The 117742-nt window shown below is 31.3% G+C and overlaps 10 protein-coding genes and 2 pseudogenes across 21 annotated transcripts; 7 read left to right on the top strand and 5 right to left on the bottom strand.

Moving 5' to 3' along the window:
• The first annotated feature begins 640 nt into the window (after window positions 1-640).
• On the top strand, window positions 641-8548 carry LOC107931660 (U-box domain-containing protein 4). The gene is given in 5 exon segments (XM_041080285.1): window positions 641-919; window positions 1314-1430; window positions 1688-2816; window positions 7869-8233; window positions 8337-8548. Coding segments are annotated over 5 exon segments (1941 nt in total). The 3' UTR covers window positions 8388-8548.
• A 13507-nt stretch (window positions 8549-22055) lies between these two features.
• Window positions 22056-33408, top strand: LOC107931643 (U-box domain-containing protein 4-like; annotated as a pseudogene).
• Window positions 33409-34016: 608 nt separating this feature from the next.
• Window positions 34017-39683, top strand: LOC107931689 (U-box domain-containing protein 4). 7 transcript variants are annotated; one of them, XM_041080272.1, is made up of 6 exons: window positions 34017-34265; window positions 35566-35750; window positions 36152-36435; window positions 36829-36945; window positions 37199-39211; window positions 39308-39683. In XM_041080272.1, the coding sequence occupies exons 3-6, from the start codon at window positions 36157-36159 to the stop codon at window positions 39365-39367; spliced, it is 2469 nt and encodes an 822-aa protein (XP_040936206.1). In that variant the 5' UTR covers window positions 34017-34265; window positions 35566-35750; window positions 36152-36156; the 3' UTR covers window positions 39368-39683. The 7 variants fall into 7 exon arrangements, with proteins under 7 accessions (XP_040936206.1, XP_040936197.1, XP_040936202.1 ...); XM_041080263.1 differs by having other exon boundaries at window positions 35834-36435; XM_041080268.1 differs by having other exon boundaries at window positions 35566-36435; window positions 37199-37895; window positions 37983-39211.
• Window positions 39684-41936: 2253 nt separating this feature from the next.
• On the top strand, window positions 41937-46328 carry LOC107931621 (uncharacterized). The gene is made up of 7 exons (XM_016863560.2): window positions 41937-42143; window positions 42516-42972; window positions 43268-43578; window positions 43665-43727; window positions 43864-44282; window positions 44705-44990; window positions 45908-46328. The coding sequence occupies exons 2-7, from the start codon at window positions 42605-42607 to the stop codon at window positions 46018-46020; spliced, it is 1560 nt and encodes a 519-aa protein (XP_016719049.1). The 5' UTR covers window positions 41937-42143; window positions 42516-42604; the 3' UTR covers window positions 46021-46328.
• A 2711-nt stretch (window positions 46329-49039) lies between these two features.
• Window positions 49040-53418, bottom strand: LOC107931622 (uncharacterized). Of its 3 annotated transcripts, none has more exons than XM_016863561.2 (10): window positions 53125-53418; window positions 52536-52602; window positions 52193-52449; window positions 51386-51926; window positions 50671-51285; window positions 50144-50584; window positions 49828-50022; window positions 49660-49716; window positions 49458-49520; window positions 49040-49359 (listed from the first exon to the last, which is right to left on the bottom strand). In XM_016863561.2, exons 1-10 carry the CDS (start codon window positions 53148-53150, stop codon window positions 49282-49284), a joined length of 2340 nt encoding a protein of 779 aa, XP_016719050.1. In that variant the 5' UTR covers window positions 53151-53418; the 3' UTR covers window positions 49040-49281. The 3 variants fall into 3 exon arrangements, with proteins under 3 accessions (XP_016719050.1, XP_016719051.1, XP_040936176.1); XM_016863562.2 differs by having other exon boundaries at window positions 53116-53233; XM_041080242.1 differs by lacking the exon at window positions 52536-52602 and having other exon boundaries at window positions 53125-53351.
• A 9517-nt stretch (window positions 53419-62935) lies between these two features.
• Window positions 62936-64341, bottom strand: LOC107931627 (probable esterase D14L). The gene is made up of 2 exons (XM_016863567.2): window positions 63741-64341; window positions 62936-63647 (listed from the first exon to the last, which is right to left on the bottom strand). Exons 1-2 carry the CDS (start codon window positions 64106-64108, stop codon window positions 63200-63202), a joined length of 816 nt encoding a protein of 271 aa, XP_016719056.1. The 5' UTR covers window positions 64109-64341; the 3' UTR covers window positions 62936-63199.
• A 14489-nt stretch (window positions 64342-78830) lies between these two features.
• LOC107932536 (probable membrane-associated kinase regulator 1) lies at window positions 78831-79790 on the bottom strand. The gene has a single exon (XM_016864576.2). The coding sequence runs from the start codon at window positions 79788-79790 to the stop codon at window positions 78831-78833; it is 960 nt and encodes a 319-aa protein (XP_016720065.2).
• Window positions 79791-84355: 4565 nt separating this feature from the next.
• LOC107932598 (uncharacterized) lies at window positions 84356-89075 on the top strand. 4 transcript variants are annotated; one of them, XR_005904613.1, is made up of 6 exons: window positions 84356-84854; window positions 85443-86318; window positions 86575-86660; window positions 87316-87456; window positions 87893-88642; window positions 88952-89075. XR_005904613.1 is itself a non-coding variant. In XM_016864655.2 (5 exons), exons 1-5 carry the CDS (start codon window positions 84522-84524, stop codon window positions 88035-88037), a joined length of 1581 nt encoding a protein of 526 aa, XP_016720144.2. In that variant the 5' UTR covers window positions 84356-84521; the 3' UTR covers window positions 88038-88841. The 4 variants fall into 4 exon arrangements, 2 of the variants coding, with proteins under 2 accessions (XP_016720144.2, XP_016720145.2); XR_005904612.1 differs by having other exon boundaries at window positions 88979-89068; XM_016864655.2 differs by lacking the exon at window positions 88952-89075 and having other exon boundaries at window positions 87893-88841.
• Window positions 89076-89600: 525 nt separating this feature from the next.
• On the top strand, window positions 89601-91610 carry LOC121209498 (uncharacterized protein At2g23090). The gene is made up of 3 exons (XM_041080232.1): window positions 89601-89943; window positions 90066-90106; window positions 91292-91610. The coding sequence occupies exons 1-3, from the start codon at window positions 89868-89870 to the stop codon at window positions 91409-91411; spliced, it is 237 nt and encodes a 78-aa protein (XP_040936166.1). The 5' UTR covers window positions 89601-89867; the 3' UTR covers window positions 91412-91610.
• Window positions 91611-92835: 1225 nt separating this feature from the next.
• Window positions 92836-94517, bottom strand: LOC107932544 (uncharacterized). Its single transcript, XM_016864586.2, has 3 exons — window positions 94152-94517; window positions 93617-93773; window positions 92836-93525 (listed from the first exon to the last, which is right to left on the bottom strand). Exons 2-3 carry the CDS (start codon window positions 93695-93697, stop codon window positions 93007-93009), a joined length of 600 nt encoding a protein of 199 aa, XP_016720075.2. The 5' UTR covers window positions 93698-93773; window positions 94152-94517; the 3' UTR covers window positions 92836-93006.
• Window positions 94518-109568: 15051 nt separating this feature from the next.
• LOC121209489 (peroxidase 51) lies at window positions 109569-112643 on the top strand. Its single transcript, XM_041080207.1, has 4 exons — window positions 109569-109822; window positions 109919-110119; window positions 110873-111038; window positions 111975-112643. Exons 1-4 carry the CDS (start codon window positions 109604-109606, stop codon window positions 112379-112381), a joined length of 993 nt encoding a protein of 330 aa, XP_040936141.1. The 5' UTR covers window positions 109569-109603; the 3' UTR covers window positions 112382-112643.
• Window positions 112644-113952: 1309 nt separating this feature from the next.
• On the bottom strand, window positions 113953-115324 carry LOC121212150 (uncharacterized; annotated as a pseudogene).
• Window positions 115325-117742: the final 2418 nt, after the last annotated feature.

Here is a 117742-nt window from a genome sequence, read left to right as displayed (position 1 = left end):
CACACAAATATCTGAAATTCTGAAACAAAATCAAGAATGGAAAAACTAAATGACTCTGTATATCTATATACTTCCTATTGAGTTTGTGTCACAAATTCAATTGGACACCAATTGTGTCCAATTCAATTAGTAAATTACGAAAATATTCTTACTTTATGGATTATTTTTAAGGTGTTTTTATCATTTTATATAGTAAAATAGAAAAACATACACAATAGCATTTTGAACCTAGGCTTTTATAATTTTTTAATATTTGTATTTTACCATGCAACCAAAGCCATAGTTGTCATTTATACTAGGTTTTTATAAATATATTTGTTACATAATTATGTTTTTCACCCACATCGTGAATGTGACAGTGTTACTTTTTGCTTGAATTAAGAGTGTGTATTATTACTTTAAAGTTACTGACAAGCTAGGAATGATCAAACCGTAATGGCTCCAAAAAGTTTTTAAACCCCGTATACTTCATTATATGTTTGCCTAAATCTTGTCATGTCAATTCAATAACATTAGTTTATTTGTTTTTGTATCTCAGGTGGGACTAAATGTCTAACACCTGATGAATTTATTATAATCTTGTCCTCTTTCTTACTTTTTGTCTCTCTTGACTCTTTTTTTTTTTTTTGAAACAGATTATATGGAGATGTCGTTGTTAGAAACACTTCTTAGAGACATTTCCTCTTTCTTAAATTTGTCATCTTCGGAGAACATTAACTCAGAACCAGTTCAGAAATACTACCAGGGAGCAGAAGAGATACTAAAGGTGTTGAAGCCCATAATTCTTAATGCAATCTTTGATTCAGAAATTACCTCTGATGAAGTGCTTAGCAAGGCATTTAAAGAATTAGGTGTCTCTGTAGAAGAACTGCTACAGCAATTTGAAAGATGGCAACCCCTTTCGAGTAAAGCTTACTTTGTATGTTACAAGTTATATTTTCAGTTCACTACTTCGAAATTTTCTTGTAGTTGCAGCCGGGAGAAGTACCTAAACTTACCTTTTTTCCATTGACATACTCCTTGATATGATGAAGCTTTGATCAGTTACTCTTGGCAGCAATAAGATTTCCTTTCATGATGCTTGTTGTAGATTAATGGTGTCATTTTACACTTAATTTTTGTGCAATAGCTAATCAGACATATGTTCTGCCCATTTGGTCAAACATAGAACTTTAACATGTGTCTCGTAAGAGTAGTTACTGGAACCTGTAGTTTTCAGAATAAGTTTAGCCCCAAAGTCCTGATTGTTGAATGTTTGAGGAAAGGGGAAGAATTGCCTCCGATAACCACCTTCTCTTCCATTTTATGTCTAGGTTCTGCAAGTTGAGTCATTGATATCAGAGATTCGAAATTCTTGCTTGGACATATTCCGGGTCTTAAAGTCTTCCCATCAGCATCTTCCTTATGAATTGAGTTCAGCATCTCTCGAGGTAATTTACAACCCCAAGTTATTGAAGTTAAAGCTTATATTTTGTTTTTGTATTTATAAGTAGAGAGTATAATTACCATATTCTCTCAATGATTACCAAAGGTTTTTACCAAGATGAGAGGTCAACTATTGGATGGTGAATGACATCTAATCCGTAAAGTTTTAGGATGTGAGAAAATAAATAGATATCCTTTTTATTTGATTTCTGGGTTTAAAGAATCATGCCAGAGGTTTAACAATTGGTATGATTGATCACAGCTCCACTTGCAGAAAATTAAGCATGTAGAATATGAACAAACGTCATCTGTCATTAAGGAAGCAAAAAGGGATCAAGTGGGTAATTTTGGACCAAGCTCAGAAATACTATTGAGAATTGCTGAGAGCTTGAGCTTGAATTCCAACATGGAGGTTCTGATAGAGGCTGTTGCCCTTGAAAAGTTGAAGGAGAGCACTGCACAAGCTAAAAAACTTGCAGAAGTTGAGTGTATTGATCAGCTTATTGCTCTTATAACTAACATGCATCATTGCCTTTTCTTAAAAAAACAATCTCCGACCTGTAGCTCAGTTCCCACACCTCTTGATTTCATCTGCCCCCTTTCCCTAGAGCTAATGACTGATCCGGTGATTGTGGCATCAGGACAAACCTATGAGCGGGCTTTCATCAAGAAATGGTTTGATCTTGGGCTCATCGTGTGCCCCAAGACATGGCAGACTTTGGTTCATACCCTTTTTATACCTAATTACACAATGAAGGCACTGATTGCAAACTGGTGCGAGTCAAACAATGTGAAGTTGCCTAATCTCGTGGAGTCCACTTTAAATCAGGTCTATCCGCCTCGTGCAACTAAGGTTAAGAAGTTGGTTGAGGACTTGAAGAGTAAATCCAACAATGTGAAGTTGCCGGATCTCGTGGAGTCCACTTTAAATCAGGTCTATCCGCCTCGTGCAACTAAGGTTAAGAAGTTGGTTGAGGACTTGAAGAGTACATCAACTGATACTCAAAGGGTGGCCACAGCTCAACTCCGATTACTTGCCAAGCAGAATACGGATAATCGGATTATAATAGCAAACTGTGGGGCGATTATCTTGTTAGTTGATTTACTTAATTCACCAGATACAAAGACTCAGGAAAATTCTGTTACAGCACTTCTCAACCTATCAAATATTGATAACAACAAAACAGCAATTGCTGATGCAAATGCTATTGAGCCTCTGATTCATGTGCTCAAGACAGGAAGTCCTGAAGCTAAAGAAAACTCGGCTGCCACTCTCTTCAGTCTTTCAGTCATTGAGGATAACAAAGTCAGGATATGAAGGTCTGGGGCAATCAGGCCTCTTGTTGATTTGCTGGGAAATGGTACTCCTCGAGGAAAGAAAGATGCAGCGTGTTGGTGCAAGAGGCAGCAACAAGCTGTTTCTAGTCTTGCTTGAGTAGTAAGCCTCGAGCCTTGGTGAAGAAGCAAGCTCGGAAGCAGAAAACAGAAAGATGAAACTAGCAAGTGAAAAAACAGAAAAGAGAGAAAAAGATTGAATGAAAAATGAGCTGATATCTTTCATTAACACATCAACAAGGCATTAAGCCATTACATATATCAGTCAACAAGTAAAACAAACAAGTAATCACCTAATCAACTACCTAACTCCACTAATTTGCATTGAAACTTACAAGATTAGCTTGTACAACTTGCATTGCTGACTTTTCAGTCAATCAATATCAAAACATTTACCTACTTAGTTCAACATGAACTAGATTACAAAACAATCAAAATGGAACTAAAAACAGCAAATAGATTGGCAGCTTCAAACTTCAGTTGCTGCACACCATGGCACCACTGCTTGCTGCGATTCCAGGAGCATGACCACCTTTGTATGTCGTGCATGGCCACCTTTGCATGGGAACTAAACTTAACACTCCTCCTTAGTTTCCATGCTAGTAACACCTAATTCCCTTTTGAATTTAACAAATTTAGACACATTGAGTGCCTTTGTGAAGATATCAGCAATTTGCACTTCTGAATTGCAATGAATCAGCTCGATTTCATGAGCTTGTTCCATCTCCCTTATAACATGCAACTTAATATTGAAGTGCTTGGTTCTGCCATGAAAAATGGGATTTTTTGCAATTGCAACAGCAGATTTGTTGTCACAATAAATCTCTGTTGCCTCCTTTTGGTTTTGGTTTAAATCAGCCAAGATTTTTCTAAGCCATATGGCTTGGTTCACAGCAGATGCAGCAGCAACATATTCAGCTTCTGCTGTTGATTGTGCCACCAGACTTTGTTTCTTAGAACTCCAGCAAAACATGCCTGAGCCAAGACTGAATGCATATCCTGATGTGCTCCTCATGTCATCACTTGATCCAGCCCAGTCACTATCAACATAGCCTATTAGCTTCATGTTTTCAGCCCTTTTGAACAATACACCATGACCAATGGTGCCTTTGATGTATCTTAGCACTCTTTTAGCTGCTCGAAAGTGCTGATCATTGCAGCAATTCATGTATCTTGATAGCACACTAACAGCAAACATGATATCGGGCCTTGTGGCAGTCAAATACAACAGACTACCAATGAGACTCTTGTACATGGTCTCGCAAATTGGTTCACCACTCCCTTGCCTCGAAAGCTTCACTCCAACAGCCATTGGTGTGCTTGTTGGCTTGCAGTTCTTCATAGAGAACTTGTCCAGGATCTTCATAGTAAAAGAACTCTAACTAAGAAAGATTCCCTTTTCTGTTTGGTTCACTTCCATTCCAAGGAAGTAGTTCATTCTGCCTAAATCAGACATTTCAAACATTTCCATAATTTTTCTTTTGAAATCTTCCAGCATTCTTCTATCTCCTCCAGTTACCAATAGATCATCAACATAGAGTGACAGAATAAGCTGAGTTTCAGCTTGGTTCTTCTTCACATACAGTGTTGGTTCACTGGGACTTCTCTCAAATTCTAAACTAAGCAAGTAAGAGTCAATTCGAGCATACCAGGCTCGAGGAGCCTGTTTCAGGCCATATAAAGCCTTTTTCAGTCTGTACACCATGTGTTCTTTGCCAGTGATCACAAATCCTTGAGGCTGCTCGATGTAGATCTCTTCTTCCAGGAAACCATTGAGAAATGCAGACTTAACATCAAGTTGATGAACGGTCCACTGATGTTGAGCAGCCAAGGCAACTATCATTCTAACTGTGTCTAGCCTGGCTACTGGTGCAAATGTCTCCAGGTAGTCTAGACCATACCTTTGGTTAAATCCTTTGACAACAAGCCTGGCTTTTAGCTTGTTCAGACTGCCATCTGCATTCTGTTTTACTCGATAGACCCATTTTACTCCAATGGTCTTCTTTCCAGTAGGTTTATCAACTAGCTCCCATGTATGGTTCTTCTCAATCATGTTGATTTCATTGACCATAGCTAGTTTCTAGCCTTCATCTGCCTCAGCCTCTTCAAAACTGCTAGGTTCTGCTATTGCAACCTGTGCCCTTTCATAAATATCTTCTAGGGGCCTTGTGCCTCTCACAGGCACATCATCAACATCCATTTCAGATCCTAGCTGCTCAAGTTCAGCTTGATTAGGCACTAGGTCTTCTGAAACTGCTTCTGGCTCATTTTTCTCCCAATTCCAGCAGGCTTTTTCATCAAAGATGACATCTCTGCTCCCCTGGACTTTGTTTGTCAAGGGATCCAGAACCCTGTAGCCCTTCTTGACTGAGCTGTAGCCTACTAGAACACCTGGTTGAGCCCTTTTGGAGAGCTTGTCTCTCTTTGCTGCTGGTATTTGTGCATAACACAGGCAACCAAACACCTTCAGATGTGCCAAGGAAGGTTTGAAACTGAACCAAGCCTCGAAAGGTGTCTCGGATGCAAGAGCTTTAGTAGGAAGCCTGTTCTGAAGGTAAACAGCAGTGTTTACTGCCTCAGCCCACATGGTCTTGGGCAGTTTCTTTTCAAACAGAAGACATCTGGCCATATCCATCAGACTTCTATTCTTTCTTTCAGCTACCCCATTCTGCTGAGGTGTGTAGACATTTGTAAGCTGATGTTTGATACCAGCATCATTGCAAATGGCTTGAAACTGAGCTGAAGTGTACTCAGTGCCATTGTCAGTCCTTATCGATTTCAGCTTGCAACCTGTTTCTGTTTCTACAGCATTTTTAAACTTCACAAACACTTGAGCTACCTCAGACTTGTGTTTTAAAAAGAAAATCCAGCAAAACCTTGTAAGGTCATCAATAAAGAGGATGAAATACCTGTTTTTGCTGAGTGATTCAGTCCTCATCGGGCCACATACATCAGAGTGCACCAGCTGCAGTCTTTCAGTAGCTCTCCAAGCTAAATTTGTAGGAAATGGCAGTCTTGCCTGTTTCCCCATTTGGCAAACTTCACACACATCATCATGCTCCACTGAGCTGATGAAGTTCTCTGCCAAGCCCTCTTTGGCCAATCGAGCCATTGATCTGAAGTTGGCATGTCTAAGCCTTTGATGCCAAAGCTTGGAGTCTTCAACAGAGGCTGTGTATGCTGAGTTTGAGTCATTTGCCCAGTGAACCTCAAAGCATTTATCAGTCATTGTGACTGTCATAAGGCTTGATCCACTTGGATCAGTAATGTGGCATTGTTTATCCTTGAACACAACAGAATAACCTTTCTCGAGCAGTTGAGCTATGCTGAGAAGGTTTCTATCAATCTGTGGTACTAACAGCACATTTGGAATGATCTTGTTGCCTGTGGGAGTACATATCAGCACTTCTCCTCTTCCTTCAGCCCTTATAAACTGACCATTTCCAACCTTGACCTTGGTTTTATAACTTCTGTCCAAGGTTTTAAACAAGGAGGCATCTGGTGACATGTGGTTAGTGCAACCACTGTCCAGCAACCAGCCTTTGGAGCATTTCTTCTCAGAAGCTACACAGGAAACAGCAAAGACCTGTTCTTCTTGGTCACTACTGTCCTCAGCTACTCGAGCTTCAACCTTTGACTGCTGAAATTGATTCTGCCTTGGCTTACTTCTGTTTTTGCAGACCCTTTCAACATGGCCCTTCTTCTTGCAGTGTTGGCATACTGCATCTGGCCTAAACCAGCATCTATCTTCTGGATGGCCAGGCTTCTTACAATATCTGCAGGGCTGGTCATTGCTCCTTGCAGCATCAGGCTTAGGCCTATTTTTCCAAGGCTTTTTGCCTCTTTGAGCATTAGTGCTCGAGGTTTCTCTGGCATTGGCTTGAAATGCACCTTCTTGGTGATCTTCAGCTCTGCTAGCTCTCCTTTGTTCCTGAGCATAGAAGGTGTTGATTAACTCAGTCAAAGAGATGCTAGCAAGGTCTCTTGAGTCCTCTAGGGAGGATATCTTGGCCTCATATCTCTCAGGCAAAGTGGAGAGGACTTTCTCCACAATTCTTGCCTCATCAAAGTGCTCACCTAGGAGCCTTATGCTGTTAACCACTGCCATAATTCTATCTGAGTACCACTTCACTGTTTCTTCTTCCTTCATCTTCAAATTCTCGAAATCCCTTCTCAAGTTTAACAGCTGCTGTTGCCTTGTTCTCTCAGTGCCTTGAAACTCCTCCTTAAGCTTATCCCAGGCCTGTTTTGGAGTCTCACAGGCCATGATTCTGGTGAAGATGACATCTGACACACAGTTCTGGATACAGGACATGGCTTTGTGCCTTTTGGTCCTCTCATCAGCATGTTGCCTCATCTGAGCTACTGTGGGATTAGCCCTCAGTGGTGCTGGCTCAGTATCTGTGTTGACAACTTCCCACAGATCGAAGGCCTGTAGGTAAGTCTTCATCTTGACCAGCCATATGTGAAAGCCTTCTCCATTGAAGACTGGTGGGGCTGCTGGTGAAAATCCTGAAGAAGCCATCAAGTTCCTTGTTTTGAAGCAACAGGTCCACTAAGACAAGAGCTTTGATACCAATTGTTGGTGCAAGAGGCAGCAACAAGCTGTTTCTAGTCTTGCTTGAGTAGTAAGCCTCGAGCCTTGGTGAAGAAGCAAGCTCGGAAGCAGAAAACAGAAAGATGAAACTAGCAAGTGAAAAAACAGAAAAGAGAGAAAAAGATTGAATGAAAAATGAGCTGATATCTTTCATTAACACATCAACAAGGCATTAAGCCATTACATATATCAGTCAACAAGTAAAACAAACAAGTAATCACCTAATCAACTACCTAACTCCACTAATTTGCATTGAAACTTACAAGATTAGCTTGTACAACTTGCATTGCTGACTTTTCAGTCAATCAATATCAAAACATTTACCTACTTAGTTCAACATGAACTAGATTACAAAACAATCAAAATGGAACTAAAAACAGCAAATAGATTGGCAGCTTCAAACTTCAGTTGCTGCACACCATGGCACCACTGCTTGCTGCGATTCCAGGAGCATGACCACCTTTGTATGTCGTGCATGGCCACCTTTGCATGGGAACTAAACTTAACACAGCGACAGCCTTGTTTAATCTATCAATATTTCATGAAAACAAGGCCCGAATTGTAAAAGCCGGTGCTGTAAGATACCTTGTCCATTTGATGCACCCAGCAGCTGGAATGGTCGATAAGGCAGTAGCTGTTTTGGCAAGTCTTGCTGCAACTTTTGAAGGGAGGACTGCAATTGGGCAGGAGGGTGGAATTCCCTTACTGGTTGAGGTTGTTAAATTGGGTTCAGCAAGAGGAAAGGCAAATGCTACTGCTGCTCTTTTACAGCTCTGCTCAAACAGTAGTAGGTTTTGTATGATGGTGCTGCAAGAAGGAGCTGTTCCACCACTAGTGGCATTGTCCCAGTCCGGCACCCAGAGAGCCAAAGAGAAGGTATATACCGCTTCTGCCGGGTTTTCTCTCTTTTCTAAATCACCTCCTTTCTTTAACTCCAAAAAGTTATATATATATATCATAAAGCTTCTGGTCCTTACAGGCACAGGCACTTCTGAGCTACTTCAAAGGCACTATCGAATATTCAGATTGATTTGAATGTAAGCTATTGCTTAGTTTCTTTGCAGGCGAACAAGTTCTGAAAATTTATGATCTATTTATTTCCCTTTATTTTGTTATTGATTAGTTGAGTTTCAACTTAATTGAAAAATTGCCAAAAATTTGTAACAAATATTATTATGAGTGTGTTTTGGCCTTTGCATATTTTTATATATAATTTAGAAAATTACATATATAGGATAAGGTCAGACACCATAATCTTTTAACATATTTAATTTTACCCTTTCAATCAAAGCATTATTTGAGTTTGATATGTATATTTTGAGTAAACTATATTCAAGATTACTAAATTATTAATAAATTTATGTTTTAGTTACTCAACTTCAAAAAGTTACAAAATGGTCACCAAATTATTCGAAAGTTTTTTTTAAGTCATTGGGTTGTTAAAGTCATTGTTATATGTCTTTTTCTGTTCACACTGCCTATACTAATCAAAAGCCCTCATTTCCTTTCTATTCTACAATTTAGTTTTTCTCCATCAATCAAATTTGAACATCACGAATCTGTAAACCAAAATTTAAATAACTTTCTTTTCTAATCTTTGACATTAACTGTTAGATTAATGTGGACCTAAGGTATGTTTTTCTTCTTATCGATGGGTATTGATTGTCGAATCGTCACTTGGAGCTTACTAGCTAGACTTAAAAAAAAACTTAACTACCTAGGGATTTACATATAAATTTTTGGATAGTTCATTGATCTAAATGAAAACTTTCAAAATAATTTAGTGATCATTTTGCAATTTTTTGAAAGTGAATGACCAAAGTGTAAACTTATTAATAGTTTAGTGACTTTGAGTGTAGTTTAACTTTATTTTTTTATATAATATATTTGTTAATAATTATCGAATGGACAGTCACCTTACTCACATCTTTTAACAATAAACATAATTATTATGAATAGATGCTTGAATAATAGTGACTCTTTGTTAATAATTAATTGAGATTACTATTGGTACTTGTTGAGTATGACTCCTATTTCAGTCAAATTTGAGAAATAATCTTTCAGTTAAATTTTGTTTATTTGTTTCAATTAAACTTAGATTAGTTTAGATTATTTTATTATTATTTGACATATGAATTTTGTAATAGCCTAATTTTCAGTGGTACCGGAAATAGAGATTTGAGATTACTAAATCCAACGGGTGAGTTGAAAATTTAATAAATTAATACCTATGAGTCAAATGTGAATATAAAAGCATTTTTGAATTAGTGAATTTGGCGATTTAAAAGAATTAATTAGGTAAATTGGGTCGAGAATGAGGTATCGAGACCTCGAATTCATAAATCGAGCCATAAATATTTTTAAAAATATTTATGGAGTGTTGGTGAGGTAGTAATAAAATTTAGTCAGAAAATTTTGACGTTTGGGTGGTTAATTAAATAAAAAGGACTAAATTGAAAAGGGTGTAAAAGTTGCTAAAAGGATTAAATAGCTCAATTGTCAAATGAAGAAGGACCTAAAGTGAAAATAAGCCCAAAGGAGATATTTTGGGCGGCAATAGCTGAGAAAAATCAGGAAATGGGTGAAATAAGGGCAAAATTGGAAAATTGCCAAAATTGGCTAAATAAAAATGGGACTAAATTGGAATATCTAGAATTTTCTTCATTTCTCTTCATATTCATCAGATGAAAAACAGCCATGGAGGAGGGTTCAAGCTGGTTTTCATACTCTAGCTTCATGTAAGTTTAATTCTTGCTTTCTCCTTGAAATTTTTATGTTTTTGGACTTTTACAATTGGGTCCAACCTACTATTTCATTAGTTTTTGATTCCATGTCTAATTTTTGAAGTTGTTATGGATGAGTGCTGGAAGTATATGATGATTTGGCATGTAATTAGAGCTTTAAATTGTTTATATTCTGATTTTATTGAAAGAATTGAATAGAAAGTGAATGTTTGGGACCTAATTGTAAAAGAGTTTAAATTTAAAGTTTTATGTGGAAATTATGAATTTCAATAGTTATGAAATAACTTATAATGTCTAGAAAAAGTATTAATTGAGAAAATTATCTTAATTGAGGGGTTAATTGAGCAAGGACTGAATTGTATGAATTGTGAAATTTGGGGTAAAATAGAAATCAACATTTTGCACTAAAACTGTTTTGGGCAGTAGCAGTAATTTAACTTTGAAAAATCACCAAAATTGTAGAAATCGAATTAGAGGATGAATAAAATATGAAATTAAAGCTTATTGAGTCTAGTTTCTTATAAAAGAAATTATGTAAGCAATGAAATTGTAAATCATAAGATACAATAACTTTTGCGAGACAAGGTCAGAATGATTTCGGGTTCCCCTGTTCTGAATTTGGAAAATCATCAAAAATTGGATAAAAATAATTAGAGGCTTAAATTTATATGTTTAGAATCCTGAATGGGTCTACTTTCAAGAGAAACAAACGAGGACATCATTCGAATCTTGTACGATAAGATAATTAATTTTTAGTGAAGAAGGGTCGGAACAGTCAGACAGCAGAACAGGGGAGACTCCAATGAATAAACTGTATTAATTGGACCAACCAAAAATTATGAAATTTTTATGGTAAGAAGACATATGAGTCTAGTTTCTGGGAAAATTTATGGATCTTAACTTGGAGTTCTGTAGCTCAAGATAAAAATAATTTAGTGACTATGACACAGATGGACAACTTGAATATTCACATAAGTAAATAGTGAAAATTATGGATAATGTTACCTACAAGTGTGTTGTTTATACTAAAGATGTGGATGGAGAGGAGGAGGAAAAATATACAAAAATATATGAATGACTCGTGTATAAATTGATCACATGCCCGATTATAATCGATAAGTGTTGGATTAGAAATGATATAATGTTTTATTTGGAATATTTATTATGAAATTATGATTATCGTTATAATACAAAAATTGAACTTGTGAGTTTATATGGCTAAATTTTAGTGATTATTTGTTAATTTTATGAATTTCATGATGTGTTATTTCATATGTATTGATGATAGAATCGTGAATAATGTAAAAGCATGAAAATTGAATAAATGATCAAATTGAGCATTTCAGTTCAGTGATAAGACGAATTGAGGGAAAAGACCATGGTTGGACCATGGCAACAAGTGATAAGTGATAGCTTCGGCTACACTTATCTGATCAAGGACAAATGAAAGTGATAAGTAAAGTGATAAGTGATAGCTTCGGCTACACTTATCTGATCAATGACAAATGACAAGTGAAAAGTGGTAGCTTCAGCTACCTGATCAGTGAAAAGTGGTAGCTTCTGCTACCTGATCAGTGAAAAGTGGTAGCTCCGGCTACCTGATCAGTGAAAAATGGTAGCTCTGGCTACTTGATCAGTGAATAGTGGTAGCTTCGGCTACAAGTGACAAGTGACAAGTAATTTCCGTATAAGACCATATCTGGGATATGGCATCGGTGTGATATATGCTACTGTATAAGACCATATCTGGGATATGGCATCAGTGAGATATGTGATTCATGTAAGACCATAGCTGGGCTATGGCATCGTTATATGAATATGTGTAAGACCATAGCTGGGCTATGGCATCATTATGTGAAGATGTGTAAGACCATAGTTGAACTATGGCATCGAGAAAACGAAGTACTCAATTCCGTAAGATGTTCACTAATTTGACAAAGTTTGGTAAGTGTTACATGGATTTATGTGATACAAGGAAGTACGAGTTGATAAGATACGAGTATAGAACTTGGTTGATAAATGAATTCATTTGTGATTATATAATTGTTCATCTTGAATGTACTGTCCATATGTATTGATAGTTCAAATGTTTTAATGAATAAAATTCCGATATGGAATAAATTGAACACGAGACAAATAATTATGAAATTGAACTCGGAATTCATGAAAATGACGGTTATTGATATATGGAGACATGAGACATTGATATATGAATATGGAAAATGTTTGATAAATGTGTTTATTCATAATTATAGAATTATATACCTCATGTGTACTATTTACATAAAGATGATATTTCAAATACTTTGGTTATTTAAGCTTAAATATGAAATAGTATGAAATCAAGATAAGTTGTTATGAAAATATATTTAGATTACAGAGATATGACTGATATATGTTGTATGATTACATAACGTGAAATTGTGTATATATATGAGATATTTAATGAGAATTAAGCCCATACACGTTTCTTGTTATTTATATGAAGTGTACGACTGACAAAGGTGATGAAGTTATAAACAGAGAGTTACACGGGTTGAAAACACGAGCGTGTGACTCTCCAAAGTGTAAAAATTTTCTAAATGTTGCAAAAGTTTCATATGTTTACGGTTTGGTCCCAAACCACCCTGAATGTATGTTTTGGGCCCCGTAGGCCCATATAAGGGACGTTAAACATATGTATGAAAGTTTTTAATTTAGAAGAAATTTTATGGCTGATTTTTTTTACATGATTGATCATATTAAGTTCGATAATACCTCGTACCCTATTCTAGGCTCGGAATACGGGTAGGGGTTGTTACAAATTTAGCTTATAAATATGCTCTTTTACAACTTTAGAAAATACACCATTAGAGATTAGAACTCATAACACATTTAGAGAATTTTGTGTATACGTTTTGAGGGTTCTTTGTTTTTAAGTTTTCGGGGTTTAGTTTTTATTTCCATCTTTTATACTCTTTGTTCTTTTGCCATTATAGTAAAATTATCTTTACACGTGATTTTTTATCCTCTTTGGATGGTTTTTCTATGTTAAATTTGTGAGTTCAATTTATCAATTTATTCCGCTGTTTTTTTACTTATTGCTTAATTGGATCGATCCCAACAAATGGTATTAGAGCTAGTTCAATTTTCATAAATCAGCCTATTCAGAGATGACAGTAACAAGGTTTGAAATTGAGAAGTTCGATGGTGAGACAAATTTCAATTTGTGGCAAGTTCGGATGATGACAATTCTAGTTCAAACCGGCTTGAAAAAGGTTGTTACCGGGAAAAAGCTTAAGAATCTAAATCAAATAGAATGGGAAGAGCTTGATGAAAAGGGCTTGTCTACAATCCAGTTGTGCCTCGCGAATATAGTATTGCAGGTGGTATTGATGGAGAAGATTTCATCCGCATTGTGAAAAAGGTTAGAAACTCTTTATGCGACTAAGTCTCTGGCTAACCGTTTAGTGTTGAAATGTCTATTTATATTTCGTATAAATGAAGGTGAGCTTTTTAGAGATCACATCGGTCAATTTATTACTCTTTTAAATTATTTAAATAACCTTGAGGTTCATATTGACGATGAAGATCAGACTATGTTATTATTGTGCTCTTTATCCCCTTCATACAAGTCTTTCAGGGAGACCCTGATTTATGGCAGAGACAAACTCTCGCTCGAAGATGTGAAGGGTCATTTGTTGAGTAGAGACAAACTTGACAATGAGTTTGGTTTGGATAGCAAGGCAGATAGACAAGCTTCTGTTTTGGTAGCATCAAAGAAACGAGACAAAAGGTGTTGCTACTGTAAAAAGTTAGGTCACATCAAAGCATATTGTTATAAATTGCGAAATAAAAGAGCTGTTGAGAGTAATGAGGAAGATGTAACTGGTGCTAATTTGGCCGATGAAAGTGGTGATGATTTCTTGTTAGTGTCAACAAGCGATAACTCCAAGCTCACGTCCGAGTGGACCCTAGATTCGGGATATTCTTTCCACATGTTTCCCAATAGAGAATGATTCTTCACAGACAGTTCGGTTGAAGGTGGAGTTGTGCGTATGAGAAACGATTCATCTAGTAAGGTAATTGGTATTGGTACTGTTAAAATTAGGATGTACGATGAGACGGTTAGGACACTCTCAGATTTCAGGTATGTACCTGATTTACGAAAGAATATCATCTCCTTAAGTATTTTAGACTTGAAAAGATACAGAATCAACATTAAGTCGAGCGATATTAAAGTATCTCGTAGAGCTCTCATTTTGTTAAAAGGTAAAAGAACCAACAATTTTTATATTCTAGAAGGTTCTATAATAACTGGTGAAATCAGACATCCTTCGTCCGTTATGGAGCCGAATTCAACTCGTTTAGAGCGGAGGCAACTTGGTTATAGGAGAGAAAAATGAATGACTATTTTGTTGAAGATAGGTTCAATTTGTATGCAGGTTTTGAAAAGTTAGGTTCTCTTTTGTATACAGGTTTTGAAAAGTTAGGACACTATGTTTATGAAAATTAGACTCAGGTTAGTTTTAATTTGGCAGTGTACAAGTCGAAGGCTAGAAGCCTTCCAATTTCTAAGCGCAGATTTGACTCAATTAACTCCATGCATAGTTCAAGATAGGCCTGTGGCAGGCTTTGGCAAAGATAACATTGTGGAAATATGAGTCAAGGTGGAGATTTGTTGAGTATGACTCTTATTTCAGTCAAATTTAAGAAATAATCTTTCAGTTAAACTCTATTTATTTGTTTCAATCAAACTCTGATTAGTTTAGATTATTTTATTATTATTTGACCTATGAATTTAGCTTATAAATAGGCTCTTTTACAACATTAGAAAATACACTCGTTAGAGATTAGAACTCATAACACATTTAGAGAATTTTGAGGGTTCTTTATTTTCGGGGTTTAGTTTTTATCTCCATCTTTTGTACTCTTCGTTCTTTTGCTATTATAGTAAAATTATCTTTATTTATGATTTTTTATCTTCTTTGGAGGGGTTTTTCCATGTTAAAATTGTATGTTTAATTTCTCAATTTATTCCGCTATTTTTTTCCTTGTTACTTAATCGGGTCGATCCCAACAATACCTAATAGACATAACTCATCACTATAAATAGTAACAATTCTTGGTTAATAACCAAATGACATAACTTTTGAGTCACTTGTAACTTTTCATTTGTAAATTGTAGAACATTATAAATATTTTGAAAATGTTACAACAAAGTTTGCCTAACTCTCAATCCAACAACTTTGGTTTTAGGGGCATAACTATAATACCCCGAAAACTTTTACAATAAGATATTATCCTTAATATAGTAAAATAAGGAAATAAAGTGACAAAAAGGGAAATTTTGAGTTATGTCAAAATTGATAAGTATATTATGATATATTAATTCAAGAAAGGACTAAATTGTAAAAGTGAGAAAAGTTTTGTTGCACAAGAATAAATACTCAAAATTTGAGGGGTTAAAGTGTAAATATGAAAAAGTTGAAGGACCAATAGTGTAAATATTTTAAGAGCAGAATGATCTAGAAACTAAGGAAAATAGATGAAAATTAGGACCAAATTGAATAGGTGAAGAACTATGAGGGACTAAATTGCAATTTTACCAAATTAAATGATAACTGAAGGATGGAATTTTAAAAGATAATAAAGGGCAAAACGGTCAATTGGAAGAGAGAGAAATCTAGAAAGCAATGATGATGTTGGAGATATTTTAGATTAAATAAATAAATAAATAAATAATAGTTTATTAATATTTTAATTTAATTTTTAAATGATATTTTATTATTTTATTATTATTTTATTTAGTATATATAAGGAAAGAAAGATGAAGAATTATCATCTTTTTCTCATGCACCCAACGTATGAAGAGAAAAGGAAGAAAGAAACTTTATTTTCTTTACAATTTGGTCCTTCTACCAAAAATTTACCATTTTCACCCAAAAATCAAAAGAATTTCCTTAACTACCAAGAGAGAAAAATGTTAAGGAGACTATGAGAAGTTAAAATATCAAGTTGGATTCAAGAAATGGAAGCTGAAGGAGAGAGAAAATCAAGATGAAGGTTGGAATCAATAGAACAATGTAAGAACATCATGATTTCAGTATATTTTTAAGTTTGATATTATTGAAAAAGCATGGGATTGATGTTAATGTAGAGTTTCCTTACATATGGTCCTATGTTCTTGATATGTTAATAAAGAGAAAACGAGATAAAGTGAAGAGAAATAGTGTAGAGAAAGAAAATAAGGGTGTTATAAACATGATAATTAATATCTTGCACTAAAACAGTTCTAGACAGCAGCAGTAGTCTAACTTTGAAAAATCAACAAAAATTGTAGAAATCGCATTATAGGATTAATAAAATATAAAATATAAAATTAAATCTTATTGAATCTAGTTTCTAATAGAATAAATTATGTAAGCAATGGAATTGTAAATCATGAGATATAATAAATTTTGTGAGATAAGGTCAGAATGATTTCGGATTCCCCTGTTCTGACTTTGGAAAATCATAAAAAATTGGATAAAAATAATTATGGTCTTAAATTTATATGTTTAGAATCCTTAATGAGTATATTTTCAATAGAACTAAACGGGAATATCATTAAAATTTTGTACGAGGAGATAATTAATTTTTAGTGAAGAATGGTCAAAACTGTCAGACAGCAGAATAGGGGTAACTTTAAAGAATAAACTGTACTTATTGGCTAAACCAAAAATTATGAAAATTTTATGGTAAGAATATATATGAGTCTAGTTTCAGATAAAATTATCGGATATTAATTTGGAGTTATATAGCTCCATATATAAATAATTTAGTAACTATGACACAGATAGACAGCTTAAATATTCATAAAAGTAAATAATAAAAATTATAGATGATGTTACTTACAAGTGTGTTATATACATTAAGGATGTGGAATGGAGAGGATGAGGGGAAAAATATATATGAATATCTAGCTAGCATGGCTAATTTATATGTTTTTGGCTTAAGGACTAAATTGAATAAAAGTAAAACTTCAGGGGCAATTTTGTAAAAATATCAAAAATGACCAAATTGAAGGGAATGAATTGTTTTATTATCCAAATTAATAAATTGAATGAAATTGTCAATTTAAGATCGAGTGAAAATCGGGAAAATGATAAATTACCAAAATGCCCCTAAATCTTGATATTTCTGTAATTTTGCTAGGTAAGTTCGTGTAACTTGAATTATATTCTTAAATGTTTGAAATGTATGTTTTTTATATGAATATGGTTTGAATTTTTATTATATGAAAATTGATAAAACATTAATATATATTTGATAAAAAATGGGAAGAAATCCCGGTTGGATGAAAGGAAAATTCGATGGATCTTTGAAAAGGAATTGACAATAAAAAGGATCTAGCCCGGATGGGTGATCCTATACTGATATAGCCCTCCCGAAGAATATGTGGAAAATGGATTTAGCCCGGACGGGTAATCTAAATTAGGGTCTAAATTTAGCCTGGACTGGTAATTCAGATCCAAGCTCATTAGAGTAATTGTCGTTGCAGGGGATTTAGCCTGGACTGATAATCCCGACAATACTCTATGAGTTTATATTACAGGGGATTTAGCCTGGACTGGTAATCCCACTGTAAGGATGAGGTTCGCAGGAGTGTGCTCTCTGAAATGAAATGTGTAAGACCATGGTTGAAAGATACCATGGCAACCTGATATGAAATATATAAGACCATGGTTGAAAGATACCATGGCAACCTGATATGAAATGTGTAAGATCATGATTGAAAGATACCATGACAACATGATATGAAATGTGTAAGACCATGGTTGAAAGATACTATGGCAACATGATAGAAAATGAATAAGACCATGGTTGAAAGATACCATGGCAACGTGACATGAAATGAATAAGACCATGGTTGAAAGATACCATGGCAACGTGACATGAAAAGAATAAGACCATGGTTGAAAGATATCATGGCAACATGACAGAAAATGAGTAAGACCATAGTTGAAAGACACTATGACATCATGTCAAAGAGAAATAAGACCGTGGATGGGAGATGCTATGACATCTATTGAACAATTGATATTCAGGTAATATGTACCGGATGACGAATGGTTATATGAAATGGTTGTGTGAAATGCTTACAAGAACTGTTCATATGGAAATATATGTACAAAATAGTTGTATGAAATAATTATGAAGATAGATAAACGAAATAAGAATAAGTACATGGAATATAATTTATGTTAAGTTTGATATAAACTTTACCGAAATAAATATACATAAAATATATGGAAATGATGAAGCATGAAATATTGATATAATGAAATGATTGATATATATACTTATGAAGAAACGGTAAGAGAATGATATGTTTCATGACATGTACATATATGATTGTCTTTGATATGTTGATACAAGGAAATTATGTAAGTAAAGACAATTATTAAACTTAAGTGTGACATGTCGAGAAAATAAGCATATCAATGTTGAATTTATATGAAATATGTGCAAGTATACTAACAATGATGTTGTTTGACGCTTAGACAAGTACCAAGCTATTGATTGAATGGTAACATGTTTAATTATAAGGAGCATTGAAATGGTAAGTACTTAGACGAAAATAAAATTTAAGATTTGCGAAATTTTTTTCTATAATCCCGATTTAATTCCAGTTAGTTTCTAGTGTATGTTTGGGGCTTCGAGGGCCCAATAGAGAGATGTTATGATTATTTTCAAAATCTGAATAATAAATGACTCAGAATTATCTGAAAATGTTCAGTAAACTCTGGTAATGTCTCGTACCCTATTTCGGCAATGGATACGGGTAAGGGGTGTTATAATAACTAGGGACGTTGGCAGAGGCCCCGACCCTCCCATAAAATGGAAAAATTTTCATTTAGGTCTTTTAAAATTTTAAATTAGTAAAAATAAAATTACAATTTGACCCCCTAAAATAAAAATTTGATTTAATCCTTTAAAAAATATAAAAATATAGACTATCAAAATGATAAAATTGTATTTTTACTATCATGAAAATTACAATTTGATTTCGGTCTCGTCCTATTTGGTTTATTTGCTTTTATATCTCAAGGTAGGACTAAAACCTGATGAATTGATTATAATCATTTGGAGGAATAAAACACATATTCATATATGCTATTGTTTCCATCTTGTGCATGGTAGTTACCTCAATTTGGGACCAATTTGAAACAAATTAGAAGTTTTAAGAAAAAGTTGTAAAAATTAAAAAAAAAAGGTTACACGATTGTGTGTGTTACACCCCCTAACTCTAAACCGTCGTCGGAATAGGGTTACAAGACATTACCAGACATATCAGACAACTTACGAATAATTCACAATTAATATAACATTTATAGTAAAATTTAATAATTAAGTCCCTATATTGGACTCTTGAAGCCCAAAACACGTATTAAAAGTAGAACGGGACTTGTTCGAGTATCCCGAAAATTTTTTCGTAAATTGTTTTTTTTTTATAAAAATTTCTACAATATTTCTGCTTATTTTTACCTAAAATGTAATGAACCAAAAGTTACGGTATCGGAAATTGAGTCTTGAGTACTGTTTCCGTTAAATTTATTCATGAATATTTATTAGAAATATTTATGAATTATAGTTGAATGGTTATTTAGTGTTTAATTAAGTGAAGTAGCTTGAATTTAGTTTAAAGGGCTAAATTGCATAAGGAATAAAAGTTTAATTATAGATTAAAGAAGTAAAAGGAACTAATCTAGTAATTAGACCCTAAGTGCCTTGTGTGTGTTAATATTGAATAACGTGTGTAATAGTTGGTATATATGTGTAATAGCTATAAGATATTTTATGTTATAGCTATTACACATGTTAGTTTTATATTTATTATAGGTTAATAATAGTATAATAAGTAAAATTGATAAAATAGAAAAAGAAGATAGAAAGACTAACAGAGAGCAAACGTGAAAGAAAGAAGAAAGAAATAAAGAAATAAAAAATGGGAAATTTGAGGATTAAGTCCCTAAAGTTTGATTGGTAAGTTGTTTTAGCTCATTTTCTTATGATTTTTATGTTTATGGATGCCTAATTCAAAGTTCTACATGTATGAGGTTAAAATGAAGAAAAATAGAGAATTTTTAGATATTGATTTAGTTGAATAAATTGAGGTTTTATGGGTTAAATTGATAGAAATTGAAGTTAGAAGTGATTAGTTAAAGGAATTTCTAAGTTAGGTTTAAATAGGGACTAAGTTGAATAGAGCTCAAAATTTATGTTTTATAATGAATTTTATGAGTTAGAAATTGTTAATGAGTTGATTAAAAGAGAATATGAAGCTTAAGTTAAAGAAAAAAAGATTAGTAATGGAAAAAGGACGAAATTGGAATTTTGTAAAAGTTTGGTAGAAAGTGAAAATGTGTTTTATGAATTAATATATTGACGATTTTTAATTGTATGATTGTTAGTAACAAACGTAGCACCGGATACGTCATCAAAGAAGGGAAAAGCGAAAGTGAACGAAGATATCGATTAAATTCGATAAATAGTGGTTTGTATTTCTATAAACCGAGCTTAATCGTTATTGCTATATTTGATATTTATATTGTATGAAAATGTGAATGAGGTAAGTATTTTTACCATATTGAAATGAATGTGATTTTGAATACCCTATTAACAGTGTCGGGCAAGTCAGATATAGTTGACATGTTGGAAGTATTGGGATATTCCGACATTGAGTCGATGAGATACTATGTGTCGACTACTGTTAAAGTTTCGGATTTGTTCCGATGAAGTACTTTGTGTACTATAATGTTAAAGTTTCGGATTTATTCCGATGAAGCACTATGTGCTTATCCCGGAGTGTGGGTTGGAACCGTGTATCCGTCAGTGTCCGAGTTATTTTAATAAGGGTAAATAAAGTAAAGGTTATTAAAGTACTGATTGATATTGAATAATAGCAATAATGTGTTTGAATTACCATGTTTTAAAGTTGATTAAGCTATTGTTTATAGAAATACCACTAAGAGTATTCTCAGCGTACGGTTTGTTTCCATGCGCAGGCTAGGTACGAAAGTATAAGGACTCAGCATACAAGCCGATCCCCAAACTCAAATTGGTGAAGTTTCTATCTTTTTGGAAAATGGCATTGTACCTAGGATGTCTTTTGGTCATTTTGAAAGTATCTAAGTTGTTAAGTGATATTTTGGTATGTTTTGTAAATGTTACCAAAACCTTAAGTATGGTATGTTTTAATATGTTAGTGAAAAGTAATAAGAGGAAGTGTTGGTAAATATTGCAATGGGCCAAATTTGCCCAGCCCGTATAATGACAAGAAACAAAACAAAAATACAAAAAAAAATCACAAAAAATATGTATACCACAGTCCAGGTCTTTGGTACAAAGCAGCCCAAATACATTAACCCTAGCCCGATACCCATCATGAGCCCAAATCGAAACAAGCCCAATAGGCCCATTCCCTTAACAGCTCCAGAAACCTTAGGTCCCCCCTCTTTTCGTTTTGTGCCACAACCAAGAAGCAGTCCCATACCTCCACAGCCCTCGTACGCCACGCCTGCACCCCATACGCATGCCAACAGACTCTGTACCTGCAAGAAGGAAACAAAAACAGCAGCGAATGGAAACAAGTATATTGTATTTTTTCGGTTTATTTCCTTTTTCGGCTATAAAAGCCCAGCTTTTAATCTTTGTAAAGGAAGAGAGGAGAAGAAGAGGAAAGCATTTTTTTTCACGAATACACAACAGGCAATAAAAAAGAGCGAACACAAACACAAAAGGAAAATCAATACAAAAAAGCTTTTCTAAAAAAGGTCTCCACAAGGTGATTTTCTATTTTTTCTTCCGATTTAGTTTATGTTTTTTTGATTGATCTATCGCATGAAAAGCGAATAAAAGAGAGGGCGAATCAAATATAAAGAAATCAATTTTGTTTAAAGAAAAAGCGAGAAGAGCCTTATCTTGCAGATATGCCAAAGGTTCCTCTCGCTTCGTTGAAATCGAAGTTGAAAAGAGATTTCAAGGCTGAAAAGTGCTCCACCGTTGGTAGGTTCAGGCCGTCGTCGGCGCTGTCGGCCACCGGATCTGGTGGTGGTTCGGCTGCTGTAAGTTTATGGACTGAAACCTAGTTGAGGGTTAGGAATTTGGGAGGTCTGTGCTTAAGAAAATGGTTTTGTAAGCTTTTAAAATATAAATGTATAATAAAAGCTATTAAGTTTAAAGTGGTGCAATTAAGAAGTTGGAAACCGCGTGTTGACCTGCTCATTAGCTGGAATTGCACATTTCCATCTAAAAGGGGTAATTTATGCGGACAGTCCCTCCCATTTGTACCATTTTTAATTTAATCCTATCCCATGTCTTTCATCTTTGCCCAGAACTTTGCGCGCCACTCCAATTTAGTCAGCGCTTAAACGTTTCGTTTTGGAATTGGGACTATTTTCATTTTTAATCCTTAGCCATTTGAGCGCCTTACGCTTTGGTCCTTTCAACGGTTTATTCTATTTGTTAATTATCTCTTTTAATTTGCTTTTACCTCAATTAAGTTTTTTATTTTTGGCATAGTTCATTCTTTTTCTTTTCTTTTCGTTTGGCATTCATCTTTTTTTTATATTTTTAAATTACTTTAATGATTTGTTATTATTATTTAATTATAAAGCTATTATTTTAAAATTACCTTGTATATCATATTGTTTCTAAAACTTTGTATAATATTTAAATTAATCTTATATTAATACATATATGAGTTATGACAAAATTAGTTTTACTTTATACACATTATTAGTTCCATGTTATTTTACATATATATATATTTAATCTATTTATTTGTATTTCCTTTCAAATTTATCATATATATAGTTTATTCTTTGGAAAATATGTTTTATTATTTCCTTGTTATTTAAGACTATTTTATATATATTATTTTATTTGTTATTCTGTCATGCATATAGTCTTCTTTATATATATAAGTATGTTTTTAAATCCATTATACAATTTGTTATAAAATTAATTTAAGCTTGTAGGTATTTCTATGTTTTTACAAATTATTATTATTATTTTAGTTATTTATGCATATATATTTTGTGAATCTATTTAGTGCATTATATCTTGTCATATATCTCTATTATTCTTTCATATTATATACATTATTTAAATTATCATGTACATTGTCAAATTTTAAATGCACTTGTGTCTAAAATATTTTACATGTAATTTGATTCAAATTTTTATTCTATAATATCTATTCCGAAAATCCTATAGATATCCCTAGTTTTCATACAAATTTGTCAACCTATATATATGAGTCCATTTATTCATTATTATTTTAAAACCGTTTTATAGCACATTGGCTTCTAACTGCTATGTTGTTTTTATATCTTGCATTGGTTACTCTATATCATGCTATGGACATTATTGGGGCATATTATTGTATGCATTGTTTTGCTTGTGTGATTGTTATGTTATCATTTTCGTCATGGTATTATTATATCAACTATTCTCCATGTATTATTGTAATTGGGTTGGATTTTTAGGATAGTTATATTTAATTACTAATTTGTTAATTGATTGTATCTCCCATGTGCCTATTACCGCATATCATCATTTTCCACTTGGTTTGTGAAATGTGGTTCTATAAAACCCAAATTTTATAATTAATTTCGTCTTATTTCAAATCGAATTAATACGTCTTAAGCTAGCTTTATAATCATTCATTTAAAAATTCTTTAAAATGAAGGTGAGATTTGGTATTTGGCAATTCGCGGAATCGACCCCTAACCTGTTGGGTTGCAATTTCGTGTTTGCTCAAAATAATCGAATGTCACTTCAAAATATCACTCATATCTTTTAAAAATCCCTTAAACGAAGGCGGTATGCGATATTTGGCAACTCGTGGAATTGTGCCCTAACGTGTTGGGTTGCAATTTCCCGTTTGTTTAAAATAATCAAATATTCCTTCAAAATTTCACTCAGGTCTTTTAAAAATCCATTAAAACGAAGATAATACTCGGTGTTTGACAATCCGGGAATCATGCCCTATCGTGTTAGATTGTGATTTCTCGCTTGTTCAAAACAATCGAATATTCCTTTAGGCTTTCGTTCATGTTTATTAAAAACCTTTCAAAACGAAGGTGATGTTCGATGTCTGGGGACTTGAGAATCGAGCCCTATTGTACTGGGTTGCGCTTTTTCATTCATTCAAAACAATCTAATATCCCTTCAGAATTTCACTCATATTTTCTAAGGTGAGGCAATGTTCAATGTTTGGAAATTCGAGGAATCGTGCCCCACTGTGCTGGGGTTTTAGTTTTTCGTTGGACCAAATAGTTGGGCATCCTTCTGTTAATTTCAAATTATAAACTTTCGGACGTCGAAACAAGAAGATTTTTGGCAATCAACTCGGGTTATTCAAATGTTATTTAAAAAGAACCACGATTCAAAAACATTTTTAATTTTAGACATAAGGACAGTATCTAATCGATTTGGTACCAATTTTGGGCGTTATGAGGGTGCTAATCCTTCCTCATACGTAACTGGCTCCCGAGCCCGTTTTCTTATAATTTTCGTAGACCAGCATCGTTGTTTTAGTAAATCAAAAATGTTTCATTAAAATAACAAAATTCTTAGGTGACCCGATCACACCTAAACAAGAAAAGATTGGTGGCGACTCTATTTTTGCTTTCCAAAACGTCGATCCATCATTTTTTAAATTGAAATAAAAAATGGTTTCGACAAATATTGCAGAGAGAAGAAATGAAGATGTTATAAACTTAGTTATCAACATTTTATACTAAAACAGATTTGGACAGTAGCGGTAGTCCAACTTTGAAAATATACCAAAAATAGTATAAAGTGAATTAGATAATGAATAAAATTTTTAATTGAAGCTTAATGAATCTATTTTTATATGGAAGAAATAAAATAGGTAAAAGAGTTGTATTTTATGAGATATTTACATTTTGGTGAAACAAGGTTAGAATAATTTCTGGATTCTCTGTTATGAATTTAGAAATTCACCATAAATTGTGTATTAAGAATTAGACTCAAACTTTATTTTTATGGATTCCTTATTGAGTCTATTTTTAATTGAAACAAATGGCATAGTCATTGGATTTCTGTACAGGAAGAAATTTGATTCGTAGTGCACAAGGGTCAGAGTAGCCGAACCCTGAAATAAGGGAGACTTTTTCTAATAAACTGTACTAATTGGCCTGACCAAAAATTCTAGAAAAAAAAATTAGTAAGTAGATATATGAGTCTAGTTTCAGGGAAAATTTATGGAATTAGATTTTGAGTTTCGTAACTCGAGATATGATTTTTTAGTGACCGTGACACAGATGGATAGTTTACTACCAAAACTGTTTAAGTGCTAAGATAAGTTTTGTAATGTCTCCTGCTCGACTCCAGCGACGGTCTCGGGTATGGGGACGTTACATAAAACCACTGCAAATTCAAACCAAAAGTAACCAACCAATACCAATATTTCAATCAAAGAATTTTACATCTTAAACACTGTTAGATTATGCTTAATTCATTGATTTATTACTTAAATTTTAAAGTGTTAACATACAAGGAACTAATTCATATCTTTCATTTCATTACAAAATTTAATACCAAATTTACTAATTTATAACTTTAAACTTACTTATCATCCAAAATTGCATAACTATCTAATTACAACAAGATCATTTAACCTATATATATATATACATGACTCATGTACAACCACCTAATACATGCCACTTAAACAAAAAGAAGAAATACATCACCAAAATTTTCTTGTCGGAGTCAGGATCTTTCTGGATGCTGAACCGAGACACTTGACTTCTACTAATCTGAGCACGAAAACAACCGTACGCTGAGTATAGATATACTCAGCAGTATTACCATAATTCAAATTATAGCAACAAAAATAAAACATAAATATTAAATACATAACAATTAATTTCTTACATACTAATTCATACTTTATTATTATTTCCATCATTTTATAATAACAATTCAATTTAATTATTCATAAGTCAATGTATTTTTCACAAACTTGAATTTAATCACTTGTGAACATTTAGTTCATACTTTTCTCTTTCTATCACAATTCCAATTTCAATTCATAATTCAATTTCTTTTTTCTCATTTCAATGCCTCAAATTCACATTTCAATTTTTTACCTTATTAACATAACTCGGACTTTAGTGGATACACGGATCCAACCAAACACACCAATATGGCACCCAGTGCCTCATCGGATAGTTCGAAGCAATAAGTTGACACCCAGTGTCTCATCGGCCTAGCCGAAGTAAAGTTGGTACCCAGTACCTCATCGAATGAAGAAATATAGTGATACCCAGTGTCTCATCGACTCAAGGTCAAAGTATCCCTGAACTCTTCCAATCCTATGGCATGCCAACTATATCCGACTCAGCCCGACTAGTTAATAGGGTTTCCGAATCACATATAAATCTCAATTCAGTCACAATTTCTCACATATTCAATTTAATCATTTTCCACTTTTCAATCAATTTTCAATTCACATATTCATAATTCAATACACTTTCTCAATTCAATATACATTTCGATTATTCACATATAATCATAATTCAATTTAATTTCATACAGTTCAATACTAATACTTACCATGCACATTAACTTAAAATTCAACAATTAATAATAATTAAATTCAAATTATAGTAATACTAACACGTATTTCTCATTCAATTCAATTTTCTAAATTCAATTCAATAAAATTACTTACCTCAATATTTACTTACTATAAAATAAATAAATTTAAAATTAATACTTAATAATAAATAACTTGAATTATAGTAATACAAACCGTAATTCTCCTGTTTTAGTCCTCGATGACTTTCACCTTTCCTTTCGATGCCGATGCCTCGAGTTCTTTGTTGGCTACGAAAATATTAATAATTTGCACTATTAATTACAACATTAATTATAATAGATAATTAAATTTCTAAACAATTCCTACCTTATTCCCAATTTAATCCTAACTAAACTTACTTACTTTCTTAATCCAATTCACTCTCTATTTCTATTCAAATTTTGTCTAAACTCATATTTAACTATAAAATTTCCAGCATATTTTCCTAAATCCAAAATTTATTCAATTTAGTCCCTACAACATAAAACTTATAACCTAGTTTACAATTTAATCCTTTAATCAATTCTAACTTAAAATTCTTTCAATCTAATCCCTAATTCCATAATTTGTCCAACATAAACCCTACTTAAAAACCTATGAACTCTTGAAATATCAACTTAATTTCAATAAAACCTTACTTTAAAACTTCTAAAACATCAAAATTAACTAAAAAATACTTAATTAACTTACCAATCAAAGCTTCAAGCTTCAAATCTCTAATTTTTCCTTTTTCTTTTCTTTCCCTTTTTCTTTCTCTTTTTCTCCCCTGTTTTCGAATGCTTTCTGTTTCTATTCTGTTTGTTTATTTTTCTTTTATCTTTTATTTACTTTTTATTAATTGTTTATTATATTAACTTAATAATGATTATTTCTTATATTATAAGTAAATAAATATATATATTACAATTGTATGTATATGATTTATTACACTTGTATTTTACTATCACCTTACATTTGTCAACTTATTAATTTATTCATTAGTATAATAATATAATATCAATTAATTAATTAATTAATAAAAAATATAATAATTATCTATTTTAATATCAATTACATATTATTACATTTGTACCCTATCATCCTCATACATTTCATACATTTCTCATAACTTTAATTTATTTATTATATAAAAATTTCATAATATAATTAATACAATTAATTATTATAAAACATCTTTATACTTAAATTATAAGTAATTTGAGTATTTAAGTTACAAATGTACCAATATAATTTTTACACATGTATATTTTTATTACCATACAATTATCTTCTATTTAATTTATTTAATAATACTAATAATAATAATCTAATATAAAACCATAATATTAATTAATAATTATAATAATTATATATACTATTTAAATATAACCTAAATAAAATCTTAGATTTTAATACATATATGAGGCCTCAACTTTTGTAAATGGTTTAATTTCCATTTTAATCCTTTTTATTTTCTATTACTTTAGAATTAAACTTTTACCCCTCATTCAATTTAGTCCTTTTTACTAATTACTCTAAATTAAGCTAAATTCACCTAATTAAAACCTAATTAGACACACCACTAGGCTCATAAATATTTCTAATAATTATTTTTGAACTTATTTCACTAAGACGGAGGCCCTATAACTCACTTTTCCGGTGCTCGTAAATTTTGGGTCATTATAGTGTGACATAGCCCCAGGCCATGTAACTTTCAAAAAGGGACATATGGCTGTGTCTCAGCTCGTGTCCTCGCTCGTGTAACTTACTGAGTAGGGTCACACACCCGTGTGCCAGGCCGTGTAACTCTCTGAGTTGCCCCATATGCCGATTTACCAGGCGGTGTGCTACGCCGTTGAACCTTAAGAAATCCTTAGATGAAACATGGTCATGTCGCCATGCTGTGTGTGCCACACGACCGTGTGACAACCCATGTCTCAAGCCGTGTGAACCCAAAATTCACTTAAAAATAAACTCATTTCATAACCAAATTATGCATAAATTTACAATCCAATTGTGCACACTTTCAAGAAACTTAAAGATTATCTAAGCACACATAAAGATGCCATTTCAAAGACCCTAATTTAACTTACCAATATGCCATTCAAAGACACCACAATTATATTAAAACAACAACAATCAAAACATGCCAATGTTGCCTTATTTCATGCATGATAACATATTTCAACTATGTACAAAAATATATCACTAATAGCCATTTTCAAACCATTCTAAACATACCATAAAAAGCCTTATTTACAAGTATTAGCAAGTGACCAAAATAACAAAACTTGGTAAAACATAATGGTGCATCAACCATATATAATCTTCCAAGCATAAACATACCAAATTACCATTACAAACATCCTATACATGCCATTATTAACCTTGGCCAAAATATTCAAAAACTACTGAAATGTTTGTTGGATAGTGTGATAGATCTCCGACGAGCTTCCAACCAAACTGAGCTTTCGATGATCTGTAAAACAAAGGAAAACAACTACGTAAGCAACGAGTGCCTAGTAAGCTCGTATAAACTAAAACATAACTTACCATGTTATTTATATAATTCAAAGATTAAACATAGTTCATCACCAATTCCATAAGCTTATTAAGAGCCTAAACAACATCATCAACTCACTAGTATACTTATCCATGATACAAATGAAATCAACCATCAAATATGTAAATTTCCATATGTAATAACATCATGTAGTTCATAAATTCTTTCATAAAGTCATGATTCAATCCATTTGCACACTTACCCTTTTGTTTTTCTTTTCTTATCCGTTGAACCATCTAGAATTATGTCGGATACTCGAGAAAGCTCACACGAAGTGTGCCTTTACATATAACCGTGACCTTTCCTTTACATCAATGGTCACAAGAGCTGTGAAATGGACTTGTTCACAAGAGCTGTGGGTCAGAATATAAGCTACATGATGTTGCTTACATGAGCTGTGTAGAATCCGCAACAAATGCAGGACCTTAACCATCAGTAGGACATTCAAGATCAGCTCCCGAAACATGGAATCCCTAATGACATGTCATTTGTATCCTAAGAATTCTTAATGTTCAACCGGGACTCGCTATCCGTCAATTCATCATAGCATTGATACGTTTACAATCCAATTCATTTATATCTCAACAACATAACAAATATTCAAATTTAACTAACATTAAAACGATTACAGTTCATACGAACTTACCTCGATAGCTAGGGCGTAAAAGTAAGATCGAGCTAATCCGAAACTTTAGCTTTTCCTCAATCTAAGTCCGAGCGTGGTTTGTCTTGATCTAAATAGATAATTTCAATCAATTAAGTACTTCTAGAATTTAATTTAATGTATAGTTCATAATTATGCAAATTTATCAATTTGCCCCCTACAATTTTTAACTTTTCACAATTTAGTCATTAAGCTCATAACTTAAAATCTAACCATTTTAACCTAAATCCATGTTAACCATAGATACAAGGGACCTTGAAACAACCCATCTTTACCATTATTTCACAATAAAACTATAGATTTACACATTTAACAATTTAACCCTTAATTCCAAAATTCATCAAAAATCACTTAACAAAACTTGTTTATTTTTCAATAAGAATTCATAATCTATCAACTAACATAAAAAATCATTCAAAAACATCCATGAAAAGTCCCTCAACCTTTAACAGTTTTGCAAATGAAACCTCAAGCCAGCTAGATTAAACTAAAACTATTTAAAAAACATAAAAAATATTAAAAACAGGGTTCAAAATCATACCATGCAATAGATTATATGCTAGCCAAAACTTGTGCTCAACAATGGTGTTCTTCCTCCCTTAGAATCAGTTGTGGAAGATGAATAAAGATGATACACGTTATAAATATTTTTTTGTTTTAAGTTTATTTACTAATTTACCATATTAACCTTATTATTTATTAAAAATTACAACAAAAATCTTGTCTATGCACATCCACTAACACCTTAAATGGTATATTTACCATTCAAATCCTTCAGTTTAAGATTTCATAGCTATTGGACTCTTTTAACTAATAGAACTCAACTTTTACACTTTTTATGATTTAGTCCTTTTCACTTAATATAATCCCATAGAAATTAAAATAATAATAAAATAATAATTTACTCGTCGAAATTGTGTCTCGAAACCACTGTTTCCAACATCACTGAAAACAAGCTGTTACATAGAAATATTTACTCTTTTGTAAATTTATTGTCTTTTGAGGCCAATAACTCAGAATCAGTTCAAAAGTACTACCAGAGAGCTGATGCAATCTTCGATTCAAAAATTACTTCTGATGAAGTGCTTAGCAAGGCATTTGAAGAATTGGGTCTCTCCGTAGAAGAATTGCTACAACAATTTGAAAGCTGGCAACTCATTTTGAGTAAAGTTTACTTTGTAAGTTACAAGTTATTTATTCAGTTCTTTACTTCGCAATTTTGTTGTAGTTGTAGCTTGGGAGAAGTAATTAAACAAGCCTTTTCTGCATTGGCATACTCCTGATATGATATGAAGCTTCGATCAGCTACTCTTGGCAGTGTTAATATTTCCGTTCATGATTATTGTTGTCATTTTAGACTTAATTTTTGGGCAATAATTAATCAGACATATGTTCTGCCCATTTGGTCATGTTTCTCATAAGAGTAAATACTAAAATCTGTAGCTTTTGGAACAAGTTTAGCCCCTATGTCCTTATTCAGGTGGAGAATTTCGATGATAAAATAAACAACTATTAGTCAGTCCCTTGGAGAACCACCTTCTCTTCCATTTTATGTCTAGGTTCTTCTGCAAGTTGAGTCATTGATTTCAAAGATTTGGACATATCCAGGTTCTTAAGTTCTTCCAGTGAGCATCTTCCATATGAACTGAGTTCACATCTCGAGGTAATTATGACCCAAAATGTTTGAAGTTAAAGCTTGTGCTTCTGTTTTTCTGTTTATAAGTAGAGCATAATTATCATATTCTCTCAATGCTTAGCAAAGGTTTTTACTAAGATGAGAGGTCATCTATTGGATGGAAAATGGCATCTGACCAGTAAAGTTTTAAGATGTTCTGAGTTTAAAGAATGCTAAAGAGGTATCCACATTTCAGGAGGTTTAACCAATTGGTATTATTGATCGCTGCACTACTTGCAGCAAATTAAGCATGTAGGATATGAACAAAAATCATCCGTCATTAAGGAAGCCATAAGGGATCAAATGGATAGTGTTGGACCAAGCTCAGAAATAGTAGTGAGAAATGCTAAGAGCTTGAGCTTGAAATCAAAGCAGGATATTCTGATAGAGGCTGTTGCCCTTGAAAAGTTGAAGAAGAATGCTGAACAAGCTGAAGAAACTGTAGAAGTTGAGTGTATTGATCAACTTATTGCTCTTGTAAGTCGCATGCTTCATCTCCTTGTCGTAGAAAAACAATCACAGCTTATCAGAAAAATAAAAAATAAAACGATCTCAGACTCGTAGCCCAGTTGTCATACCTCTTGATTTCATCTGCCCCCTTTCCCCATAGCTAATAACTGATCGGTGATCGTGGCATCAGGGCAAACCTATGAGCAGGCTTTCATCGAGAAATGGATTGATCTCGGGATCACTGTGTGTCCCACGACTCGGCAGATTATGGCTCATACCTTTTTTATACCAAACTACACAATGAAGGCACTGGTTGCAAACTGGTGCAAGTCTAACAATGTGAAGTTGCCTGATCCCATGGAGTCCACGAGTTTAAATCAGGTCTATCCATTTCGTGCAACCGAGGTTAAGACGTTGGTTGAGGACTTGAAGAGTACATCAACTGATACTCAAAGGGTGGCCACAACTCAACTCAGGTTACTTACCAAGCAGAGTAGGGATAATCGGATTATAATAGCAAACTGCGGGGCGGTTAGCTTGTTAGTTGATTTGCTTTATTCACCAGATATAATGACTCGGGAAAATGCTGTTACAGCACTTCTTAACTTATCAAATATTTATAACAACAAAACAGCTATTGCTAATGCAAATGCGATTGAGCTTCTGATTCACGTGCTTGAGACTCGAAGTCCCGTAGCTAAAGAAAATTTGGCTGCCACTCTCTTCAGCCTTTCGGTCATTGAGGTTAACAGAGTCAGGATTGGAATCTGGCCTCTTGTCGATTTGCTGAGGAATGGTACTCTTAGGGGAAGGAAAGATGCTGTGACTGCCTTGTTTAGTCTGTCAAGATTTCACGAAAATAAGCCTGAATTATGCAAGCTGGTGCTGTAACGGTAGCTGGAATGGTTGATAAGGCAGTCGTTCTTTTGGCAAACCTTGCTACCATTCCTGAAGGGAGGAGTGCGATTGCGCAAGAGGGTGGGATTCCCAGGCTTGTTGAGGTTGTTGAATTGGGTTCTGTGAGAGGAAAGGAACACGCCACCGCTGCCCTTTTACAGCTCTGCACAACATGCAGTTCTAGGTCTTGCAATGTGGTGCTGCAAGGAACTGCTCCACCATTAGTGGCATTGTCTCGGTCCGGTACTCCGACAGCTAAAGGGAAGGTATACTGCTTCTGGAGTATACGCACGCACGCCTACTTGTTTTTCCTTTTCTGAATCATCTCCTTTTATTTAAGTCTGAGCAAAAACAACATCATAAGCTTCAGCTTGTTGCAGGCACAGGTACTTCTGAGCTACTTCCGAAACCAACGACATGCTAATGCTGAAAGCGGCTGAATATCAGGAAAACAACCCTCTTTTGAAGGACTTGATTGAGAATCAACTTGTTAAATACCTTATATGTGTGTAGATATATATATATAAATATATATGTGTGTGTATGTGAGATTTGTGCATGTTTGCAAGGGATTTTCATACATGTGAATTTAATGATCTATTACCCTTGATTTTGTTCCATTTGCTTAACCAAGTCGATTGACATTTGTTTAAGCAACTTATCAGCTGTCAAAATCCGTTCTTTATATAGGTATATTTTGGTAAGGGCTTATTTGTGTATGTAAGTATGATCTATACTTATTATAAAATCAGTGATTGGATTGAAATTACATATTAATCAAATATTAATTTCGTGAAAAAAATTTAATATATCGTATCTTTTAAATGATAATTAATATTATTATGTTTTTATATTTTTATATAAACTTTAAATAAAACACCTAAAAACAATATATCCAAATATTAAATTTGTATTAGTTTGAACCATAAAATAAACCGAACCGAGAACCGAGCTGATCTTGAATATTTTTGAAAACCAAACTCAACCCGACCGATTCACCCTTCTATTTTGGCGGCTAGCCGGCTATTGATGAAATTCCCGTCAAAACAAGAATGTTCCCACAATCAAACTAAGCAACCTCCTCAGCAAACAATAAAATAATAAATTTAACTAAAACCACCAAATATTTAATCCCAAATTTTAAAGAAAAAAAAGAGTTGAAGAAAAAGCTGAATACCCAGTATCAGAATATGGGAACGGTGCAATCTGGGATTTATTTATTTAATTTTCTTCTTACTATTATTAAGACACCACAAAGGAGAACACCCAAAATCCCAAACTTCAAAGCTGCATTTAGGTACCCTTTTTTGTTTTCCTTTCCGTTTACTTTGTTTCATTTTCTTTACTGTGGAATATCTGTTTACTATTGAGTTTAATTCAATTCTGATATATGCATTTGGGTTCTTGTTTAACGACTTTTAGTGAATCAAAGCCGCCGTTTTTGGTTTCCTTGTAAAGATCATTGACCCATTAAATTAGCTGAAAGTTTCTTGATTGAGGCGTCTCTTATTTCCTTTGCTATCATTTTCCTTTTGGTTTCTGATTATTTTGCCTATTTACTTATTGGTTATTTTAAGATAATAAGAAAACCCATTTGATCAAATTACTTTATGAACTAGACCATGTTGTTTGGTAGTATGATAATTGTGTGGATACAAGATAGATAATATATATATGTATGTAGAAAAAAAAATGGTCTTCAAGGCGTGCTATTAATGTCACTTAGCTTTAGCTTATTTTGCCTCACCTAGTATGCTAAAGCTGTGAATCAAATAGCCTTAAGATACAATGAAATCATTTTTTATAACACTTTACAGTAATGAAATCAAACCACTGAAACCTTTGAGGAGGGCAGGAAATCTCTTTCTTGGACAAGGTTTCTACGTTGAACAATGTCAGCCATATAAGTGACATAAGAAATCATTTGGAGATGGTTTTTGTAAGGTGTGATTTTGTTAAACGTAGAAGTTTCTATGCTACCATGCTAGTTTTCATCTAGTAGCGTATGGAACTTGAATGCTGTTATGGGGATGTTGTATATCTGTTGATTTGAGGCACATGCAAAATACTGGGTTTAGATAACAATATGGTCGATCAACTAATATAGCCTCGGTTTACATCCTTGTCGTCTCATCTGGTTTTTGTTCCGATAGTGTCTTTTTCTTTTCCAAAAGGTAAGACATTTATTATGTCTTAATCAAAGTGCAAATACTAAAAAAGGAAAATAAATCCGGATAAGTAACTCTTAATTTTAGTTATTCTCTGGCCTTCATTTATCTTCTTAATCTTCTAAAGAAGGAATTGGCTTGTTATTAGTCAGATGACTCTCTTCTTGGTGATGAACTGTAGATGGTCAGGTGCGGATCATATTGTTCAATGTTGGAGTGATGACCTCTTTTTATTTTTGTTTTTAATTTGGCCTTATTATAATTTGATGGATGTTAAGCATAATAAGCTTCAGAAGGAAACTTTGCTGTAATTTCAGTGGGTGTTTTAGTGTTAAATATTATGATTGAAGGTTTAAAGTTAGTTATATATATATCATTCTTATATGTTAGATTCATCAAATTTTGATTTAATGTTTTGCTTCTCTATAGGGATTTTGATTTAGCGAAATTGAGATTTCAAGAATCTGTGTGGTTCTTGTTATCAAGATGATTTAACTTCATAAGCTATGATACGGATGTTGAAAAAGGTTTTCTTCAGTTCTTATGGAACAATATGGTTTGCCAAGGATCACTGATTGAGAACGATATTTGCTGTTAGAATTTTACAAGAGAAGGTATGCACTATGTCCTTACTTTCATGTTTCACTAACTTCCTTCAAACTTTGCTAATGAATTTATCATTTTGTCTGTGAATCAGTTTTGCACCGATAGAGCCATGGTGATAGGCTGATTTTCATGTCACCATAATGGTTCTAAAAAGTATTTAAAATTTTATACCTTATGAAATGTTTGCCTAAATCTTGTCATCTTAATGCAATAACATAAGTTTATTTGTTTTATATCTTAGGTGGGACTCAAACCTGATGAATTGATTATAATCATTTCAACAAGCAAAACATATACTCATATGTTATTGTTTTCATGCTATGCATGGTAGTTGCCTATAATTATTTCACTTTCACCCTCTGCTCCTCTTACTTATGGTCTCTCTTGTTTTTTTTTTTCCTTGAAACAGATCATATGGGGATGTCTTTGTTAAAAACACTTCTTAGTAACATTTCCTCATTTTTAAATTTGTCATCATTTAAGAACATTAACTCTGAACCAGTTCAGAAATACTACCAGAGAGCAGAAGAGATACTAAAGTTGTTGAAGCCCGTAATTCTTAATGCAATAGTTGATTCAGAAATTATTTCTGATGAAGTGCTTGACAAGGCATTTGAAGAATTGGGTCTCTCTGTTGAAGAATTGCGAGAGCAATTTGAAAGTTGGCAACACCTTTCGAGTAAAGTTTACTTTGTAAGTTACAAGTTATATATTTAGTTCTTTACTTCGCAATTTTATTGTAGTTGTAGCTGGGAGAAGTACCTAAGCTAACCTTTATGGCATCAGCATACAGTTGATATGATGAAGCTTTGATCAGTTGCTTGTGTCAGCACTAATATTTCCTTCCGTGACGCTCTTGAAGATTATTGTTATCATTTTATACTTAATAGTATGCGACTGTAAGAATAATTATTAGAATCTGTAGCTTTCGGAAGTTTAGCCCCTAAGCTCTGATTCTTGGATATTTGATCATATTCAAGTAGAGAATGGTGTGGTTTAGATAATAATATCATAGAAGAATTGAATTTTATCATTAGTATTAGTCAATTCCATGGATAACCGCCTTCTCTTCCGTTTGACGCTTAGGTTCTGCAAGTTGAGGCACTAATATCAAGGATTCAAAATTCTAGCTTGGACATATTCCAGTCCTTGAAGTCTTCCAATCAGCATCTTCCTGATGAATTGAGTTCAGCATCTCTTGAGGTAATCTATGACCCAAATTGTTGAAGCTTGTACTTTTGTTTTCAGGTTTATAAGTAGATCTTAATTATCATATTCTCTCATGATTACCAAAGGTTTTTACTAAGATGAGAAATCATATATTGGAATGGCATTTAACCTATAAAGCTTTGAGAAGTGAGAAAATAAATACATGTCCTTTTGGTTCTATCTCCGAGTAATGCTAAAGAGGTATCCGCATTTCAGGAGATCTAACAATTGGTATGATTGATCGCAGCATTGCTTGCAGAAAATTAAGCATGTAGGATATAAACAAATATCATCTGTAATTAGGGAAACCGTTAGGGATCAAGTGGATAGTGTTGGACCAAGCTCAGAAATACTAATGAAAATTTTTGAGAGCTTGAGCTTGAATTCAAACCAGGAGATTCTGATAGAGGCTGTGGCCCTTGAAAAGTTGAAGGAGAATGCTGAACAAGCTGAAAAAACTGCAGAAGTTGTGTTTATTGATCAACTTATTGCTCTTGTATCTCATATGCGTCATCACCTTGTCTTAATAAAACAATCTCAGGCCTGTAGCCCAGTTCTCATACCTGCTGATTTCTGCTGCCCCCTTTCCCTAGAGCTGATGACTGATCCAGTAATCGTGGCATCAGGACAAACCTATGAGCGAGCTTTCATCAAGAACTGGATTGATCTTGGGCTTACCGTGTGCCCCAAGACACGACAAACTTTGGCTCATATCAATCTTATACCTAATTACACAGTGAAAGCACTAATTACAAACTGGTGTGAATCAAACAATGTGAAGTTGCCTGATCCCATGAAGTCCATGAATCTAAATCAGCCCCATCCGCTTCTTGTCCATGAATCTAAATCTGCTGAGTCTGGCTTGCGAAAGGATTCAAACAGTTTTCTACATTCTAGAAGCAGTCAATCTATGTCACCTAAGTCATGGTCTCCAAGTCAATCTGGTAAGAACTTAATCACATCTAGTGGACTTCATCGGGAGGCAGCCTCCCTGATTCATCCTTGTTCTACCTCAGAGGGTTCCTTGCCAGGTATCACTGAAGACAGGTCAAATGTGGAACAAAGGGGTTGCGAATCAGTTGGCCAACCTCCAATGTCACCTTCTCGTAAAGAATTTCATAATACTGGACATTCCTCTCAGAACCATACAAGATCGGATTCAACCTCAAGTTCACTCTCTAATTCAGATTTTCCTGGAGGAGCTGTTGGAGATAGCAGTGAAACTTCTGAGAGGTCAACTCATGTCACAGCCTCTAGTAGTGATATTTCTGGAGAGATGAAATCTGACCCACAGCCTGCAGCTAGTGCAGCCACTCCACAGAGAGAACCTGAGTTCTCTCCTCGATTGATGGATGCACGATCTCGAAGCCAAACAATGTGGCGCCGGCCAACAGAAAGGCTCCTTCCAAGGATAGTTTCTTCTCCAGCTACTGAGAACAGGGCTGAGCTTTCTGGCATTGAAACCCAGGTTAAGAAGTTGGTAGAGGACTTGAAGAGTACATCAGTCGATACTCAAAGGGAGGCTGCATCTCAACTCAGGTTACTTGCCAAGCACAATATGGATAATCGAATTATAATAGCAAACTGTGGGGCAATTAGCTTGTTAGTTGATTTACTTCATTCACCAGATGCAAAGACTCAAGAAAACGCTGTCACGGCACTTCTTAACTTATCTATTAATGATAACAACAAAACAGCTATTGCTAATGCAAATGCTATTGAGCCTCTGATTCATGTGCTCAAGACAGGAAGTCCTGAAGCTAAAGAAAACTCGGCTGCCACTCTCTTCAGTCTTTCAGTCATTGAGGATAACAAAGTCAGGATCGGAAGGTCTGGGGCAATCAGGCCTATTGTTGATTTGTTGGGGAATGGTACTCCTCGAGGAAAGAAAGATGCAGCGACAGCCTTGTTTAATCTATCAATATTCCATGAAAACAAGGCCCAAATTGTAGAAGCCGATGCTGTAAGATACCTTGTCGATTTGATGGACCCAGCAGCTGGAATGGTTGATAAGGCAGTAGCTGTTTTGGCAAACCTTGCTAAGATTCCTGAAGGGAGGACCGCAATTGGGCAGGAAGGTGGGATTCCTGTGCTGGTTGAGGTTGTTGAATTGGGTTCAGCAAGAGGAAAGGAATATGCCGCCGCCCTTTTACAGCTCTGCACAAACAGTAGTAGGTTTTGCATTATGGTGCTGCAAGAAGGGGCTGTTCCACCACTAGTGGCATTGTCCCAGTCCGGCACCCCGAGAGCCAAAGAGAAGGTACATACCGCTTCTGCCGGGTTTTCTCTCTTTTCTACATCACCTCCTTTAACTCCGAAAATTTATATATATATCATAAACTTCTGGTCCTTACAGGCACAGGCACTTCTGAGCTACTTTCGAAGCCAACGACATGGAAATGCTAGAAGAGGCTGAAAGTCAGAAAAACAACCTCCATTGCCACTATCCGATGTTTCGTGTCTATACGGTTTGTTGCACATTTGATGTTCGCAAATAATGCATGCGAAGTTTTGCTGCTTGACAGGGTTTGTTGTAGAAATTGTGAATGTTGTTTGGAAAAGGGATTTTCATTACATGTGAATCTGTATCTGTCTGGTGTTTTGCAATTTGCAGTGACCTTTGGGGAGTGAATAATCTCTGTTCCATTGATTATACATCTTTTGACTCTGTTTTTTATACACTATCGAATATTCAGATTGATTTGTATGTAAGCTATTGCTTAGTTTCTTTACAGGCAAACAAGTTCTATGATCTATTTATTTCCCTTTATTTTGTTAACAATTAATCGAGTTTCAACTTAATTGAAAAATTACCAAAAATTTGTAAGAAATATTATTAAGAGTGTATTTTGGTCTTTGCATATTTTTATATATAATTTAGAAAAATACATATATAAGATAAGGTCAGACACCGAAATCTTTTAACATATATAATTTTACCCTTTCAATTAAAGTATTATTTGAGTTTGATATTTATTTTTTGAGTAAATTACATTTAAAGTTACTAAATTATTAATAAATTTATGTTTTCATTATTCAATTTCAGAAGGTTACAAAATGGTCATAAATTATTTAAAAGTTTTCTTTTAAGGTTAAAGTCATTATTATGACTTTTTTTGTTAGCACTGCCTGCAAAAGTCCTTCCTTCCCTTCTCTTTTACAATTCAAATTTTCTCCATGAATCAAATTTGAACATCACAAATCTTTGAACCAAAACTTAAATAACTTTTTTCTCCAATCTTTGATGCTGACTGTCAAATTAATTTGAATCTAAGATATGTTCTACTCATAGATGGGTACTAATCTATCGTGCTAATTGTCGAAACGTCATTTAGAGCTTGCTAGTTAAGACTTTTTTTGTTATAAAAAAAAAATTAGCTACCCAATGATTTAAATAAAACTTTTGTATAGTTCAGTGATATAAATGAAAACTTTCAAAATAATTCAATGACCATTTTGTAACTTTTTTTAAAATTGAGTAACTAAAGTATAAACTTACTAATAGTTTATTGACTTTGTGCGTAATTTACCCTGTTTTATATAATATATTTGTTTAATTAATAATAGTTTTTTATAAATATATTTGTTTAAGTTACTTATCAGCTGTCAAAATCCATTCTTTGTATATATATACTGATATTTAGCAAAAAACTCTTATCTTTTTAAATCGAAACACTAGGTTTAAGAGATTATTACATATTCATCTTTCGGGTTAATTCCCATTTGGCGCCGCCAAAGTATAGCTCAGATTCTAAATAAGTCCTCAAAATAATAATATCGGATCAATGACCATTTCGTTAACTTAAGAATCAATTTCAATGTTAAGTGTTTGCTCGAATTTGACATGAAATACATTTAAAATACACAACCACTATGTATACCTATCAAGTCCATATTAACAATATAGGTCAGGCAGGTCTCTACTCGTACCCAATGAAAAAAATGGGATCACTTCTTATGGGTTCGTTGAGAATGATTCTGATCTAGTTCATGGCCTATTAGAAGTAGAATGCGCTTTGGTGGAATCCTCACAGACAAAAAAAAAAAGATTGTGAGTAGTTTGATAATAATTGAGTGACATTGCTTCTTCAGTTCGAACTGAGAAATCTCTTATATATGATGCAAAATAAATCTTATTCTATCGTTAATCGTGTTGAAAAAAAGTTTCAAAAATTTAATAATATTATCTATTTTTTGACACATTATATTAGAAATATTTGTTTAGTAAATACATATATATTTTAAATATGTTTCACGTCAGATTCATCCTAACATTTACAGAAAGATATACTTAATTAAAATGTAGATGAATTTAAAATTCCAACTGCGTGTGATGAAATTAACATTCATTTTTTAATATATCTTATAATCGTATTATATTTTAATAATTTTCATAGTCGTTATATCATTTTAAAAAGTTAGCCTATAAGACAGATGAATTAGGTAGGGACTCAGGAACAAAAAACGAATTAGGTAGGGACTATGCTAATAAAAAAAAACGAATCAATCCTTTCCTTTTAAATTATTATAAGGGATAAAACAATATTTAATCCCTAATTTTAACAACATTTCCACCTTGGTCCTTGAACCTCTTTTGGTCCTTATTAACCTTTAAACTTGGCAGATTTTTTCAATTTTGTCCTTGAACTTGGATTCTATTAAGGTTGATTATTAACACTTCGGGATTATTCTACGTCATCAACTGAGAATTTTGTAAAAGAATATTTAATAAATCTTAGTATTTTTTTAAATTTTAGGTAGTGATGTGATATAACCTCAGAGTTCATATCATCGTATCTTAATCGAATCCAAGTTTAAGGGTCAAATTGAAAAAATTTACCAAGTTCCAGGACTAACATAGTAACATGGACAAAAGAAGTTCAGAGACTAAATTGTAAAAGGCTGTGAAATCCAGGGACTAAAGGTTGATTTATCCTTTATTATAATATCTGCTTTTATTCCTTTCGACTGACGAGAAAGAAGAATCTCCAGCCAACATTGGTACAGTCCATTGACACCTTGCAATTTCTCCTATATTTTTAACCTTTTCTTTTAGAATTTCAATTATTTTTCTTTACAATCAGATAATTCAAAAATAAACATTTGTTAACGGTGGCGCTACACTCTCCTCCGGTGACCTCGGGTTTGTCGTCCACCAATCACAGTCATTGAAATATAGACTCGAATGCTAGGTTCTTCTTTTACTCTTCTCTGTTCCCTGTTTTGGGGTTTAGGGTTTTTCAAGTTATGTTTATTTCAATGTGTAAATTTCTTCTCTTTTACGATAAATGTTTTCATTTTTCTCCGTTGTTTTATTTTTACTTGACCCTCTCTAATTGAACTCGTGTGTGTGTGTATACATTTTTCTTTTGGTTTTGTTCTAACTTGTTATTTGTTGGAAATTTTGAATTTTTTTTTTTGTTTATTTTTGCTTTGTTTATGTTCTGCAGCTTTGATGAATGTGTATATAATTATAAGGATATGAGCTATTTACTTTAGTCCTTTTCAAAAAGGAGCTTTGCTTAGCTGAAATGGTGATGTTGAATTTGTTGTGAACTTTGCAGGAGTTTGTAATTAATTGACTTATTAGTGAATTGAACTAGTCTTTTATAGTATAGGCTCTGAATTGGAGCCAAAAGACAAGCGTAATACAATGAGGGAAATGGTTGCAAATGGTAATGGAAATGGAAGCTTGCCCCAGGATTCGAAAGATAAGTTTATGCATTGTGCGAGTAATTGTGAGAACCGAGACTTTGGCGGGGTAACTCTGTGTGGTGTAGGGGAAGGGAAGATAGCCAAAGGAACTGAGAATGTGGAGATTAACATCACTGAATGCTCAAATTCTGGCATGGATAGGTTGGCTGTTGTTGAATGTGAGGATGACACTGAGAATTCGAGTTCTTTTGGTGGTACGGTGTCTGGGGTTGAGAATGACTCGGCAGTAAGTGATGTTGAAGTTGAATCGGCATTATGTAGTGGAAGTCCGTTGGGATCTGTGTTTGATGGATTGTTCCTATTGAGGTACTTTCTTTCTTCTTTTTTTGTATCTTGAACTATTTTGCTTTTGTGTTAGTTTATTGATTTTTAGTGAAACTTTATTTAATTTGTTGGTTTCTAAGAATTCACCATAAATGTACTTAAAATTATATCGACTATTAACAATACAATTATTGTTTCCACTGTTTTGGCTGGCAAATGGTAAAATAAAAATAAATAAAAATAAAAACTCTGTTATCATTTGTGAAGTATATACCAAGTTTGATGTCAATTACATGTTGCGTTATTCAGTTTGTTTTCTTTTTTCTAAATTTTCCAGGAAGAGAAAGTTGACAGATCATTGGAGGAGGTTTGTTCGTCCCCTTATGTGGCGGTGTAAATGGTTAGAGTTGCAACTTAGGGAGTTTAAGTCTCGGGCATTGAATTATGATAAAGAACTTGCAGAATATGATCAGAGAAAGAATTTTGAATATGAAAAGTTCACATTTGAAGGACTTAATGTTAAGTCACAACCTTTTCCGTCTCAAATTCAAAGAAAGAAATTAATGAAGAGGAGGAAAAGAAAGCGAGTTGAAGATACTGCTGATTTAGCATCTTATATGTCGAATCATAACCTCTTCTCATATTATGGTATGAAACTATAAATTTCATGATTTCTTCGTGGAATATGTATTTGCAAGTACAAATCTGATAAGTGTATTCTCTTTTGCTCCCAGATAGTAAGAAGTCTGTTGCTGCTACAGCTTCTGCTACTCATGAGGATGATAATGGTAATTTAGGTAAGAATTATATTTGACTGAGCTTATAGGTAATAGAACAAGTTCCGACAAATAGCCTTTGTGATTGTGTGTTTCCAAAAATTCACACTCTCTACTGGAGATTTTGGTCCGTTTTCTTAGTTCATTATTTCTACAGGAAACAAAATGGTCAACAGTAATGATGAGGTTGATGATGGATTGTCAAGTCTCGAATTAAAAGATGGTGATATTTGGTTACAACAGATCCTTAGAAAGATTGATCTGATGCAATCACAAGTTCACAAGTTAAAGACCCGAGTTGACAATGTGGTTAATGAAAGTCCTCGAAAGTTCACTTCCGTTAATGTATTGAGTTCAGTTACACCATGCAACACATTAACTGGTTCTAGAAGTCACTCTTCTCCACCTGGTAGCGGAGAGAGAACCCCTGTTACATCTCAGCGTCGTTCGGGGGGTAACATGGGAGATCTTCTTATGCCTGGAAGTAGTGCAGTTTCTAGTCATGGAGAGGTTACACCTTTTCCCAATGCGATTGATGGAACCGGTCAGCATCTTCCTGCGGTTTCTTATGACAATGTGAGTTCTCTTTCGATGCATTCTTCTTGATCATTCATGTTTTTCTCTTCCATCATTTCTGTAACATTAATTCTCTTTTAATTTTTACATTTCTATCATTTGCTTTGCATAGGGCCTTAGCTGAGGATAACAAAGGATTGTGCTTGTTATTTGATTTTAGATTTCATTCTTTGCTTCTGCTAATACTGTTCACTTGGAAAAATCTTTGTTGCTTTCCACTTCCTCCTGTAATTCCCACTTTATTTGTTCAATTAACACATCACACTAATATATGATGATCCCTGTTTTTTGTAATCAGGTTTTGGTTTTAATTGTTTTATGATTGATGTGAATATTAGTTAGTGTTATATATATATTCCAAGTAAGCATTTCGACCATCTTGTTTTTGTTTATAATGCAACTGATCTTCATTATATTTGCAGACCGAGGATGATATTTTGATACACAATCACGCTGCCAAGGAAGAGTTGTGTAATTTTCAAGGTGGTTTAACTCAACAATCAGAGGAGCCGCCGATGCCAGCTGAACCACCAAAGACTATTTCTACTGTTCCTGTGCCTGGAAATGACCTCCCTACGGAACCATCTGTTCAACCAAACGCGAATTTATCTTTGGCTTCCAAGTCCAAAGTCCCTAATAACAAAAGGAAAAGAGGGAAGAGGGGGAAACGTAAATCAGGCACCAGCTGGTGGAGTCGGAGATCCTCAGGTTAGCAAAATCTTTTAAAGTTGGGATTAATGTATCTGTACATGTTCAAAGAAAACCTCTGGAAAAACATTGGTAAAACTTTTCCAACCACAATTATTTCTGTATGTACATGCTAAGTGTGTATTCTCTTTATCCTTTTGTTTCAAGGGCAACCTGTACATGCCCGTCTCATCCCTATGGGGACATACTCATGCTGTTTAGACACCAAGCTGCATTCGAAGTTTGACATTCTGTTTTCCGGTTATGTATTAGTCCCAAGTCTCGAATCAATTTGTTGTTATGTCTTAAGAATTGGAATTTCACATTTAGAATAGTGAAGAACTTTCATTGTAGTTGGGAAATAAAGATGAAATGCAATTTGTTTTATTTCATACACGCATATTATTATTATTGTTGCTGTTGTTGTTGCTGTTGTTTTACATATATTTGGCTTCCTAGGAAGTGGTATATGTGAATGAAATGGAAAACCCAAAACATAAACTGCACTGGAACTTTTAGAACTATTAGAGATAGATGCAGGTGTCACAAGCGGAACTTAGCTGCTACCCCATTTTTGTGCACGGATACTGCTCTGGGATCTCTCTCTCAGGCAGGCCGTGACACTGGGAGAAGTCAGATCTAATTCCGATAGATCAAGGGCACTTAGGCTTGCCCTTGGAGTTCACCTTGTCTCTATAGCAACGGCATTCGGATTTGTTGCCGTAGGTACCTGAAGGAACACACTTACAATCTCAGCCTGCCTTCTTACATCTTTCCCCACACTTTTTATCACAGAAACCTATTAGCAAGTCCCCCCCCCCCAAAAAAAAAATCTCATTAGAACCCAAAAACGATGAGTTTTGTATTAGTTTTTAGTTAATGTAGCAATGTTAAAGTCAAATGCATGCATGGTTAACAAACTAGTAATTGATTAATAGATAACATTACTTGGAGGAGGATGAGCAGCAGGAGACGGCGGAGGGATGGTGGCAGGGGCAGCTGGTTTGGGATGTGGTGCGACGGGTTCAGCGAAGGAGAGCCGAACAAATGATGAACCCAAAACCAGAAACATAAACAACAAAGTTGCAAATAAAAGCTTCATATTGTGTTTTTTGAGAGAAAGACTGTAAGTATAGCAAGGATAGAGTAGAACAACAATATGTGTGTGTGTAATATTGTGGCTAATTACTCTCTCGACCGAAATGAGAGGCCAGTGGCCAAAGGTTGAGTGAAGGGTGGCTCTGTGAGGGCTTCTGGTTGCTGATGGATTTGTGTGATTTTGCAAAGGCATTTATAGTTAGCAATGTGATTTATACTAAAAATATGTTCATTAAATGCAACGTTTGAAGACTTCATTAAGGTCAGCTTTATTCTCGGATCACTTAAAATAAAAAGATTCAAAATTCAGTTAATCTAGGACAGGTTTTTCCTTTTTCGAATATTTAGAAATTTGTTTAATCCAAAAACCTAAGTTAATTGACTTGCAATTGAAGTTAAAAATAAATAAATTTGGGAGTAGTAATTAAATTGTTTTTTTAGAGCCAAAATACAAATTTATTATTTTAATAGTTTATATATTTGTTTTAACTTTTCAAAGGATTAAATCAAAATTTTATCACTTTGAAAAAAATTAAAAAGAGCAATTTTATCATATTCTATTTCAAAAAGGGTAAACTACTAAAATAGTCATTTTTATTTATCTCATGTTATATTTTAGTCATTTATGTTTGAAATGTTACGTTTTAGTCACGTTATCGTTTTGTAATATTTTAGTCACTGAGTTGTTAATTGATATTAACGGTGTAACGATAAGCTAACCTGACAAGTTAAATCATCATTTCAACCAAAAAATTTAGATTAATTTATATAATCGATCCCCATTTTTTTCATTTTAAACAATTTAATTTTTTTCCTTTTATGTTCTTTTAACTTTTTTCCTTTTCTTTTTTCATTCTCTTCTGCTTCTCTCTCTATTTTCCTCTCTTTGCTATTTCTTTTACTATAATTTTTTTATATTTGTCATTTGTTAAAACTAATCTCTATATTTTTTTATTTTTTTAAACAATTTAACTTTTATTTTGGAGTTAAAAAGAGAGTTTTGCCTATGCTTAGGAATTTGGTTTAACTCCAAAATTAATTGGAGCTTAATATGATTACCAAAGAGTCAAGAGTTTCAGACAAAAATGTTTGGGAGCAAATTCACTTGGAAAATTCCAAATAGTTCATCATGAAACATAAATTTGGGTCAAATTTAAAGATGGTCCTTGTATTATGAAAAATTGCATATTATAGTGACTTTGTATATAATTTGACCCTCAATAGATCCAGTTAATACGAATGTGTTGTTCGAGGAATCCAGGCTGTTCGACTTTCAGTATCTGCCCCAGTTCGCAACTTTTTCTCTCGTTGGGATCCGAGGAGGAAATATCTAGAAGGCTCTTAATTACAAAAAATTGATTTTTGACTTTTATAGGTACTTCAAATTTTCTTTTATCAATTGTAGTATTTTAAATTATTATTTTTGTCTCGTTTATTAAAAAATGTACGATGTCCAAGAAAAATATGTTAAGTGTCATGTTTTTATGGTTGATATGGTGTTTTAAGTAAAATAAGACGAAATTAATAGTTTAAATATTATTTTTACTAAAAAATTTCATATATTGAAATGAAAAATATGATAGAATTTGAGTATCAATTTTACATTTAAACTTTTTTTTTTCAACCCAAGTTTCTATTCTTACAAAGTTTTATCTTGTTAAATCAATAAATAGTCGGAAGAAGTTGAGGTAGACTTTTTTTCCTAAGCATTTGGATCAAATTCGAATCCTGAAATGAACATTGTTAAGAGAATTTTACTTGAATATCACTTCGAATCAAATAGGACTATACTCAAACTAGAGATGACAAAAAAAAATATCAAGAAGTTCTGAGCCAATCCGACCCGATAAGGTTAGGGTTTTTTTTCCTTGAAACTGGGTTTTCGGTCAAGTTAAGTTAGGTCAAATTTAGCATGAAGCTATCCCTACAAAATTAACATCATATTTTTTAATATTAATTAGATTAAAACATTTTAAACTTTATCACTACCACATCATTTTATCATCTTTACTCTCTCTCTCATTTTAATTTATTTTTCCAGGAGATGTAATATATATATTTACTTAGTCATCCCAAACATGATTTCTTTAATAATTTTGAATCTAATTAATCACAATTTCAAATAAAAAGAAGTTTAAAGTCAAGTCAAGTTAAATCAAGTATACAATTAATTTTCAAGTTCGGGTTCAAGACAAATTAAATTTTTTAGTGTCGAGTCGAAGTCAAGTTATAACGATAAAATATCTAATCGAGGTGGGGGTAAAAATCCACTTCACCCTATTGCCATCACTAACTCAAACTATAAAAAGCAGATGAGGACATTTATGGCTATAAGAAAAAAAATTTTGACTTTATTGACTTGATAAATCCAGAAGCTTCCTCAATTCAACCAAAGAAAAAAATTTAACACACTTCAGTGCCTAATGAAGCAAATTTCTCCCGGATTAGCAAAGATAGGGATTTTTTATTTTCATAAATTTTTAATAATTTACTTAACTGTATCGAATAAATCAAACTAATAAATTAGTTGAATAGATAAATTAGTGGTTTGACCAAATCAATTCTAAAAACTTTGATCTCGACAAGACGCTCCCATTCTATCGAACCTGTCATATCAGGCACTCGGATTCTTCACAAAATTGGATATAAAACTTTGATCGGAGATATTACTAACATGTTATCCACTTCAAACAAACGACACTTAGAAGACATGTATTTATATATTCAGGCATATATGCCTTTTCTAGGTTATTGACATCATGTTATACTTACCCTTCATAGTATTATAATGCCTAAATTTTCATTCATATAAACACGTATCCTACTCTAGACTCAACACGTGTTTGTACGGTCTTATGCACGTATAACCTCGCAGGAGAGTGAGCTCGACCTGTGAGCTTGGCCTGCAAGCTCATCCAACGAGCTCATTAGGAAGTGATGGTAATTATCATAACATTTATAAAAAATTCAAATAACATCAAATTTCTCCACTTTATCTTCAATGTGACAAACCAAAATAAAAATGTGTCTTCAAATGGACTTAAAACTCTCAAACCAGATTAACACTCTACAGTGATGAAAATATACAGAAAGTCACATATTTACAAAGCAAAGGAGTGAAAAAAAAATTTTTACCCGCTGCATATACAGTAACTTTAGATATACATGATGTATATATGCATAGATAACTTGATGGAGATCCAAAATTTTAACCTTAAAGACCACAGTAAGGATAAATACCTTGATCACGAGAAGATTCATCCGCGTCATGACTCGAGGCAAGCAAATTGACCTTCAAAAGACAATCGGAACAATTAGCATGACCCGACCCCTGATGAACTATAGTATAATAAACGACTGGAAAAAGCAAAAGTGATGCGAAATATATACCTTGATTATTTCCTGCTTTGCTGTTGGACGCATCGTGCTTGTCAAGACGCTGAAGTTAAAAGGCTGCTCGGGAAAAGGAGAAAAGGTTCAGGTTTATTTCAATTGTGGTCCGTTTTGTGTTTCTGACTTGATAATGTCACATATCTGTGCAACTTTCAGACAAACGTATTCGACTCATGCACAATGTTCAAGAAAAACTTACCCTGAAAGGATCACCTCTTAAGGACTGCACGAAGATAGATTTTCCCGACTCTGTACCCTACACATGAACAGCGGTCCAAAAACTGAAAGTTAGATATGGAATATCATTAAAATTATGTATGTTAATAAGTGATTTAAGGGTTTATGTTGGCATATATTGACAATGTACCTCGATATAAACATCCCTAAGTCGCCTTCCTGTTTGAGCGCAACATATGCGAACAGCATGTTCGTCGCAACTGCCACTGATGATATAGTCCCTTCCGTTCATATAATACGAACGAGTGTAATTATGAGCACTTCCGGTTGAAGTTATGTTGAAATTCATATGGAGCCTCCCATCGACTGCCGAGAGTTGCTTAACCTGAATAAGACCATTAAGAGATCAATAACGAAATACCAGACATCACCAAAGAAATATTATAAATTCTCTCAAATATGCGTAATCCATAGTGTATAACCACAGTTGAGACGGAACTATGTACCTCATTATCAATGGCTGAAACGAGGAGATAGAGATCATCAGGAGAAAAGCAAACCATAACATTTCCTCGGGAGCTTGAAGCAGTATAGCAAGGGTTCTCGGGTTTCTCCCTCAGATCCCACATCTTCACATCTTTGTCAAATGAAGATGTAGTAAACATACAAGGAGAGTGGTGGGCGAACTTAGCGACATTAATAGGTTCTCGATGCATATTAGTAAACACTTGTAACCGCTTCCCGGTACTAATATCATATAGAGCAACACCTTTCGAGTAGCCACTGGCAAGGAATTGGTCATCCGTTGAGTTGACATGAACGGAAGTTAATTGTTCGAAATCTTCGAAATGAACTGCACCGGAACCACAAGATCTGTCTCCTAGTTTGGCCGGCATATGATTAACATCAAACAACTTCAAGCAACCATTATCAAATCCAGCTATGAGCTGATTGTTCAACACGGAAAAATCATCAGTGATAGTCAAAGCGATTAACTGCTAACTAATTTAACTCATTTGAAGTGAATCCGTACCTTGGATGGATATTTCTTGAGCCAGCAGAGTCCAAGAACACTGTTAGTCATTCCTATAGATGAATTATAGCCAACAAGATTCCCAGTCTCATGATTGACAACAACTATTTCACCATCTAAAGTTCCAAAAGCCATAAGGCTCGAGTTGGAAGGATGGTACTCGAATTGCCTTGGACGAAGCCGCTTATTTTCTTCCTTATATATATGACTAAAGCTGGACACCGGATGTAATGAGGGCCACATTGAAGACCCGAACCTAGCAGCACTAAGAGACCTTGAGAAGAAACATTGACTCTTTCCATAACAGTAAGTTTGCTTTAGTTTCGAAGAGTTTCCATAGTGAACACCGCTTGTTCCCGTTTCACGCTTCTGCAAAATGTTGACAACATTCTTTTTGCGGTTATGTTTGTATGGCAAGTACTCGTAGAATTCGGAAACAATGGTCTTCGAAGTTTCCTTCTCTTTCTTTGTGATTGGCAGATTATCTAGTACTGCTAAACGAGGTAAGGAAGCAACCATGTACGCTCTATAATGTTTCTCGAAGCATATGGGTGAAGGATGATGCCAAATATCTTTATTTGATGTACCCGAAACATTCTTTGACTTGTATTGTACCTGCTGGCAAAGAAATCTGTTAGATATACAACAAATATGAAGAAATTCGAACTTTTTCTAACCACTATAGACAAATCATACAAGCAAATTGTATTCTTGCCTCATTTTGCGGTTTCGGGCTCACACGCAAATTATGAAGCGGGCTAGGTGATCCATCTGATCGGTCTTGGAGGTAACCCAAAAACTTCCGTTCATCAACTTTTGATGAATTATCAGTTTTTCTGTGAACTTCAGGTACCATAAACGATTCTCGGAGAGAAAGGAGTCCTATAGTTGTCTCACCAGCACTGTACGAACAGGTATTGATCACATTCAAGCTACCTTTCTCACCAGATGACAAATTGCACGGCCTGGTATCCTTGCAACACAAACAATTTTGGAAACGTAGTTCCAACAAAGAAGGAAGTTCCGCTAGAACTTCAGTTGTTGTCCAGAGATTAGCGACTCTCGTCTCGCACATTGATAGACACATCAAATTTGGCATGCAAGAAAAGCAGTCTTTTTGCAAACTAGTGAGTGAAGTACAAAAATCCAAATTCAAAGTTTGTAATCGCATGAACCTTCCGACCATGTCGAGTTTTTGAATATTGTTAGACCTCAACTTCAAAACACGACAAGGCAAGCCGACATGGCAGAGATCCCTGAACAGAACACAATAATAACAAAGTTTAGTTACTGTCCAAATGGTAAACATCTTAACACTAAACACAGAAGTTTCTCAATGCCGATATGCGATACTAAACTGACGAGGACGAAATGATATTCAACAGGATAGTCATCAGACATTAGGCAAATTTTATCGGTTACGATTGTATAACAGCCTAACACATCATTCTAAAGGAAGATAACAAGTCGTTAACCTCGGAAACACCTCAAACATGCTGTAAGGGAAAGAAGTATTACATACCGGAGAAAACCCTTCTTTAGAGACGTGCTACTAAGATCGATTACTCGGAGCTTTAGTTTCGTTGCATTCATCAATGAAAGTATGTGTTCTTCATTCAAGACACAAGTTGATCCGTGATCGAGAACATTAACGGAATCATTATCAGATAAGTCAAGTGCTAGAAATGCATCGATTAGCGGAGGAATATCATCGTTTTTCAACCGGTTTAGAGAAACCACAATGTTACATTTCTCTTGACAAGACTTTTGAACCTTGGCCTGAATGATATAACAAAAGCAATCCATTAAAATGCAATGAAAAAGCAAGCTCATATGAAACCAGCAAGAATGTTCAAAGATTTGACCTCGGAAAACCATGATAAAACCGCAGAATTCGGACAAACCTCGTGCCTCTTACAAGAATCGAGATAACTAGCAACAAAAATAAACAAACAATAAGGGAATCAATTAAGCTCTAAAGAGAATCTGAAATTCCCATGAAACAATCCACAATTTTGTTCCCAAAATGTCATATATCAAGAAAACAGGGTATATGAAAGTCTCATCAAAGCAAGAAAAATGGGTTTTTGACTTGAAAAGTCAACGTCTCTCATTCATACCATCTGGTAACCAGATCGAGTTGGGTTGAAATGGAAACTCTTTCTACTGACGAAACCACCGTTATGTCAAATTCTAACAAGCTCATAGAGTTCAACATTTTTTCACCTGAATTACACTCTATGAATGACATCCCTTAAAAGTTAATAAAAACCCAATTTTCATCTAAATTCAAAACACCACTTCGTACTATCATTCCTTTCAAATATCTACAAATTCCTAAGATCCATGTTTTCTTTTACAGGTCAACTCCATAACTGCATGTTCTCAGAAACATATAATCAAACATGTCGAAAAAAAAATAGAATTAAGGAAGAAAAAGGGTACCCAAATTACCAATTTAGTAAACTGGAAACATCCATGATTGAAATGAAGCTTTTTTTGTTCTCCAGGTTTGCTGTCGTGTTTTTGTTTTGCAGTCAACAGCTGCTGCAACAGTAATGACATAAAATCGAATTCAGTAAAGTTTTTAATACAAGACAACTATTGACTGTGTAATAATAAGTGAAGTGACGTCTCAGAAAACACAATGTAATTAAGGATAAAGCTTATCATCCATTAACTTGCTGCTGTTGGCTTTGCTTCTGTTTATATCATAATATTATAATCAAATTGGTTCATAGGTTTTTGTCAAGTAGCATTTGGCCTACTTAAGATATTTTACTTTATGATATTTCAACTGTTGTAGGTCCATTTCCGACAAATATTTCACCCTCAGCTGAATTTAAAAAAATAATGGTGCTTTAATTAATTAATTAATTCCCACATGATTTACACGAGGCTTTGTCTTGTACTACCTAAAATTGGGTCAATCAAATCCACTTTTAAAAAAAATTTCTGTTTTGGGTTCGAGCCTGATTCCACTCAGCCCGTCCAAAGACCTTTTTTCCTGCTTAAATAATAAAAAAGTGGCTTTTATGTTTTATATAAAACCTTGAAATAATGTTTCGCATTACAATTTCTTTTGGTAACAAGAAATAGCTATAAAGCCAAAGTAAAAAACAAATTTACTAGAAGAATAAATCACTGGATAGAGATCGCCCTTGTGTAGCTCTCTTAATAAGGATGGCCTCTCCTCAAATATTTACATCTCATCGTAAATTTTTTTGTCAAATTTATCTATCCAATCAGCTACTTTATTACGTTATTTGGGGATGTGTCGAAAATGAACCTTCTAATCACGACATAAAAGTTGCTTAACCAAGCGCAACTTAGATAACATATTAGCTCCTGCACCATAAGCTAAAATAGTTTTCATAACTAAAGCATTATTGCACTATAATTCCAGTTGCCTAAAACCAAACAACCATGCTAAGTTTAGACATTCTAAGATAGCTCTTACTTGAATTTTTGAAGACAAAATCTTTCCCAATTTGCATAGTAAACTCGTACTTCCAAATGCCATCATGATCTCTAAACACACATTCTATTGCAGCAATGTTAATACTTTCTGAAAATGCACCATTTGTATTCAACTTAATCCATCTTTTCTTTGACTTCCTCCAATAATCACTTGATGTTATTTGAATGCGATGTAGCTCACATGATTTTGAGTTTACAAAGCTCTCGGTTCAAGCTAAACTTGTACCGACAGCAACATCAACATTACTGTGACTATTATTAAAGATGAAATTGTTTCGGCATTTCCATAACAACTAACATAGAATTACAAATTGAGTCGACCAATTTTCTTCATTCACTTTCAACACTTCTTGCAATGACAAGTTCTTGTTTAACCACAAATTTAAGTTTGTGGAGAGGAAACTATTCCTTGCTAAGCTAGGAATCACCGCCTTCCACACCGCTTTTAAAAACTCATAATCCCGTAAAACATGTAAATTAGTCTTCATCTGATATCCACATCGAACACAATGGCCTTCTTTAGACATATGCCATCGAGCTTGCTCCCCATTAGTCAGAATCCTATCTTGCCACAATAGCCATAGGAATACACAAACTCTCTGTGGAGCCTTACAATTCCAAATCAACTTGCAATTAACAGCTAAATTGACATTACTATGAGAAATCATATTCTTGTAAGTATCAACCAAGGAGAAAAGGCCATTCTTCGACCACTTTCATGATACTCTATATTTTAAGCATTTGTATTCAATTTGAATAGGGGATAAACTATATTAGTAGTCACTCATCTATCATATAATTTTTTTGACACGGGGCATTCTCTATTTCAAGTACATATCATCACTCTGGGTGTGGAATAGCTTTAAAATTCGTGGTCAGCATCAACGCCCTTAATAATAGACGTTTAGTAGGAAATATAGAAAATTTGACAGATAAAATGACTTTCTTTCCATCCATTTCTTGATAGAGTTGAAAAATAAAAGTAATTAAAATAAAACATTTAAAAATTACATAATTTCTAACTAACATACAAGTTCGATTTTCTTTCCTCTCACTCTTCTTCTCTATCAAACACACTCAAAATTTATCTTCTTCCAACTTTTCTGCTCTTTTTTTCCATCCTTTCAAGTTTTCTACGCTACCAAAGCAATGTCTTCCCGCTTAACCTTTAACGTTTGAAACGATAAATATATTATTAAGTTTTCAATCCATCGCTTTATAAGTGCTATTAAAACTTCACTGATATATTATTATATCATACAGTATGAGCTCAAAGAATAAAAGATAAAGCCTACAGAAGAAGAGGAACAGATAAAGGTGATATCGGTTCGGTTCGGTTCGGTTCGATTCAGTTCAATCGAATTTTTTCGATCATTTTATCATAATTCGATTCGGTTCTCGATTTTTTTATATTAATTTTTTTATTTTGGATTTTTAGATTTATTTTGATAAAAATGAATTTTGTTTTATAATCTTTGAATATTATTTGACAAAATTTCAAATTTTTTCATAAATATTAATAAAATGTTTATTTCTATATCATAAAAAATTAAAATTAAATATATATATTAAATAAAAAATAAAATTGAGTTCAATTTTGAGTAACTAAAATTTTTAAATCTATATTCTGTAAATTATTCAAACACATTGATTCAAGTCAATTTTCAATTTTTCCTATATTTTTTTCTCAAACTAGGAACAATAGCAGCTTTAGCAAATCCCCGTTAAGACCAGAAATGGCCTCTAATGGTGTACCAAAGATATAGTGATCAGGTATAAAAGGACGAGACAACCATTGCCAAACAAGGACACCAAACTCAACTAATCATCAACATTGAGTGATTACGCCTCAGGTTGCTTCACTAACTCCCATACAAGTCTAGTACAAAAGGAGAAGGATCTTTTTCCAGTTTTTTTGTTTCACGATTTTCAATTCAAATGCGGTTTTTCGGTTTCCAAGTAAAAGGAGTTTTTGCTATTAATCGGATGGATTCACAGTCGGACTGATTTTCGGAACATTGAAAAAGACATGAGAGGAGAATGGAGTTTAAGCCGGCACAAATAGGGGTGAGTGTTCGATCGAATCAAATCGAATGAAAAAATTTTAAGTTAATTGAGTTGACGAATCACATTTTATCATCCTAACTTGATTAGAAATTTTCTCGAATTGAGTTGAGTGAGATGGAATTCAAATCGAATCGAATATATTTATTCGAGTTAAATTTTAAAAACTAATTTTGGGTCTTTGTAACCACTGTCACCCGCCGTAATTAAATTTGTTGTTAACTTTCATCACCTCATAATTTATTTATCGAAACCTTTTTGAAATCGACTTATATTTTGAAAACGAAAGTGAGAGTCGCTACCAATCCTTTTTATGAGGGGTGATCGGATCACCTCGCAATTTGATCACTTTAATAAAAGGTTTGATTTACTAAAATAATGATTTTTGGTCTACAAAATTCAGGAAATGGGTTTGGGAGTTGGTTACGTACACGAGGAATGATTAGTACCCTCGTTACGCCCAAAATTGATACTTAATTGATTATATGATATCTTAATGTCGAAAATTGAAAATTTGAAGAGAACTTAAAATGCGATCCATTCATATTAAAATATTTTAATAGAAACGCTTTATTCTGAATTAATTGAGAAGAATGATCATGCCCCATGAGTTAAGATATGACACCTTTAGTTTTCGAAAATCAGAATAATCGCCATTTAAATTGTTACTTAAATCTCATTTTTATATTTTTGAAATGGATATTCGACTATTTCGGTTTTAGAAAGAAGCCATACTCCGTAAGTTAGGAACACAACTTTTCTAATTCCAAAAATAATGAACATTGCCACGATTTAAAATTTTTACCTTTTTTAATGCATCGTGCAAAAAAAAAAAACAAACGTAATACTTAAAGCGATATGCATTTTACTTATTCGGGTATAATATACACATGGATAAATGCTTAAACTTAATGTTTGATATGGTGATAGCAAAATAATATAAGATGACCATGTGGGTAGAATATTTTTATTAGAATGATAAATAACAAATAAATGGATAAATACTATAGTAATAATAATGTAAATATGGCAATAATAAGAATATTTATTCATGACATTAATAACAAAATAAATAAAGTAACTTTGAAAAGAAATAAAAAAATGAAAGAGAATTATAAGTAATATCAAATTTAAATATTTAAAAATAAAAGAATAATAAATAAATATGCAAAACAAATAATATTAAATTTAAGTATTTAAAAAGTAAAAGAATAAATAAATAAAATAAGTAATATTAAATTTAAGTATATGAGAAATATACTTAAAAAATTAAAAAAAATGATGAGAATATACACAAATAAAAGGAATATAAATAATAATTTTTTAAATATATGAGAAAGAATAAAGAAATAATAAATAAATAAGTAGATAAATATAAAAGAAAATAGTTTAATAAAGATTAAAAATAAATGACTAAATAGAAATTTAAATGAAATTAAGGGCATAAATTAGAAAAAGAAAAAAAATAGACTAATAAGGACTAAAATGCGACACGCTAAATGGGACAGGGACAGGGACCATAATAAAAAAATTAAAATTAAACGGGATAAGTTTAAAACGAAAAAAAAAAAGAAGAAATAGGACTAAATTGAAAAATGTTTAAAAAGCAGAATGACCAAATGCACAAATATCCTCCCTTATAAAAGACGTGGATCCTAAAGCGGGTCGGGTCGGTAAACAAGTCTGTCCTAGAACGACGTCGTTCTGGGGCAATTTATATAGGGGTGTGCAAAATTTGGTAAAACCGAAAAAATTCGATTAACCGACTGAATTCGGTTAATCAGTCGGTTAACCGAATTAATTCGGTCGGGGGTCGGTTAATAATTTTTTGAGTTTTCAGTTAAAGGTTAATTCGGTTCGAAACCGGTCGGTTAACCGAATTTTTTTAGTTTAACCAAAAAAATTAATAAATAAAATTATAATATATAAATAGTTCACTATTTACTCAAACCCAATCCAACACAAACTCAAATACCCAATCTAATATATATTAACTCAAGTACCCAATCCAACCCGATTACCCAACCCAATCAAAAAAATTACAAATAATTTAATAAATAAAAATAAAAATCTAAAAATAAAAATAAAAAACATATAATTTTATACAAATAATTCGGTTAATTCGGTATATTCGGTTAATTTGGGTAATTCAGTTAATTCGATTAATTTAGTTAATTCGGTTAATTTTATACTTATTTTAACCAAAAATTAAAATATATATATAATTTCTGGTTAACCGACCGAATTAACCGAAAATTTTTCTGTTCGGTTAATTTTTTTGAAAAAAATTTGGTTCGGTTAACGGTTAAAAATTTTGAAGGGTCGGTTAATTCGGTTAATGTTATTTCGGGTCCGTTAACCGATTGAACACCCCTAATTTTAGACTAGCCTAAAACGGTGTCGTTTTGGCACCCTATTTAAGTCAAAAAAATGCTTCAAAAATTCATTTCTACACTGTTTTAAAAGAAAATTGAAAACCTCTTTTGTTTTTTCTCTGAAATCACTTCAGGGTCTGGCCATTGACACCGTCGTGGACCGCCGCGGCCACCAATTGGGGCAGCTCCGACCGCCGCCTCCGTTGGCCAGAAAACCGCAAAAAATTTCTTTTCAACCTTTTTTAAAAACCTTTTAACCCTTTTAATCCCTTTTAGTCCTGATTTGACGTAAAGAACGGCAAAAAAACTTAAGAGATTGAAAACATTTAGGTTTCCCTAGCTTGACGAGATTCTACGTTTTATCGGAGGTAGTGGCCTCGACCTTACATGGCGAAGGACCACGATACATGTAAGAAAGAGGTTATTTCTTTTCTATTTTCACAAAAAATAAAATAAACAAACTACCTTTTCTTTTAATTTTTTATTTTCTCTTCTATTTTGTCTCTTTTTTTTGTTCGATTCTTTTTTGATTCTCTGTATTTGATTTTTTATTTCAGAAAAAAAACTCTTATAATCTTTTTTTCAAACTTTTTTATAACTGAAAATTACATTGTTTCTTTTTTGTTCTTATTATTGTTCTTTGCGTGTTGTTGCTGTTCTTTTCTTCTTCTTTTTTCTTGCAGGTAGTGGTTGAGGATGACGGTGGCAGAGGAGTGGCGGTGGCAGTCCTCGGGGCACAAGCGTGTTGACATGGCATGAGTAGTGGCACAAAGGGGCTAGGGTTTTTGTTTCTTTTCTGAAAGAGTTTAGGCTATTGGATCTGGGGCATTAGGGTTTTTTTAATTTACAGGCTTTCAGGCCTTGTAAATTTGGGCTTATAACTAGACTGTTAATGGATTTTGGACTTTTATAATTTTTGTTTTATTTGCTATTTTGCGTGGTTTTTTTTGGGGGGCCTGATGAAATTGGACTTTCACATTATTTATTAATTTCTTATATACGGATTAGTTTCTTTACTTGTTTAGTCGCTTCAATTATTTTCTGATTCTTGCCACTATGTATTTTGAAATTAAAATATATATTAAATATAAAAATGTGATTTTTTAATAAAAGTTATTTTAAAGATAAAATGTGAAATTGATACCAACATAAAATTTTAACACGAATATTTTATGGCATCATTAATAATTCAATTTTAATATAAATATTCAATATGATTAAACAATTCAATAATATATATAGTACAAAATGTGAAATTTAATTTAATAATATAAATAGTAGATATAAATAAAATTATTACTATTTAGAAGTGGTGGAGCCAGAAAATTCTTTTTGGGAGGTTGAAATTAAATTGTAGATGTTTACAATAGTAAAAGTGTAATTTCATCATTTTAATAGTCTATATATTTATCATTTTTAAAAGATTAAACAATCTTTTTATCATTTTTGGAGGCCAAAGTGTAATTTTACCATTACTAATTTAAAATTTTATAAATTATAAAATGCCTAAATTAAAAATCTACCATTTTGGCCCCCTGAGTCTCTTAGTGGATCCGCTACTACTATTTAGGTTTAGAGATTTTTTTTGGATGATTTTGATTTTTTTATTTCGGGTAAAGGGTGAGAAGTAAAAGTTTAGGGAAAAAATAAAAAAAATTTTGGGAGTAAAATTTTGAGAGAATATAAACAGGGGAGTAAGATTTTGGAGTGAAAATATTTAAAAAAAAATTGGGGATGGAAGGAGAGTAAAAGTTTTAGGGGGAAAGTGAGAGGGGGTAAAAATTTTGGGAGAAAAGTAAAAAGGATATTATAGTTTGATATACGGTTTATTCAAATTATTCAAAATATTCGAATTCGAAAACTCAACTCGATTCGAACTTAAAATTTAAAATAAAATTGAGTTGACTCGAATAACTCATTCCTTTAACTCAAAATTTAATTTTTTTTCTATTTTTTCGAAAAAGGACTTTATGGGTGCAATGGATGATGTACGGTTAATAATACAAAACCATTGAAGAACCACAAGTCAAAGGACACAATGACTTATGTTTTCCTTACAAGACAAATGTTCTTTATTTTGAATTCAAAAGTCAAAATATATGATTAACTGAAAATTCCAAATTTCCAAATTAGTTCATTTCACATTTATGATTAAATTGTCAATTAGATTCCAAAACTTAGAAAACATATAAATGATAAAATAAATAAATAAATAATCCCTAGCATCAAAGCATATATCTCTTGCCTTAATTTAAAAATTGTTTGTCGAGTTGATTAAGTTTTAGTTCAATTAATATTGATATTATTATCCGTACAAGAGGACGTGGGTTTGAGTATGCTGAAGCGCATTATCTTCTTATTTAAGAGTTGAAGAAAGACTATAAATAATTTTAGGTATTGTATAAAAAAGAACTAATATGATAAGAATTATAAAGAAATTTTTTTATATAAAATTATTATTTTTAAAAAATATATGTTTTTTTTTTTTTAACTTTGGAAAGTTACTAAAAGAAAAGTGGTTAAATGGTCTTCACCAAATTGACTTTTCATCAATTAAGTCTTTCATCATACCATTATTCAATTAAGTTATATTAATGATATTTAACGATGACGCCAAATATAGGTATCGGAAAAGGTATTTATACTGGCGATGCTAAATACATTAGCACTACTTAAAAAAATAATTTTTCAAACAACTAAGCCAATCATTTGTTGATGTGGCAAGGTGGTGATGTCAATCTTATTGGTACCAACCATTTTTACTGTTCATTTGAAATTATTTACGTACTTAATTAAAAAATTAAGTTATTTTTATAAATAATAAAAAAGAGTCATTTAAAAAAAATACAATTGATGAAAAATATATTAATACATAAATGACTTTTTACATTATTTTTCAACAACAATTTGCACCATCTGACCTAAACGATTTTATAGTCAGCAATCACAAGTGTGAAAAAGCCCTTGTTCAATTGCATAATTTGAGCCAAATCTATGATGAAAGTTAGAATTTTGAGGATTGTGGGAATAAAGTGACATTTTCACACCATTGGTGGGAGGAGGGGTGCTTGCAAATTAAAAACAGCAAGAAACAAAGCAATATTGTTTTATGTGTTCCCAATGAAAACTTTCGAAATCAATTTAGTCCTTTTACTTTAATTATTTTAAATTTAAAATTTCAATCTAGATTAAATTACGGCCATAAAACACGTAGTAAGCATATTATTACATGTATAGTATCATGCTAGATTACTCTTTCTACATATTGCTTAAAAATAATCAGCCAATTGACTTAACAATTGTCGTTTGTGTCAATACTAAAATTTTAAAATTCAAAAAAGTATATGGATTAAGAATGATCAAATTTAAAAACATGAACTGAATCTACAACTTTACATATAGTGCAAGATTAATAGCAAAGTTTAACCAAATATATTTAACTGCTACTTGTTTGGAGCACGACTGAAATTTTAATATTTGAAAAGTAAAGTGACTGAAATTAATTTATTTGAAAAAAAAATAAAAATGAATATTTATCAACTTAGAATATAGGAACTAAATCAAAATTAAAAGTTTAGGGTTCGAGTCCTGATTACCTATTACAACGGTGTCAAAAACAAAAATCAAAATTAAATATTACAGAACATAATTAAATATGAAAATAATCTACAAATAATTTTAAAAAATATTGATTAAAATAAATATGAAAACTTATTAATTTGTTTTATTTATACAAAAATAACTTTGTGGATGTATACAAATCAAATCTGGAGGGTCTATTTTGAATGTTCAACCGAAACCAGCCCAACCAAAGCATTTACTCCCGAACTATCACGAAAGATATTTGTTTATTTTTTCAAAGTGCGATACCGTTATAGTTATAAATAAAAGAGTTCGAGTGCGCTGAAGCGTTTTATCCTATTATTTAAGAGTTGAAGAGAGATTATGAGTAGTTCTAGGCTTTGTATAAAAAAAACAGATATGATAAGTTTAGATGTCACATTTATCCAGAGCGAACAAAAAGACCCTACAACAATGATTTTAATAACCCAATAACTTATATGAAAATTTTTAAATAGTTTAATGACTATTTTGTAATTTTTTGAAGTTAAATGCTCAAAACATAAACTTGCTAATAGATTAAACATGGTGTGCAATTTAACCACTGCGTAATTGATCTTAAAAGAATAAAAGTAAACAACTTTGAAGGTGACTTTGTAAGTTTCTAATTATAGTAATTAAAGTATAAAATTATTTGAATAATTAATTACTCTGTTTTTTTTTTAAAGGTAGGCAGTAGGCTTTCAGATTTTAACCCCAAATCGGACCGTCCATTTTGACACGTGTTAGATCAAAGCTCTTTTTTATTACATGGTACACAGTCGAACACATCAATACAATTACGAACATACACGTCATTTTCATAATAAATAATCTGAAAAATTCTGAATCTAAATAAAACGGAAAAAAAAAAGCCGACCGGCATTACCTTAAAGTCGCCATGATAATCAGCTTCGCTAATCACAATTAACGTCTTAATAATCTAGATATCAAGATTTTCAGATTATTAAAAAGCTTAACAACAATTAATCGAAGAAGTGCTTTTAATTTCATGCAACACTGATATCGTAACGAATATGCTTAAGAAGCACCGGGATGACGATATCCGGTGAGCTAAGCTGCGGAAGATGACCGTCGGACGTCATCACTTCGACGATGGATTCGCCGCCGAGATTTTGGTGTAAGTACTCGGAGACGACGACGGGGACGGCCAAGTCTTTAACACTTTGAAGGATATGGCAAGGAACCGTCACAAGGTTCAGAATTTGTCTCATATCGCTTTGAAATATCGTTTGAGCTACACTGAGAGCTATATCGGGTCTCATATTGAAAAGGGTACGGCTAAATTCTTGAACTGCCACCGATTCCAAGTCGCCGCCCACCGCTAACGGCGCGAAACCGGAACACCAAGCTTTGTAATTGGCTCCCATTGCTTCGAAGAGTTGGTCTAAGTCTTCTTGCTCGAACCCACCGTAGTAATCCACGTCATTAAGATACCTAAAACAATAAATAAAAAATTGGGTATAAAAAAAAACAAAATCATTTGGAATCTCTGATCTCATTGAAAGCAACCCTTTTTTTTTTTTTTACCTTGGGGAACCAGAGATCATGATGATTTTAGAGAAAAAATCGGGTCGGGAAATAGAAGCTATGGCGCCAACCATGGCGGAAACGGAGTGGCCGACGAAAATACATGAATCGACGTGGATTTCTTCAAGGATCGCAAGCAAATCATAAGCATAACCTTCGAGAGTAGCATAACGATTGAAATCGAAGTATTCGGGGTTGGTGGTTCCGGCACCCATGTTGTCGTACAATACGACACGGAAATCGTCGACTAAGTGAGGGACCAAGTGCTTCCAAACCGATTGGTCCGTACCGAACCCATGAGCCAAAACGATGACTCGATCGCCTGAACCCAGTACCTTCAAGTTGTGAGCTTCTTCGACGATTCCCATTTAATTGTCCCTTTTCTACCAAAATTGTGGCAAACAGAAACCAGAAGAAAAAAAGAGTGAAGATTTTTGGTTTCACATGTGGGTTATATTTATATTCGGAAAGCTAATAGAAAATTGATCTCTGTGACGGCTTTGAAGAGGCTTGACGCAAGGCAGATGGTTCATATGGACCGCACATGTGCGATTTTTTTTCTTTTTTGGATAAGATAGATCAGACGGTGGAGAATCACTTGATTATAGAAAATTAACTCCTCTAGCAACCTAAAGATATAATGAAAAAGGATTGTATGAAACAGTAACGTCACGTCATTTGTATTTATTTTTAATAGTTTTATACCATATCAGTATTTTTATCTTAAATTTCAAGATTTTATCCTGAATTTTAATATTTTAATTTGGATAAAATTTTGAAATTCAAAATAAGAGTACTGTTGTGGCATAAAATTATTAGAACGTGGCGTCACTGTTTCATATAATCCTTTCGGTTTAAGAATATATAGCACCTAATATACAATGGTGAGTTTGGTTCAGTTTGATGGGATTGATAACTTGGTTTAGGTTTGAAGTTAGAGAGAGTAATTAGTTTAATCGGTTGGAGTAATCTTTTTTTTCAAATTGACTTAACGAAGCTTAACATAAGAAAATTGATCCAATCGATTTTAGTTGAAAAAATTTATCAGACCGAAACGACTTTAATTCGATCAATTTTTCAAGTTAACTAATCTTGGGTTATTAAATTGGGTTTATATAATTATATATACATTATATATTATAAAATATAAATATATTTTAAATGATTTTAAAAAATATAAAATAAAATTTTTTTGTCAGTTAAATTTTAAGATTTAAAAATTGATAATCGACTAAATTAATCAATTAAACCGAAATTAAAACCGACGAACCTATCCAACCGTTAAAGGGGAAGATTTTACAATTAAAACTAAAATTGCTCACCCCTAATTTGGGGTTCTTTGAAATTATTTGTCCCTTTTGGACATTAAATGATAGCTTCTCAAAATATCTTTTTTCATAAATATTTTAAAAGGATTTGTTTTCAAGAAAAATAAAATATCTTTTTACATCATAAAAAAATAATTATAATTTAAACAAAAATAGAATTTAATTCTATTCAAATAATTAACATTTTTTAAACTTAATTCATTATAATTATATAGTTATAAAATTTTCAATAATGTTGTTCTATATAATGTCAAAATCATTCATAATTAAATAAAAAAAAATTACGCGGTTAAAATAATACATTTTAAACTTACGTCATTCCAAATTATTGCGGCGGTAAATTGACCGTACGTGGGGCCCACTAAATAGGGTTGTGGGTGACAATGAGATCAAAGTTCTAATTGCAAGTGGGGTGAAGAAAAGGAAGTCTCGTTCTCACTTTTTCCTTTTGATTTTTCTTTTTCTTTTTCTTTCTGTGATAAGTAGTCATCAAAATTAATATTTAGAAATTTAATTTTAAAAGTATCACAAGATTTTAGAAGGTGATATTTACATTTTAAATAATGAGTTTTTCAAAAAAATAAAAGATATTTATTTTAATTTTTATATAATTAAGAGGAATCATTAAAATTATTTTATATTTTTATATATATTTTTTGTATAATTAATATTTTGATGATTCAATCATTTATGTATGTCAAATTTGACGTAAATTAATTAAAAATTTTAAGCTATTCGTTTTATGTGAACAAATTTCAGCCGTTCAATAAATATTAGTATACACATTGTTTTAGATAGATATGTTAGAGATATCGAATTGGTTCGAAATTTACATACATGTCAAGTACAATTATATTGATAAATTCAATGATTGGATCGTTAAAATATTAATCATAAAAGAATACGAAATTATCTAAATCTACTTTAGTTTCACATCTATTTTCTCTTTTTCTAATCGTATACAAATATATGAGTATGTCATTTGTAAGTGCAATTTTAATGCAAAACTTTAATGAATCTCACATTGTTAGAATCAAGGTTGTCCAGCAATATTTGTTCAGTTACCTGATCAGTCAAAGACTTGGTCAATTAAGACACAAGACACCTAGGCATATTTATATGTTGACCTTTTTTCCGTGAGTCTTATTGGATGTTGTTTCAGTAAGCAAATGGGTTTCTTGGACATTCTCATTCTAGTATTTATGAAGAATTTTGAGTATATTGAATTCGACTAGAGTTTTTGGTAATAAATTTTCTCAATCTCAAAGGCATATAACATGGTTGATTTTAAGGAGATTACTTCTTAAGATAATATCGAAGAAAAAGAGTTTATATTGGACCATGATAATCGAATAAGCTATCATATTAAGCTTATCATATTGAACATTTGTCTGCGAGGGAGTGAGGTGCTGATTTGATTAAGTTATCTTTGTTATTTTCTCTTATATTTTTTAACTCTATTGTCAGGCTTTCTTTGTGAAAGATTGAACATTTGTATGCGAGACTTTGGTAAGTGGTTGTCATAAGTTGGGACTGGCTATTAGGACTGTAATTACTTCTTTGTGTAATGATAGATTGAGCTTCAGCCAATAAGTGGTTGGATCAATTGTGGAATGAAATCATTCACTGAATGAAACTTCTCAAAATATGATTGTCTCTGAACTGCACTAACAAACGTATGCAAACGAAAACTCTCTTTATTTTTCTGTTTTTCATTTCTATTTCACGATCTAATTAATGTGAATGAACACGATATTAAACATTAACAAAATGCTTTAAATACTTGTAACATGCCTTTATCATTTTACATCTTTTATATACAATTTATAAAAATATATTTTTTTTTTGAAATTCATAACTGTTGTTTTTAATAATATTAATTTTAAAATTTAGGGCAGCAATTTGAAGACTAGTGTCCCAAATCCTACCTCATGTAATTACAATATTTTTCTATGACATTCTTTAAGAATTAAATTAAATTAAATTATTCTTATAATATAATAATTAAGACAAAGCATTAATGATAAAATGGGCTGAGTTCATAATATTCCATTGCCATAAAATGTGTATTAATAAGCCAGTAGGTGTGAGTTGGTGGTGCATGTAAATTTGTATTTTACCCACCACTATATATTAAAAAATATTTACAAAATAAATTAATCATTTAAGTTAAATAACAACTTGATTAATTGTTCTGATTAAATAAATAAAATATATTTTTTAGTATCATATTTAATTAGCCTCTTGTGATGGCCAAACCAAGAAATATCAACAATCATTCTTTTAGTTGGGTGTTGGATTAAATTGAATAATTTTTTTTGAATTAATTAAGTTGGTGAATTACATTTTATTATCTTAATTCGAATTGAAGTTCTTTTGAATAGGGTTGAATGAAATAAAATTCGAGTCATATTTAGATTTGTTTAAAAACGAAATTAGAAATTCTTTTGTTTGAAATTCGAGTCTTTTTTGTCATCAACTTTTGATTTTTTTTCAAACTGCATTTTCTAACAGATTTAATGAATAAATTCAAAGTTTCAATCTTTCACATGTTTGTTTATTGAGAAATTTTTCTACTGAGTTAATTTTTTTAGATAATCACGTTTTTTTTCTTTAAATTAAGTGTTATTTTCTAATTTAATGTATTATTTATTTATTATTTTCCACATGCAATTATCTTATTGGGTTATCTAAGTAATAAATTACATCTCATTAAAAATATTCCACACATGAAATTTTACATCATTCCCGTTAACTTTTTTAACGGTACTTTCATTAAAACTGTTAAAAAAAGCGAATTGAAAAAAAAAGAACAAATGTTGATGGCAAAAAAAAGATTTAAAAATACAATTAAGGCCATTTTGACAAAACATGCAAATGTTAGTGGCTAAATTTATCATTAAGCCAAAATATTTAAATGAATTATTAATTTTTAGAGGTGTCAAAGATGTAAATTTTCATTTAACCAAATGTTTAAATTAAATGTTTTAGTTTTTGTGTGGGGCTTAAACTCAATTTTTGGAACCAAACCCTTTGTCTGCCCCTTGGCTAGGCTATATTCTATCCACGTGTTTTTGATGGAATCTAATTCGATTTTTTTGCCCTTGGCTAGGCTATATTCTATCCACGTGTTTCTGATTTAATCTAATTCTATTTTTTTGTCTATATAACTACATCAAAGATCAATCAGTACAATACATAAATGGAATTATAATTACAATTAGCACAATGTATAACTACGACCAGAATTAATCATTAAATGCACAAACGAATGAATTGATAATCGAAATATATCTTGATAGGGTCATACATAGTAAACCTTAAACTAGATTAAATATAGATCGAAAAATTATACATAATTTACATATAATAAGACTTAAATATTAGGGTGGGTTTGGATGGACGGTGTATTTACTTACGGTTAGTGTAAAAATAGTAGTGGCGGTGAATTAGATACTATAACGATATTGTAATGTGAAACAAAAAATAAGCTAAATGCGCCTCACCGCTCATCCAAACTCACTCTAAGGGTTTGGATGTGCGATTGGGTGCAATGCGATGCGTTTAGCTTACTTTTTGTCTCACGTTATATTATCTAATCTTACTGCCACTATTGTTTTTACACGAACCGCAAATAAACACACCGTCTATCCAAATCCACCTAAATTTTGAAGTTTTAATTTCTCGACTTTGCTATCAGACCAAAATCTTATGAAACTATAATATTATTATAAAAGTAAAGTTGAAATGAAAATTAAGCATAAATCATGTATTTTATGGTCTACTGAAAAATAATATGAACAATTTTAGTTGAAATTTGGTGATTGTTTTTTGACTTTTTTCTTATTACCTTTTTCTTTTTAGCATGAAACTCAACATTATATCCTTGTTTGTCCGAATGCAAGAGGCAAATTTAAGGAGGGAGGCAGGGACTTGGTCCCAAAAATGCAAAATATTAAATTTATTTTTTAAAATAATAAAATTATATTTTAATTCCTTAAAAATAAAATAAATTTTATTTAATCTATTTAAAAGTGATAAAATTACAACTTAATAAATAATAAATATATATTAATATCTCAAAAATTTATAATTAATCTCGATATTCGCTAAAAAATTGAATTCCTCCCTCTCTAAATATACCTAACAACTAACCAAAAACCCCATAATTTCTTTGTCCTATATTCGATACTCATTCATGCAACGACACGCACGTCACATCGAATATGCCCCCATGGCTAGGAGCTGTCAAACCCCTATTCCATTCCATAACAAAAGAAAGAAAAAAGGGCTCTCAATGCATGGAATAATCCTGGATCATTGATCAAAATTTAAATTGATCTTTGAAATTTTAAAAATTTCAATTGAATCCTCAAATTAAAATATCATTTCAATTAGATCTAAAAAATGCAAAAGTTAATACATAACGGTGGCACATGGTAAAGATTGATTAAAACACTACAAACTATTTCACAAAGACATTTGTGTTAAAAAATAGCATATCATCACTTGAAGTTTTAAAAATTAATCATAAATACATCACATTGATCAACAACCGATAACTGCATCCTAACTTTGTCACCATTAGGTTACTCGGTTGACAAACGATGAGCAATCAATTAACCACTATCAATAGCCTTTAAGAAACCCACTACATCAGCAATGCATGAAAAAATAAGTATTAAATGGTTTATCCTCCTTTTCATCTTGGAGTTCAATTATGCAATCATCACCATGGTACTTTATCACGACAAAGTCTTCCAATAACAGTTCCTAATAAATTTAACAATGAGTTTATCTTAAAAGAAATTCAACTATAACTGTCATAACTTTTATAATAAAAAATAAACTTTCACTCGATTGGGCCTGGCTTATCTATGCCACCATGAAACCATTGTAAAAATAATTGAAAAAACTAAAAGAAAAAAAAAACCCAACTTTAATGTTAAACACTAACTTGAATTTAACATGTTTAAAAAATGAACCACATAAAATCAAGCTAGTATTTAACGTTTTGAGAATTCCATTAAAATATTTTACAGTTTAGAAATTAATTTAAAAATTAACTCAAAATTTGAGGACGTCCTATGCAATTACTCCCCCAAAACAATTATTAATAGCTACATGGTAAAGGGGTCCAATGGGCATTGGCATATTTATCTCTTTGATCCTTATCCTATAGAATATCAGGTTGGAGGAACGTCCATCTCTTAATAAACTTTGAAAGCTTCACTGTTTTATCGACACATCATCAACTTGTCTCAATCTGCTGGTCCCCAAATTTAAAACACTTGCCGTAGGGTTTTTTATATAAAAAAACCACTTTTATGCTCTCTCTTTTTTTTTCAATTTTTTTTTAGTTAAAAGTATATGAATTCTTGCTGATTGAGTTATAACTTAATTGGTATTGGTATTATTATTAGTGGAGGAGATCGTAGGTTTAAATACGTTGAAGCACGTTAGAAACTATGAATAATCCTAAATATTATATCAAAAATAAGAATTTATAATAAATTTAATCTTTAAAAAAAACATATGAATTCCTTATAGATACTCCAACAGTTCTTAAGCCAACGACTCTCTATAATTGTCGTGGATTTTTATTATTTTATGGACACGAAAGGAAGTTTGCTTCTTGAGACTCTTAAATGTCTTTCCCATATGGTGTGCATCGATTATCAATTATTTAATTGTCGGTTCTTAGCCTTCCCATAAGTCAACTACATCTAAAATCCACTCGGGTCTGTGTTTAGTTAAGGTTGATTCGATATTTTGTGAGTTCATTAGAAGGAGAAGACGAAACCTCGATAAAAAACAGAACTTGATTCGTGTGATATACTTCATGACATGTGAATTCGTAAGATTCTAGGTAAAGTAAAAGTAAATCAATTGAGTCTTAATTTTTGTATAAAGTGAAATTGAAACTTGAGATTTTAAGAATTTGAATTAAACTAGTAAGTATTTTTCCATCAAAAGGATGATTGGTGGCATAAAGAGAACAAATTATTTACAAACAAGTCCCGGTCCTACTCGTTTATTATATGGTATACAACAAAACAAAAAAGTGTACATGCATATGCATAGGTAAATTCCCCTTAAAAGAGGGAACTATTAAAAAAGACCAAGAAAAACCCAAGTTGGGCAGTTACCATTAGCTTCCATTTGGCACATCTAAAAGTCCCAAATTCGTGTACACAAAATCTCAAATTGATCCTTCTAAGAATAACATCTGACCAAACCAGATGTATCTAGACATGTCAGCTCATATGTTGTGTGACCTTCATTCACAAGACAAAGAGAGTACCCCCCATATCCTATATATGCGATCTGTTTTATCCACGTTGAGAGAGACGGTATCGACGTATTGTGAGAGTTATTGTCGTTGATAAAGAACGAAATTCTTGAATTTAATAGGTAAAAGAACTATGGAGATCTTTGTACTAAGAGTTAAATTGTATTTTGTCATTCTAATAAAAAAATAGATAAATTAGCTCCTATATGGTAGATCAAAAAATAAATTGATCAAATATATTAAAAATTTCATCAATTTTTGTTATTAAAAACTGGCGTAGCTGATTGACTAACCAAACAGTGATACTGGCATGCCATATGTACCTCATGCTGATGTACAAGAACTATTTTTAACAGAATGATCAGTTTACTCGTTGATCTAACACACAATGACTAGTTTACCCCCTTTTTTTTAGTAAAGGAAGCAAAATGTAATTCGACTCTTAATAAGAGGCTTCCATTGTACTTTTATTGAATCTAGTCGGGTGGGGCGGGTTGGTCTATTTCAACCTCAGTTTTTATTGGTTTTGTCAGTCAATTCTCAATTTTTGAATCTAGAAACTGAACCAACCGAAAAAAATTCAACTTATTTTATATTACTTTTTAATTATTTAAAATATATTTATTTTTATAATACATAATAAATATATTACCATATAAACTCAATCCAAAAAATTTGATTTGATTAGCTAAAAGTCTGATCGAATCAATATTAGTTTAGTTTGATCGATTTTCTAGTATTAAAGTCAATTAAATCGATTTTAAAAAAAAAATCAATCAAACCGGTTAAATAAACAGATTACCATCCTATTTCCAATCATTTTCTCATCGTTATCTGGTTTCACTTTTTTCTTAAGATCCTCCTCAATTGCAGCTTTCACCCATTGCTTTGCAAATTCCCTATGAAAGAAGGATAAATTGGAATCATTATCAAATTCTAAAGTACTTAAACGACTTAACTGCATGGAACTACTCATTTGGATGACGGGACCCCTTACAAGTAGTCTTACAGGACTTTTCAAAATAAGCTCACAAGCTGCCATTATTGGCCTTTTCAAAGGAATTGGCCGTCTAAACTAGTTTTGTATGGGCAGGACACCCGATCAAGTCCATTCGGGAAATGAGAGGGTTTGGATAAAAATATAAGTTCAAAATATGGGCTTGGACAAAAAACGAAAATAGATTGGGCCTTGGGTAAACTTTTTTGACCCGAGCTTAGCTTGGCTCGAATACATGTCTTTTTAAAATTTGCTGGTAAACATTTGTTTCAATGTTTTTAATGTATTTTCAATTTGTTGGGAAACACTTGTTTTAATATTTTTAGTGTATTTGATATATTATATTTTTAAATTTTATTTTATATAATAAAATAAATTTTTAAAAAACTTAATACGGCTCGGGTCGGACTAGGCTCAGGTTTAGCATTTATAATTTGGGTTGGACTTAGGTAAAAATTTAAGCTATTTTTTAGGCCAGACTCGGGCCTATCAATCGGATATAAACTTTTTGTTAAGGCCCGACCTAAACCTAACTTGTCCTACGGACAAACCTAATCCAAACCACTTAAATAAGGTGTGAAGGGGTTAAATTTTGTGCAAATGGTTAAAATTAATTTTTATACTATTAAATAAATAGTTTTAATCAATATATATGAAAAAAGAATCCAAAACTAAAATTTATTTTTTGAAAAAAAACTAAATGTTCAAATAAATGTCTAATCTTTTAAAAATTACTCATATAAGAATTCAACATTTCAAAACGGTCCAATAAAGATTAACATTTTTGAATCTACTCAAATAAAGGCTTATTTGATTCTGAAACGCGTGTCATAAACACACATAAGAAAAAGTGTTTAGTTGTCAAATAAATACTTGCATAATTACTTATTATATTAAATGTGATGATGTGGTATTTATTTGTTTTAATGAAACTAAAATGAATATTGATTAAAATAAATAAATTAAAATCTTAGTCCAAAAAGTAAATTAAAACAAAAAAAAAATTGTTAACATGAAAGAAATTGAAAATAACCCCAATTTCACAAAGCAAAATTAAACACTTCGTTCTTTCAAAAAAAATATTTTAAATATTTTGAATATCATCTGATGGCTTGATGGCTGAGGGTGTTCATCGCCCTAGGTGTGACTTTGGCATACTTAAAGATTAAACAATATTGAAATTTAAAGAAAAATCTTTGCTTTTTGTCATACTTAAGCTTGCTTAGAATGCATATTTGTATGTAATACGGAGACAGAGGAACAAGAGGTATTTTATTACATCTTTCTTAACTAAAGATGTTATCTTTGTGCATATTAAAGAAGTTGTACAAGCTCATTTAGAAAGAAGACTAATCAATAGAGCTGACCTTATTAATGTTTCACTCTGTGTTTCTTGAGATATCATTAGTTAATTTGTTTGTATAACTTAAAATATAGTTACTACATAGTGATTTTGTTCTTTTGTAACAATTTAACTGCTTTTTTGGATAATAAATTTCATCATTCATCCAAAAAAAATTACATTATAATCTCCTAAATGACAAATTTAATATTTAATTTTTTAAAAAATTATTAAAATTTAAATTTACAATAAAAAATTTACGTTTTTACTATTATAAAAAAATTAAATTAAATTTCTACTCTTCTAAAAAAAAATTAACACGGCCTCGGCGACCTCATTATTAATCTGATTGGAGACACACTCCGGCCGAGTATTGCCATTGATGAGCCACATGTAAAAACATCATTAGTAATGGCCCCAACATGACACCAGAACAAACTGAAGTTGGGCCTAATATGGCTTTTGAGCGTTTAACCAAGTGCAAAAACTTCTCCTCAGTAATTTTGGTAAAATATCTCTCCAATCATTTCAGTTTTGAAATTAAACAGTTTAGTCCCTCTCAAAAAAATTAGAGCAATTTAATCCTGTTGATTTTGAAAGTGAGCAACTAAACATAACTAATCACAGAGTTAATGTTTTTCTTCAATTGTACATAATTTTGATTGATATAATAATAAATTTAGCCTTTATAATTTTACATATTTTGTCATTCTGGACTTAATTCTAAAAAAAATTCAATAAATTTAACCTCTACATTTACACTAATTTTATTGGATAAATTTATTAAATTAGGACAAAATTTCATAAAATATGTAAACTTTGAAGGCTAAATTTATTATTATACCAATCAAAATCATGTACATTTGATGGAAAATATTAACGTCGTAATTAATTGTACTTAGTTTCTCACTTTCAAAACTGACAAAGATTAAATTGCTCTGATTTTTTAGAGGGACCAATTTGCTTAATTTTGAAACTAAGAGAAATTGGAGATGTCTTTTTTACTTATAATTTAGACGGGTTTAAGTCTAGTTTATGTATAATATTAAAATATTTTATGTCTATCTAAATTCAATTTAACCTAAAAAATGGTTCTTAAATTTAATATTTATTAATTTTATGTGCTATTCTTTTGTTAAATTGTAAATAAGATAATTAGCATATTTTATATGCTTAATTTAATTTTATATAATAAAAACCATATAATTACAAAAAAAAATAGATTGACTTTGAAGGCCTCATTTTTTATTTATTTATTCTATGATTTGTCATTGGAACAAGAATTTCATTGCTCTTATTAAATTAGGGCCAACCCAAAAATCTTTTTGATGCATCAAAATTAAATTATATATTTATGTAAGAGTTGATTGAAATTTTATTATTGTACTAGTTAATATTTTTATAAATTTTTAAAAGATTAAATTAAAAATTTATCATTTTTAAAAGTTAAAATGTAATTTTTATCATGTATTAATTTATAATTTTTTACATTTTAAAGAGTAAAAGCTGCAATTTTCTCATTTTAGAGGCTTGCACCACCCCTTTTAACAATCATGTACTTCAAAAAATCGATTTAAATGTCATCCATCATACCAAATTCATCAGACGTTTGACAAGATAAATCACATGAGTTTATGATTTGATTCAAATTCGTCCCTTATAACCACCACTTGATTAGGATATGAAAACCATGATTAGACTCGAATTTGTTGAAAACAAACTTCAAAATGATCGGCTGTGGACGGTGACATGTCACCTTCTTTTATTCCATAAACCATTAGCTAGGATAAAAAACTAAAATACATTAATATTATGATAAATTTTCATATAACAAATATATTTATTGAAAATTTATATGCGTGTTAAATAAAATTTAAAAAGTTACAAAATAGTTATTAAAATATTTAAAATTTTTATTTAAGTCATCATGCTGTTAAAATTTCTATCTGCACTAATCAAAAGTTTTTTTACCTCTTCTAGTCTACAATCCAATTTTTTCTCCATGAAATAGCTTTGAATGTCACAAATCTGCAAAACCAAAATCCAAATAATTTTCCTCTCCAATCTCCGACATTGACCATCAGATCGACTTGAATCTAGTGTATATTCTTCTACTCGTTGATGAGTACTAATCTATCGTACTGATTGTCGAATCATTACTTAGAGTTCACTAACTAAACTTTTAAAAAATATATAAATTTACTGATAGTTTAGTTACTTTTATTATAATTTACCCTTCTTCTTTTTTTTAAATTAACTATTAACAAATAAATGGGCCTCTTTCTCTATTAATCAGTTTCCAAATAGGGCTATTTGGGCAAATTGTCCAAAGTGTTTGATGGGAAAAGACAAAAACTAATGTCTAAAATACACTTGCCCACTTGAGTTGAGAGCCAGTGTGTTGTGTTTTTCTTCATGCACCTTAGCAGTAGGAAGGGCCCCAACAACCCCCGAAACATGTATATCATTGTGGATAAGCATTCTTTGGCTCAGCAATCACCATGTATCGTCGAGACGTTGTCGCCTTTTTTAGGCCACTATTAATGCTAGTAAGAGAAATAAAAAAAAATTGAAAATTAACTCGAATTGAGATGTTTAAATAATTTATGAGATATATTGTGGTTACTTAAAATTAAATTTATTTTTATTTTTATTTAATTTATAATTAATTTTAATCTTTTATGATATAAAATAAAAGACTTTATATTTAAAACAGTAAAAATAATTTAATAATTCTTAAAAAATTATTATTAATTTAGATATATTTATGAAAAATACTTCAAAATATTGTCAAATAATATTCAAAAGTCATAAAATAAAATTTGTTTTATAAAAATAAGTCTAAAAATTTTAAATCAAAAATTAATATGAAAAAAGATTAAGAACCGAATCAAATTGAATTATGATAGATACTTCAAAAAATCCAAAAAAACAGAATCCATTAAATTGGAATGATGTGCATTTTCCCATACCAACATCCGAAAATTTAAAAACTTTTATAAAAAATTATAATATTTTAAAAAAATTCAAGTAATAACATGTTAGCCCGATATTGATCCCTTTGTTAAATACTTTGGAAATTGAGCTAAAATTAAAGTCTTACACTAATAAAACAAAAAATCCTGGGATTAAAGTGAAAAGAATATTAAATTGAAAGAATAAATGTTATATTATACCAAGTTGAAACCCACCGAAGTTTCGCCCTTCCTTGTTGAGAAAATGTAAAAAAGTAATAAAAAGAAGTCTTAAAATTTATGGCTAAACTTAGACAACTATTTGAGCTTTGTGTACGAGGAAGTGAACTTAAGACATGGTTTTATGCTTCAGTTGATTGAATCTGTCAAACATATTCTGACATACGCAAAGACTGGCCATACAAATAAAAGGGACCCAAAAAAGGTCAAATTCTGATTTTCATACTTCTTTCATGCTTAAATTCTGTATTTAGTCCTTATGTTTTTTTTTTGTTTAAATAAGGGCCTATCCAGGGATAGAATCTGGGACCAACATAAGTTTTTTGCCACTCCACTTGTGGTTTAACCAATTAGTCCCTATACTTTATTTTGACATTTCAAAGACTAAATTCTGCTATTAGTCTATGTACTTTGCGGAAGTTATGGATTTAGTCCTTGTACTTTAATTTGATTAATTTTAGTCACTTTACTTTTTGAAATTTGAAATTTTAGTCTTGACCCAAATAGTAGCAGTTAAATGTTGTACTATAAGTACAATTGTAGATTTAGTTTGTATTCACCAATTGGATCATTCTAAGTTCTTACACTTTTTAAAATTTGAAATTTCAGTCTTGACGCAAATAATAGTCATTAATCCATTAACAACATTTGTATTGAGTAATATGTAAAAATAGCAAGTTGACATGACATTTCATATTTAATAAAAAACACATGTCAACACGATGAGTTGGAATAGATGATTTTAAGAAAAATATATGTCAATGTTTTTACTTAGGCAAACAGACTAATAACATTATAAAAGCAGAAAGATCAAATTATGTTAAATTTAAGCATAAAAGACTAAACATTAAATTTGATCATAAAAGAGGGACTAAAACTACAATTTAACCAAAGAAAACACTAAAATAGTGGAGTAGACTTTCACATGCGTGGGATATGTCCAATTGATGAAAAGCATTTTTTTTATAAAAAAGATTACGTTAATCTCAACTATGAAAATAATTTATTTTAAAAAAATAAAATAATATTTTTTAATTCACTAGATTTAAAAATAAAATTATATTAAAAAATATAAAAGAACTTCCAACAAAATGGGCAAAATCAGACACAATACAAGGTAGAATTATTAAGACAGTATAAGAAACAGACAAAAACCATTTATTATTCTTCCCTTCTGTTATATGAAATCATCAAAAAGAACAAAATGGGAACGAAAATTGAAAGAGTTATTATCCAAATTCTTTTATTTCCATGTTTTACTTTTACAAAATTTTAATTTGGGTATAATTAAAGTTTCTTCGTGTTTGTTTTATAATTTATAAAATTAAATTTTTAATGTTCGTGAATATTTTCTAAATAATATTATTTTTAAAATTTGAATATGAAAAATTTATTATTGCATCTATTATTTTTTATTTTATATTTTATAATTTTTGACAAAATTAAATGTATTTTTTATAATCTAAATTCAATTGTACTTTTTTTAATCCTTTAGTAAAATGAAAATTTTTATTTTTGACTGCATGAAACATTTTTCTTTTACTTTCCATAGCTTTCCCTGTGTTTCATGTGTCCTCTGGTGAGCTTTTATGGTGACAGTCAATGAATTTCCCGTTTGATTGTCCTTTTTAAAGTAAAAACACTTTAATCATTATAATCACCTCCACCACCACTACCACCGCCACATTACTTGATTAATTTCCACCCATCACGGCGGCTACTATTTATCCAATCATTAATATTCATATAATATCACAAACATGAACTGGAAAAACAAACAAACAAAAAAGGAAAATCAATAAGTAAACAACTTCAAATCCCTTTTAGAAACAGTGATAGAAAGGTTTTTTTTTTTTTTCTAGGTACAAGAGCCTCATCCTTTAAACTATTCATAAATCTAAAGAAGAAAAAAAGCATGCGAGGTGTGTTTCTTTTCTTTAAGCTTCATCAACATAACTTGTTGCATGTGAAAGTTCCTTTATCCATTCAAATGTTCGATGACGAGACAAAGCTTGTTTTTTCTTCTTTTTATCTTCAATGGCGGCAGCAGCATGCGATGTTGTTTTGTCTTTGTCACTGTTCTTGATGTTGTTGTTGTTGTTCAATGGAACTGTTTCAACTGCATTAACTGAACATGTACACCCACTGAACAACCCCATTCGTTTTTCTACTAACCCTTTGTTTGATTCTTGCTGGTTCTCCGAAACTTCGGCTGTGGAGCTGCCATTGTTAACGAGCTTGGTGCTTGAACTGCTGTTACTGCTATTACAACTGCTGTTTCTACTGACGGAATTTTTATTTCGAGGTTTCATTTTCAAGTCTTGTAACCCGAGTTCCGGTGCTCGAACCAAACCTATCTTGAAAAAATCCCACATCGACGATGATCGTTGGATTCGACTGTTGACGGCGGTTCGGGTTGATCGGATTTGAGGTTTTGGGCTCGGGTGTGTGTTGAAGTTGTTTCGGATTTTCATACCGGGTTTCGAGTTAGTACTACTCGTTGAGTAATGGCTACTGCTCCTAGTGCTACTGCTACTCACACTTGTGAACCTACTTAATGAACCATGGTCCATGGATTCTGACCTCGACAAGGACCGGGACATGTTGTGGCTGTCATGACGGCGGAACCCGGTGTCGGAACTCACTGAGTGACGCAAAGGTAAGATTTGGCCTTTGAAAAACACTTCATCAGCTACACACATTTCTGGTTCGGACCTAAACGAACCACCATGGCCAGGCCATGAACCGAAGTTGAAATCTTCTTCTTGTGATGGTTCACCATTTTCTTCATTTTTCAGTTCCTTTTCTTCAATCAAATTCACAGGCAAATCACAGAGTGACAAAGCCTCTTCTTGTTCTTCATCCTCAACTTCCCGTTTTTCTTCGTAACTCTCCATTGCTATGAAATGAAAAAGGTTGGAAGAAAAGGATTTATATAGTAAAAACCAAAAGGGTAAGTTTTGAAATTGGACAGAGAGACTGAAGAAGGAGTAATAATGGTGAAACAACAATGGAAAATTCAGAGGGTCAGTGTGCAGGGGAAGTAAATATGGTGTTGGTGTTTTATTGATTTTAGGGTGAAACAGAAGGGGACTATAAGGCCGGCCATTAGCCAAACCAAAGCTAAAAAGCTATCAAAGGCTATTGGGGACGACAAAGGGGGTTAGATTTTATGCTTTGGTGGGGCTAAAACGTAAAGACTAAAAAGAAGAAGCTAAAAGACAATCTGGCATGCAAACTTTATATTAATTGTTTATGGAATGTTTAATATGTATAAATGTCATCCTCTACTTTACAAAAATCGAGATGAATGTGATTTTTACTCAATGCTTGCAATTTTGGGATCGAGATATGAGGTTAGAGTTTTATTATGCGTAAATAAATAAGTTTTCTTTCAGATTAATTCGGATTAGTTAGTTAAAGTCGAGTTAGGGAGACATTGATATTCACAAAGTTATTCAAGTTTGACTAAAAGAAATTTAAATTTGAGCTTAACTATACTTAACTTGACAGACTCGTTTTATATTATTAAATTATGTTATTGTTATTATTATATATTATTAACCTTAAGCTTAATTATCGACCCGAGCTCAAACTCAAATTCAAGCTTGAGTACAAAAATTGGTAAAAGAGCTTAATCAACAAGTGTTGAACTAATGATTTCCATATCAACAATTTAGCCAGAACGTTGACTTCTCGATTTTGTAAGGTATATAGATAAATTTATGCTTAATTTTGTAAAGTAAGAGGGATGAGATTCATAATTACACGGATGTTAATAACTTGATTTAGGATCATTTTAAATATTATAATAATACTGTAATGTAAGATAGTAAAATAAATATCTATCCAAACGATACTTATAACGTCAAACAATGATGGACAATCTCTAGGATTCCTATCTAATGAATGGAATTCTTTCTGGTCGATTCACGAAAAAGAAATCTTTGAACAGTTGGAAATGGCATATCACTGATGTTTTCTCGAGATTGAGACTAAAAGAGACTTGAAATAAAAGGGTTGTTATATTGCTTTTAATATTATTCACAATATTTTTTTTAAGAAAAATTCTTTATATTTTTATAGTCGGTGGTCTTGATTTTGGTTAGGGGTGTGCTGTGATATGTGGCCCAAATTCATATATTTGTAATTGGGTAAATAACACTTGAGGACTAAATTATTACTAAGTTTATGTTTTAGTTATTTAACTTTAAAAAGTTACAAACTTGTCAATAAACTATTAGAAATTTTCATTTAAGTAACTGAACTATTTTAAAAAGTTTGTTTAGCGAGCTCCAAGGAAAAATTCTATGATCGGTATGATAGATTAGTACCTATTGATGAGAAAAAGAACATACCTTAGATCTAAGTCAATCTGATGGTCAATGTCGGAGATTAAAGAGTAAATATGATTGAGTTTTGGTTTGTAGTTATGTGACGTCCAAAGTTGTTTTATAAAAAAAAATTAAAATGTAGAAAAGAAAAGGAAGGAGAGCTTTCAATTGGTGTAGGTGGTGTGAACAGAAAATGTCATATAGCGGCAATTTTAATAGTTAATGACTTGAATGAAAACTTTCGAATAGTTCAATAACCATTTTGTAACTTTTTTAAATTGAGTGACCAAAATGTAAGTTTACTAATAGTTTACTAACCTCGGGTGTAGTTTATCCATTGTAATTTAGTCTCTCTACTCTAACTATTAACATTGTTAAAATTCTTACGTTAAATTTGTACATTTTGAAATAATAATAAAAATATATTCACTTGATAGTCAGGTAACAAAATAAAAACAAATAAAAACGATACTATAACCAACATGTATTTAGTAAAAGAATTTTAATAATATTAATAATTAGACTTACATTTTTAAATTTAAAAAATAAGATTAAATTTCTCGAAAAAAATAAAAATTAAAATTAAAAAAAAAGATTTTGAATGTTCTTGAGGGACAGACTCATTGGGTCTATATTATTTTTCCTTTGTTATAGAAAGGTGTTTTTGCCTCTGCCGATGAAGCAGGAAAGGAATGACTTCTGTTTGGATATAAGGAAAAAGCTTACTGCACCAACTGAAAATGTCCAGAAAAGAAAAAAAAATTGAATTTATGGACCACTAAAATTTATTTTAAATTTCATAAATGAAAAGCTAAAGTTACCATTGCCATATCTTTATATTAAAGTTGAAAATTGAAATTGAAACGCGGATTTAAGCATATTGAAGTATATATATATATTTTTTTGTGAATTACAAAATGAGGGTAAAGCCTTAAACTAACGTGACTCGAATCCAGGCCATATTTGAAGTGGTAAACACCCTATCCATCATGTCAATACATGTGTTTATTTATTTTTTATTTAAAGATTGAAGAATGCTTACGACTCATTTTAGGTTTTATATCAAATAATAATATTAATAAGGGATAGCCACGAACTTTGAATATCAACCATAAAATGGACATGAAAAGTACCTAAAAAATACTAATTAATTAAATTCTTCAATATTTTGATATAATTTTTAATTAATACTATTCTATTTAAGTTTCCTTTCCACATTATTTTTATCATTTATTAATTTAGAAAAGAAATAATATTTCTACATTATTATTTTGTTGTTATTGTGTTTTAGGCTGCATTTGATTTCGATAAACAAATACCATTTTCGATTCCATTTTTTTTTGCGAAAATGGAGAACATTAATGAAAACTTGTTTCACCGAAATTTCTAAAAATGATTTTTGGAAAATAAAAAAAATTGCTTTCACTAAAAATATTTTGTAAAAGTGAAAATGGTGAAAAGAAATGTTTTTAACTTTAAATGAATTGACTCTAGTTCAAGTCCATATAAACGCAAAATATTTTTCAATAGTTTTTCTAATATTAAATTTGATACGTTAGTTGGAATCTATATGAATATATTTTTTATTTTACTTTTTAAAGAAAAATAATTACCAAACATGTTTTCATTATTAGAAAAAATATTGCTATTTACCAAGTAGTAAAACATGATTTTAAATTTTAAAAAATAAAAAATGGAAACTATTTTTAAAAATAAAAATAATAAATATATTGAGAATTTTAAAAAAAAACTTTAATTTTGATTTGGTTGAATTATACACATGAAAGTTGAATTACAGTTTATATGTATGCATAAAATCTTAATTTTGATTCAACTGTAAAATACTAAATTTATTTTCATATTGGATTAATATAATTGTTTGTGTATGCAATATATTAACATAAAATTGTGCTAATTTGATAATATTGTTAGTGATCTGAGAAAATTGAACCAAATCAAATTAAAATTTCAAAATCAAAATTCATGTATAACATTATACATTAAATTAAAATTTATGTATCGCATAATATCTTATTTCTATTTTGGATTTAAAAATGGGTAATGGTTACACTTCTTGGCATTGATGTCTCTTTGAGGAGGTCCATTTTTGGTAAATGATGTTATTGATCAAATGTGGTGTGGTTAGTGGAACCTTGTCTAGTTGGTTAGTTGAACAGGTTAGATCGAAAGTCAGTTTGAAAAGAAGAATTAGTGATTTGCGAACTGATTGAAACCGTAATTAAAAACATATTGAATTGGTGGCTGAATTGATTTTCTCCATTTTTAATACTTTATTCAATTTTATATTTTTTAATAAATTATTTAATAAAACTAATCAAACCGTAAATTAATTATCTAATCAATTCACCCATCTATCTGATTCTAAAATATTTGGATATAAGATATTCAAACTTGACATGAGCATAGCTTCCTCTAACAATAAGCCAACTTGCTCGGGGTGACAAAAGCTATCGATTATTATTGAATTTGACAATTCATCCATAGTTTCAACTCTCAATTCTCGTAAGTCTATGTAAAATTTATATCGATGATATTATGTGAATCGAATTGGGTTAGTCAATCAAATCAATTGGATTGAAAGTAAGTGAATATAGTGACCTAGATAGAGTATATAATTGAGTTTTAAAGAAATTATTCAGAACCAACCATGATATGTAACTAGTTGCACCATTTTTTACTCTCTTCTTTTACCTAATTTATTAGTCCATGCTCATAAAATCTATCTCAAACTTTGTCAAGCTCAACATAAATTTTAAAAAAAATATGGACTAAATAAATAAAAGTTAATTATATATTAAAATTAGTATTTATTTTTGTTTATATTTTTTATTTTTTATTTTTTATTTCTGATTTTCCTTTTACTTTTATTTTTATTTTTCTTTTGAATGATTGTGAAAATATTGTATACCAAAAAAATGTCTTAAGTAAAATAAATAAATGAAGTGGATTTTTGAAGAAAAAAGCCCATAGACTTCAATTAATTAGGCTTAATCGTTCAAGGGCCCATAACTGTGGACCAAATCTCCCGCCATTACAACACGTGGTATATAAAAGTTAGTCCACGTGGCATGAAAGCTGAAAAACATGTCATTTGATGCACTCAGCAATGACTCTATCACTGTCTCCTTTCTCCGACCCGATACCCTCCATTTCCGCTCTGCAATTAACTCGGCAGCTCACTCTCATCTCATGCTACAATCGTTTTTTTTAAATATATATTTCCAAATTTCGATTCGAAAAATCTTTAAAAAAATTTAATAACGTTAATTGAAAATGTCTTTATTATCTGGATTACACTTTTATCGGAAAATTCCTTGTTTTTCAATTCAATTAAATCGTTATAGCTATTCTTTATGCTCCTCTCTGTTGTTGAATCCGAATTCCAGAACTCAGTGGTTCAGCACCGGAACTGGCTCGTCGACTCAGACCGAGTTCCCTGGAGAGAACGCATACGATATCTTAGGTGTTGCTGAGACCAGTTCGTTCGCTGAAATCAAAGCTTCGTTTCGCAAGTTGGCGAAAGAAACTCATCCGGACCTTGCTGATTCCAAGAACGATTCATCTGCGTCTTCGAACAGTTTCGTTCGGATCCTCGCTGCTTACGAGGTATTGTTGCGATTAATTCTCTCTCAAATTCAGTCCTGTATGTTGATATGAATGTGTTTATTTTTTATCGGTTTCAATTACTAGCTGAATTTGATTATATGAAACTTGTTTCCGATATTTAAATGATAATAAATTGAACACATTTAATTCAGTTTTATGAAATTTTGCTAAAAATGGCTGGACATTACACTAATTTGTATTTTTTTCCCTTGAAACCGCTTTAGGGCTGGAAATTGGAGATAGCTGACATTTGAATCGTTTTCGTATTGAACTTAGTTTACATTTAATCGTTATTTTGTTAAAATGAAGCGTGTAAAGTACTTCCAAGTATAAGTTTGATTTGCTTGTTGAACCTTAGTTCAGTTCACTGTTGCAAAACCAGTAGAATGTGGCTTCAAAAGCGCTTAAGTGGATATTATCCTCCGTTTTAAGGGTTTAGGATATGAGTAGTAGTACAAATTGTATAAAGAAAAGTATAAAGTTTGATTTGATACATTCTACAATTGTATTTTGGTTATGAAAATGAAAGTGCTTTGTATGCTTAATACAGTGCATTCTGATGCCTGTGTTATGAATACTGGATTGCAGATTCTTTCAGATTCGGAGAAGAGGGCACATTATGACAACTATTTGCTATCTCAGAGAATGGTTATGCAGAAACATTCTAGACAAGGTTCGACGTTGTACACATACACATCCCATATGACAAGTAATAAGCAGATGGAAGTTGTTGAATGGTTAAAGTGGTATAGATTAACTATTAATGATATAGTGTCTCAAAGGAAAGCCGTTGTTGGAACGGGCTATTTTGATGTTCTTGAAGCAGATTTTTATTCTGCGATACAAACAGCATATTACGGTCCTCTAATTGAATCCATGGATCTTCTTCCTGATCGATTTGAAGCTGAAGAAAGGTCTGTGTATGAAACTACAGAGGTGCTGCACTTGGTTTCAGGGCGGGATCTTTTTGGGATGGTTTGCTTGGTTGATAGGGTTCCTGAGTTATCTTTTAACTATAAGGAGAAACTGACTTCTTCTATGTCTTCAACTTCAATGATGTCTCAGTCTACCCAAAATTCTAGAATTTGCATGAATGACGAACGAGACATTCATGGTGGAAACTCTCGGATTCGAGTAACTGATATTAAAAACCATTTGGCAGATGCATATCGAGACTTGGAGTTGCATGTATCTGGAAGGGTAGTAGCTGTGGCCACCAGAATCCCTCCTAAAAGCTGTTCTGGTGAAACACAAAATGAGGATGTTGAAGACTGCATAAAAGTTTTTCTTACTTCAGATGATGATTCCATGCCTTCAAGCCAAGGATTGGATCGTAAAGTTGGATCCCGAGTCCTGCTGGGAACAATAACTGGACTTGGAACCAGCCCAGAAGAGGGATCGTGTTTTGTTTACAACAGCAATGGTTCAAAAACCCATGTGATTATGAAACATAGGACCTTGCTGGTTTGTAATTATGTTCTCCTTAAATCCTATGCTATTTTGATTTTACCTTTTTTCAATATATAACTTTGTCTTTTTACTTTATCTAGAATGCGGAATCAACCATCTTTCCGGGCCTAATTTTCATGTTTTTCTTTTTATTAATTTTCTCTTATTTTCTTGTGTAATTTTGTTTATTGGATGTGCTGCATGTGCTATATAATTGATGGATTTACATAATCAATTAAATATCTATTCCCTTTTGATTTGTTTTTTCCAGGTGAAGCATATGCACTGGTATCGGGCAGCAGAGGAAGTTTCTGTTTGTGAGTGTAGATGTAGCAGAGCTCGATTACCACCAAGCAAGTAAGCTTTTTTCTTAATGCCTGGTTTTGAGTATTCTCACATTAGCATTCTTGTTTCATAGCTAATTTTGATTATTGTCATTGATGTAGGTAGGGTGAGTATGATAATGCTTTTTTCGCTTTATTATATGGTAGATTGGATAGGTTCATCATTTATTGAGTTTACTTTTCTCTTTATCTTATTTCTTCTACATGTCTTTTGATTTTGTTTTACTAAAGAGGTTAAGTTTGGTGATCTGTAGTAAATGTTTTTTATATCAAGGAAGATTAAACATACTTGAACAAATGAACTCCCACTTGGCTTTATATCTGTGGTTGATTTATAAGGCTAGTCTTCTATTATTTCTAGAATATATATTTATATATATATTTATTTTTTTTCTGTTAGCATTTGTAGGGTAGAAGCTTGCCCAGAAGTTTGTTTAATTCCAACTTTGAGCCGCAAACCATTTGCCCATTGTGGGTCTATTAGGGATCTAGGGTTGAACTGTCACTTTATTTTCTGTTTAGGCCTGGGCTTGATCTTGTTACCTGATATTTTTAATTTTTATAGTTTTGAAGGTTTCATGTTTGTACATTACAAATGCATTTTCAGGTTTTGAAGATTGCTTGTTGATTAGACATGCAAAGTCTAATACTTTGTGTTCTGGCAACAGATTTTGGTTGTTTGAACCGCGTTGTGGAATGCATGACATTGGTGGTTGGTACATCGAAACTTTTGGCAGAGATAAGAAAGGCAGGACAGTCCCGTCCCAAAGATATTGGGATGGGTTTGATACAACCGAACAATTTGAGGAGTAAGTACAATCCTAAGAATGTGGCATAAGATGTTTGAGCTGTCATGTTTTGTCACTTCCCTTGGGCTTATATGTGAAAAGATGAACTAAATAACTGACTGATCTGAATCAATATTAACTCTAATGGGGCTAGAATTGTTTTTATTGACTAGACGAGGCTGCAGTGTCTTGAATTATATATAAACTTCAAAGTCCAGCAGTGGCCTAAATAGCAAATTAATTTTAGCTGTATTTGTCCAAATTGAATTTTCAAAGCTGTAGATTAGGGCACCATTTGATGTCATCTCTTTATCCTTTAAAATTGTCAGCTTGTTCTTGTACTGTATACTCATCATAATTTTAACCGAGTTGTTGCTTTGAAACAGAACTATCTTGTAAGTTCATTCTCTGAATTAAGCTTTGAAAGTATCTTACTTTGTTATTAAACTGGTTGCAGGAGACTGCATCCAGCTATGTATTTGCTCGCCCTTGCATATAGGACACTTGATATTGAAGATGCAAAGATAAGGAAGCAAACCATCTGGAAATTTGTTGAAGGAAAGCTATTTAGTATCCTCAGTTTGTACAAGAAGTTTGTTTAGGATGATTACCTCTTTGGGCTAGTGAAGGCTAGATGTGCTTTATCTTTCACGAAGGTACCGATGTTTCGTTTATTTTTTGGCTTGAGGATTGGTTGCAAGTATGCTTTATACTTGATTGAGGAGCATCAAGCAAAAGTGACACTAGCAAATTTCTTGGGATAAAATGGTCAAGGGGTTCAACTTGATGAATCCTATGAGCTGATTCCTTTTGAGGTAAAAAACAAATAGCTGCTTGTTTTGCATTCGACATTCAATTGATCCGAGCATAGTGAAACGCATGTGGGTAATGGGATATTCAGAATATATATGTCATCCTGTTTTGCTATTATTTCATGAAAGTTCTCATTTGGACATATGAAGAAGATGATTCTTTAAGAAGATAAGACGATTCGAATGATCTTTTCAAATAAACTGTTCATACCTGCTCGGACTATCGTCAAGCTTTTCAGACCATTTGGACTTCTTAGCCTTCACCATAACATTCCTCGAATCCTCCATCCGTTGCCGAGATCACGAAGAGAAGAAACTGCTCATACTCATTGTGCTTTTGACCTTTTAGTTGGATCAGATGGAAGCAAAAGAGAACTGGTGCCATCATGTCCAAGGTAAATACTCTCTCCTATGCAACTCTATCTTTGGTTTATGTTTCACTATGTATAATTTGTTAAAATAAGCTACTAGTTTAGATACAAGTGTGGCTCATTCTGCTTAGCCATTAAATTTCTTAACTCTTTATCGAGTGTATATATATATATATGAACAGATATACTGACTAATCTATTTGGATTCTGCTTCTTTCTCGTTTCTTTGGATTTCCTGGAAAAAAAAATGGAGAAGAAATTTTGCATTTACATCTTCTATAGTTACTACAGTTGCTTAACAAATATGCCTAATCTTGGAACCTAGTTCCTCAGTTTATTTCTGGAGCGTATCACATGCAGGAGCAAATCATTGTTACGCGCGCAGAAATCATTAGCACATAATTCTTGCAGTTCGATCCCACGACGTGGGTACGAGGTAAACGCTCATGACTAATGGGCCGAATACTTAATGTGCATACAAGTCTAATCAAGTACTTAAAAGATTTAATTATGAAATACTCATCCGAACTTAGTCAAACTAAAATCCAATCTCTATACAAGTCTATTATTCATCACATTGAAAAATGAAAAAAAGAGAATAAAAAAATTGCAGGCACGAGTTGACTCGTAAAATTTATGTCACTAAAAGGTTGAAACGATGTTAAACTTGACAAGACCTCGTGAATTTACCATAGTATCTATTAGACAATTAAGTTCATTTTATTACAATACTTTTATATTTTTTCTAAGTTGAATGATTAAAATGGACTTGATTGTCATTTTCGATTATTAAAGTAGACTAAAAAAGGTATAAGTACTAAAGTGAACTTAATTGACGAGTTCAATGGCTGAAAATACATTAACCATTAAAAGGTTTGATATAATTAAAGGATGGTATATCATTTTAGTACTTGAATTTAAATTTTTTGTCCCAATAAGTACATATATTTATTTTACTAACGATGCAATTTGATTTAAGTATCAAATTTTATATTAAAGCTAAACTCAAGTATCAAATTAGAAAAAAAATTCAAGTATGTACCGAATTGAACATTGAACCTAATATTATATATTAAATAGTATATTAAACATATAATTAAATACTCCTTTCTTTTTTTTTAGTATTTATTTGGCCGAAACAAATAATTTCGAGTTCTTTTGTTTTTTTGGCCAAAAACAAATTTATTTGAGTTTGAATCCCCTCTCTTGTTAATCAAATTAGGGTTTCTTGAGGACAAATCGACCAGACATGGGAGGAGGCAATGCCCAAAAATCCAAGATGGCTCGTGAAAAGAATCTCGAGAAGGCTAAAAACGCAGCTAAAGGTTTCACCTTTTTTTTTTCAACAACATGACCTCGAAAATCATTAAAAGAAATGAAAGCTTCGTTCTCATATGAATTAGATCATCCTCGTAATCAATTTTGTTTGTTTTAATGTATTTTTCAGGCAGCCAGCTGGAAACAAACAAGAAAGCTATGACGATTCAGGTAATTTTTTTTGTGTTTTTATGTTTTTTTTTTGCCTTGTTTAGTTGCTGTTTGACAATATTTTTTGTGGATTTGCCATTGCCTTGTATTCAAAGTTCTTATAGTCTTTGTATAGAACAGGGGAAAGAGTTCATTGCAAGGTTCTGTTTGTATTTTAATGGGATCTAAATGTGTGGGATTGTTTTGAGTTTTTATTGGAGATTACTTTTAACACTCTAAAAAAGTTGTATGAAGTTTAACATGTGGAAGAGAGAAATGCCTTAAAGCAAAGCTCAGCCTTGAAATGTGCTATTCTGCATGCTTATTTATTAAAAATGAGGGATTGTCAATGCCAGTGAATCAAATTATCAATGCAATTCTATGTTGACATGGGTAATAGTATCCTGGAGAGGCTGTAGTGGGAACCAGATTGCATTTTGCCCCCTCTACTTGAAAATTGGGCAAATTAGTTCCTGTATACTAGATCGAAGTGCAAACTGGTCCTTCCATTAAAAAATCCATTTATTTCTATCGTTAAAAATTGGTCTTGTATGTTAGAATGAGGTAGACGTGGCACATCAAATGTAAATGTTTAGTTATTCTGTCAATAATATCAGTTTTTAACAGTAAAAATGGATGAAATTTTTAACAGAAAGGATTATTTTGCTCTTTGATCTAATTTACGGCAAAATGCAATCTAACATCTAGTACAAGGGCCTCCATGGTACTTTTACCTGTTGACATGCTATTAGTTGGTTTTCATGTAAATATTTATCTCTGCATCCTTAAATTCAATCTGTTTCCCATTAGGCATCATTTGTGTGGGTGGCTGATGCATAGTTCCATGTTGCCATTCTTTTTATATCTTATCAGTTTATTGGTAACGTGTGAGAGTAAAATGGAAGTGCAGAAAAAGGAAGTCTAAGATATATATGTGTGTGTTATTGTCAAGTATTTGGATTGGTAGTATGAGAAGTAGCAATTCGAATTACAGTAACTTATATCATTGTACTGGCTATGGAGGAATGTTAGTAGGGATGTTCAGTAGGATATCCTTTAGAGCCTTATTTTTATGGATTATAAAGCTTTTAGCATATGATCATTTGTTGGTATTCTGGATGAATGATTTAGCATTTACCTTCATTGTCTGCTCGATGTTGTATTTAATTGTCGGTGTTGTTAACCTTTGATTCATTTAAAATGCAGTGCAAGGTATGTATGCAAATTTTTATATGCACAACATCAGAGGTAAAATGCAGGGAACACGCAGAAGCAAAGCATCCGAAATCCGATGTGTACGCTTGCTTCCCTCATCTCAAGAAGTGATGTATTTGAAGCAAGAAAATGCCATATATATTATAGAATTGTTTGGAATATCTTTTCCCTTGTCATGTAAAACCTCAGCTATGATTTTTAAACCCAGGTTGATGTGTGTGGAACAATTGCAGATTTGATTCAGTCCTGCTTCTCTGTTAAATAAACATTTTTACAAACATATAAAATTGTTTGGAATATCATTTCCTTACTTGGGTTTCTTGCTTTATGGAAAATGCTATCCCCTTGTAGGTAAAAGTACAGTAGAGAACCTTATACTAGGAGTCAAATTGTATTTTACCTTTTCTATTAAGAGAAAAATAAATTAGTTGTTGTATCTTAAAAGAAAGAGCGAATTAGTCTTTTTTTTTTAAATTTCATCTATTTATACTGTTAAAAACTAGTATGATTAACAGAATAATTAGACAGTGATATATGGTGCCATGTGTACTCCATGTTGATGTCCAATGAGCAGGTTTTTATCGTAGAAATGCATAAAATTTTTAACTGAAAAGTCAATTCTTTTTGATTTAATTTACAGGGATTAATTTGTCTATATTTTCACGTAAAATGTAATCTGACTTTTAATATAGAAGGTTTTATACTTTTGCCTCTTAATGATAAATTCTATATTTTCTTCTTTTCATCATTTTTCGTATCTGTCAAAGCCCCCAAGTCATCTCTCATTTTAGAGAATTTCAATCAGGTTTGGTTTTTGAGTTGTCATTATGGAAATGAAGCATTGGATTCTTCATACTGATCAATTGTCGACCATGTAGAAACTTGCACTTTTTTATTTGGGTGTAGCTTTTAAGCAACTAAATTTGGCTTATTTGTGTATTTTTTTTGTCTACTTTAGTATTTGAACTTGACAATTATTTATAAATTTAGATTTCATCAAAATTTGATGATGTAACGTAATTTCAGAATACAACATAATTTAATTGTCAAGTTTAAGTACGAAAATAAATTCACTTATCAAGTTTGAGGACTAAAAATTATATTAATTCTCTTTCTTTTATCATAAAAAAAAGTTTAGTAATGAAAGGTCATTCATGTGATCAATCTCGTAAAGTCTGAACCTTTGTTAGAGTACTAATCCATATTAACACTTCTATATATTTCATCATTCAATATAAATTCACTTTGACATACTTTTTACTTATCTGAATATTCCTATTAATCATAAAAAAAAGTTAATAATAAAAATGATTTTAAATTAAAGCAATGATTATATTTTTTTTATTTTTTAATGTATTTACCGGAGCCAACTCAGTAATTAATAATAAAAGAAAAAAATAAAAAAAAAACCATAAAATCAAGGTGTTTTTATCTTGTACTTAAAATAATAATAAAAGAAAAGAAGTCTTCCAAAGTGGAACTTAAAAAGGATTGACTAATTAAAAAGCTAAGCACCAAAAGGAAAAGAGTCAATATGCATTGTAATGGGTTTTTACTAGTCAAGAAAATAAAAAAGTGATCTTTACAAAATAAGAAACTCCATCACCCATTTTTGCCCCCAAAAAAAGAAACTCTAAACCTAAACTTCCTCACAAACACTAATCTAAAAATCTAATCATATAAACTTGGAATTTTCTCCTTTTTTTTCAAGTCATATTCATACTTGCAACTTGAAAAAACCAAGGATGTTTTAATCTCTCTTGTCTAAATTGTTTTTCAAGTTCAACAACATTGTTTTTACTCCCATTTTGATACCCCATTGTTGTATCAGTAACCTGTAAGAGTCTCAGTTCACGACCAATGAATTCATCTCGTTGAATTTTCGCCATGGAAGAAGTACTTGGCCTGCTATTGTTGTTGTTCAAATGAGAAGCTGATTCAGTTGAAGAAGATGAGAAGCTGTTCGGTCCTGAATCCGAAGTAGTCCCATGTTTCTTCCTCGACATGTACTTTGTTGGTCCTAAAGTCAGTTCAATCTCACTTTCATCTATAAACTCTGCATCATCATCATCATCAGCATCAGCATCAGCTGGATGCTCTAAATCAAATCTGGTTCTTGAAATGATATTCCCATGGTGAAAGCTTCCATTAATGGCGGCTCTACTGGTTCCAATGCTTTTCATCAATGTCTTTTGGATTCTATATAGACGATGAAGCTCATATACCTGTGTTCATTAAACATCAATTCAAGCTCTTACAACACAACAGATAACATATAAAACATAAATATATATATAGAGAGAGAGAGACATGTACCTGTTCTTTGAAAGTTTCTTCATGTTTTAACATTGCCATCCTCATAAATTCCTTATCGTACGGCCTAAGAAGCTTCTCCATTGGAGTTTGTTTCTTTTCAAAATCCCAAGAGATATCGATAAATAGATGCTCAATCACCTTTTCACTATTTTTCCACCTGTAAAAATAACAAAATTCCCAAAAAAGAAATTAGAAAAAAAAAGCTGATAAATCTTTGGCTCACAATGGTATGAACTGGTAAACCTGCAATCCGTTTTAATTATTAATAGATAAAAAGAAAGTTACTTTTTAAGTTTAACTTGTTTGATTGCTCCACATGTGTTTTGAGCCACAATAATGAACTTCTTGTCATACAAAAATATCTTCCATTATCACATGTGTATTTAATGCTACTTCTCCATCATTTCATAAAATAAAAATAAAAAAAGTTTTCTGGTTTATTCCAAAAGATTGAAAATAACAAGAAAAACAAACCCAATTTCTCAAAGTCAATGAATTCACATGCATGAGAAAAAAAGAATAAGTAAAATCTAACCTGTCAAAGATTCTTGAAGAGCTTTAGCTATGGAAGAAGATCAAAGCTTTGAGATGAAGAAGAAAAGGGAAACTGTTAAAGAGAAAAAGGCAAGGGAAAGCTTATATATAGAGAGAGAGAGAGAGAACTCAAGGTGAAGATGATGTTGCCTTCACATTCCCCATTAGTATATGCTGCAAAGAACATTGATATATAATATGTATATATGTGTATGTGTATTGAAGTAGAAGAATTTAAGATTCCTTTGCTTTTACACAGAAACCAAGGGTGTTGGGTGCTTCTGGGGTTTGAGGCATGCCAAACAAATCTCAGTCCCTTAACCAATACCATTCAAGCTTTATGAAAAAGATGCCTCACACAGGTCCAGCAATGCATTTTTTATATATAATATCGTCATATATAATAATACCCAAACCTCTATTCCCTTTTACTTATTATAATTTTGGATATGGTTAAAATATAATTCATCTATTTTTTATATTTATTTTTCTCTCTCATCCGAGAGTCTATTTTCGTATTTATAAAGGAGAACTTAAATCCGACATAATAATAAAAAAAAAGACTGATATAATATTATTATTTTAAAAACTCAATTGAGAATTTATAATTTAATCTGTTTTAATTTAATTAATACAATACTAATACTTTAAAAATTCAATTGACGCGTTTTTTAGAAATTTATTTAAAATTTTAGCCATAATTTAATGCAATTAACTTTATATGAATTTGGAATATTAATATCATAAATTTGCAAATTCACCAATCATATGGATCCCTTTGCAAGAGTTGTCTCTCAATAATTATTATATAAATATTATTTAGATGTTCACAACATTTGTATTATGGTGGAAACTGATTCGAAGGAGCTTTAAGGTGACAATATTTCCAAGCCTGCTGACAGTTTACAACATCTTTGATTCTTCATTTATAGATTGTGCATTATATCCCAAAAAATAATTAAAAAATAAAATATGCAAAGGCAAATCTTTGAATATATTATATTTTATTATGTTATTATTGAGGCATTCAAATATATGGATGTTTTAGGTATAATGTGTTATGAAGATGATGATTGGATTTGGATTAGGGCAAATTTAAAAAATAATTTTAGGAGTGAAAATTGAATTATAAATTTTAAAAGAAGGGGTAAAATATATTTTTATTATTATACTAATTTATAATTTTATCATTTTAGAGGGGAGGGATAGGGGGAAGACTAATTCACCGCTTGTCTGCTAGCTCCACCCCTAGTTAAAGTTGATTGAGTTTAAGTTTAAATGACGTCGTTGTTGTTATAACAATGAAAATAAGGTAAGTTTAAACGTGTTTAAATACATGTTATTTTGGATCAGTAGTCGAGATGCTGGAAAGTTTGATTAGTGTCTACATTGAAAGGGCGGTTTAGATTGTCTCGGGTGATGCTGCAACAGGGGGAGTTATAAGAAATGGAAACAGAGAGTGGATTATGTGATACAACAAAAATTTGGGCAAATGCTCAACTTTTGATGCTGAATTGTGTGGAATTCTTTATGGATTAACTTTCATTCATAACGAGTATTATGATGGTGTATTGATATAAATCGATAGCTTAGAGGTGGTTAAAGCAATTCAAGAATTTTCTTTCTCAAGCTCAAACTCTACCCTCATCAAACATATTCATCACCTGCTGCTGAATGTAATTTTGTGGGACATTCAACATTTTCCTAGAGACCGTAATAAAATTGTTAATTGCTTGGCCAAAATGGCCTTTGATACATACCGAGGATTGAAGATTTTTGAGGAGATACCGAGAGAAGTGCTAGCATTTTCTCTTGTGATTCAAGCAAATGACAGTTCTGCTCATAGAATTACTATGTAGTTAAATCATTTTGTTTGTTATTACTTCACCAAAAAAAATACATATTATTTTCAATTTAAAGGTTTGAGATTACAAATAATAATTAAATAAAATTATAATATGAAAAATAAATTATTGAATTTAGAGATGTATATCAAATATGCTAAATTAAATATATTTTATTATTTGTCACTGTTATGTTATAGCTGTACATAGTACAGACTGGAACAGGATCCATCCTGGACCATATAAATGAAGATAAAATAGATTTGGTTTTCAGGAATAATTCAGATTTTTTTTTAAAAATAAAATATTTGTTTTTCTATATTTAATTATAAACTAGATATCATGATTTTAAAAATTTTAAAAATATTGGAATAATTTAAAATTAGGAAGAAGGAAAAAAATGATCACATCATCACATGCAATGAATTATGGATTACAAGAAAGTAGGGTTAATTTTTTGTTTTTATTAAAAGCAAAGAACATAAAAGAATTGGAGAGAGTGACATAGAAGCACGAGTTGCCGGCGAAGGGAGGTGCAACCGTATGGGGCGGTGGGTCCATTGGGGTTGCTGTAAAAAGGCTGAATCTCAAGCCTTGCGTTGTTGGTGTTTGCTATTAGGTCCCCCCCACCACCATCTTGAAAAGTGCATTTAATACCATCTTTTTTTTTATATCATCACTCTTGCATTATTAAACAATATAATCTGATTGAGTTTTAAGCTCGATTTGTATCGATGATGTCGTAATAACATGAAATACATGGATTTGAATGTATTTAAATATGTAATATATTTTAATTTTTAGATAGAGAGTTATACATAATTTAATTTTGTTTGGAGTAGATGTGTTTATGAGTCCAACCACGTTTAGTTTGGTTGACATTTCTATATGGTACTAACTACTAACGCACTCTATGGTTACTAGATTTTATCACACCCACGACGTGGGTGAACAAAAATATATTAGTAATATTAATTAGCCTTTAAAGTAAGGATATTTTAATAATTTCATAACTGAATTGGTATCACGAGTTTATATATACTATAAATTCAAGTTTAACTCTTAAACCAACTCTTATTTGTAAATTATTAACTCAAACACGTTTTAAGCTTTTCTATATTGTCTTTAAATTTTTAAATAAAATGTGTTATTATAATTTAATATTTAATAACTTAATATATATAAATAAAATATTATATTATATAATGAGAAAATAGGCCCGATCAAATAAGGCTCGAGCTTGGAACGTTGAAGTCTAATTCAAATTCATATTTTAAAAAGATCTATTTTTTATCCAAAATTAATTTCTTTTTGACAAAATATTTTCGTCTAAGCCCTTCAAAAAAAATTATTTTGACTTGAGCCCTTCAATTTTTAAATATCAAGCAAAACACTTCAATCTTTAAATAAGTCTAATTCAAAAGGAAGAATATACAAACTATATATACTATCAATTAAAATATATTATATATTTTTTTTATAAATTCTTATCATATTTGTGTTTTTTTTAATACAATGTATAGAACTACTCATAATCCCTTATCAACTATTAAATAGGAGGATAATTCAGTTCAACGTACTCGAACCAACATCTTCTTACACTGACATCAATACCAATATTAATCGAACTAATACTCAATTAACTACCATATTATATTGTTAATGTAAGCCAAAACATGGGTCACTAATAGTCTGAAAATGCTGTCATATGTGTTACCTGCATGTCCACCCTGGATCTTCGAGCTTATATACCACACATAAAATTAATATTTTCTTTAGTATTTAAAACTTGATTTACTCAAAAATTAGAGCTACCTAACCTAATCATGCATTGTGTAGTTTTTTTAGAAATAATTTTAAAAAAATATCTAATTTATTATTCCCTAACAATAAATCATTGGATCATGAAATTCCTAACTCATACTAATTTAATATTTTTTACTAAGAGACGTGACAATGTCATGACCCCTTTTTTTAATTTAATTATTTAAAAACATAATAAAAAATTAATTGAAACAGCAGCTATTGAGAAGCTCAAGAGTCACGATCATCCAAGTTTGGGAAACTTGAATTATTGGGTTTGCTTTCATAATCAAGAGTTTAAGTACAAAAGATTAAAATTAAATATTATGTAATGATTAAAATATTAGCAAAGATAATGATGAATGATGGTGGAATCTAGCCTTTTTTTTTATTGTTTTCATACAAAATTTCACCTTCATTTAGAATTTAAAATAAGGTAAACTATAAAAATAGTCACTTATATTATCGTTTTATTATAAAATAGTCAATTTATCGTTAATTAAACTTTATTATCTCTTTAACGGCTGTTCTACGTGATAATTCAAATGGGTTTTAAATACCAATTAAATATCCGTCTAGCTGGGTTTTATGAAAATAAAAGGAAGCAATAGTTGGGCTTTGGAAAATTGCTATCAGATGTATAGGACCAAAGTGGTGAAGAAGACGTTGAACCCAAGTTAGGGTGAGGAATTCATTTTCAAAGTAGAAAATAGAAGAAAATTTTCCAAAACCAAGCTATTGCTTCTTTTTAAATAGGAAAAAATTGGGTTTTAGGATAAAAATTTGTATTTTATTATAGTGATAATTTTGTAATAAAATGATAACATAAGTGATTAAAACGTAACATTTTAAATATAAATGACTAAAATATAATATAAGGTAAACAAAAATAATTATTTTCATAATTTACCCTTAAAAATAAGTAAATAACAATGTCTGTCAGTGGAAGAACACGCCATGCCTCACTTTAAATATAAAATAAATGAACAGAGTAGCTTCCACTTGGAGCATGTTGTCGGGAGCATTGCTCCATGCAATTCTAAGCTGTCTATGAGAAATTTTATTAATCATTTATTTTATTAATAGGTAATTTAGCTATGATATGTGTCCCATTAAGGAGACATTAATATTAGATTTTATAGATTTAATCATATGTGTTTGAAATATTTTGTGTTAAGACTTGGTGATTCATCATAACACCTAACTTCCCCCACTACTGGAGTTTATAAAATTATTTGTTTTTTATTTTTTAAATATCATTTATAATTTCATCTGTGCGTATATATTTGTAAATAATAATTCAATTTCAATTCATAATAGGTGATTACACTCGTATCGCTACTCATGGTCGGGTTATCTGTGTAAGTTTGAAGGTCCGTCAGAAATTTGGGAGAGTTTGAGTAAAAATATTAAGCCTGTTTAAAATATGGGTCGGGCTCAAATTTGAACATTCAAAACCCCAAGCCCGGCTCAGTTTAACCTATTTTTAAGTTTATAACACTTTATATTATGTAATTTAGAACACATTAAAAAAAACTTATATTAAATATATAATACTACTCTAATATAAACATTAAAATAATGTTAATATGACTATATAAAATTTTTTAATAAATAAAAAATATATAAAATTATTAAATATTAAAATAAAATAAATATTTTTTTTAAATAATATGGGCGAGCTTAAAATGAACTTGGGTTTGCAAATATGGACAGGTTTGAGTAAAATTTTAAGCCCATATTTTAGGTCCGGCCTGGAAAACATAAAGTACGTTAATATCATGCTTAGGCCTAGCCTGAACCTGGCCCGACCCAACTCATAAGCACCTCTAGCTACAAGTAATGTTTATACGAGACTTGAGAGTTTCTTAAAATTTTATTTGTTTATTTTGGTTAATCGATTTTATAATTTTTTTTATTTTTTTATATCCATATATGTTATTGTTATAATACAAAAATTGGGGTGGTTTGTTGTGGTGGTTCACATCACTGTGATGTAAAGAGCCATTAAAGTTAATGCTCTTTAGGGCCGTCATGTGCTTGGAGAGTTTTTGGAGAGAAGTTTGGTAGGGTTTTGGCATATATCATAAAGTAGGGACGAAGTCAAAATTTTCTTTTAAGGAGTTAAAATTAAATTGTATATTTTTATGATAACTAAAAAGTAATTTCACCGTTTTAATAACTTATATGTTTACACTTTTGAAGGACTAAATCAAAATTTTATCATTTTGGAGGGCAAAATACAATTTTACTATTTACTAACTTAAAATTATATAAAATTTAAAGAGTTAAAAATTAATTTTCTCATATTAGGGGGCCAAGACCTCTGCCAACCCTTTCCCACCTCATCGCCATTGTCTTGGAGTCTCTCTTTTTTGTGATGGAAAGGACTTTTATAGAGAATGAGGAGTTTTGGCAAGGTGTACCCTACTATATAGGGTAACTGTAGAGGCATGAGTACTTCGCTAGGATGTGATGAGATGACTTGATGGTAGAGTATGAAAATGGGTATAACAATTGCCCTTAGACAATGGGAAGATTATAGAGTGATTTTCCCCAATATGATGCCTCTTGGTGAGGTGTTTAAGGTTACCCTATTATTGTAAGAGTCTTTGTAGGTCTTGAAAGGCAAGTTTGACAAATCAAGGTGAATATCTTACGAGGTTAAACTTCAAAAATACCTAAAAAGCTAAACGCACATGTGGTTTTGGTGATAATATGCAGTTACATTTTACTTGAGATATACCTGGGAAGCAAATTTGGCGAAGCCAACTTAAAGGGGCAGGACTTTGACATATATCTTGGATCTTTTTTCTTATTGTGATGGATAGGGCTTTTATATAGGAGGAGGAGGAGCTTTTATGTGAGTCTCATTAGAAATGTCATATTGTATAAGGTGATTGTAGAGGCGCAGGTGTTTCATTTGGATGTGATGGGATGACTTGGTGGTAGTGTGCGATAATGAGCAAACAATTGCCCCTTAATTAAGGGGAAGATTATAAAGTGATATTCCTCGAACGTATATAGCATAAATTATTTTTTTTTTCTTGTAAATATGAAGATTATAAAGTGATATTCCTCGAACGTATATAGCATAAATTATTATTTTTCTTTCTTGCAAATATAATACTTGTAATATATCGAGCTTTTGAGTCAATTGTTTAAATAGTTTCTTCGGCATGATTCATATCATTCTAATATCATACTTTCTTCTTTCAAAGAAATTCTTTCCAATCTAGGTGAGTTTAAAAACATTCTTAATACGAAAATGATAGTAAAATGATGGAAAACTACAAAGATACGGTAGAAATTGGATGATCCATCAAACAAAATATAGAAACTATGCTCGTATCATGTTCGATCTTCAACTTGCTTTCAGTATAGGGACCATTAACAATATATATATATATGAGCAAAAAAAAACATGGATTTACTTTGTTCATCGTCACGTGAAAGGAAGAAAAGGACTATACAGTGAAAAGTAAAGTCAAGCAGCTATGGGATTTTAGGCAACTTTTTAAGAATTTTAAAAAATATATAATTTTGTGATTTTTAAAAAAATTTAATAATTTTTCACATAAATATATTTTTTAAAAATATCAGTTTAGAAAAAATGAATTATGAAATTTCAGAATTTTTTTAGAATTTTCTAATAATTTTGTTATTTTTTGGATTTATAACTAAAATTTTTTAAAAGTATGAAATTGATATGTTAGTTAAAGTTCAAGGACCATATTAGCTATTCAACTTACGAGTTAATTCGGCATGCCAATAGTCTATTACCGTTCTTTTTGTAACTTTTTTTATTATTGTGTGATTGAAATAAAGATTTACTAATAATTAGGTGAAAACAATGTAATTTACCCAAACAAAATTTTATGGAATAATGACTTAAGGGTTCATAATTTAGTAATTAAATTATGATTTTTCATAATTTTAAAATCAAATTGTAAAGTCACCAGGAGGACGTAAGTTCGAATGTATTAAAGTATATTATCTTCTTATTTAATGATTGGGAATGGGCTATAAGTGGTTAAGATATTTTATGATGTTAAGCTCTAAGTGTGTCATGTTATCACCTAAAAAAGTATAGAAAATATTTAAAAAGTATAATTTTTTTGAAACTTTTAAAAATTTTCAAGTGATGACATGGCACGATTTTAGGATGACATAACATCATAAAAGTTCAGGGACCAAATTAAGAAATCAATCAAGTTTCGAGACTAGTGTGAATAAAAAAATTCAAAAACTTAAGAAAAATTATCAAGTTCAAGGACTAAATATTATTTTATCCCATTGTAAGAGGTTTTTAATTAAAAATTGTAACTTTTCACTCTATGTAAATGGGGCTTTTTGGGCAGCTTTTGCTCTCAAAATATAAGATGACTTAAAGCCCAAATTCATATTTTTATTTTAAGGCCCAAAAAGTTGATAAAACTTACCATAAACTCATGCAGAGGCAAGAGATGATTATCCATTGGGTTATTAGCCCAGGATTAACCTTTAGTCTTTTTCTTCTTCTTTTTTTTTTAGTATTTAGATGGTCTTTTTGTGAATTTCTTTTGTCATAATTACTTATAAAATTTTATAATAATTTATTAAAAATTGACAGGATAATGGTTTATATTATATAAAATTTAGGATAGATATTTTGTCCATGGAAGAGTAAAAAAATGATACAAGTAGACATAGGTTGATGTCATGTGTCATTAAAGTGTAGATTAAAATTCGGGTAAATTATATTGGTAGTTTGGTCACTTAATTATTCGATTTGTATAAACAATGAACAATAACGAACACTAATATTTTACATGAAAAACCCTTAAAGAAGGAAGAACCATGAGTAAAGTAGGTTTCGGCTTTTCAATGATGAGTAAACAAACCATAATACAATATAGAGAAAATAAACTTAAATGTAAAACCTGTATATTACCTAAAACCCCAAATACAAAGTTCAAAATCTCAAAGAGCAAACCGATAAACAAAACCATAAATCATAAAGGGTATAAAATACTCTCCATAATTACCACAAAACTCCAACCAAAACTCATATGTGACTATATTTTGTTGTCCCCAAAAAAAAGCCCTTTTTCTAATTAGCATATCAAAATAAAGATATAATGGCCCCTTAAAATAGGCTAAGATTAGCGTTCTAATCATACTAAAATATTCTTAGAATAATCAGAGTCTAACGGGGAGAAAATGTCTTGCTCAAAGTCTAAAACGCAATTGCCAAATGGAAGTACACGTCATGACGTTATTTTCACCTTGTCGAGACGTCCCGAGTCGCGTCATTGTGGTCCTCCCTGTCACAAGGTCGCCATCTGTTTCTCCAAAAATACGAGGCACACCCCACAAATAAAATAAATATTCAATAATAAAAAATAAAATTAATTTTATTTTTTTTAAATATTCAAAATAAATTATAACTTTACTTTTTATTTGCATGGACTACCTTGAACGACCCCACTAAAGGTTGTTTGTATCAAAAACATTCATTCACTGCAGCCAAAACCAAGGGCAGCATATTTTGACATAATAAAATTGAGTTTTCAATTAATTAACTCTATAAGGAGAATGAAGATAAAATTATAAGATGATATAATGAACTATTTGGTCCTTCAATTTTATAAAAAAATCATTTTAGTCCTCTATTTAAATTTTTTTCTAAGTTTTAGACTTACATTGTTTGTCAAATCACCTCAAAATGGATAGAAAAATTAACGTCTATTAATTTTTTTATGTGTCATTCACGTGGTAGTCCACAATAACAATTAATTAATATTAAAATTACTCTTTATAATTTTATACTTTTTTAAAATATTTTTAACAACCCTTTCGGATTTTTAAAATTTAAAAAAATTAATTAATAGCTAACATGGCATTCCTGTGTGTGCCACGTCGACAAATTTAACAAATGTTAATTTTTTCATCTATTTTTTGGTGATTTGACAAATAACACAAGTTTAAGGGCTAAAAGAGACGAAATATTAAATATTGAGCTGAAATGACTTTTTTTGGTATTAAAGGCATAATGTCAAATTTAATCCTCAACATTATATTTTTATCAATCTGTTAATTTTTTTTAGCTAAATTCGGCCATAAAAATTTCAAAAAATAGTCAAATAGCTCTTTTTAACAGAAATGCGAACTAAAATAATAATTTTTTAACGATGTTGATGTGGCAACTTGAATGACAGTTTACATGTACTTTCATGCTGACATAACATTAATTGTCTTATATGTCGTTCAGCAAATAATTTTAAAAATTATAAAATATAAAAATATAAAAAAGTTCTTAAATTAAAAAAAAATTTACCACGAAGTACACGCAGATTGCCATTAGAGCTACAATGGTTAAAAATTAAAGTTTTAGTAAATATTTCTGTTAAAATGAACAATTCAACTTTTTTTTTAAAAGGTTGAGAGTTAAATTTAGCTCAAAAAAGAATAAAAATCAAATTGACAAAAAATATAAACATTGAGGGCTAAATTTGACATAACATCACTATTAAATGATGTTCAAAAGTCGTAAAACAAAATTCATTTTTGTTAAAATAATGTCCAAAACTAAAATTTTAAAATTAATAAAAAAAAAGTTAAAAATTAATCAGAATTATTATGAACGGGTTCAGGTTAAACTTAAGTATGATATTAACATAATTTATGCTTATCCAAATCCGATTCAATCCATATTTTAAATAAACCCAATTTTTTGCTTAAATCATTTTTCAAGCTCAATATTTTCATTCAAATCCTTTCAAATTTGCCGTTTTTTTTTATAACAAATCATATCTATTTTTTTACACAATATCTAAAACTACTTATAACTCCTCCCTAACCCTTAAATAAAAGGATTAGGAGGATAATGCGTTTTAACATACTAAAAATCATGTCTTTCTACATTAATAACAATACTCGTATTAATCAAACTAAAACTCAATTCACAAATTTAAGATCCGATTTTAAATTTGGATAGAACTCTTAATTAAGAGGGCAATTTTTTCTTCACTTAATAATTAATTGAGGCGTGTCCAACTTGTTTATTTCGATAAGACTATTTGCCAGCTCAGTTCCCTTTATACTATCCTACAAAATGCCTACAAACTGCATGTGGTAACTACTAATATATATATATACTATTGACCAACGTTTTATCGATTGATTTTCTAATTAATAATCATATTTCTGACTTACATATTTAAAATAAGTAATAAAATTAAAATATGTACAATAATTTCACGTGGCTCAGAAAAAAATATATAAATTTAAAAGATTGGAATATATATTTATCAAAAAAAAAAAAAGCTAAAAGGAAGGGACAGAGAAAGAGAGAATTCAATATGGTAGATTTACTTAAACCGTTAATAAATTGGTTAATATGCTGAAAATGTCCTTAAACTATTAGAATTTGTTTAAACGACTCCTTATACTTTTTTTTTAAGAGTTAAATAAGGTGTTAAACTATTAGTTTTAGCTATAAAAGCTCTTAATTTTAATTAAAGTGAAAATATTTTTAATCATTAAACTATTTTACATTTAATGTTTGATTTGAATTTGATGATAATAGTTTTTAAAATAACAGTATTTTAAAATTTCTTAAAAATGTATATAATATGCTTAATCAAACTCTTTTAAAAATTCTTTGTACTCGTTAATTGAATCTTAACTCGATTGGTATGAATATTGTTGTCAATGCAAGAGAACATGAGTTCAAGTGTGCAAAAACGCATGATCCTCCTATTTATGGGTAATTTTAGACATTGTCCTAAAAAGAACAGATATTATCAGAACCTATAATGAGATTGTTCAAAAAAATTCTTTGTACTCATTTAATATTTAGGATAAATGACACTAATCCCTAATATTTTTAGTAGTTTCTTTTAAAGATTTTATATAATTATTAAAAAAACATTAATATTTTTTTATTTGTTTAAAAAAATAGTTAATTTCACTAAATATCTCTAAACTATGACATTTATTCTAAATTCGTCTGCAAACATCAAAACATTTTAATTACATCCTAAACTATCCTTGTTAAATCGATCAGACACTTTCGTTATGAAACCGTTAATTTAACTATCAAATGACATGTAAAATTTTATACGATATAATTTAAAACGAAACTTTTAAAGAAAAGTAAAACATTGTTGCATTACTTTTAAAATTAAAAACTAAAAATAAAATAACCCCTCCCCAGAAAAAAGAGAGAGTGAACAATAGTTTGTATAAAAAAATTCGAAAACCTCAAAGCTAATATTTTCAAAATATTAAATTTTCTTTAAATTTTTTATTTTAATAAGATTTGACGTTTCATTTAACTGTCAAATTAACAATTTTAATGACGGAAGGACTTTATTAATATAACATCAATAAATTAATAATATAATTAAAATAGTTTAAATTTTAAGGATCAATTTAAAATGAAGATAATAATTTAAAGATGTTTGATATAATTAACTCTTTTTTAAATAAACTGATAATTAATTAACTTGTCATACTGGTAAAAGTTTGGCTGAGATTTGAAGCAAACCAAACAACCGGCCCTGCAATAGAAAATAACATAACACCAAACAAAGGGCAGCCTTGCCTTGGACAAAGCTATAATTATTAAAAAATCATGTTTTAAGACAAAAGGGGCAAAAAGATAATCTTTTTACAAAAAAGGTAAGAAAAATAAAAGGTTACGTACATGAGTTAGCAAATTATAATAAGCCATCATATTCCAATTATATTCCCTTTATTTCCCTTTTTTCTCAATCACATCCATAAAATTAATATTCTAATAATTTCTGGGTCAGGATTAATCCGAAATCATATTCATAAAATAAGATTGTGGATTGTTTAGTGAAAATGATTACTGGATATTTAAATAAAGTTTATACTTTTACAGAACTTTCAACAAATGTTCGAGCATCGATGTTAGCTGATCTCTCATTAAAACTATGTTGACTAATTTCTAAAAAAAGAAGGAAAATGTGGTTTTGTAGGCAAAATATTAGAAGTGGAGAAGAGAAAATGCCCTTGCTCACGTTGTTTTAATTATTAAAAATATACAATTATTGGTGGTGCTGTAATGGTTATAATAAATATTTATATAAAATAATTTTTTTTAAATATTAAAATGAACATATGGATCAATTTGAATAAAATTATAAAGGAATAAAACAATCGGATCATAACCTAATTGAAATTTTTTTAATTTATAAATTACAATTTTTTTATAAATTACAAATAATAGATGTTGGATATTTTTTTTAAGTTTTATTGGTTGACTTAATTTATAGAAAAAGTATAATCATAAATTATATATTTTTCCTTTTTTTTTATCTTTTCATTATTTTTATTAATCAATCATGCCAACCAATTCTAAAGGAAAAATGATTAAAAAGTGATTCCATTTTAGTGTAAAAAATTATGAAACATTTTAGATGATTAACTTTTATTGTTATTATACACAATTTAAAATTCGACCCAGAATCCAACCCAGCATAATAAAAAACGGTAGACATCCCAAAGAGAGGGGTCTTCTTCTTCCTCTCTACTTCTGATTCTCTGGTCTTAAAAAATAAAACCATTTAATCTTATTTCTTATCACAACCGTTCATCCAGCGCATCAATAATAATAATAATGATAATTATTTTCTCTTTCTCAAATAATAAATATAGACAATCCAAGTTATGGCAAGGTATAATTTAGTAATTTGCCTAAACAAATGATTGCATGGTGATCCCACTCTCTATTTAACCAATAATTTCATAAAAATCTTGCATGGTGATGTCAAATTTCCAAATTCCAATCATGTTCATATTATTTCAAGTTAAATTACTTGTGAAGTCCTTGGATTAAATTAATTTTTTTACTATTAAATAAATTAATTTAATTCATGAATTATCAAATAAAATTAACATTTACTCTTTAAAAAATAATATCAAAATTATTATTTTTCATTTGCAGTTTAAGTTTAAATAACATATTCTATTTACAGAATCATTAAAATCTCTTCGAATATAAATTTATTAAATAATAAATGATATATTTTTAATTCCTTTTAATAATAATAGAACTAATTTAATCTAATTGATATAATAGAAGGACTTGTCAAATAAATTCACTTAACCTTTTAACATTTCATTTTCTAAAATGTAAAAAGTTCAATTTTCTTTTACTATTGTTAGTCATTGAAGCACACAAAAGGGGATAGCCTTAACGTGCATGCTACGAATTTCCAATTGAAAATGCAAATTTTTGTTCTAATTATCTCTCTCGATAATATCATCTTGAGCTAAAATTTTAGCTTATCGAATTATATTTAAACCTTTTAATCGGTTGGTAGTTGTAAAGTTTTAAATTAATTTATTCTTAAATTTTAAAATTCATAACTTAATCCTTTGCAAGTCATAAAATTTTATATTAAAATAATAATAAAATTATATTTTTAATTTTTTAAAAAATTTATAATTTAAATTCAATCCTTTAAAAAAAAATTTCTACTTCACTCTTATATTATGTGTTGGAAGTTCGAACTTGTATTTTTCCTTTCGTATAGAGTAGCTTCACGAGTGTTTGAAAAGAAGACCGAGGCGGCCATTGACGGAAATCAAACAAAGACAAAACATCATTTTAACGTCTCTTTCCTTGGAACTTGTCTTTCTCTGTATTATTAAAACAACTATGCACACGCATTCTTTAATTACTATGCTGTTTCAAAAGATTCTCTCATCCAACTGGCTTTCCGACCCCTTTGAAAATTCTACTTCCTATGCATTTATTTTCGGGTTAATTTGACCCAAAGTCCTCAAACTACAATTCACATTGTAAATTGGACTAGAATTTCAATGTATTGTATTATACCCGAGTTGCTCAAAGTATTAATATGTTCTAACGTGAAGTATATTTAAAACATGGACCAAAGGCAAAGCCAAGACTTTGGTACAGAAGGCTATACATTTTTGTGTTAAAATAATTTAAATTGAATTGTTAATTTGTTAGAGGGATTAAAAATGCAATTTTTTCATTTAACAAAGGTGGCCAAAGCCTTGGTGTAACTTTGACTTATAAACCACTTGGATATTATTAAACACCGATGAACAGCAACTCGAAACCCAAGTAATATCTGGGTTACCTATCCGTGACTCGACCAGGCTCTACCAGATGGATGTGTGCGAGACATATAGCGAGAGGACAGTTAGGAGAGTTCGCGGTATCAGCTCGCACGAGCTAAGAGGAGTTTGCGGTCCCAATTCGTATATACCCAAGGAATTTGCATATAGGGGGCCGCGAGGTCTAACAGGTTACCCAGAACGGTGCACATGTCCAACATGCTCGATGCTTGCTTAGAATGTCAGTCCTATGAATAGTAGAGTCAAGTTCGTGAACAATAAAGTTAATGATGAATAATGATAATATGTATAAATACCCGAATGTTTCCTTTAATGATATACACAGAAAATTACTCAACAGATATTATGCATTAAAAAAAATGTATATCGCTCTTAAATTATATTCTATTAATATAATTTGATTATCATATTTAAAATATACCCAACATTAAATCTAAACTGAAATTTAACATCTAAATTGATTGAAATACTTAATTGATACAATATTAATACTTTAATGACTTAATTATAATGTTTTAATGTCTAGGAACCAATTTAAAATCTAGACAATGGGTTAGGGACGTCCGGTGAAATTAACCTTTTATTTTTTAATTAGCATTTCCAAACCCCTTCCTCTTTGTCTCTTTAAATAACCCTTTGTTTTTCAACCTCACTGCAATTACTCAAAATTTTCAGACCCAAAATGGCTCACTTCATTACTTTTCTACTCGTACTGTCACTTTCTCTTACCTTCTCCTTGCTCCCTGAAACAGCTTCAGCTCAACTAAGACAAAATTACTACGCGAAAACCTGTCCCAATGTAGAATCCATTGTAAGAAACGCGGTTACTAAGAAATTCAGACAAACTTTTGTCACTGTCCCTGCAACTATCCGCCTCTTCTTCCATGATTGCTTTGTCCAGGTTCTTTTAAAGAGCACAACCATTTTCCAGTTTTTCACCATGTTGGAGCTGATGTTATTTTATTTATATATATAACAATCATTATGTTGTTTTCAGGGTTGTGATGCTTCAGTAATTATTCAATCCACCGGCAGCAACAAAGCCGAAAAGGACCACCCCGACAACTTGTCGTTAGCCGGTGACGGTTTCGACACCGTCATCAAGGCGAAACAAGCGGTCGATGCGGTTCCGAGTTGTAGAAACAAGGTTTCATGTGCTGATATTTTGGCAATGGCGACTCGTGATGTTATTGCTCTGGTTTGTATTCTTTTTTTTCCTTCTCAAACGTACGTTAGATTTTTTTGGGTAAAAGTTATAAGATGTTTCCATTTTCTTTTTTAGTCAATGAAAAGTTATGAAATTATAATCTAACTATTTAATTTTATTTTTCTGGTCACCAGGCTAATGTAAAAATGAAAACATTTAAAAATTCAAGATAATTGGGTGACCAAAAAATATAAAATTAAATAGTTAAATCATTATTTATTAACTTTTCATAATTAAATGATAAAAAAACATAGTTCAGTGATCATTAACGTAATTTATCCTTTTTTTTAACCACATTGTCTTGTCTTCTATGCTGATTTTACTGTTTATAAAGATTATTTTTTTTTGGAGTTCATAACTAATTCTTTCTAACAATTTAATCTACAAGATTTAAAAATGGTTTTCATTAAAAAAAGTAATGTGTTATACTATTTCTACTTATTGATGTGTTAAATATTATGTTCAAATATGTCATAAGTCTTTATACTATTTACAAATTTAGAATTTAGTACTTATACTTTTATCTTTAGAAATTTAGTCCTACTTTCTAAATTTCAGGTCTAATGTCATTACAATGTCATTTTTTAGTTACATGACTGCCAATTAAGTTTTTTTTTTCAAAATATCGTACCAACAAATTTAATAATGTTCATAATTAGACCTGAATTTTAAAATATTTTAAATTTGTGGGAAAAAAATAGGTGTTTTGTTTAATTTGGTGATGAATGTGATGGTGGGTTGCAGTCAGGTGGACCATCTTATGCAGTTGAATTGGGGAGGTTGGATGGGTTAAGGTCCACAGCAGCTAGTGTCAATGGCAAGCTGCCTCATCCAGATTTCAACTTGAACCAGCTCAACTCTATGTTTGCAGCACATGGACTCACCCAAAGTGACATGATTGCTCTTTCAGGTACTTCCTCCTAGACTCATGCGAGTGATGGCTATAATTACGTGTCTAGCACGGGGTGTTCAATCTTTGTAAGCTTTTGGGTTAATTGCACTAGACATCCTAAACTATAAAATATTTTAATTGAATCTTCCAAACGTTACTCATATCAATCAAGTCATTTTTATTAACTTAATGTGAGCTTGGACATTAAATTCCTAGTTCATATTTCATGTTAAATAAATTCCATGTAAAATCTAATCTAACATATAACGCCTTAGTTGATGACTAGGTTAATGGGAAATTTTGATAGAGACGATATTGATATTTTGATGGCTCAATTAAAATTTGAAATCTAAAGATGAATTTAAAACCTAACCTATTATTTAACAACATTTGGTGTAATTAACCCTATTTTTTTTACATATACAAGAATCTTTTAAGGGATAATATTCTTATCTATAAATAAATAAAGTAAACTTCTAATTTAAGTTAACATTTAATTATAAACAATTATAGAAAAAAACAATAAAATAAAATTTTAAAAACTTTTCAATACTGATTATTAAAGCATATTGACTGTTTGTCCAAAATTTGGACGTTAACTCATTAATATAACATTTATATTGGTACATAAAAAATATCATGATAGTCCCTGTATTAAGAATTAGATTACATTTTGTCTCTCTATTTAAAAATAAAATAATTAGTTCATGTACGTTAAATCAAAGAGCAAACTGGTCATTTTCTAAAAATTCATGAGGTACACATAGTATTTAACGTGTTACTGTAATACAAATAAATAGAATTTTTAATAGAAAGAACCGTTTTACTCTTTGATCTAATGTACGGTGACTACTTTGCCTATTTTTTAAGTTGAAGGGGCAAAATACAATCTGACTTTTGGTAGGAGTGCATCCATAAGAATTTTAATTTATATTCTATTTTATTTTTTGGCAGCTGCACACACCGTTGGATTCTCTCATTGCAGCAAGTTTTCAAACCGGATATACAATTTCAGCCGTCAAAGTGCAGTAGACCCGACATTGAACCAAGCATATGCGACCCAACTACAACAAATGTGTCCTAAAAATGTTGATCCCAGAATAGCCATTAACATGGACCCTAACACACCACGTGCATTCGACAATGTTTACTACAAGAACTTGCAACAAGGCAAGGGATTGTTCACTTCCGACCAGGTTTTGTTCACCGACAAGAGATCGAAACCAGTCGTAGACGCTTGGGCGGCTAATTCGAATACATTTAACTCCGCTTTCATCGCCGCCATTACTAAGCTCGGCCGTGTCGGTGTTAAGACGGGGAGGAATGGGAATATTAGGAGAAACTGTGATGCTTTTAATTGATGGGAATGTTATTTTTTGGTCGTAGGTTTCTTGTGTAAACTCGGTTTTTTTTTTAGGGGAGGACATAATTGTTTAATAATGCATTATAATGGACCTAGGCTCACTCCTATAGATATATCGAGAAATAAAAAACAATAATAATAATGCATTGTAATAAGTTAAATTTGTCATAAAAGTCAAAGAATAATAGTGACGGGGGCTGATAGCAAATGTTGTTCGAGCCTGGATTGAATGTCAAAGAAATGAATTAATGTTTAGTTTAGATGTCGTTTTCAACTTTTACTTAAATTCTTTAGGTGTTGATTTCTAGATGGATCTCTTTTTCACTGCCACGAAAGCAGAAAAAGAAAGGTAAAAATACCTCTTTCTCTTTTAATTTTAAAATTGAGTAAATTAATTATTCTAAAAAAATTAGAATAATTTAATCGCTATCAATTTTAAAAGTGAGCAATTAATTACCACATTAATGTCTTTTGTCAATTGTGCATAATTTTGATTGATATAATAACATTTTTAGCCCCTGATATTTACATATTTTGTTAATTTAGTAATAATTTAATAAATTTAGCCTATAACATTTGTGTAAATTACCAAATTTACAAAACATACAAACATCAAGGGTTTTGTTGTTTTATTAATCAAAATTATGTACAATTGATTGAAGACATTAATGTCGTAATTAATTGTTCTTAATTGCTCACTTTTAAAATTGATAGAGATTAAATTACTCCAATTTTTTTGAGTGAGACTGGAGAAGTCCTTTCTACCTTTTAAAAGTGTAAAAAAAAAATCAATAAAAAGATATTTACCAAAAGAAAAAAAAAAGTTTCAAATACTTGGCAAAAGGGTCATTGCTTAGGCTCATTCAATATACTTACCAGAACTCATACATATCTACATATCCGGAAGACTGGAAAATCACAGCGTATGATAAGCTGTGATTCAGAAGAAAAGTATAGTGACAAATTGATGAACAAAAGTCGGAATTTTCGTTACAGTTCATATCAGAAACAAGTTGAACCATTTTAGTCATTCTCACTGAATCACAGATAGATAACCAATGCCTAAGCATGCGCTAATAGTGAGTTTAGATGCCGACCTATCCAAGGTACGAAAAAGCAAACAACGAGGGAATTATAAGACCGGAGCTAGACATATGAAGTGCACAAACGAATAACCAGACCATTAGAACCACCTTGTTTGGGATATCAAGTTTGAACCATTTGTGTCTTCCTACAACATATGCAAACATAATAACACGAAACGATTTTGGGTTCCTACAAAACCATGTGCTCTATGCTTTCATCTATCAGGCCAAGTAATCCGGCTAGTAAAACATTGGAAAAGACAAAAAGGTTATGTTTCATGAATCAGGGAAACAGATGAATCTCACATGCCAAGCAGAAGAAAAATGAGTGAAAAGCATCAAGAAATATGTAGGGATACACAGTTCCCTTCAAAAGAACCATTTTTGCAATTTAATGATCCAATACAACAAACAGAAGGATAAATCGATATAAAACAAGCAGAGGAAAAATTATACTGTAAATGATTAAAGCTCAAACGACAAGTTCAGCCTGAAAACTCGAAGATGAAATTCATTATTTATAAATAAGTGTTCGACAAAGCAAATTGAAAACTATAGATACCAAAGTGAGATAGTTGCTAACCTATTCGAAACAAGTAGATTCAATGTAGTTGGGCTTCACCGTGTTAAAATGTCACTACTCCGGCATCGATCAGAGTGATGACCTATATACAATCTAAATCAGATTGACTCGAAGCTCTTGTAGCCTTTATTATTTACTTCATCGTTAATAGTATGACCAAGATCCATGTTAGAATGGACTTCATAATCGAAATACTTCAAAATTGCTTGGGATGGAACCTGCTTCTGACCCAAATAATCGGGCAAAATACCGTTCACTTTCTAGGGCAAGCAAGCAGACCTTCTCGAGTTGTGTTGGCCAGTCTGCTCCAAGAATGAAGGGATTTAGCTCCATTGCGACTTGAAAGTCTAACATTGATGCTGAAATGTGCCGACTTTGTTTTAGGCCAAATTTCACGGATTGCATCCTGTTCAAAGAGGACATGCACCAATTATGACCTGGTTCTATAAGTTTCTGTCCGGATCTCGAACTAGAAAGTTCCAAGCACGGTTTTATCAATCTCTTCAAGAAAACATCGAGACAATTGTTTAACACATCGGCGGAATCTACTGAAATGCTTAATCCCTCCCATCTCCAACTTCCATTCCAACCTCTTTTTCAATGAACTGGTATCGGGCAGTTCACCTCTATAATGACAAGTCTCGGAAGCAGATTCCAATCAGCTCCGAGGAACTTTCCGTGTTTCTTTAGAGTTGAAAGAGATGCCGAGTGGGGATCCAACAGGACTCCTACTGTGAATGCTCGGACTCCCTTCAGCTTGATTAACTTCTTCTCCGTCCTCCACAGAACCGGGCAGTCTGCTACCCAACGAAAGCAATTCAGTCGCACTCTGCTGTTGTTGAACTTTAGGGTTTTTCCCATGAGGCCCTAAAGGACTCCACCGGTCCCTCAACTTACGGTCTCGAAGATTCGGGGTCCGACCTTTACGAGGTGATTGAGGAATGTCTTTGCACAACGACTGAAGATTACTTCTCCGATACCCATTTGGCAATTCAACACTTAAAGAACCTTCCAATTTCAATGCAGGATTCTTCGAAAACAAAGCATTTCGAATAATTGATCTAAGGAGATGGTTATGAAGATAACCATTCTCTCACCCTATTGTATCAATGCAGAGCTTATCAAACTCGGGTTTTCCGATCTTAAGACTCAAAAATCTAGCAACCAGATGGAAATATTTCTCGGCATTTACACGACCAATCTTCCTTTCGATCCGAGATTTCAACTCTAAAGTATCTACACGAGTAAAATGCCAATCACATCCAAAACCAATTCACTATCCAGATACGAATTAAACTTAATTCTCAATCAAAATCACCAAAAGAAACCCCTAATTTCATCTACTAACATAGAATTCAACAGGGCGACCAAATTCACACAGTTCCAAAGTTTCCTAAATTCAAACAAGATGAACAAAACCCAGATTAGAAACCACTAAACAAATGAATTAACTTCATTTAACTAATGAACCAAATCAAAAACCCTAAATCCACTAAAAATCATTACACTAGAAAATCCAGCTTTATTCATAAAACCCAGACAGTAAGAAACCAAAAAAAAAACACTAAAATGGAAAGAAAGCAAAAACCCACCTGGATCAAGGAACTTTGCGGCTGAATTTTCAGTTGACATCAGCTGAATTCATATAAAAATAATAAGCATTATTATTGTTAGTCCATTTGAAACTTGAGAAAGTAGGGGGAAAAAAAAGAGATTTAGGGCAAGAAGCAAGCAATTGGCCCATTTTACTGGAAGCTTCTTTTGGAGTCAACAAGGTCAAAGGAACACGTACTACAACTTCTAAACTGGATTGATTTTTGTGTTTTCAGTCGCGTGTTCGGTTTTGACCAATCAGTGTTTGTGTTTTGGTTAAATTCTACTATTAGTCACTATACTTTGGAAACCTTTTGAACTTAATCCATGTACTTTAATTTGTCCTTTATAGTCCCTATATTTTTCAAAATTTAAAATTCCAGCCCTCATTAAATGATAACTTTTAAATTGATTAAGTTAAGTTATGCTATTTTCAAATTTTGATATGGCAAACATATTATCATATGTGTAATGTCATATCAGCTTGTTATTTCCACATATTACTCAATAAAAATCCAATTAATGGATTAACTACTGCAATTAGGGGCGAAGCCAGAACAAATTTTTAGAGGGGCCGGATAAAATTTTAATTTTTTATAGTTTATATCTTTATAATTTGTAAAGGATTAAATCAAAATTTTATAATTTTAAGGGGGCCAAAGTGCAATTTTATCTTTATTAATTTAAAATTTTTAAAAAATTTTAAGGGCCAAAAGAGAAAATTTACATTTTAGGGGGGCCGGGGCCCATGCCTGCCCCTGGCTTCGCCCCTGACTGCAACTTGTATCAAAATTAAAATTTTAAAATTTTAAAAGAATAGAGACTTAGAATGATCTGATTTGAGAATGTGGATTTAAAACTACAAATATATGCCATATATGAGACTAATAATTGAATTTAATCAAACAAATTTAACAACTTCTTTCTGGGGTTAGGACTAAAATCTCAAAATTTAAAACGTACAATGGCTAAAATTGACCAATTCGAAAAGCATAAAGACTAAAATTGATCAATTAATGTATAGGGACTAAATCTATAACTTTCGCAAAAAAATACAAAGACTAATAGTAGAATATAACCTAGAGTTTTTGTACCAAAAAAAGTGTGGTAAAAAAAACCTCTTTAGTCCTTCTAAAAAAAATTAATTTTTGTCAATTTCAATATGAACAACTAAGAATAATTTCTTGTTTTTGCCAAATATAGGTGTCGAAACCATTTTTTGAAAACGGGAAATCGACTTCTGAAAACGAAAAGTTGAGAGTCACCACCAATCGTTTTTAATAGGGTGTGATTGGATCACCTCGAAACACGGTCGTTTTTAATAAATAAATAAATTTTTCAAAACGACGATTTTGGTCTGTGAAAATAGAAAACCGGTTCGGGAGTCAGTTATGTACGAGGAAGGATTAGCACCCTCGACACGCCCAAAATTGGTACTTAATCGATCAATTAGTGTCTTAAATGTCGAAAATTAAATATTTGGACAGAATTCAAAATGCGATCCTCTTTTATTGGCTTTTAAAACATTTAGATAAGTCAAATGTGTATTAAATACCATCTCACCTTGAGGTAAAACATTACATCCAGTACGTTAGGACACAACATTTTTGACCCTCAAGTGTGATCTTGCCTTTAAAACGTGCGTTTTAGCTTTAAGAGGATATTCGAATATTTAAAACAAACAAAGAAAGCGAAACCCAGTACGTTAGGGCACGATCCTTTGAATTCTTCAAATACTGAACATTGCCTCGTTTAAAAATTTCAAATGAAATGTAATAAATAAATGAAATGTCTTTTTATAAAATAAAAAAAACTTGATAACATAAGGAATAAAACACGTGGCAATTACATCTCATGAATAATCTAAAATAATAAGGAAATGTAAAAGAACAACTTAGAATACATGCAATAACAGCATATCATATATTATAAAAATACCACCATTTATATCCAAGGGTCAATGCATAAGAAACCAATTTTAAAAGAAGTTTCAAATAAATCACCCAAATAAAATATAACAAGTTTTTTAAAATAAAATAAATAATAGGAAAAAGAAAATTTGGAAATATAACTACATAAACTATAAGAAAATTTTAAA

The sequence above is a fragment of the Gossypium hirsutum genome, chromosome A02 (assembly GCF_007990345.1).
Source record: "Gossypium hirsutum isolate 1008001.06 chromosome A02, Gossypium_hirsutum_v2.1, whole genome shotgun sequence".
Classification (NCBI taxonomy): Eukaryota; Viridiplantae; Streptophyta; class Magnoliopsida; order Malvales; family Malvaceae; genus Gossypium; species Gossypium hirsutum.
The sequence above is the reverse complement of the archived record's forward strand: the minus strand, read 5'-3'. Positions and strand labels throughout refer to the sequence as shown.

What these genes read in the sequence shown, in the direction of transcription:
- LOC107931689 (XM_041080263.1), top strand. Translation starts at nt 36,058, where the DNA reads ATGCTATGCATGGTAGTTGCCTATAATTATTTCACTTTCACCCTCTGC. An exon ending in TTTCGAGTAAAGTTTACTTT is followed by an intron (nt 36,436 to 36,828) that starts GTAAGTTACAAG and finishes TTTGACGCTTAG; the next exon opens with GTTCTGCAAGTTGAGGCACT. An exon ending in CCCCGAGAGCCAAAGAGAAG is followed by an intron (nt 39,212 to 39,307) that starts GTACATACCGCT and finishes TGGTCCTTACAG; the next exon opens with GCACAGGCACTTCTGAGCTA.
- LOC107931621 (XM_016863560.2), top strand. Translation starts at nt 42,605, where the DNA reads ATGAGGGAAATGGTTGCAAATGGTAATGGAAATGGAAGCTTGCCCCAG. An exon ending in TAACCTCTTCTCATATTATG is followed by an intron (nt 43,579 to 43,664) that starts GTATGAAACTAT and finishes TTTTGCTCCCAG; the next exon opens with ATAGTAAGAAGTCTGTTGCT. An exon ending in GTGGAGTCGGAGATCCTCAG is followed by an intron (nt 44,991 to 45,907) that starts GTTAGCAAAATC and finishes ATTGATTAATAG; the next exon opens with ATAACATTACTTGGAGGAGG.
- LOC107931622 (XM_041080242.1), bottom strand. Translation starts at nt 53,235, where the DNA reads ATGTCATTACTGTTGCAGCAGCTGTTGACTGCAAAACAAAAACACGAC. An exon ending in TTAGGGATGTTTATATCGAG is followed by an intron (nt 49,717 to 49,827) that starts GTACATTGTCAA and finishes GTTCATGTGTAG; the next exon opens with GGTACAGAGTCGGGAAAATC. An exon ending in CAAAGCAGGAAATAATCAAG is followed by an intron (nt 49,360 to 49,457) that starts GTATATATTTCG and finishes TGTCTTTTGAAG; the next exon opens with GTCAATTTGCTTGCCTCGAG.
- LOC107931627 (XM_016863567.2), bottom strand. Translation starts at nt 64,108, where the DNA reads ATGGGAATCGTCGAAGAAGCTCACAACTTGAAGGTACTGGGTTCAGGC. An exon ending in ATGATCTCTGGTTCCCCAAG is followed by an intron (nt 63,648 to 63,740) that starts GTAAAAAAAAAA and finishes TTATTGTTTTAG; the next exon opens with GTATCTTAATGACGTGGATT.
- LOC107932536 (XM_016864576.2), bottom strand. Translation starts at nt 79,790, where the DNA reads ATGGAGAGTTACGAAGAAAAACGGGAAGTTGAGGATGAAGAACAAGAA.
- LOC107932598 (XM_016864655.2), top strand. Translation starts at nt 84,522, where the DNA reads ATGTCTTTATTATCTGGATTACACTTTTATCGGAAAATTCCTTGTTTT. An exon ending in GGATCCTCGCTGCTTACGAG is followed by an intron (nt 84,855 to 85,442) that starts GTATTGTTGCGA and finishes ACTGGATTGCAG; the next exon opens with ATTCTTTCAGATTCGGAGAA. An exon ending in TGAAACATAGGACCTTGCTG is followed by an intron (nt 86,319 to 86,574) that starts GTTTGTAATTAT and finishes TGTTTTTTCCAG; the next exon opens with GTGAAGCATATGCACTGGTA.
- LOC121209498 (XM_041080232.1), top strand. Translation starts at nt 89,868, where the DNA reads ATGGGAGGAGGCAATGCCCAAAAATCCAAGATGGCTCGTGAAAAGAAT. An exon ending in GGCTAAAAACGCAGCTAAAG is followed by an intron (nt 89,944 to 90,065) that starts GTTTCACCTTTT and finishes TGTATTTTTCAG; the next exon opens with GCAGCCAGCTGGAAACAAAC. An exon ending in AGAAAGCTATGACGATTCAG is followed by an intron (nt 90,107 to 91,291) that starts GTAATTTTTTTT and finishes TTTAAAATGCAG; the next exon opens with TGCAAGGTATGTATGCAAAT.
- LOC107932544 (XM_016864586.2), bottom strand. Translation starts at nt 93,697, where the DNA reads ATGGAGAAGCTTCTTAGGCCGTACGATAAGGAATTTATGAGGATGGCA. An exon ending in AAGAAACTTTCAAAGAACAG is followed by an intron (nt 93,526 to 93,616) that starts GTACATGTCTCT and finishes TAATGAACACAG; the next exon opens with GTATATGAGCTTCATCGTCT.
- LOC121209489 (XM_041080207.1), top strand. Translation starts at nt 109,604, where the DNA reads ATGGCTCACTTCATTACTTTTCTACTCGTACTGTCACTTTCTCTTACC. An exon ending in TCCATGATTGCTTTGTCCAG is followed by an intron (nt 109,823 to 109,918) that starts GTTCTTTTAAAG and finishes TGTTGTTTTCAG; the next exon opens with GGTTGTGATGCTTCAGTAAT. An exon ending in CTCGTGATGTTATTGCTCTG is followed by an intron (nt 110,120 to 110,872) that starts GTTTGTATTCTT and finishes GGTGGGTTGCAG; the next exon opens with TCAGGTGGACCATCTTATGC.